Source organism: Akebia trifoliata, chromosome 2, assembly GCF_017979445.1.
Source record: "Akebia trifoliata isolate Shusen 1 chromosome 2, ASM1797944v1, whole genome shotgun sequence".
Taxonomy (NCBI): domain Eukaryota; kingdom Viridiplantae; phylum Streptophyta; class Magnoliopsida; order Ranunculales; family Lardizabalaceae; genus Akebia; species Akebia trifoliata.
This window is the reverse complement of record NC_141376.1, coordinates 535745-677492: the sequence shown is the minus strand read 5'-3', so window position 1 is coordinate 677492 and position 141748 is coordinate 535745. Positions and strand designations below refer to the sequence as shown.

Here is a 141748-nt window from a genome sequence, read left to right as displayed (position 1 = left end):
GTTTATTAAATAAGTAAGAAAATTGTGATTTTACATTTTTTGTGGATTAGAAAACAAGCTAACCCTTTTAGTTGTTAAACAACCAATGGCTCCAAAAGTCCGATCTATTGGAGAAGGGGAGAACTATAAATATAAGAGGATCACAAGGCTTAACTAGGGTAGGACACAAGACCAGTTGGGTTAGTATAAGTCACGAGTTCCATTTTTCCACCTTTACAGGTGAGGGAGAGTGTAGAGTGTATCTTTTCTTCCACTCTCTAGTGTGTCATACCCCAATTATGCTTTTGTGGCCCTTTTATATTCATAATTCTCCCCTCTCTGCCAAACCAGTCTTTTGAAGTAGATGGATGGTTAATGTGGTATCAGAGCATTAGGTTTGTATAGGTTGCGAATCCGATTCTTTTCACCCTTATAGGAGAGGGGAGTGTTGAGTGTATATTTTCCTATAAGATGTGTCATACCCCTGTTGAGCACCATGACCCTCTCATATTCATAGCTCTCCCCCTCTCTAATATGTCACTCTTTAGGGATAGTTGGTTGGTTAACACTTAACTGTAGCATTTCCTCCAAAATCTATAATCTGATTGTTGTCCATAATCCAATACCAGAGTTTGATATTATTCTCTGATTTGGATTATAAATGTTATTCCTCCATAATCAATTATATAAAGCAGCTAAAATCAGAAACAATGAAAGACTTCGTTCTTGTAATTCTGGATTATTCTTTTTTTTTTTTTTTCATTTTTCCGAAACGATATATATATATATATATATTCTTATCATATTCGAGCGAGGAAAACTACACATGGGAGGGAAAATAATTTGCTCACAGAAAAATCAATCCAATACTTCATGAAATTCTGGAAATCAACAAGCCCATGTGCATTGAGATTATCCTCAATTTACAAAATTACCCTCATAAAGCTTCATGATTGGTCATCATGGATTCTGAGAAATCCCCAATTAACTTTCGTGTGAGCAAAAAATCTCTCAACGTGGGACTGAACCTACGACTTTCAAAAACGTTTAAAATCTGAGAAATTTTGCGTTAAACGTCAATTTTCAATGGTTCACCAAAACAAAAAAACACCCATTTTTTTTTTGTCTAAATTATTTAGCGTATTTAATTACTAGATTTTTCATTACTCCACTGCTGTGGATCTCTCACGTTAACGTCCATCATACACTATCGGGCAAAGGTAGGATATTTTGTTTTGGAAAATTACGTAATTGACCTTTTTTAAATACACCTTAATTTTTGGAAACCAACAAATTAACCCAATTGGTAAAGTTTTTTCAACTTCAACAACATGGCCAGTGTGTTGTGTGTTAGTTGAAAAAATTTACTGAGTTAATTTAGTTCCCGCCCAACAGTAAGGGACATTTTGTGGGAAAAAACAAACAAACACAAAATTGGGTTGTAACAAAATTTTCTAATTTTAACATTTTCTCTTCTTCAAGTGAATCTTCAAAAAATGTCCCAAACAATATTATAACATCTCTTGTTTGAATTAGCTATATATATATATATATTTTAATTAAGCCCTCCCTACCATCTTCTTCCCATTAACTTAAACCCTAACACTCCCAGCGCAGGTTAGCAAATACCTAATTCCTTTATTTAGGTGTGAAAATTCAGTCAATCTAATCGTCTAATCTCAAATAAAGGCACAAAAATTGAAAAACTCAAACTCAAAAACACTAATCAAGTTAAATCCCCTATCTAAATTACTAATAAGTTCATAATATACACTTGAAATTAAAAAAAGAAAAATAATTAAAAAGCCCTAATAAGTAACTTTTACAGAAATAGAAAATAGAAGAGATATTAAGGCAGAAACCTATTATCATCATCTTCCCTAAATTTCGACCCAACCTCCAAGTCAGTCTCTCCATAGTTTGCTGGAAACCCACCACACTTGTGACACCTGGCAACAACAAAGATCTGACGACAGGAAGGGCATGAAGAGTGGGATCCAAGCCACTTGTCGATACATCCTACGTGGAAACCATGTCCACACTGAGGCAACACTCGAATTTCTTCACCGTCTACGAATTCCGTCAAACAGATTGCACAGTCAGCAAGCTTCCCGTTAACTTCTCCCTTAAAGGTGAGTTTCGGGAGTGATCGGAGAACACTCTTTTTCAGGCCTTTGTTTGCCGGAATCTTAGGAGGAGAACTATTGGAACGGCCAGTACGGCGCAGCCAAGCGCAGCGAGCCACGGCGAAAAGGCCGACAACGCAAATTAGGGCACAGAGGAGAGCGGCGAGGATTACTACCAGGTCTGAGTCTACATTGATGGGTTCCGGCGGCTCAGCCGTCGACTCGCCGCCGAGAAACCTAGTCGGAGAAGTCATGAGAGAGAGAGAGAGAGAGAGAGAGAGGGTTTTGGGGGTTTTAATTGTGTTTGCAATTACCCACAAAAAGATTGTTTTTATACACTGCGGGATGAATAGAAAAATGATTTTTGTCAGCTCGGGCAAACCGTCATCCCTAGGTCTTGGTGATGCTTTAAGACTATGGACGACAGTGGACTCGAGCATTGAAGATTTTTTACTTTTTTACACTATATTTCCTGTTGTCACGACTCACGACTCACAGCTTAGTGCTCAACTACAGAATTTTGTTGTGGTACACTGGAATAGCAAAATGGGTGCAGCAATCACCGCTCTACTTTTTTGTGTAATTAGAAGGTGGGGGTAAGATGACGTGACACTCTCCCTTATTCTTCTTGACAGAGTTATGCTAAATTTGATCCAACTTAGATCTTACTGGATACTACCCCAAAACCAACCCACCCAATACTCGTGACCCTTTCCTCTCTCTTAAAATTCAATTTCAAATTTCAATGATAACCAATTAAAAAATATATTTAGAGATGTAGCTTTGTCTCTATATCACTAATCACGTCTTCATATATATAAAGCCAAGAGAGAATTTTGAAGCTACCCATCTCTATTCTTGTTTTTTTTTTTTTTTTTTAAATACTTATTATATTTCATTTTCTCATAAATGTCAATTTTGAAAAAGAAAAATTTATTTTTATAAATGTGTTTTAAATAACATTTTTCTCTTCTACCTATTATATTCTCTTTTTATTTTTGTATTAAGTGAATAGTATTTTAGAGAGTAGTAATTCAAAGATGGGACTAGCTGGAGCTCAAAAGTGATTCAGAATTTTCATTTTGAAGAAGATGCTAATTAGAAGATAAAATTTAAAGCCTTGACCAGACTTCAAAACTCTTAATTTAGAGATGAAGCCCCTGAATCAAAATCCATTCAGGAGTAATTCTTCTTTAACATTGATTTGTAGAGAATTTAAAAAATCTTACTTGATCATTGAAGGAATTTTGGTACAAGAATATTCTTGATGAATCACTACTTAACCTTTCCTCAACCAATAGTTGAGATCTCAAGGAAGAGGTGGATTTTTGGTCCCACAATAATGTTGATCATTTAATCTTTTAATTACCTACACGATAATGATCGCATGGTCCAAATGAAAGGGATACAATGATAGAAATGGGATCATCTTTGACATATGAAATCTCTTAATGGGGACATAAGGAGTTACGATTCCCGTTCACCGTACAACATGCACAGGAAAGAGTTTGAAATTAATGGATCATATTATGGAGACCTTATGTCCTCACTTTATATTGCCTTTTTTTTTACTTTTAATGATTCCATGATCTTCTTTCATTGAAATTATACATTATTAAAGGTTTGAAGTGCTTGTATTGTTTTACAACTTGGACGCACAAAGAAGGGCTTCTATTGTAAGCTTTCTCCCTCATGAGTGAGGCTGAGGCCCCTTGCTAGGTTTCCTTAAAGTATATATATATCTAATAGGTACGACTCTTTTGACTTGACCCTCTCTCCTCTCTCCTCTCTCTCTCTCACCCCTTTCAAGATTCAGATATTCTTACAAAGCCTAACTCCAACTTACCTAAAACGCTAGACGTGGCGACACAAAATTGAGTGCGAGAAAGAAAAAAAGAGCTAAAAGTAAGAGATTTTTCCAAAGTTGGGCTAAAGGGGTGATGCCGTGATGGGGATTTTATTTTAGATATATAGAAAAAAGTGGGGTAAAGAATGACTTTATATCTGCTTGAGATAAGGAGTCTCCCATGAACTTATCCTAAGCAATCCTTTTCAAAAATGGTTAATTAAGATAGCTACGGCCACCAGTCCCCATCACCAATCACCATCACAGTTATTATACCAATAATGCTACCCATGTTTTGAAGCTATCAGCATGTCTACACTCTACATGTGTCTAGATCCCACCTATGATTTAATTTCACACTCCAATTTCATCCTTTGATTGGATTTAAGCTATGAGCATGTCAGTATCAATTTTTTTTTTTTTTTTTTACAATATTGATTCATTTTATTAATCTCCAGTTCTTTAATCGATCCACCATAATATTTTAACGATCAAGTTAATTCGAATTTTAGCATAATAATAAGAGATTTCTAAATGTTTTTCCTTAAATTTTGAATTTTGTAGGATATTTTACTACTTGAAAAGTATGATACTCCTCTCTTACAGCTTAATTTAATTAAATTTTCATACTACATTTGAATTTAACTGATAAATTCTTTATTCTTATAAATTGAATATATCTCATCAGTCCAAACTAGTCAATTACTAATGATGGTATAAGAGAAAAAGATTTAAGTGAAATAGAGTTGAATGGCCAAGAAAGAATTCATGTTGCCAATCCTGATCTTTGAAGTAAATGTAGACCATAATGAAGAGTTTAAATAAGTCTAACAAGAAAAATCTCATGACCATCCAATTTACTTTTATAATTGGAGATTTGATGGTTCAAACAATTAATTACTCACGTGTTTCTAAATAAGGTTATATTTTGTTAAAAAAATATATTTATAGGGTTGATGAGTGTGATCCTACTTAATTATTTCTTTTTTATAACCTTGCACTCTTGTGAAATGGGATTAGTCTTTATAACCACACACCAAGATCCAATGGAAAATTTTCAATGTGTAACAAAGTAAGTCAAGAGACTACCCAGTTTTAAACACAAACCCTTGTTGCTAGTTTTACTATTGAACCAACTCTTTATGACCACGATCTTGATTGATATAATTGGCTTGGGCCTTGATATACACATATATTTGTAAAAAAAAATAATTTATTTTTGAATTTATATTAAGGCTATAGAATTGTTTATAGAAGAATTGAGATATTATTGATTCTCTTAGAGAATAATTACGACAATCCTAATAGGATTTTATAGAAACCAAATCATATCTAAAGATAAGCTCTATCCCTAACAAATCTCAACCAAATCAATCTAACCTTATCTTAATCTCAATAGAAATGATACGATGTATCGTTGAGTACACCATATTACAATGCAACATAACTAATTACTCCAATACTGTTTATTATTATTTGTCTTTTAATCACGATCTATATAAGAGAGAGTAACTATGAGGGTGTGACTCAATGGCAATTTTCAATCCAATAAGTGGTGAGAGTCCATAGGTTGTATGTTTGATACCCAATAAGAGTAATATTTCCTCAAGGCCTTACTTACCTGGTATGTGTGATGTGCTGGTGTTGCACATCCAATCCCCCTAGTCAGGTGTAAGTCTGGACAACTCATTATAAAAAAATAAAATCTATATAAAAGGATCATTTGTAAAATTTAGAAAAAGAAAAAATTGATAATGTTATTTATATTAACTAACTTCTTTCAATAATTTATTTTGAATAAGATTTTAAAATTTTTGAAAATTGATAATGTGCTTTTAGTCATAGATGTACTTCTTTGTCCTTACTAGACATGACAATGGGGACCGGACCACCCCCATGTGATTAAGAATGGGAAGTTGTTGTAACATTTTTATTCTTCTTTGTTAGGACATTCTTTTTTTTGGTGAATATAAGAGGGCCATGCATGTATCATGTGAGGTGGGGATCGGTTTCACGTGACTTTTAATTGACCATTTTACACGCACAAAATTCTGATTCGTGATTTTTTGCATGCAAAATTATATGATCGAATAGAAACAAACATATGGGATGGAAATTTTTTTACATCTGAACCTAATAATAGTTAAGAGTGAAAGAAAAGTGGTACCTGGACCATGTATATGGTATATGTGAATGGGATGTGATCCTTCACAAGAAATATCTTCACCTATTAGATAAAATAAGTCATTATCATTGATAGGAGGACAATCAGGCACGTGACTGACAATGCAAATCCTGAGAATTACATAATTTTGGGTTCATAATATAAGGAGGTAGATTGCAAGATAACAATAATAGAAATAAACTAACAAATTAAGATTTAATGAGATTTAATAGATAAATAGAATAAAATTAATTTAGGATAATTATGAATTTAACTTAAGCATCGGAGATTCTTTGGTAGGTATCACATAAATATCTTAACGATAGAGAAGACGATGTATATTGGACGTAAGGCATCAGTGATTTCAAGATGTTGGTGATAACCATTTCAAACATGCTGATTATGGGAAAAAAAAAAAAATTCGACCCCAAACATTTCATACACAATGAGTTTATCCTGAGTGATGGATTTAACTGACTGGTTAATATTATATTTGTGATATGTGTGCATTGGGATGGTGTTAGGAAAAATTGGTGTGGCAATAGAATCTTTCTTGTTTAATCAGAAATTAAGCCTGCACATCCATTGGAACAGAAGACCTGGTATTATATAGGGGAGTGAAGCGGAAGACTGACACGTGGCATTCATCAACACATGGTACAGGATCCGGAAATGATGATGGAGTACAGCTTATGCATTCATTCTCATCATGAGGGGCCACCACAAGTAGTAGCCTTATGAAACCGGCGGACCCACCAAAAGCATCTTCACATGGGCAAGTGTGACACCTCCTCTAGCAAGAGTGGGTTCCTGTGCGTAAGTGATTAAGGAGACATCAGACACAATTCCATTTCTTCAAATTTTTTAAGATTCATTTACCCATTTGGGTGTTTTGGTGAATGTTGGGACATCCCATGTGTATGACATACATCTTGATCTCAGTTCTGTCCAAGAGACTAATGGAAAATGACCTAAATATCCTTTGTCTTCAATCACTAATAAAAAGAAATAGCTTTTGTTTCTCTATTAAAAAAAAAACCGTCGACTTCAACCAACATCCCTTTCAACCTACATAACAAGACGGGATTTTGGGGAAGTTGAAAATGATTGATATTTTAATATAAAAAAAATTAAGATTCCTGATAGTATGACTCGCCAGGTAGCACACTCAAATGACTCCATGGCATGGACAAGTTAGGGAACTGTAGATCTATACGTCTCGGGATACATTTTTTTAAAAAGACAAATTAAAGGGTTTTCTTTTTTCCCCCTAAAATTTAAGACTGCTGTTAATTTCACAGGTTTACGAATTTAAATATGACAGATTTTTCTGAGTGCCCAGGTCAGGAATACCTCAGAAACCACCAAATGTGTGTCTAAATCATTTATTTTTAAGTGACTTACCTCACGACATCTGGTTAAATATTAGTGTTAAGTTTTAGTCTCACACCGGACACTCATATAAGCTCCTGCGCCTCTCCGCTCATTGCATATTGATTTTGAGTTGAGACCCCCAAATTTATCAATTAGAGAAATTCCATTTGCAAACCGACAATATACCTCCCTTGACCTTGATCATCTATGAAAAATCAACCGAAATTAAAATTGTATCATATCTTCAACCTTAGAGCGAAAGCCCTTGATTTTTCCTTCACAAAACCAGTCTCATCTTCAAACTTCTAAATTCTTCTACCCTCATCTTCAACCTTGAGATTCTAATGCTTTCAAACTTCAAGAATTAGAAATGATTTTCTTTTAAGTAGAGAAATCAAGGGTTTCTGCCAGGGATTGAAGAGGAGTATTTTAATTGTAGAAGTCGAAGTTCCTGAAACAACTAATTTGTAAAGGGTGGTGGGGCCGGAGGAGTGTGTGGAAAAGCAAAGGTACTTTTGTTACAAGTTGTAGATGAGGGCATTAAGTTCGTTGACTTCAATAGTCCATTAGAAAAGACAAAAGTCGAGAAGTAATATTCACAGAACTTAGGGGTAGGCCTAAAGCACCACCCTATTTTTCTCATCCTCTCATGTTCGATTTGGAGGGCTGTATCTCAATTGCTTCTCTTTTTTTTCCCCCTCCCTGACATAAGTATAAGATTAGTGGTTAGCATAAGTATGGGTCAAGGAGATTTGACCCTAGGACCTAGGAACAACACTCCACACGGACCTCTGGAAACAACACTCTACACATCTTACCACTTAATTAAGTTGGCACTTCACAACTCAATTCCTACTTCATATCTCAATGCTTCTCCTTTCCACAAGACCCTTGTGGAGATATTGTCAGACATGTTATTAATGTGAGCTTAGGTCAGAACTCACAACCATCCAATCCCTTTAAATTTTGTTTAAAGATCCGATAAAATTATGATTTCTTACCTAAGAATTCTGGGTCCTGAAATGAGGGGGCTATATGTAATGTTCAAAGAACTCTATTATCAAAGCAAAATGTAAAAAAAGGAAGAAAATTTTGAAGCAAAAGTTTCCTGCTTCAAACACAACTGAGCAAAAGAAACTGACCCAACTCTCGACAACCAAACTTAATAAACCATTAACCAATCCCACTCCATGCTTTCAAAGCCTACCTCTTCCTTCTTCAAATATCACCACAAACCCTTATCCTAACTCCAAGCTCCCCATGAATCATCCCAAGCAGAAGCTGTGATTAACATCATCGGTAGTTCGCTGCCACAAGCCTGGCACATAAATTTAACTTCCAATCTGTAGAGAATCAAGTCAGTTGTTCTTGACAGCTTGCTTTGCACCAACAGCGAAAAACTCAGAAATGACTTCAAGGGGCATGCCCTTGGTTTCAGGAACCTTCAAGTAAACAAACACCCAGGAGATGAGGCACACGATGGCATAGATGCCGAAGACACCGGCAAGGCCAATGGAGGTCAGCATTACAGGCAGAGTGTAGGTGACGATGATGTCGCCAATCCAAAATACGAGAGCACAGATTGCAATGCAGAGGCCACGGACCCGGGTAGGAAATATCTCTGAGCAGAGGATGTTGGGGATTGGTCCAAAGCCCATGACAAAGCAGCAGAAGTAGACCACAACACTAATAGTTGAGATTGCAGCATGAAAGACAGAGTTCATTCTCACAACGTTGCCAATGACTAGAATGACAAGAGCCACTATCAAGACAGGGATAGTGGTGAGGAGCAACCGCCTGCAGTTGGGGGAAAAATAGTAAACTTTGCAAAAATTAAAAATAAAAGCAATTAAATACCTTTTGTACCACATTTTAGGAGAGTTTAGTTTTTGTCAAGATACTTCGCAGTTCAAAATAGGCAACTTATCACGTCAGATACATAAATTTTATTGCATCAACGCCATATCCATTCTGTGTCAGATAGTATCCTTCACATATCTGGCCAACATGCTTCTGATGTGTTCCATCTATAGAATGTTAAATAAGAAATGATTTTTGGTTTTTTGCTAATTTAGGAGAGGAAAGAATGAAATTGGTGAACCTTGCATAGGAGATACTACATCAAATTTTAAAAGACTCTATTTCAGAGTATCTCAACCAACGGTAAAACTGGCAGCACAATTTAGTACTGACTTATTAAATTCGCTGTCACATTTATTAAAAAAAAAAAGTCTCATGTGACTCAAGTTTCTTACAGCCTGTATTGTTCCATTGAGACCAAGACAGCTCATCGAAAAAATTTAAATGGTTGTTATATCTTTAGGTGAAAAGGTTTATGGTGTTTCTCACTCGTCTTGGATAGATCAGGAGCACACACAAGCAGTAGTCAACTTGCAGATAGTCAGATATTAAAAAATACCAACCATATATTACCATGGGTGTTAACTTGTGCCCTAAGGGCACACGTAAAGGTGCATTAAATACACCTCCAAAATTAATTTTACCACCTAAAATGCCCTCAAAAAAAGTTCCTACCAAAAATACCCTCAAATGCTTATTCCCAAGGTGTTTTAAAAAGCACCTTAACATGTGCCCTTAGGGCACACGTTAACAAAACCCTATCACCATTTTGAGCATTCAAAAACAAATTATGATTATGCTTAGGAAAGAAGATAATGAAAATGATAAAACATATTACCTTCTGCCTGAGACATCCATAAGCCTCATGGCAACGCCTATGCAAGGAAGCATCAACAAGGTTGTGAGAGCACTGATAAGGAGAGATGCAGAATCTGAACTGATGCCCATGTTTGAAAGAAGAACTTCAACACCTGCCTGCTCAAGAATCTGAGGGGTGTAGTAGAGAACCCCATTTATGCCAGAAAACTGCATAAACAAGAAAGCTAAAAATGAGAAGCGAATTGGAAAACAAAAAAGGAATTAAAGAACGAAGTGTAGGAAACCTTCCTACAAATAAACAAAGTGACAGCAGCTGAATTCCAATGCCTCTACATTTACGATTGTGAAAGAAGAACAACAGTTGCTTTGGGAGTGCTGGTTCATTAGTTTTGATATAATTATATGATTAAATAAAGCAAAATGAACCAAAGGAGAAGCAAAACATTGGAAAACAAGGGGGACAACCATCAAATAGTGAAACACTACTCCAAAAAGGAAAGAAAAATAAAGAAAACAATTCACTTTTTTTCTAAAGATTTTCGGTTCTCGAAGAAAAAAAGCACTGTGAGCTATGCAAAAATAACCTAAAAACAAAAAAACATGGTCACTTCTTCAATAGGAATTTTTTTTCTCACCTGCTGAAGAATTTGAATCCCTATCCCAACAAACAATGCATGTTTGACTCCAGGTTCAAGAAGATCACTCCATCTTGTCCCTTTTGAAGCTTCTTCGGAAGGGTGAACCATAGCTGGTCCAACTGGATGCTGCTTCATAAGGTCCTTGGAATAAAGTGCAGGCTGGCTCACTAAAGCAGCAGCCTGGATGAACTCACCTTCTGCAGGGATATCAGTCCCAGGAAGCGAAACAAGAGACCCGCGCCGAGATCCAGGGACACCCTCCTGGTGCAAATAAATCCTCTTGAATCCTCCCTCTTTATTTCCATCTTCAGCTTCTCTCTCTGTCCATTTCCACGCCAGCTGCCAACCACCACCGATACCCATACTACTGACTGCCTCCCCAGCAGTTCCTTGCATGAGACTGCTATGGTGTCTCATGCTTAAAATGCTACCGTGAGAAGCAGGTGGGACCATGTCCTTTTCCATGCTTGTAGTCTGACGTGAGAGCAATGGGCTCTGCAAATTGTCATCAGAAACATCCCCGGCTGCATCAGATGCATAATCCTCACCGTCCCTCTGGAGGCTCTCCTCGTCCCATTGATCAGTTTTAACATGATGCTCTGCCACACTGAACATGCTACCAAAGTTGGGAAAGAGCATACTACGCATGCTTCCTTGCTCGGGGAGATTCTCATGGACACTACCAAAGAGGGTGACCAGAGGGTCCATGAGGGAAACACCACTTTGGTTCTCCATGCTTCCATGGCGAGACACAAGCCCCAGACTACTCTGCCCAGTGACAGGTCTTGCAACCCAGGAGAGGCCTTCTTCAGGCCCATATAGCTTGATTTGGTCCTTATCAGCAGTTCCTTCTTCATTGTCATAGAGATCATATGGGCCTATAATATACTCTTCTATTGATGTTTCACCACCAACTCCAAGTCCTTCAACCAGCAAAGCCATCTCACCTGCAGATAAAACAAGCCGAGTGTTACTATGTTAGACAAATGATGAATTAGCATATTTACTTATCACTCAAAAGTGAAAGAAAAATCTAATACTTCCTGGAAAAGATCATTAAAGTGGTGATAACTTGAACTTAAAAAGGACGTCAAAGATTATGGATTGTCATGCTCAAAAGAATTCCTACAGTGGACCACTGGATTAGTAGCCAGGAAGATTGTGCCCAAACATTTTCTTTCATTGTAAAGTGAGAATGGATTCATGATTCTAGCCTGAATTTGATTAAGTTGTTTTCATTCAAGAAAATTGTGTGATTCTGTGTACCAATACAACAGTCAGAATGAATAGCCAACCAAAGGCTTTGATTGTAATTTCTTCTGGGTTATTCATCATATCCATATGATATTTTACCACAGTAATGAAAGTTAGAAATAACATTGGACTTATGAACATCTTCATCACAAGGTTTTGAAATTATATGAAGTTTCTATACCTACTAAATCATCATCATCATCATCATCGTCAATATCAACAAAAAATTATCCCAAGGATTTGGGGTCGGCTTTCGATACATAGTAATGAAAAGTAAAATTTATCTATGATTCAGAAAGCTTTTTCCAGAAGGAGCATGGATGAACAAGGGCCAGCTAGCAGATAAAGATTCCCAAGAGGTTATGTGTTTGGATGGAAATAAGTATCAATGATACATATTCAAGTTAACAGTCAATAATATTTATTGTTTCTCCTCTTTTACCCCCTTAACCCCAAAGATTTTTTTAATAATATTTATTATTTTTCTTCTTTTACCTGCTTAACCCCAAATATTTCATTAATATAATAAATATTTAAATTATTGAAAATGAATTATTTTTATAAAAAAAATAATTAATCTCTTAGACTAAATCCGAAACTACAACTCATTTGGAATTCAGACATAGTATCACAATTTTGTCTAGTTTACACTAGAACCCAATTTTGCCCCAAAATGGATCCAAAACCAATGGGAAAGAAGATTAAGGTGTGAACTATCCCAATCAGTACTTACATAGACTACGTAAAAAAAATTGATTCATCTATTAATAAAAAAGAAAATCAACAAGAGTATTCATTCACTAACAATAAGATAACTGTAAAATAAAATTCAACATTTCTCGTACATGTCTCTACAAAGAAAAGAAATATAATACTATTTACACTAAGTAACCCAAATCCCTCGAAACGATCCTTAACATGCATAACTCATCATGGATGATAAGCTTTGTATGAACACTTGAGAATTTACCAGGCAAACACGATATGCACCATATGAACACTATTGCAAACATAGTTAAATATATACCAAAACATCATATATAATTCCTTGGTCCTAGCTACTCCATAACTCATCATGCATGACAAGATTTATATGAACACTTGAAATTTGCCAAGCAATCACGATGTGCAGTATATGAACACTATTCTAAACCAGTAGTTATATACCAAAAAATCATATATAATTCCTTGGTCCTAGCTACTTCATAACTCATCATGCATGACAGCATTGTATAAACCCTTGAGAATTTACTAAGCAAACACGACATGCAATATATGAACACAATTCTGAACCAGTAGTTAAATATACCAAAAGGTCATCTCTCAAAAATAATAATAATAATAATCATGTATCATAGCATCATCATCATATTAAACAAGTTTCCACCCTCATCAATGGATAAGCTCTCAATTTTTCAAATTCCATGCATGGAGATGCATTTTTTTTTCATTCATGCTAGTTGATGTTAGATAATTAATAAAAACACAACTGATTTCATTTTTTTGGTATTCAAGGTATTAAATTTCAATTATGTTGTTTATTTTGGTCAGCCTAGAAATAGAATATTTCAGAAAATTAATACATTTTTGTGGAAATATTGTGGAAATGATAGAAATATTGATGAATGTTTTTAAAGAAAAAAGTAATATAATAAAAAGGAGACCAAACACACTTATAAGTCATAAAATTTTTGTTTTGATTGATAAATAACTCATAAAATTTCAATAAACAACTTGAAGGTGCCCGATAGCTTGGCTGGTAAAGACTATGAACGGAGATACCATAGGCATGGATCGAATTCCCACCCTCACCGAGTTACTTATCTCATTTAAAACAGGCTCACCAATAAATAAAAAATTCAATAAACAACCATATGAAGTGTGTGAATGAAGATCAACAACGTTCACTACATGTCTACACGAGTATTTGAGAAATCGGGAGAGCAAAAGAACAATTATATATATGGAAAAGACAATAATAACGTCACGTTAATTACATACACCCTAACATACAAAACACTTGCACTACTAAGTATTATAACCATGCATTATTGTACTTTTATATTTTAAATATGTAACAAATAAATTAATATTATATCTAACCAAGACACTGAAAATGTTATGCTTATAATACCCATAAAAAATGCTCATGATACATCAAAATAAGATGATATCGATACTAATTAATTCTATTTCATTTATACTAATAATTGAACATTATGTTTAATTATTGTATTAGTACTTATCATTACGTGTAGTTTCCAAATTCTTTCTACAAGTAATTCACAGGGTTTTGTTATTTTTTATCAAATTTATCAATTTTTTTTAGTATTTTTCAACAAAAAATATTTCAGTTAAAGTTTATCGTTGATTGAAATCTTTCCACCGAAATTTTGCAATTGTATATCTAAAATTTGATTATTTCGGACGAAATTCGATATTCAACAAAAATTTCAAAAGTAAATACTGAGTTCCACCAAAATATACTTCTTGAAAATATGTTGAAATTTAATACTGGGTATTTAAAGTCAAGTGATAAAAAAATGTAGTAGCCATCGCTTTCACAAGAAAATGTATACAAGTTTTTATTCAAATCATAAGATTTGTTAGAAAAGATGGGATTATCTAAAAGAATTCAAACATTAGATTCAAATTGTTTGAATTAAGATATGATTTAAACCATAGGAGTCAAATCACAGACCATAAAAACTTGAGATAATTACCATAACAGTACAAAGTTTTTATGAAATTATCGGACCAACACATTTAAAAATATTTCACAAACCAGTAAAAGTTACCATTTTGAGAATTAAATACTTTTCCAAACTGGCAGATTTTTCTGTAAATTACCTTGAACCACAAGATAGAATGACATTGTCTTTTAAGAGAATTACCAGGAAGCCATTATATAAAGAGAGTGAACGCATGCTCAATCTGGAACTATGGAAGAGGTATTAAAACCACAGCCCAATCAACTCTTTATCTTTTTTTCCTTCCCTAAATTAGATATTTTCTTCCCTTTGGTTGGTAATAAAAGTTGGTTGAAACTCTACTTTAGCTAAATCTTGACTCTTCAAGAAGACCAAAGACAGAAAAGAGAATTCCTACTTTCTCTCTAATCTTTGGGCCGTCAAAAAGACAACTTAGAAAGGGAATTGGAGCATGTGATCTCTAAAGATTAATTGTCTCTTTTCAGTAGAATCTAGAGACTACTGGTCGTGTCACTTGCATCTATTCAGTGCAAAGATACTAATAAAGTAACATCTTGTTAGTTAAGGATTTCTTTTTATGGTTTTGAAATCTTGTAATGGAAGGGAACAACACCCAAAGCAGCAAATTCAAGACAGTCAGTGTGCTTTGGGAAATAAAAGAAGAATCCAAACTAGAAGATTTTTCTACAAGGCTTTTCTGGAAATTTCCTTGATGCCCCTTCGGGCTTTTCTGATTATAATCAGTCACTTGCAACCCCAATATAAAAAAGAAGTAAAATCAATATAAAAAACAGATTGATGATTATAACCTAGAAAGCAAAAAAAGTTCATTTCCCAAATCAAGAGCAACATTACTAAAGAATGTTTTATTGCCGTAACATTTTTAGAAATACATTCAAAATGTGCTAGTCCAGTAATTAACCAATCTCCCATGCATTATTTGGTAAAACAGCCAAGAATTTTAATGACACTGAATCTATGCATGTTGCATTACAGGCTGGTTAAGCTCCCAAGCAAAAAAAATTCAAGCCACCATGCAAGAAACAATTTACACAGCTTAACACCAGCAATTAATTATTTACTAACAAGCAGCACTAAAGAACAAACCTGAGACATCTTCCCTGCCGCGTAGTCTCTGCAAAACTTGTTTAGCCTCGAGCATTTTACCTTTGCTCACAAGCCACCGCGGAGATTCCGGCAAGAAAAACACTGTTAACAGAAAATAAATAAGGGAGGGGATAGAAAGAACCCCAAGCATCAATCTCCAGCTCGGTGAATCCATCAATGACATTCCAAAAACCATACAGTACGACAAAAACATTCCACCAGAACCAGTGAACTGTGGAAGGGTATTCAATAATCCCCTTATTTCTGGCGGTGCTGTCTCAGATATATAAACAGGAATAAGGGTAACAGCCAAACCAATTCCAAATCCATCTAGAAGCCTCGCCAAGAGGAGGACATAAACATTGGGAGACCATAACATTATGAGACTACTAATAAAATAGAGAATTGATGAGATTATCAACATCGGACGTCGACCAAGCCAATCTGATATGGGTCCCGAGCATGTCGTAATAACTGTCGCTCCAATAAGTGACATAGCTACAATTAGCCCTTCAATAGTAGGTTCACTTTCCAAATTGAATTCCTTCTTTATATAAAGAACAGCCCCTGCAGAAAATAATGTATATTTCATTTGATAATGAGATTTTTTATGTCTGGCATCAAATGTTTTGACTGGCATTTAAGAGGAAAAGTTTAAAAAAAAACAAAGATAAAATAGCAATAGCCAAACCATGATGAAAATTAAGACACTAGGGTACATAAATATATGGCATTGATCTCTTAAGTACATGAATGCCCTCAACTAGTATTGATAAAACATACATTCCTGCTTCAGAAAAAAAACCACTAAAATAATTGACAGAATTAGTTACCTGCAATTGTAGCATTATCCCATCCTTGTAAAAAGTTACCAATTGCAGCAGCAATAGCCACAAGCACGGCTCCCCTCATCTTTCCAGAAATTTGTTGCACTCCTAATCCCTAGTTGACAAACCTGCAAAGAAAATATTATAATAAGATCAGAATTCGTATGGTACACTTTGCCCATTCATCCATCGAGATTTTAGTGAGAGGATCAATCTGTTAAGAACAGTGTATATAGCATTGGCAAGATCAAGTATATCATACCCAGGAAATGCCGTAACAAAGGCTTAAAAGCAGAATTGGAATCAAGATTGAAAATATAATGTCAGTGCCTTTGCAATCCTTAATCTAATATACAAAGAAATTGATAGGGCAAGTTGGCTCGTCACCAGGATCTTCACATGCAGGAAAGCTTCACCCGGAAGAGTAATCCAAATCCAAATTCAGAAATGAAAAGTACACAGAAAGCCAATAAAAATGGATGGAATTTTCCTAAAATCTCACTTTGGGTCACACCCTTTTGGCAGCACTAACATTCCAGTCAAGGATTGCAATAAAAGTTCGTCTACAGAGCTTGAGATCACAAAGAATAGGTATCCCAGATTCACAAAAATCGACTGATTTGACTCCTAATTAAAAAATGAACATTAAGTATACAGCTTGAAAGCAACTACAGATCTCTCTAAGGCCACTCCTCCGCGAGCGAAAGCCCTAAAATTGCAAAAGATTCTACTTTTCCACTCGAAACAGGTTGAAAATCCCTAAAAGTATCCTACTCTCTCAAAAAGGGAAAAAAAGACACGTTCAAACCTCGAATTCCCGCCTGACAAGGTGGAAACCTCAATCACCCCACAAGTTTTCTCACTCAAAAACGATCACAGATCTTAAAAAAACTAATTTTTCAAGACAGCCTAATATTCATTGGATTCTAACCGATACAAAACCTTTCGTTAAAACCACCCAAAACTCTGATAGCGACGCAATTAATCAAGAGACTTTTACGATTTCAACCATTCAGTATCGACAAAAAAAAAATATCTCTCATTTTCAATTCAAAACATCCAAGAAAGGCACATTCTCCAATTTTCGATCACGTAAACCCTACAATCTCTCGATTCTTCCCGTTTCTATCAGTCTTACCTTCCGATCCTCCAAATAACATTTTAAAAGGAAAAAAAAAAACTCTTTTTTCCCCTCGAAACTATTACAAAACTGTAAAATCCCAGATAACAACATTCCAATGCTTGTAAAAAATCTATTTGTTTTCGACTCGATATTCCTTACGAATCTGTAAAAATCGAAGAACAATCCTAATATAACTGTAAATCTGGAAGTTTCCACAGCTAGAGATCTTTTTCTTTTCTTTTTTTTTTTTAGTTCTCAATGGCAGAGAGAGAGAGAGAGAGAGAGATCGTCTTACCAGCTCCAAGCGAAGACCATAAGATACGGAGAAGGACTGAAGGAGGATGAACGTGCTTTGCTGATGAGTGCTGATCTGTTGTTTTCTTTTTATAGAGAAAGAGAGAGTTTAACGATCCTTCTTACCTTTTTGCGCTTTGTCTTTAACGATTCTGTTTTATTATTATTATTTAAAAAGACTTTCTTTTTTTTATTATTTTAATTTTAAAAATTCAAAGTGTCTTTCACCTTCTGCTTGTGAATATATTGCCACACCAACTTCTTTTCATTGACCAACCTTCGACATGAAAGATCAACTTTTAACTTAAGGATATGGACACATCAAAATAATTTAACAATAATATAATATCTGTCAACCTTTTTTTTCTCTTATATCACTTTCTCACAATGAGTCATCAAGGGTTTAAAATAATCTTTTCTAGATTTAATTTTAGAGTCATACTTGAGTGACTTCAACATTATTCTTAATTTTACTTATTGACATCTGTAGATGAACAAGATTGGTTGACTTCCGAGTAATCGACCCTCATTCAGAATTGTTTCCCTGAGTGGGGCGGTGTACTGCTGTTGCTGTACGGTCTTCGTCCACCCGTTCACTCGACTACCACGCTTAGTCTGTCTGCAGGGATGGGAATGGCTCTGTCTGCCCTTCTTCGTAAGTAGCTGGACTTGGATCTTCGTAAGCAACTGGAACTATCAAAAGGAAATGTCAATTGGCCCTCTAAAGGCTATAGCCCTGTTTCTTTTGTCCAAACTCTACAAAGTTTAGAGTTTCGAAGAAGACAGGCCTCCAAGAAAGCCACTCCGCCTAAAGAGTCCTATTCCTATCCGGTCTACATTCACTATTCTTTAAAGACAATAAATCGTGGAGTCATGTGGCATTTTTATTTTTATTTTTATTAGGTTCGTGGAGCCATCAATGTTTGTATCTAAATAGGCTCAATTAAAAGAAAGAGACAATATGCATTTAAAGTTTAAACTATTAGATTGATAAATATAGTATTGAAGTGAAACACGCTAAGTAAGAATGTAATAGTTTGCACGTTCATTTAACGTGCTCTTTACGTACGTATGCTAACGGAGAGGGGATTGAAAATGTCCCTTGTGTTCTATTCAAGAAAATCGAAAATCCATCATTAAAATTAATATATGCACCTCCAAATTGGTTTATAAAAACTTTAATATAATTATTGCTATTTAATTAAACAGATTATTTATATTTAGATATTATTTATTTAATAGGTAAATATTATGAGAGTGATATTGAATACCTACTAATAATATCAATTGATACATTTTGAAACATTCCGGTATTTTACACCATACTACTTACCTTCACAAAATAATAATAATAATAATATAAAATAAAAAAACCTAATAAAGAAAAAATAAATTTAAAGTCATTTAAAAAAAAATCAAAAGCCACTAATCAAATTATCAAGAGAAAAAATACCCATCAAGTTGTTGATGATAATTAATCACAAAATGATGTAAATCAACGGCCAGAAAATATTTTATTTATACAACCATTTGCATAGTATCAGTTGTCCTTATAATTGCTACTGATTGGAACTCACTTCATTGAATGAGTACCTGGAACCCGCAGAAGAGATGCTCCGCCACTTGGAGCTCCAATGTCTGCGCGTGCGTGCATGGTTTGTCCACATGTACGTTCAAAGCGTTACGAGTCTCTCATATTAAACTCCGCCTATTAAACCGTTGAAGAGGTGGGCCATCCATTGCAAGTAATCATCACCATATGTCAAAATAACAATTTAGTAGACTTATAGATGATTAGTAAGGTGTATTTGGGATGATAATCCTTGGATGTACTAGATATCAAGAAAGAAATTTTCCATTTGTATGAGATTTTAAAAGGGGTCACAAATATTAAATGTGAAATTTATGGGACTTAAAACGGAAAATTGCATTGATTTTACTCTATTTTCTGTCACATTGGACTTTATAAGTGGTCCCTGTAACTGAGTTTTTGTCCTAGTCAAAATTTCCGTATGTCAGTCATTTTTTAAGCGATTCTCAAATTGTCGCTATGTTAAGCAAGTTATCGCCTTTTCACAATGTTTGAGTATGACGTTTTTAAAAGCAACTCCGACAATACTCTTTACATTAAAGAGTATTTTTTATCAAAATCTGATAAATATTATTTTAATTTGTTCAAATTCTGTTGGGTGTTCCAACAAATCTCTCATTTGTTGAAAATTAACTCAAATCTTAATAAAAGTTGTGATCTCACATTTTGAATGTTAAAAACATGATCCAATGCCACATACTTTTAGATAACAAAATTCTAAGAATTAAAAAAAAAAATAAACATTACTTTTCACTGTCATTTATAATTTTAAATTTTGAGAGTTTGGTAACCGTCAATTTTAACATCTTGGATCAAGTTCAAAAATGATATATATATATATTTTGAATATGAGTTTTCCCATAAAATCTAGAAGAATGTTGTGATTGATTGTCAATGTGACAATCCATGTGGACCCAGCAACTCTTAATAAGATTTCAAATCTTACTAAGTTAGTGAGAAAAGTATTTTTTTTATATTTTTATATTATATTTTTAATAATACCGAACAAAAAACTCTCGCTACATGTAGCGAGAGTTTGTCTCAATTTTTGTGTTAGCTACTTTAATTCTGACATCTAGAGAGTCTGTTGGACTTGTATTTTTACATTTTACTCTTTATAATAAAGAGCCTCTAACATCTAAAAAGTATGTTGGAGTTCCTTTTAATCCCTATAAATTAACTTTAAATATTGAAGAAAATTATTTCCCTTACAAAGAAAAAATTAAAATTTTATAAACTTTCAAAAAACTTAAAATAATTATTTTTGACATTTTGATTCTAAATTTAAGAGTCCAATGGCTGTTTATATTCAAAACTTTGGATGAGCTTAAGAAAAGTATTTTTTTTCACATACGCGTTCTACCATAAAATCTAATGTATTCACCAAAATATAGAGGGGTTCTAAAATCCAAGGAAGGTAAGGCCATGTCATCAATTTTGAAATAAAACAAAATGGTGGGTCCCACTCCAACTACAATGGAGTGGGGTCCACACTGCCCAATTTTATTATTTTTCATTTTTACTCCTTCAACTTTATTCTCCCTCCTCACCCTTCAATAATATCCTCCAATTTTATTATATTTTCTATTTTACTTCCTTTTTTTTTTTTTTTTTTCAATAAACTCCTTTAGTTTTACTATCTTTCATCTTTTACCCTCTTTAACTCGAAAGAGGATGCTTGTGCCTATGAATCCACATGTGCCTACGGCACGGGCATCCTCTTTGGGGTTAAAGCGAAAAAATAATAAAGTTATAAGAGTATTAAAAAAGAAAAAATAATAAAATTAAAAATATATAATTAAGAAATGAGGAAAAAAGAAAAGATAATAAAATTGGAGGGAAATTATTGTAAAAGGATGAGGAGAGAAAAGACAATAAAGTAGGCAGGGCTTAAAATGAGTCGAGTTCAAGTCGGATGTGTCTACTTATATCCATATTTGGATTTTTAATTTAGGTCCATATCCGGATCTAAATCCGACTTGGATCCTACTAGCTCAAATCATATCTGATTTTTTTTACTTCCATTCAACCTATATCTGAATCCAACTTGGATCCTACTAACTCAAATCATATCTGATTTTCCTTTTTTTTACTTCCATTAAACGCATATCCGCATCCTGAATTAATTGATTTGGGTCGAATAATTTCAAACTATTTTAAAGTAATTCATTAAAAAATATTACTTAAATGTGATTTGAACTCAAGACCTCTCCATTATTGAAAAGAAACTTTGACTACAATACCTAGTACTCATTTGTTAATGAATGATAGACTCAAAAATATAAAAATACAACTTACAACATACAAAATAATATATCATTTAGATATAGACAGATATAGGGATAGATCCATATCCGACTCAAGCTAAGGGATATACTTGAAGAAATCAAATCCTTTAAAAATCGGATTCGGATCACTCAAATTTTGGATAAAATCCAACTCATTTTTAACCCTAAAAGTAGGTAGTATGGACCTCATTCCATTATAGTAATGAAATATTTATCTCCACAAAATTGTAACATAGAGGGATCCATAATTGGCAATAAAGTGGGTAGTGTGGACCTCATTCCACTATAGATGAATGAGATGTTTATCCCCACAAAAATGTAACATAGTGGGACCCACTGTTATGATTTATTATTATTATTATTATTATTAGAATAAAATATAAATAAAATAACTCTAAAGAACTCTTTATTGAGAATATGTACTAAATAGTCCCCTAGTAAAGAATATAGACCATTTAAGTCATACTTAATAAAATATTAGCCTATTAAGGATCATTTGAAGATTTTTTAAAGAAAAATACTTGAAATGCCCCTTTAACAACTTTACAAAGTGTTTGATCTAAAAATATATGGAGTCAAATAAAAACTTGACCAATTTATTTAGTTATTAATATTTTATGTGAAAAATAATAAAAAAATTTATTTATAAAAAACTATTCATAAATTTAATATAATTTCACTTAACTCATTTATGTTGACTTGCTAATTTTGAGTTGAATCAATTCGATGAACATTCAAGTCGAGTTTAAAAATTATGTTTTAATTATTTATATATTTTAATAAATCTAATATAAAGAGACCAATTTATTTAGTTATTTATAATTTATGTGATTTAAATATTACTAGTTTTGGTAAGAGAAACAAGTTTTTTTATTTTTTTTAATTGATCTATAAGAGATGACCATAGTTAAGGTGCATGTCATTGATTATAAAAAAAAAAAAAACAAAAAAACAAAAAAAAATAGGAGTAGTTCAAATATTCTCAAATTAACATTTTTTTTTTAATTTCAAAAATAATTGAAAGGGTAATTATAGTATTTTTACTTCAAAAATCATTTTTAGACTAATATTTGATAAATTGGATACTAAAGAGTCAAGTCGAGTTTTAAAATTATGTTTTAATTATTTATATATTTTAATAAATCTAATATAAAGAGAGCAATTTATTTAGTTATTAATTACTTATGTGATTTAAAGATTATTAGTTTTGGTAAGAGAAACTGGGTTTTTATTTATTTTTTAGTTGATCTATAAGAGATGACCATAGTTAAGGGGCATGTCATTGATTATAAAAAAAAATAGGAGTAGTTCAAATATTCTCAAATTAACATATTTTTAAAACTTCAAAAATAATTGAAAGGATAATTATAGTATTTTTACCTCAAAAATCATTTTTAGACTAATATTTGATAAATTGGGTACTAAAGAGTCCATAATTTTTTAGAGGGGACTTTTTTGTACATATTTAAAAAAAATAGGTTTTTGCCGTCATTATCCCCAAAATATAACGATGAGCCCTACTTTGCTACAATTTTATTATTTTCCCTTCCTCTCCCCACCTTTTTAAAATAGTAACCCTCTAATTTTACTATATTTCCCTTTTTACCTTAAAGAAGATACTCGTGCAAGTGAGTTTACTTGTGCCTATGGCACGGACATCCTTTTTGGGGTTAAAGGGATAAAAGCAAAAAAATAATAAAATTGCAAGAGAATTATTAAAAATCTTTGAGGTTAAGGGGGTAATAGAGGAAAATAAATAAAGTTATAAAGCAATTATTAAAAAAGTGGGAGAAGAGGAAAAGTAATAAAATTGAAGGGATATTATTGAAAAAATGAGAGAGAAATGAAAGGAAAGATAATAAAATAGAATGAGGGTGAAGAAAAAAGGCCATAAAATTCGTAGTGTAGACTCCACTCAATTGTAATTGAGTGAGTTGTTTATCCCCGCACAAAATTGAAACATATATCGTTGTGTTTTATTATTATTATTATTATATATACAATAAAATACAACAGTGGGTCCCACCTTGCTATAAATATTCCTACAAAGAAATGAGGTCCACACAATCTCATTTTATTGTATTTCATCTTCTCCCTCCTTCAACTTCATTGTCTTTCCGTTCTTTCTCACACTTTTTTTTATAATACCCCTATAAATTTAATATCTTTCCTTTCTTAACCCCAAAGATTTTTTAATATGACCCTTCAATTTTTTTTTTCTTTTACCACCTTAACCCTGAAGAAGAATAACACATGCAAACTCTAGACAACATTATAGACAAAGCATTTTGTTTTATATTGGCTAAAAATTTCAGAATGAGTTGATTTTTAGCGATGATGATCTCTATGGTGAGAAAATTATCCTCACAAAAAATCCGCTAATTCTGAAATTTCTAATTTTAGTTTATAAGATGAAGAATCGTAAACCATCAATTTTTACCGTTAGTTTGTAACCACTTTTCACAGGGTTAGAAGTTTTAGAATTGGCTGATTTTTTGTGAGGATGATCTACTAACTATAGAGATCATCCTCACAAAAAATCAGTCCATTCCAAATATATATAGGGTTGGGATCCGTTGACTCCTAAGAACGACTAATGACAAAAAGACATGATCTCAACCCTTTAAACACAAAATCCAATGGTTGAGATTTATGAGTATCTTGAGAACACAGATACTTATCTCGAGAATAAATCTCAACCATTAGATTTTCCATTTAAAGGGTTGGGATCATGAGTTTTTTTCACGAGTTGCTCTTAGGAGTCATGGGATCATGTCATGTATATATAATAAGATAATGGGAAAATTTTTTAGAAACTCTCGTTTTACATTCCAAAAGAGACACCTAAAGGAAATAACATGCACAAAAACATGTGATTTTCCTTAGCAACGGACTTAACTGTAGACACCCCTTTTCTTGATAAAAGATTTTATTATATCGATTTTATTTATATGTTGCTGACATTTTTGCCATAATGACATAACAGTCGTTGAATTGGCAACAATGAATAACCGACTTTCTTGAGGGTTTTTTAATGTTGGTGACTATTGGCATTTTTTATCAACCCTTCTGCGCAATATATTTCTCTGTGTAGATGTTCATTTTGTAGACTTGAAAGAAACAAATCCGATGTTTTTTTGTTTTGTTTTTTTTTTTTTTTGTCTTTGTAGATGTTCATCTTTGTCATTATGAAATAATGATTTTTTTTACACCCCTCTCTAACACATGCCCTCTAACGTAGCTTGTGCTAAAACCATACACATATTTATGGAGATGTACAATTGTGTATCTCGAGGGAAAAAGCTATGATTATAGCCCATGCCATGTATGGGGGCATGTGTCAGAGGGGCCATCAGAAAATCACGACACATATACAAAATTTTGTGATATATTTTGTGTTTCACTATTTTTACATCTCTTTGATACTATTATTCAAATTACCACAATAATCACATCAAATGATCACAGTTCCACCACATTTTGTGTCACACTATTTTAATTAATTCTAAAACTAAAGTTTGATATGAGAAACCTAAATTCCAATTGCTAAAGGCCAAAGTTATTTTAAATGCTAAGTGACTCTAGATTGATCTTATTTATTCACCTTAATTATGTAACTCATCACTATTTGATGGTCGAGTGAGTGTATGCACTCTTGCTTAAGTAATATTCATCAAGCATAAAAATAAAGGTGATTTTGATCATTTTCAATATTCGTTATGGTCAATTCAAAATGGCACCAACCCTTTCTTCAAAAGATAACTCTGATACAACAAAATCTCTTACTCAAATTTTCTTCAAGGGCCAATTTGGGTAAATTTAAATCATCTCCTAAAGTACATATATGTAATAAATTTCCCAAAGGTCTTACCAGATTCACACAAGCACACTTGATCCCCAGAGAAAGGGAATAAATATAAATTACTTATTCATAATGCGTTGGCTTATGAATTCTCACCCTTTGTAAGAGTGAGAAACTCCCACACAAAAATCTAGACAAAGTTTTATGACCTTTTCATCTCGTTCTTCTTAAAAATGAAATTTTAGACTATTTTATCTGATCTTCCATTGATTGCGGAAACAATGAAAGTAAAGATAGAATTTGATGTTATTTGAAAAATAATTAAAAAACAAATTGGATCTAATATTCCTTTAATTATCCTGTGCAGTAGAATTATAAGCTCTCTTCTTAGTTATTTTCCTTGATGATTTGGAACTAGAGTTGTTTTGGCTTTTTCGTTTCGAAGATGCGGGGAGGTACTGAGCCAACTCGGTCAATTGAATTGACTCGATAGTCTAAGTCAACTCGGTGGATCACCTTGTTTTATTGATGAGGGCATGCTCCTGACTTGAATAATGACGAATATACACGAAAGCGTGAAAAAACGGCTACAAATCCGAAGTTTTGAAAATCTTCGAAACACTGTTAAAAATTGATACCAATTACGCCGTTGCCGGGGATCGAACCCGGGTCACCCGCGTGACAGGCGGGAATACTCACCACTATACTACAACGACTTGTCTATACATCCAATAAATTTAAATTAATTTTAACTCTAAATATTCCTATTTGCCACCACATTATGATATCCATATTTTCTTCAATTTCAAACTTCCAATCTTAATCACATAAACAGTTTTAATCACACTTTTGATATAGATCGCACTCAATTAGAAAAAATAAAAAAAATACAAGTATAATAATGGATCATGATTGTATTGAATTATGACCTCAATTGATTGTTACAATCATAACATTCATTACTTCATTATATGAGGTCATTGAATCTCATGTACTTACAACTTTGTGTAAGATATTACTTTAAAGTTTTTTACAAAAATATGTTTACATAAACAAAGAAAAAATTTATTAAAAAAAAATAACAACAATACGAAACTGATATATATATATATATGTTCAATGTGTTCTTATTCTTACAAAAATTACGTTACGTATTAATATATCTCCCCTGTTTAATTTGAACCTATTTTCAAGAATAATACTTAGGCATATATAGTCATTTCCCAATATGTTACTGTGGAGGGATAAAATTATCTCCTATCCGGATCGTCCATTCACACCATCAACTTGTATCTAGAGGTAGACATATGGCATCATTTAAAGAGAGATTTATCTTATTATGGAAGATTTCTAATTTAAAAGGATTCTTCCCCCTTTTTTATGTAATTGTTACTTTGGATAAGGGCAATACGGTCAATTGTAACTTAATTAGGATTATAACTCTTCTTAGGATTTTTCTATTTAAAAGCCTTGAGGTCATTTTAAAAAGGGGGAAGGTACAAGAAGAGGGAGAGGAGGCTATGTAACTATAAGATCTATAGTGAAATGGTTCTCCGAATCTGTGGACGTAGTCACGTTTGTTGAACCACGTAAAAAATCTTTTTGTGTTCTTTCTCTTTTTCGTTATTTTTTATATTATTTCTATGGTTTATTGGTGAATGCTCTTGCTAAAAATTAAATCTCAAGGTCAATCACAAAAATGACCTCCACAATTAGTAAGTAAGCAAGATTGTGAAAGTGGGTTCAATAGGATTTTAAACCTAGGTCGTGTGATCAACACTCTATATAAAACTTTATTCCTCTTATGTATAGCCCATAAACTTTTTTACTCTTAAAAAAACATGCGTTAAGTTTTGTTACATTGAAATAATGAAATAACTATTAGCAAATGTTTTTATTATTGTTATCATCAAATGAATTAGTCTTGGTTAGTTCATATTTAGTCTAATTCTCAAGAGAAGATTATTTGGTGTATCTCGATAATATTCATGTGGAGTAATGAAAATGTATGTATAATCTAATTTTAACCAAAGAATGAGACATGTTAGAAGACTAAAATAATCTCATCCGATATGATACTTTAGGCGGAACTCATATCGTTTGCATGTGTGGCATGTCTACGATAGATCAACATGCAACACTAATTAACAATTGATAAAATACCTATTAATGAACGAATTCTTAACACCATATCGAGATGTATACATACATTACTAGATTTCCCAGATTTTCAATGAGGTTCAAGGGAAAGAGGAAAGAAATTAAAGAAATATATCAATTGTCTACATTCTTAACTACACAACGTCATTGAGCAACACTTCGGTATCCTGAAGGTACGATTGCCTATCAAGAAATAAATGCCTTCATGCAAATCGCCCATGCAACGAACATGCTTATCGCAGTTATGAAACTAGATAATTGTACCATAAAAGAAGGCTTGGCAAATGAAAATTTACTTAATGTGGTGGTCGAGTTGCATCAAGGAAAATGATAAAAATGGCTTTCAAGCTTATAGGGAAGAAGATATCGTAGAGAGACATGGCTGAAGTAATTAGGGTTTTGTGAGACTGGTTGATCGGGAAGCTAGATTAGCACTCCTTCTTAATGTCGCTGATTCATGTACAAGGTTTATCAAATTAACCTTGTCTTGATCTTCTTCAAGCATTTGGTGGTAGAGAATTGAGATTGTTAGGGTTTTTCAGATTGGCTTAATGTTTTTTGCTTCTAGGTTTTCTTCATTTCTTGAAAGTAATTCAAAATGATCTATATGTTTGTTTGAAAGAAAGTGAGATTTGACAGTTAAAAGTATAAAATATTTATAAACAACCTAATTCAGATGCATCATACGTCAATATTGAGTAACTTGATATCGTCTCATTCCATGATATTTGTTAGAGTATTAATTTATGTTGTATTGTTTTAGGGTGTTTCAAGTAGTATCGAACCATTGTCTTAGTTTAGTTAGGATGAGATCATGGAGTTGATTATGCTACAATGTATTATGATGAATAGAGATACACCGAATCGGTTTGATAATGTAATTAAGGTGGTTACGTAACTACATGTATCGAATTTCTATTTATTAAGAGTTTAAACTAGGATTCAAAATATTCGGGAATTTCATCATCTCAAACATGTCTGTAATATATTTTAGTTATTTTGAAAGTCTTTTCATGGTATCAGAGCGATGGCCAGCTCTGGTCTTGAAATTGGGCCGACCATGATCATGCTTTCTTCGCTTAATTCTCATCCCCATCTCCATATTGTTAAATCGGATTCTTCGATCAAAGTCCCACTATTACTTTTGATGTATTCATATATGTTTATATCATTTAATTTTAATTGTGGCTCGATATGGTGTGTTTTAATTTGTTTAAGTTTGTATGACATAATGTGAAAGATATAGTTTCAATGGCACAATTTTTTTTCAAAGGTATAGTTTGAATGTTCATGATGTCAAACATTTACAGGTGCTCACATGAAATGTAATAAATTACATTGTTTTATAAAATAATTTGAAAATTATCAATTTAAAATTGTAGATGTTTTTTACGTAAGAGACCCCTAAAATTTATCTATGTGGATTGACAGGTAGATAATAATGATATAGATAATAAAATTGTAAAAAAAAAGGACTCCAGTAGAATGAAAGGGACAAATGTACATTGATCTTGATTAAATTTTTTTTTATATTTAAAGTTATTATATATTATTGAAATGGAGTTGTAGTTTTCAATTTAATTTGGATGTCATATGCTATTATAGCATCCATGCACGTACGCCCCCGTCATGCACGCAATTATATATATTTTAAACATAATTTTATTATTACCATCTGCAAATGTAGCTCAAAACATATTATATAAAGTCTTTTTGACAGAATCTAGTAGCTCGAAATTGTTTCCACCAAACAATATTAGAATGATTTCCAAACAATAATTTGTTTTAAAGTACTTTTTAACTTCTGTTTCCAGGACTTCTGTTTATCAGATTCCCAAGAGTATTGCTACTTGCAGAGTTACCAAACACGGCCTTACTTTATATAGAAACTCTTTCAACTTAATGAAGCCATATTTTAATGTCATAATTTATTTTTTCCTAAAATGGAAATCAAATCAATGAAGAAAGTTTAAGAAGATTTGGAAATTTTATTTGTTGAACAGATACATTGTATAATTCACTAAATAACATTGCCTATGTGTCAAAGAAATAAATAAGATTGTACCAACTCTAACTTTTTAAGAAAAAAATTAAATTCCATTGGAAAATTTCTTAAATCAAGAGAATTTTTATTGCCACACCAACTTTTACCAATAGCACCCCAAGATAGTGGTAAATTTTCATAATTTCATGAGCTATATAAGCATCCCATCTCCTTAACACCAAACCAATACACTCCCAAGAAACTCTCCCTCTCTCTCTTTGAGAAAAAATGAACTATTTAGGTTTTCCTTCATCTTCATTTCCTGATGTTCCTCCTTCAAGTTTTCCTCATGTTCCATTATCTTCTTCACGCCCCCAACAAGTCGATGAATGGAGTTGGCAAGAGAACAAGCTATTCGAGGTGGCTTTTGCCGAGTTTGGCATCGAGACACCTAACTTATTCGAAAAGATTGCGTCGAGGGTGCCTGGAAAAACCATTGATCAAATTCAGAAGCACTATGAAGCTCTCACTTGTGACATTGAGGCAATCGAATCTGATCGTGTTCCGTTACCAGATTACATGGACTGCGAGGAGCCTTACAAGGGCAAGGGTGTTCGAAAGTCAAAGAAGAAGAAAGGAATTGCGTGGTCGGAGAGGGAACACAGGTCTGGTTTTTGAATTTTTATGTTATTTAGATTTTTTTTTTCCTTATTCTCTTTTAGTGCATAATTTGGCTAAGTTTTTGTTGTTGTTTAGTGTCTTATAGTTTTAAAATGGGCATTTGTGTTTTCAAGTACTTATTTTTTTGGTATCAAATCCCGTTCGAGATGAGTCATATTGGTATCAATGAAGAACGAGATGGATTTCAATGATAATCAAGATGACTTAGGATGTTGTTTTGAGAATATTAGCCAAGACAACTTTGTTTTTGCATTTTTCTGTGTGTCTTGATAATATGACTCACCAGGTGGCATACTAATCCACTCCCTAACATGGACAAGTTCGGAATTGTAGATCTGTACCCTTGGGATTCATGGCTCCCTCGGGATACACTTTTTATGGGGAAGTGCCATCATGTATCCTGAGGTGTACATATCTACGGTTTACAAACTTGTCCACGCCAGGGAGTCGATTGAGTAAACCACCCGGCGAGTCATACTATCACCACTCTTTTTCTATTAAACTAATTAATTTTTTTATAATATAAATTTAGTTATTATTTGCAATGAACATGAGCTTCTTCTAATCCACTTTATTTTATAAAATAATTTTAATTATTTGTATATAAATAAATAAATGTAAATTGAACCGATCTAAACAATAACAATAATTTTAAGCTGAGCTAACTGATTTATTGGTATGATATGGGAAGACTCAGATGAGTCAAGTCGGGATGTCTGGTAGCGATGGCAATTTTATCCCAACCCGGCCCATCCCACCCAGATTATATTTTTATATATATTATATTTGCTATCAAGAAATATCACTTAGCGAAGTGATAAGACACCAAACTTTTACTTATTATATCCAATTTCTTAAATTATTAAAAATTAAAACACACCATTCAAACATTAAACCAGGGAGCGAGCCAGGATGGGTCAAAAATATTAAACCTAATTCGGGGTCGGGGTAATCAATGATAATTGGGGTCAAGTTTAGCTAAACCCGTTCCGTTGCCATCCCTTATGTCTTCAAGTGTTAAAGGGGAATATCATTGAGGATTTTATTTTATTTTCTTTTCCTTAAGTACTATATCCATTATTCACAACTTTTCTTACATTTCATTTTTTATAGATTTACATTTTTTTCTCCTGATGATTCTTTAAATATTTTTAGGGCTGGAAATCTATGATTGTGATTTTTTTTTCTTTCCTGCAAAAGGAAGTGTTAGCATCGACTCTTTACTGTCAGCATTTGCAGTCATCCTACAATCAAATAGCTGATAATGACTTCAAATTCATACAAACAAATCTCAAAGACCAACCAAATGCCTAACCTTCGGATGATAAATAGGGATGATAGTAAAGGAATAATATTATCATTTTCTATTTGATAATTTTTAGTGATTCTGTAGAGTTGATAGTTTTCCATCTTTCATAAAATTACAGAAGCTTTCGACTTGTAGTTTTTTTCTTCTTCTTCTTGTATCCCACTTTATTGAGCTCAAATTCAGTTTGCTTCTCTGAAATAGAGCTTTTATTTCTGCATTATCCCATGATTGTATGTGGATCTTATACAAATTTATGGTTGTAATTGCTTATATGATTTAATTAGTCAATCTTATTTTTCTTAACGTAGGTTGTTCCTTCTGGGTGTCGAAAAGTACGGAAAAGGTGATTGGAGAGACATTTCAAGGTTCTATGTAAAATCAAGGAGCCCAACCCAAGTCGCGAGCCATGCACAAAAATACTACAACCGTTTATACAATCGTCCTGCTAGGGAGGGTCTGCGTAGAGCCAGCGTATTTGACATTCATACCCCCCACCCTCTTCCGAATCTCCCAGTGGCTCGGACCATCAAAGGCAAACCTATTAAGCCCTCTCCCGTCCCCACTTCTTCCCCCACTGTCTCACCCCATCACATGAATTACTTTCCCGTGGTTGAAAGTAGTGTTCACAACACAATAGGATCCTCAATCATGACAGCAACTGTGCCCCCTTCGACGATGCCCTTCTCTTTTAACCCACTTTCTACCTATAATTACAACGAAGCATTCATGAATCTTCCGCCAATTGAACCAGGCAATGATAATTTGTCAAACTCCTTCATGAATAACCCACATGTCCCACCTATCGATCCACCTGCCCCACCTATCGATACTCATTCCCAAGACCCTTTTGACTTCGCAGATGATTTATATTAATGTGGGTGGGAGATCAAGATATTGATGAAGAAGAGGTGTCTTGGTATTTATATGGAGTCTATGTAGTTTGGGTTTCTCTATGTCCTTTTAAGTCTATTTTATCTTGAAATCTACATGGAGTCTATGGAGTCTGTGTAGTTTAGGTTTCTCTGTCCTTTTAAGTTTTCTATGTCCTTTTAAGCTTTCTTTACCCTGAAATCTGTATGGAGTCTATCTAGTTTGGATTTCTATTATGTTATTTAAAGCTTTTTTATGGTGGTTATATTTTATGTTTCTGTTTGAAAAGAGTTCAGTGTCAGTCCATAAAAAGAAAGAATGTGTTTTCACCATAAATATAAAACTTCTTTCTCTTACATATTGTCATATACTGAGAGAGTGATCCATAGAATTAGTATTATTGTTTGTCCCTAATGCCTTAGAAGTGGGGAAAGAAGAGATTAAATGAAACTCAAAATTCCTCATTCAAGTAATTAATGGGTTTAATTATAAAACGAAAATTTTGATTACAAAATTCAATTTTCATACCTTTTTTAGGAAAAATGTAACGGGCCTTACTAGGCATTCAATTTAATAAGGACAAAGCAATCGTGGCCTCACGACCCAAAATATCACGTAACATTATGGCCCATCCACAAGCCCACAATTCAATTCTACCCTTAAAAGATCCCAAAAATAAGTCTGACATCGATTTCAACTGTCAGATTTCAATTTTTCACATGATGGATGTACAACCGATTATTGTTCCAGACTATAGAAGTCAAAAACACTTATCCAATTCCAATTCCAATAATCACCGAATCAGACTGTTTTTTTAGTGTGTAGGTCCATCAAGCCATGGGCCTAAAATTCATGGACTCATTAGGCCTAATACAGTATGAGACATGTTATTTCATTGGAAGTCAGTAAGCAATGGAGGTTTTCATTCCATTTTCAGAGAAAGACCATTATGTCGAAACTCAAAACTTTGATTCTAGATCTGTATTTCAATTGTCAAATTTGGTAATTAATTTAATTATGCTGCTAACATGCCAATGAACTGTTCTCGAATGGATGTCAAATTAACTAAATTCTGAAATTTATATATTACACATGTTTTGTACTTTTATTTACTTAATAAATTTCAGTATATAAATAAGCATCTACAACATAAGTAAACACACATCCTCAATCAAGCATTCTACTTACATATTTCTGTAAAAATGTTGCATATGAAAGTCTCACACTACTATTACTGCTTGGGGAACTTTACGTCTGGATTCCTCATCGACTTGAGCCACATATCTGCCATTATGCGTGACGAAATGCTCCATAATGAGTCAGGCCCTTTCGCCTGTATATGCTTGCCTTTCTTTCCTGCCGCCTTCCCCAATCCATATGCCACCAACCATTGCATTGCAGTTAGTCGCTGTTTCTCAGCATCCCATACATGTCGTTTCCCTCCCGCCTTGACTTTTAAACCTCCAACATGTAAACTCACCACTTTGAACTTCTCCTCATCTGCATCTTTTCCCATCGTTGTTTCCGTACGTGTGGCTTGGACCAGTACAATCACTGGACCTCCTACTGCTTCGTATCGCCTTAATGGGTCCCTCAGCTGAACAGCGACTGATAGTGTAATAGGTGCAGGAACACCCGGCTCACTTTCTGCGGTGAACACGCCACCATTTTTCAGCCAATCATCCAGTGGGACGGCCGCGTCCAACGGGTGGTGAGAATCTTTCCCAACGAGTGGAGAAATGTCAAAGGGAGCCTCCTCTTCTGCCATCTCTGCTTGAATCTTTAGAGCTTCAATTGTCATGGCTTCTATCTTTTGCATCGTGAATGCTAGAATCTCATCCACGATAACTGGATCCTCGCTTACATTCCAAATCCCTGACGATATCCTCTCTTTCCTTCCTCTACTCATAGCGGTCGCCATGTTTTTTACTGTAGCAATAGTACGAGCGGCGGTTGAGCTAGCTCCTTCTTTATTCCTCCCATGTATAATAGCCGAAGCAATTCCTTCGAAGGCTATCTGTTCAGCGGTTTTACCAATCAATTCATCTATGGGCATCGAAGATAAGATTCCGGAGCTCAGTTCTTCGAGTCCCACAGCTGCCATTCTCTGAAAGACCTCAAACCCACTCATTGATTTCTGTGGAGGAAGAATCAATGGTTTCGAGAGCTGCATCGCTAGTTTTGGAGTTTCTTTTCTTGGTACCTCGACATCGAAGGGATTAATAGCAGCTAAGTAGCCTCCATCCTTTGTTTGGACCACACTGCCCAAGCCCTTTCCAAGATCTGGAATAAAAACCTTCGATTCTGCCTCATCATCGTATTCAACTCCTTGTTTCATAGGTGGAATATCTGGTTGATCGATTTTTAATTCACCACTCTCTTCTTCCTCTAGCATCTGAAGAAACTCCTTTGTTACGGTTTCTTCCTCTGCATCCAACCTTTGTGATTCAGTTTCTTCATCTGCTTTAACCAAACTTTCATCACCCATCATGGATTCAAGAGCTTTGATCTGCTGAGCAATCGAATCAAGCTCCGATAATCTTGTCAAGTGAACTTGATCGTGCACAACTTCCTTAACGACTTCGCTTGAAACTGATCGTTCATCTACAGCTTCTTCAAATTCTCCTTCATCAATTTCGATTTTGTTGTCTTGGATCTCAACTCCCTTATCTACAACCTCAAATTCAGGAAGATCAAGATCTTCAATCTTTGATTCTTGTTCTTCGGACTTCTGAACAGACGATGGAGTTGAAGGGACGGGAGCAGGCTCATCGAGATTCAAGTCATCAATACCTTGCAAATCACCTGATGTTCCACCTTTTGAAGGTGTGAAAGGTTCCATTCTGCTTGACAGCCTTGGACTTGTAACACTGAAAGAAAATTTTGATTGCTTTCGAGCGAAAGGAGACGAAGAAGCACCACCACCTCTACCTGATTTTAATCCGTCAGCCTGACTATAAATCCCATGCCCTCCATCTTTCTCCATGATTTGAAATCCTAATTTAAGAACAAGTTCTCCTCCTCTTGCCTTTCCTGATAGATTAAAACTTGTATCCCATTGACGAACCCGTGTCCCTTCGAAGCTCTTCTCCATGGATTCTTGAATGAGAAGACTCAAATCCACGGTACTCCTTCCAAAATCAAGCTCATTAGCATCAACCGCAAACGCATAAATCACAAAGGGACGCGGTTCGAATTTCAGCTGCTTTCCATTCCCACTACTGCAATACACATGACACTTCACGAAAAGAGTCTCTTCAAAGTCTGCGGCTTCTTGTAAAACCCTGGCAGGCATTGTCTGAACTGCTCCATCTTTAGTCTCTTTCTTCCTAACACAAACAGAAAGACGAAGTCCGTTCATCGATGCTGGTAGGCCTTGGACAGTTACAACTTCAATGGAGAACAAGCAGCTCAATTTCTGCATTCCAATATGAGAAATTGCTCGAATTGGTTTCCAATTCCAAATTCCTTTCTTCTCGGTTGAACTTGCCTTAACATCCACCTTGATGTCTTGTCGAGCAGGTACCTTAGCTCGGTCATTCTTCTCATGTTCATCATCGTCGAGCTTAGGCCGGGAGCGCCACGGGGACAAGGACATGCGCCTTGACCGGGGTCTATCAGGTTTGTCCTCATTTGAAGCAGTGATGATCGGAGCAGTAGAAGAGACGGAAGGAAGTGAAGTTCGGGGGAGAACAAGGGAGTTGGTTCTTCTATTAGAGGAAGAAGTATGAGACTGGTACATTGATTGGCTCAGCGCTTCGAGTTCTTCTAATAACTGAGTATTTGAATTCCTCCTCCCTGAGTGTTCTGATGCCATTGAAGAAGTGAGAGAATCAGAAAGATAATGGTACAGTAACTAGAAGTATGGAGCTGAAGTAGAAGTTGTTGGAGAGAGAGAAGAAGATAAGAGGAGTTTGTGGGTTGGGGTTGGAATGTTATGCGGTTGAGAAACAGCCATGGATAATGCTTAGGTTGTTGGGGCTTGGAGAACCAGGAATTTGGATAGATGAAATGTAAGGAGGAGATTAGATGAACGTTGTCATCTTATTCTGGCTGCAAGTTTTCTGTTTGGACCACCAATCAGATGGAGTGCTAAAAAAGTGATAATTTGGATGGTGATGGCCTTGCATTAGAGGGTCAAGTTTTAGAAGCACTAGCATCATATTTGTGGTCCGGTACTGGGACTGATTCATCTTGGGGTTGGACAATGGTCATAGAACCAACTACTAGAAATGCTCACCAAGAAAGCAGTCCAGGCCGTTCAATACAAGGATCACCGAATGTATCGTATCATCCACAAGTTCTAGTTTCCAAAACCCAAGACATGATTACTGATTAAACCGCTTCACTCAACTGGGTTCCTTTCACAAAAACTAACGAACATGTTTCATGTTATTCATATTTATGAAAAATTCACTTTTGGATTCTATAAAACAACATTTACTTCTTTAACTTTCTTTTTTTTTTTTTTAATATGTTTTGGTTGTCTGAATGACAATTCAAACACTAGTCGAATTTTGCAAATTTATTCTCAATAGTTCGTAAAGTCTATGAGGTTCTGGTTCAGTAAATGTAACAACCACGTTGAAAATACCACACGTGATAGTGGTAATATAGTTCTGAATGAACCATCGTTGGTGTCACCAACAAACCAACATGGTGACCCAAGTTCTCAGGTTATCTCATCCCAAAAAACCTAACTTTATAAAGCTGCCATTTTTCGAAAAGATAAAAAACTCACAATTTGAGCAAAGCTTTGTTTTGTTATCTTCTCTGTATTGGTTATTTGATTCGGATATAAAAGAAATTGACAGGGGACTCCTAAAGTTATTGCAGAAAAAGAACATAAAGTACTTACCAACTTTTTATAATAAAAATTAAAGAAATCTCACCCATATATGTACAAGTTCATGATAGGCAACAAATATATGGGACAAGAAAGACTGTTTGTTCCTCTGTTCGATGCTGTCCAGTGCCTAGACACACACCTCTGGAATAGTAAAATATACCTTGTGGAGGGTCAAAGTCAAAGTAGGAATTCAAACATAGGTATCAATTAACGACTTCCTCATCTCATCAACAATCGTACTAGGCTGAGCATCCCTCAGCTTGAAGACACTCTCAATGACTGAGAGTTCTGTAGCTGTGGTGTCTGACCCACAGAATGCTGTCCAATCGTTGACAATCATACCAGCAGCAATGACTTCACTACCTCGGTTCACAGTCCCAGCCACTAGAGGGACTTGAAGGAGCGTTGAAAGTTCATCCAAGTCTTCAATGGATGTATGGGGATGGACCTATTTCAGCACAATATTTAGAAAGTAACAGGTGAAATTGAATACTAGATATGCCTCGAGACATCAGCTGTAGAAAAAGGATAGTTTTTCGTACCAATCCACCCCGGTTTGAGAAGGCACAGTAACTGCCCACAAGAATGTTTCCAGCAATCGTCTGTCTGAAAACTTCTACTCCAAGAATATCAGCAATCATCTCCTCAGTTTCCTAATCATAATCATAAAAAAGATTTCGTGAGGACCCTTCAATATCATTAACAATTTGGAGGATATTTTCACAAGTATGGGAGTACAAAAAGCAGCAACGTTCCTGACCTCTGCAAACATGGCCCACTTGTAAAAACAGTAACAGTCCTACCAAAAGATCTCTTAAACCGAAAATCAAAGCACATATCAGTAAAATTATGACAAAAAATCCAAATAAAAGTTTCTAAATTAGATGTTTCTTTACACTAATCATATTAAAAGAAGCCCTAAACAAAGTCCATTTGGATGGTACAATCATCCAATTGGGTAAGTTTATTTGGCTTGAGGAGATATCCTGGCTAGTGCCCATGCCTTTGCTAAGACCGCCAACAGGCATACATACAAGAGGCAAGAAGGGATTACCCTCATAAAGAAATATTCACAATACCGTAATGCAAAAATGATAATGTACATATTGCATTCTTCCACACCATAAAATTCAGTGAAATATACAAGCCTGCAATAACATACAAAAAATACAAATTCCACTGCTTTAAAAAAAAAAAATTAGATGTTTCAAGATTCTGTAATCATAGTAGACTTAAAGACCAGCAGTTTATGAATCTCATACTTAGCACTTAGGATGATGTTCTAGCTTAAGAAACTTGGGCCTTAAAACAACTCATCTTTTACTTCCTCCTTAATAAATAAAATTCTACTTCAACCGATGCCTTTTCAACTTCCCACTCCACATCTCTTTGTATCCATTTACAGTCTTGTCTATATTGCATGGGTTCTACTAAAAAGTGAAGAAGTTGGACACCACATTCTGGTAAGGACACTTCAAGTTCTCATTTTTTTTCCCCTTTTCTTTTCTCACTGGCAAGATACTGATTAAATTTTTGTATAAATTTAAAATCTCTCTCTCTCTCTCTCTTCTATTTGTAGACATGAGATTTCCGAGTCCGAAGATCTCTACTACTTGGATTTAGAGTTGCCACCATCTTTTTTTAGAAAAAGGGTTTGAATGGGCACCCGAATTTTTTTTTTTTTTTTTTCCTATTAGTGACTCTCGTACGATAAAGGTGTTGGTCCACCTAAGATATAGGTAAGGGAATCCATGTTAAAGGATAGGGAAGGTGTTAGGCACCCACCCTATTCCTTCCACCATAAGTGATAACCTTTAAAAATGGTCATTTTTCATTTTTATAAATTCTATGAGAAAATTTGTAGAGATGGAAAATTTGCCCCCTAAAACTTAAATGAGTTTTGTTTTGGGCCTAAATCATTGGAGTCACCTCATTATTAGAGGGACCCCATTGTGTCTAGGACTACAAGACTAACCTTTTTAATCAAAATGATCTTCCAAAACCTTAAAAAGAAGTACGGAGTAGACATAGGAGAAGGAGATGAAGATGGGAGAAAGGGGGGATCACATGGTCCTACTACACCCTACCTTGAAGCTTGTATTTTTCCTTCTTGTTCTTCTTCTTGAGTTCTTGGTGGAATTGTTTTTAATAATGCATTTTTGTTAGACTTTTGGAAAGTTGAGTAAGGGTTTAAGAGGGTTTTAAAAAGGTTGAGAGAGAGAGAAAGAAAGAGAGTTGAGGGTTTTTGAATTTTTCATAGGTGTTTGAGAGCATGTGTTTTTTGGATTTATGAGAAGGGTTTATATAGAGTTGGGGAATGATTTTTAGGGTTAAAAAGTTCAATCCTAAAAATAAATGAAAATGGCATTTTGTTTGTTTTATTTTCCTTTCGAATTTTTCAATTATATGAGGGTAGGAATAGAATGTCTTAGGATTTTAAAAGGTTGGTTATGAGAATGACATGTAGAAGGGGTATATGAGGGTATAGGATGTGATGGGGTAGAGAATATTTGAATTTTTAAATGAAAAATGGAAAAGCATGGGGAACATGAGGTGATGGGTTGAAAAATATTTAAATTGTTTAATAGAGAAGAGAGAACCATGGGGAACATGAGGTGATAGGTTGATGAATATTTAAATTTTTTAATGGAAAGGCGATGGGTAGAGGAATATTTGAATTTTTAATGAAGAGGTGATGAGAATGTAGAGTAGGGTGGTGGGTGTAGGGTGTAGAATAGGGTGGTGGGTGCATTGTGGTGGTGACATGTGTCTCTCATTGATGATCTTTGATTTTTATGGTAATCATGGATATGATTTTTGATTTTAGTAAAGGGAATGGACTTAGGGTTGGGTAGTAGTTTACGTTAGGTTGTGTTGAACTAGAATTGTTTTAGGTCTATTGAACTTAAGGGTTGGGTTGAATTGGACTTGAGGTTAGGTTAGAAATGAGGGTGAGTTTTAGAAATTACATAAACTTTATTGTGAGCTCATAAGATTATTTGAAAGCCGTACGGCCTTTGATTTGAACAAAAATGTCGAATTTTGAAGATTTAGGCCCTTAGGCCCATTGACGATTTTTTGACAAAAATGTCTTTTTTAGCCCTTTTCGAGTGGAGTCAATTCAAATTGGGGTGTCTACACTTTACGTTCTTATTGAGGAACAAGATGCAGTTTAGGCTCTTCTTGAGGAGCGAGGCACAATTTAGGCTCTTGCTAAAGAGAGATAGGACGTCTAAAACTACTCGTTGCTCATTTGTAAGAACATATACTGCATCTTACTCCCTAACATGAGCCTACACTGTATGATGCTCCTCAATAAGAACCTAAACTGCATATTGCTCTTTAGCAAGAGCCTAATCCACATTTTGCCCTCAGTAAGAGCTTAAACTGCATCTTACTCATCAGTAAAAGCCCGAATTGCATTTTTGCACATTTGTAAGAGCCTAAAACTACTCGTTGTTCATTTTAAAGAGCTTAAATTGCATCTCGCTCCTCAGTAAGAGCCTAAAACTACTCGTTGCTCATTTACATGAGCATAAACTGCATCTCACTCCTCAGTAAGAGCCTATAACTACTCGTTGCTCATTTGTAAGAACATAAACTGCATCTTGCTCTCCAACATGAGCCTAAACAGCATCTTGCTCCTCAAAAAGAGCCTAAACTACATTTTGCCTCTTTACAAAAGCCCAAACTACATCTTACTCCCCAATGAGAGCCTAAAAATGCTCGTTGCTCCTCAGTAAGAGCCTAAACTGCATATTGCTCTTTAACAAGAACCTAAACTACATCTTGCTCCTCAGTAAGAGCCTAAACTGTATCTCGCTCCTCAGTAAGAGCCTAAAACTGCTCGTTTCTCCTTTGCAAGAGCCTAAACTACATATTACTCCTTTGCAAGAACCTAAATTGTATCTTGCTCCTCAATAAGAGCCTAAACTACATATTGTTCTTTATCGCATGAGTATAAACTGCACGATATTTTTAGCTTGTAAAAAAAATCGATGCAAAAGGAATTTTGATCTCTTTTAGATTTCACAAGACGTCAAATCATTTTTATCGAAACACACTTTGACTGCAAATCTCATCTCCACTTTTCACAATCGATTCAATTCCTATTAGACTCCTAGCCCAGGAGACCGTCTTATTTATAGCAGATTCCATCCCTATCATACTCAAAGTTTAGGAGGATTTCCAACCGCTACAATCAGAGAGTTATGGTAAGTTTGAAAGACTCATTAGCGTAGACCTATTAAAGGATCATCACAATCCCATGTTACTCCAAAAAGTTTTATTATTTGAAAGTATCTCATTTTAAAAAAAAACAAAAATCAAAAATAAAAAAATTCAAAAAAATCATTTTCGACTTGCACTTCAAATTCAATTTGTCAGAACAAGGCCAAAAACACCAAAATTTCAAAAATCATCCAACTTTTAACAAAATCCAAAATTTCAAACGAGCTATGTGCCATGAGATCGAGGAATTTAAAGGCCAGCCCTATCAGACTACGTGCTTGGGTAGTCACTTTCTACAACAACAAAAAAAAAATTATCAATTCATGCGATGTTTCAAAATCGTGTTTTAACGAATTTTCAAGGCCTATAGAAACATGGGTTATGTCTATTCTTTATACGCAACTCCTGCAAAGAGTGTCAGCTGTATACACCCCAATTTGAACGGGCCCAACTTAAAAAGGGCTAAAAGACATATATTTGTCAAGAAATCGTCAATAGGGCCTAAAGGCCCAAATCTTCAAAATTCAATATTTTTGTTCAAATTAAAGGTCGTAGGACTTTCATATAGTCTTATGGGCCTATAATAAAACTTGCGTAATTTCTAAAATCCACCCTCATTTTTAACCTAATCTTAAATCCAAGTCCAACCCAATCAAAAAGCCCAATAGACCTAAACCAATTTCAATGTAACCCAACCTAAACTACTATCCAATCCTAAGCCCAAGTCCCCTACTTAAACCAAAATCATACCAATGATTACAACCAATCACCATAAAAATCAAAGATCATCAATGCGGGACGCATGTCATAATCACAATACACCCACCACCTTACTCTACATCCTCATCACCTCTCCATTAAAAATGCAAATATTCCTCCACCCATCACATCTCTATTACAAATTCAAATATTACTCCACCAATCACCTCTCCATTAAAAAATTCAAATATTCATCAACCCATCATCTCATGTTCCCCATTTTCTCTCTTCTCCATTAAATAATTCAAATATTCATCAACCCATTACCTTATATTCCCCATGCTTTTCTCTTCTCCATTAAACAATTCAAATATTCCTCAACCCATCACCTCATGCTTCCTATGCTTCTCTTTTCCATTTAAAAATTCAAATATTCTATACCACGTCACATTTTGTCTCCCAAGCCTCTCAACTCTCAATAAAAAATTTTAAACACCATCCACATCTTATACTTCATGTCTCCTTTCCACATGTCATTTTCACAACCAACCTCTCAAAATCCTAAGACAAATTTCATTCCTACCCTCATACAATTGAAAAATTCAAAAGAAAAATAAAACAAACAAAACGTCATTTCCATTTGTTTTTTGAGTTGAACCCTTTTACCCCTAAAATCATCCCTCAACTCTATATAAACCCCCTCTTCTCACAAATCCAAAACATGTTCTCAACTCCCCTCAAAAGTCTAAAAATTCTCCTCAACTCTCTATATCTTCTCTTCTCCAAAAATCTAACACAAATACATGATCAAGAACAATTCTACCAAAAACTCAACAGAAATAACAAAAACTTCAAGACAAGTGTAAAGTAGGAACTTTTATTTTATTTCTTCCCTCTTCTACCTCTTTCTCCACCTCTTTAATTTTGGTTTAATAACTCCACCTCCATTAAAATATAAGTCATTGTGTCCTAGTTATAATGAGGTCCCTCTTTTAAGGAGGTGAGCCCTACAACTTAGGCCCTAAATCAAGATCCCTTAAAATTTAAGGGACAAAGTTTCATTTGCAATAATTTTTCTTAGATTTTCTAAAAAATGAAAAATGACCAATACATAGGTTACTACTAAATGTGGAAGAAATATGGTGCCTAACACCTTCCCCATTTCCTAAAATGGATCCCCTTACCTAGATCTTAGGTAGACCAACACCTTTATCCGTATGAGAGTCATTACAAATAAAAACAATTTTTCAAAATTATCTTCCAAATGCCCATTTACACCCTATTCTAAAAAAGAATGGTGGTGACTCTAAATCCAAGTACAAATTGGGTTTTTAACGAAAAATCTGTCTACAGCTTGGCGACTCCATTGAAAATTTAAAATCCGAAGATCTCTACTATTTCGATTGGAGTCGCCACTATTCTTTTTTAGAAAAAAATGTATGAATAAGCACACGAAAAAAAAAAAATTCTTTGTTAGTGACTCATGTACGAATAAGAGTATTGGTCCACCTAAGATCTAGGTAAGGGGGTTCATGTTAAAGGATAGGAAAGGTGTTAGGCACCCTATTCCTTCCACCATAGGTAGTAGCCTTTAAAAATGATCATTTTTCACTTTTATAAATTCTAAGAGAGAAAATTGGTAGATATGAAAATTTTGAACCCTCTATCTTAAAGGGGTTTTGTTTTGGGCCTAAATCATGGGGTCACCTCATTATGAGAGGTACCCCATAGTGTCTAAGCCTACAAGACTAACCTTTTTAATCGAAATGGTCTTCCAAAACCCAAAAAAAAGAAGTGAGTAAACATAAAAGAAGGAGATGAAGATGGAAGAGAGGGGATTACATGGTCGTACTACACCCTACCTTGAAGCTTGTATTCTTCCTTCTTGTTCTTCTTCTCGAGACCTTGATAAAATTATTCTTGATGAAATATTTTTGTTAGACTTTTGAAAAGTTGAGTAAGGGTTTAAGAGGGTTTAAAGAGGCTGGAAGAGTTGAAGAGGGTTTTTGAATTTTTCATAAAGGTTTGAGAGCATGTATTTTTCGGATTTGTGAGAAAAGGAGGCTTATATAGAGTTGGAGGATGATTTTTAGGGGTAAAAGAATTCAACCCTAAAAATAAATGGAAATGACATTTTGTTTGTCTTATTTTCCTATTGAATTTTCCGATTATATGAGGGTAAGAATGGTATTTGCCAAGATTCTAAGAGGTTGATTTAATAGAGAAGAGAGAAGCATGGGGAACATGAAGTGATGAGTTGATGAATATTTGAATTTTTTAATGGAGAGGTGATGGGTGGAGGAATATATGAATTTTTATTTGAGAGGTGATGAAGGTGTAGAGTAGGGTGGTGGATGCATTGTGGTGGTGACATGAATCCCTCATTGATGATATTTGATTTTCATGGTGATTGGTTGTGATTATGGGTATGATTTCGGCTTGAGTAGGGGGTCTGGGCTTAGGATTGGGAAGTAGTTTAGGTTTTTGTTGCATTAGAATTGGTTTAGATTTGTTGAGTTGGGTCGGACTTAGTGAGGACTTGCGCTTGAGGTTAGGTTAAAAATGAGGGTGGGTTTTAGAAATTACGTAAGATTTATTGTGGGCCCATAAGACTATTTGGAAGTCCTACGACCCTTGATTTGAACAAAAATATAGAATTTTGACTATTTGGACCCTTAGGCTCGTTGATGATTTTTTGACAAAAATATGTCTTCTTTTAACCCTTTTCGAATGGGGCTCATTGAAATTGGGATGTCTACACTACTAAAACAAATAAATGACTAAATTACTAATTTAGTTTTTCTTTTTTTTTTAAACATAACCCAGGATAGAGTTGATGGGTGAAATAGACTTTATGTTTCCAATCTCAGTAATTAGGATAAGGCGTAGATTATGATAATTTTTTGGACTAGGGATAATTTATTTGCTCGTACAAGGCAGGTCATCTCGACTGCCCAGTTTATGTGTGTATATTCCTTTTCTTTATTATTAATATATAAAAAATTATCTCTAAACGCATGCACGCATGAACAAAAAGCACACAAGCACAAAAAAAAAGGAAGCAACCAAAAAGAAGCGAGTTTACCCTGTCAAGATCAGTATGTGTAAGAGCAACATGATCATTGCAAGCTATGCAGTTCCCCAAAGCGGACAGTCTCTCCTCAATGCGCTGAACAACAACTTGATCAGGTAAACTGTTCCTCAAGTGTTGAAGCTCTGTAATAAAATAAATGAAAATTCAAAAAATAAAAGAATTAAGGATGTTATAGTATAAGAGAAAAACCAACTAAAAGAAATTCATGTGAATTCATAACTTTAAACTAGAAGCAAACACCATTGATGGCAAAACAGAGTAACGAATTATTAGTCAAACCAGAATAACAAAGACGGAGGATAGATAAATTTTCTACTCATTACATGCAACAAAACACAATTGGCAGAAAAAATGAAGCCATTAATGAAACGGAATACGAATCACCCAAAACGATCTATGTCTACACACAAGCTAGCATCATAAACATTCCCATCCTTACTCTAGGTTTTAACAAAAAGACTGGAACAGGGAATCAAACATAACTTTAAACTAGAAGCAAACACCATTGATTGCAAAACAGAGTTGCACATTGTTAGTCAAACCAGAATAGCAAAGACGGAAGAAAAGACAAATTTTCTACTCGTTACATGCATCAAAACACAATTGGCATAAAAAATGAAGCCATTAATGAAAAGGAATATGAATCACCCAAAAAGATCTATGTCTACACACAAGCTACCATCACAAACATTCCCAGCATTTCTCCAGGTTTTAACAAAAAGACTGGAACAGGGAATCAAACACAATATTTCCAGGAATTAACAAAATCATGGGAAATTTATCAACTATTTCAGATCAGACATATTGATAAAATAAATCCCCTTCCAAAGGGTTGTCTAGGACCCAAAAAATAAGATCAACAATTAAAACTAATCCTTAATCATTCACCAAAGATTCTCATAAGAGGCCTCTAGAGCTTGGAGGACATCATAACCATTCAACGGAATCTTGGACAACATTCAAATGAACCACAACCCAACGAGAGATGGACCAAATGGCAGGACAAGTGGCAGAACACGTATCACTGCTATGATTTTGAAACAGAATCTCATTCCCAACTGGTTCTACCCACTTATTATTAGTGAACCTAGGAAGCACAATGGCAATGCCCCTCCTTAATATGCTTAGCTCCCTAGCCATCAGAAATTGTTTCCCAATCCCTTTGATATACTAGCTTAGGTACCAGTAAGACAGACAGACAGAAGTATCACCTATTTATATTGCACAACTAAATAACTCACAGACAGTGAGAAACAACAGGGTGTTCCAGAGAAAGGAAAACAATTCACAGACGGTGTATATTGAGATCTTAGGGCTGCTGTTTTTGTGGGCTAAGCTAAGCAAGGACTTCTCCGGGGTTTCTTTTGCAGATTTTGTGTTTAGATGGGAGAGTTTATGTAAGTCGTACATTTGTTTTGGTAGTTTCTTGTTTTTTTCCTCTTTTTCTTTCTGTTTTTTGGGTAAGTCCTTGGGGGCTATCTCGGCCTCCTTTGATATTTATAAAATCGTTAGACTTATCAAAAAAAAATATGGCACAACTAACAAGGTCAACTCTACCAACACTGGAAATATTTACACAATCAAACAGATAGAAAAAAAAAATGCTACCCAAATAGGTGCATGATAACAGTTACTATACAATGGCACACTCAACAATTTAATTTGTAGTCACTAAAGCAAAATTGGCATGTACCCGACAGAACAAAACTCAAGGTTATATATATATATATATATATATATATATATATATATATAATATATATATATATATATATATATATATATTTTGATAAATAACAAACAACAATATCTCCATCTATAGAAGAACTAATTTCAGTTACCTTGATCAGTTGTATTGTGTGGCACAAGCAGCCCATTTTTGTTTCCTGCCATAAGAAGCAAAAGAAAAGATTATGAAAGCTATAATGGAACGGAAGTCATCTTTACAAACTCTAACCAAAGCAACCTTATAGTTCTTACCAGCACATAGCCTTCCAATTATTCTAGTGCCTGCTATCGATGTTTTAACCACAGGGATAACATCTGCAAGCTCAGATTCAAATGTGCTATGGAAAACCCAATTAAAAAAAAAAAACCCATCAGCATCTTCTTCTTATTAACAAAAACAAGAATGATAGAAAGCAAAGATCACTCAATCACCTATAAAAGTTTTCTGATCCTCCAATTGCGACCAAACAGTATGCATTGGTCAGCTTTGAGAAGACACCAACTTCACAAGAGTTCTCAAACTGAAGACCTGCGTGGATTCATAAGTTATAACAAACAAACAAAAAAACAGATTTTGGTATCAACACCCGTATAATATGCAAACGGTCCCTATAATCGACCCAATGATGGTGCACAGTGGGATTATTTTGTATTTAAAAAACAATCAGAAATAGACTGAAAACTTACGGGTTGCCATTAGAAGATGATGAAATGTGCACACTCAAACAGCTGCAAACTACAGGACCTGTGGCGAACAATTAAGCATACAAGATTAGAGTGCAAAGTAACAAATTATAAAGCATCCCCGAGATGACGAAGAAGATATAGAACTACAAGAACTCAGTTCGATTGATTAAAAAGCCAACATTTTTCCAACAATGGGCATCTAATAAATAAAAATGCCCATCTAATTTTCTCAAAAAACTTAATGGAAACGCTAACTAATCAGAAAACGAAGGGTTTCGGATTGTAACATCAAGGGCGTGTTTCGATCGCCATTTTTGCAGTAATTTATGAGCTTGCTGTTATGCTCAGGAATGGTGATTCGAACAGGCCATTAAACTCTTCTAGTCGAGATCGATTATCAATCTATAAACAGGTAATCTATCCAAACCCTAACAGACTAAGACAATCTAGAAAAAAAATTCTAACTGCGATTCCTTTAGAACCAGTTTCAATTGCATCTCCAGATTCATGCTTTCTTCACCGAACTTGTGAAACCCTATGTCGGAAACTACATTCAGTACCTGTGAGAATTTCGAAAACTCTTGTGAAAATTCGCTTCAACTTCAAACGAAATCGCCGATTAGGGTTTTAAAGGATACTGTTACTTTGACACAATGCGTCTTTCGCTAGGTTAGGGTTTCTTGGGAGACACGTAGATAGACCCGGACTACTGGCGATCCAATAGGGGAGCTTTGCACTGAATCGAGTCCCAGACACCATGGTGTCTTTATTTCATTGGTTGATAGGTAAGGCGGCTTTCAAATAAGCACATGGGTGGAGTTAGTAAGGGGCAATTGCTCCCTCAGAACTTTCGACGCTCCTATATTTTCAATTAATTACAATCCCCAATTGTCCCACTCTCTCGAAACCATAATGATAACCTGACTTCCAAATAGCATACTCAACTGACGTGTAATGTGTATATAACCATAGATTTTTCATTATGTATCTCGAAGAAAAAAATCTATGATTCTCTCCACATGCCACGTCAGTTGAATATGTTCTGTTTAAGTGAGGTTATCACGACTCCAATTAAAATCTTTTTACTAGTTTACAAGTCGCCCTGCCCGCCACCCATGACCCATCACTGATATCTTACTTAAATAACTGATCAGCAATTTTAAGTCCAATCCTTTCTTAAGTCAAAACTTGAGGCTCAAGAAACTAACTGGGGAGTTAAAAGGCTTTTTTTTATTTTTATTTTTTCAATTTCAAATGATTAAAGTATTAAATTGCAATAAACAAATCACTAATGATATTCTGACTCAAAAATTTTCACTCGATCTGTACTCAGCTGACATGGCAAGGGCACATAACCATTCATCATTTTCTTGTGTATCTCGAAGAAAAAGATTTATGAATTTATGCTCTTGCCACGTCATTCGTGTACCAAAAAAAAAATCACGACTCTAAACGTATTATGACAAAAGGTGATATACTTGTATTATTAGGAAAAAGTAATTTTTCCCATCATCAACTTTTAAATTTTTTCTAATGATTAAGGTATAAAATTGTAAAATTTGTATCATGAAAAAACAATGATATCCTCTCATTATTGGAAAAAATATTTGTTTTTCCATCATCACTAAATCCAAATGTTCAAAGTCAATGGATGTAATTATTTTTTCAAGGAATAAAAAAATTGATTGATATAAACATTTCACCTTATGAAAGTTACATGGCAGGATAACCTTAATAATTGTATGATTTCTTAATTTCCAATTTTTTAGTCTTTAAAAGGCTGTATATGAAGGCCTTTATGAGATGAGTATTTTCTAGTAAGCATGATGGCATTGACACTTATAAATTTAGAAGAAGAAAAAAAATGAGAGATCATTAGTGCAAATGTAATAAATTCGACATTGTAGATATTGGTTTTATGCACGAAATTGAGAAGTTCTGAGTCTTGTGTGGTTGTTTGGGTTTGTTGGGGGGCTTTTTTTGTGTCGAGCGATTCACACTTTCATGGTTTTGTAATATGGTCCTACTAGTTTGAAGTACAGAATACAAACTTGTATTTTAATTTGTAAAATTTAATTTTAAATAAAATCTATTAAAAAATTTCTTCTACAACATAAGATTTGGCCCTAGACAAAGTGAAATGGGAAGCATGATTCATTTAGCCAGATTACAGAACTTTCATATAAGACTCCATTGGTGTTGTTATTGCATAACGATTTTATTTGTATCTCCATTAACACCATTGACTTGTTGAATTTCTTTTCTTGTAATTGTGGTATATTGGATTTTCTTCTCTTTCTCTCTTTTATTTTGTTTTATTGTGGCATACAAAGAACCATGGTTGAATAATATTAGAAAGTGAAAATATAGGTAAACAACAATGTTATCACATTTACTAAAAGAAATGAAGACATTATATAAGCCAGGAGCATTCATTATTATGTTATTCAAGAGGTTGAATTTGTGAACGAAAATAAGGATTTTTAAGTCATTTTCCATTAATTTATAAGAAAAGACGAAGGTCAAGAGTCATGTAATATAACCTATTTAAATATATAAAGAGGCCTTTTGTATATATATATATTCTCCTTAGACTTTTCTAGACTTGATCGAGGGTTGAGGCCTCAATGAAGTATCAACATGAATTAGGATTTGGGGATCATAGTCCTTCTATGAGAAAAGAAAAAGAAAAAAAAGCAAAATAATTTGAGTAGTTCTATGCTACTAGTATGGAAAAATGATCAAACTTTATTTAGAAATTAATAACAAAAAAATTATTGAATCTAATAAAATTATAGAAAAAAAATCCATGGTTTTTTGTGCACTACCATGTCAGTACAATGTTGAGCGGAATGTCTAACAAAGTTGGTCTACAATGACCCAAAAACAAAAAAAATTAGTTCCTAAGTATACACGTTTTCTTAGAAGTACATTTATAATTTCTCCCTTAGGAATCCCTAACATCCCACCAACCATGTTGCTTGTATTTTTCAAATTGTATTAAGAATGATTGTGTAGGACATTGCATTAGACACTAAACTAATGTGAAGGTGTGTATAGAATCATAGATATTTTTACCTCATGTCTTGAGAAAAGCATATATGAATAGGACTGCAACTTGGGCAGGTTGGAGGGTAAACCCAAATTACAAAATCCTTAAACCGGAGCTCAACTGAACCTAACGATCTGGCCTAAGCTCACTAACCCAAGTTCAACCTAAGGTTAATCTTCTAAAATCAAGTTGAGCTTGGGCTAATTCGAGTTAGAGAATTTTTTATGGTTTCGTCAGGTTGGACTCATTGAATAACTCTAATTTCATCTTGATTAGTAAATAAAGACAACATACAACCTTTAATTAATCCATCATTGAAGAAATACTTAGATAAAACATATTAAACCAAAAGTCACATTAATAATATCCAACTATTGTCCACAAAGCCATAATAATATGGTGGAATAAAAAAAAAATTATAACTAAAATAAGAATATTTATATGGTGGAATATAAAAAAAAAAATTATAACTAAAATAACAATATTTACATATTAGTATATAACATCAAATTTGGATTGTTCAAACCCTCAACCTTAATCTAAATTGAGATATTTGAACCCAGCTTGACTCATCTTCTACACAACACAGCCTAGGCACTTCAATCAATTGGGTTGAGTTAGGGTTAAGTTCACATTAGTCAGTTAAGATTGCATCCCTATCTATGATTTTGTGCACACTTCCACATCGACTCAATGTGTAATGCAATCACGGCAACATTTTCCTTTTCAAAAGAAGAAAATTGTCAACTTTGACCTAGTCATTACTCCCTGTGGTCACACACCAATCGTCTTGAAAAGTCAATTGTGATCATGTCACGTGGATCCCGTATCTGATTTTCAAAGTTAACGTCCACTGCTGAGCGAAGCCATTTTTCTTTGACTATTATTCTCACTAAATTTCCATCTCCACTTACAAATAAATTTTATGAGAAATCACTAATCCTGGAATGTGTTCGACTTTAATGTGAGGGCTTTAACACTTTTGCTTCCAATTTTGGTCTGAAGTTCTACGATTGCTGTGTTGGAATAGGGGACACGTGTTCACGTGTTGATTTCCTTCTCATCATTTTTCATGTAATTTTGATGCAAACGGCTCTCATCAAACTAGAACTCTCGTGGAACCCACGTGAATAGCTGGAAGATCACGACAAAGATGCAGTTGAATTTGCATTAAAGTGGTCTATTGGTACAAAGACATACACTGCTAGATCTGGGTCCCAAAGGTGTCAACTTTGAACAGTTTGACACACTACGGATTATTGAACAATACAGGTAACCTTCAATTTCAATACTATATTAATATAATAATTGAGGAATAATTCTAGTTTCAAACCACGTTTGAGGCTAAACATCAAACCTATGACCGAGATTGAAAAATATTTGCTTGGTTCTTAAAATTAAGTGAATCCCTATGACCCACGTGACATACTCAATCAACACCTATGATGTGATAGACTTGAAAATAGTAGATTGACTTTTCTTCGGATACAAAACTGCACTTTTTTATGGAGAACCATAGTTCTGTATTTCAAAGAGAGTAAATCTACAATTTTCAAGCCTATCACATCAAGGGTATCAATTAAGTATACCATGAGGATAAGTCAGATTATCACAATTCTTTGCTCAATCCAACTTTGGATGGTACTTCAAAGAAAAATCTTTAAATCAATGTGACTCAAGGCGCTTACATTCACTTCCAAAATTTGAATCCATATTTAACCTATTAGATGACTACGAACTCTTATTTAAATCAAGGCAACTGACTCAGACTTGCCTCTACCTATTGTGAGCACATGGAATTCGATTATTAATTGTTTTAATTGACCTAGGAAGCCATTGTAGAATTCCTTAAATACTTACAACAACCACAACTGTCAACTACTGTTCCCACCTTGTAAAAATCGTCATTTTTAGCCTACATGCATCGTCTTCCTCAAACACTACACCTGACCCACCATATATGTCTTTGTCATGCTTTAAATTATCATTGAACAAAACCTACTCCACTAAAACCTTAAACTATCTCAAATCAAGTTCTTTACGTTCATCATCTATCAACGACTTGACCCTTGAGAAAGTCTTGAGCTCGATATTGTAATAGGTTTTTATTTTATTTTATGGGTAAGTTAGACTTGAACCCACGACCTCAAAGTTGGTTTGCAATGTGTCAAACCAATTGAGCTATGGGTATGAGCCCTTGTTGTGATAGTTTGCCAACAATTACTTATAATCTTTCAAAGAAAATGATAACAACTCCCTTTAATTTAAATATTTTAATTCCTTCAATCTTCCAACCTCAGGAATTGGATTGGAATTTTGTAGTGGATAAGGGATACTTTCCGAAGATAATCCAAAGATTTTCACAAAAGGTTGAAGAGCTTGAAAATTATAGGTTAATGAATATTAAAAAAAACTCACCTAAAAAATGGTAGAGTTGAAGATAATAGTTTTTTTTTGTTTTTTTTTGGGCGGGGGGGGGGGGGGGGGGGGGGATATGGTTAAGGATTTTTGGCAAAGGTTGAAGATATTGTCATTTCATCATTTTTTTTTTCTAGTGTCTGACAAAAGACTCTAGTCAAGAGTGGTGTACTAGTTTGAAAACACAAGGGGTATTTTAAATATTCACTAAAACTTGGAGGGGTATGTCTACATCATCCAAAACAAATGCATTAGTTTTGTTACAAAAAGCCACATTAAACTTATCATATCACATAGAAGGTAATTAATTAAAGAGTTGTGATAATTTGACTCAAAAGAATGTACTCGATCTGTACGGAATTGGCATGGCAAGTGTACATAATCATAGATTGTTTTCTTCGGGTACATAAGGAAAAAAGATCTATGTTTCTGTGCACTTTTCACATCAACTGCGTACAAACCACATATGTTCTAAGGAGTCATTTTATCATTAGTTCTAATTGAAAGTACATATAATATTTTTGAATATTATAAAAATCATTATTTTTATATAACGCAGGGTTTCCACATCTCACTTGGAATGTGGTCTAATCCCTATGATTGCACTCCCTGACCCTACATAATTCACTACAAAAATTTCCTCTGATAGTCATATGAATCCTGATTTTAAATCTTGTCCTCGTCCTCTGAATCATCCTATTCTTTAAGGCAACTAGATGAGATCGTCCATCACATTGACGTGTCCAAGATCGAAGATGACTTATTCAAGACATTTTCATTGGTGGAGTTTATGAAATCTTAGCCAAGTCAACCATATTTTCGATTTGTTATTTTATATAAAATAATAAATTATCTTGATAATATGACTCACCAGGTGGCATACTCCAATGACTCCATGACATGGACAAGTTCAAAAACCATAGATCTATATATATGTCTCGGGATACACTTTTTAATGAAAAGTGCAATTGTGTATCTCGAGGCATTCAGATCTATGGTATTCGAAGTTGTCACTTCATGGAGTCATTTGAGTATGCCACCTGCGGAATTGTATTATCATGACTCAATAATTAATTCTTTGATATATATATATATATATATATTTTTTTTTTGGCTCAAATGAGTAAAGTCGGTATCTTGGGCTAGATGAGATACCTGATTTTCAAACCGTGGGTAAGTACTCTGAATATAGATAAAATCCTGATGATTAAATACTATTATTGATAGGTTTCCGCTAAATTTGGGTCTACATATAGACAATTTCTTCCCCCTAATTTATCCGTAAAAATTCAAATCTCATTTGCCTATTTTCCACCGAAATCTGCTCTCTCTCATTCCTTTCGTTTTTTTTTTTTTCTCAAAACAAAAACATTCGCTTCCCTCTCCCAAAGTCCCTCTTCCGCTAAAGTTTTCTTTCTAATATATATATATATATATAATTTTTTTTTAAGTAATTAAAATTACAATATTAGAAACCGCGTACTTACAAGCTGGTCAGCACTTTCTCTCTCTCTCTTTCTCTCTCTTTGCACTACCAACAATAATATAAAACAAAATAAAAACAAAAGATAATATAAAATGAATTTTCTTCGAAATCTTTTATAGTCATCAAACGTGATCGCGAAACAGCCATGAAAGATCGTATTCAACCTTGGCAGCCTTCAAGTCCAATCTTCCTATTTCAGCTGGTAATCTCTTCTCTCTGCTAGTCAAATTCTCGATCTGTTCATCTGTAAGTTTTTTTTTTGATTTGATTGTGATAAATCCTTGGATTGAACCATTGATTACCTTTTCCCCAAAAGGTTCCAGCTTTAGTTTTTATCAAAACTTAAAATTAATTTGACTGATCGATTGGTGGAATTTCATGGGTTTGTTCAGAAAATAGGGTATCTAGTGTCATATTCTTAGCCAAACTTAAACTTATTTTTGACTGATCGATTGAAACTCGATTTGGATGGCTTTTCATGGTTTTGATCCGAAAAAATAGGGTATCTAGTTCTTGGTTACATACCTTTTTCATGTTGTTTTCCTGTTTGTGTAATTTTAGATATATTTCTTGGTTTTGATCTGAAATTCTGAATTAAGTTTTATTGTTTCTCTGCTTGTTATCAGTTTTGATTTATGAGAGATTTCCTTGAATGAGGAAAAGACTGTAGTGTACGGGGTTTTGTCTTTGTTTCATGGGCAATACATGCCGTGGATCTTTCGGAAGCAAATATTTACAGGGCTACAGCGAGCCCGTAGATCAATCGATCTCTAGGCGTAATACTTCTGAGCGTTCAAATTCCAATCATTCCCCAACCAGCTTGAATTCCCAGCAACTCATTGCCGAGGAATTCGCCAAGGAGAACCCCAAAAAAGATCATAATTTATCTGTTGTGAGCCCAAACGGAAAGGAAAACACCATGAGACGAGGGATTGATAACCAGACTTATTATGTTCTTGGTCACAGGACTGCGAACATTCGTGATCTTTACACATTTGGTCGTAAATTAGGGCAAGGGCAGTTCGGCACAACTTATTTGTGCACGGAGATTGCGACTTCCAATGAGTATGCATGTAAATCTATCTCGAAGAGGAAGTTAATTGCTAAAGAAGATGTTGAGGATGTTAGGAGGGAAATACAGATAATGCACCATCTCTCGGGTCACAATTACATAGTGAAGATCAAAGGTGCCTATGAAGATTCATTATATGTGCATATCGTGATGGAGTTGTGCGCTGGGGGTGAATTGTTCGATCGGATCATTCAGAGGGGGCATTATAGTGAGAGGAAAGCGGCTGAGTTGACGAGGATTGTTGTGGGTGTGGTTGAGACCTGTCATTCGCTTGGAGTTATGCATAGGGATTTGAAGCCAGAGAACTTCTTGCTGGTTAATAAGGACGATGATTTCTCTCTCAAAGCCATTGATTTCGGTCTCTCAGTTTTCTTCAAACCAGGTATATAAAAAAAATTCTTCCTTTTTCTCATCGTGTGGTCTTTAAGTGGCTAACATCTCACAAAGTTTATGTTAAAGTCGTTTAACTGTATTTGTTGCTTGCTACTTCAGGCCAGATTTTCACTGATGTGGTTGGAAGCCCATATTATGTTGCTCCTGAGGTACTTTGCAAGCATTATGGTCCAGAAGCGGATGTATGGACAGCTGGGGTTATACTATATATATTGCTGAGTGGCGTGCCGCCTTTTTGGGCAGGTACATTTGATGTTGGTTTCCAGTGCTTTACAAATAATTTTGATTCAATGGGATTGCTATTCTAAAAAAAATATTTGTTTTGAGTTCAGAAACGCAGCAGGGGATATTCGATGCGGTGTTGAAGGGAGTCCTTGACTTTGAGTCAGATCCATGGCCTTTAATCTCTGACAGTGCCAAGGATCTTATCAAGAAGATGCTCTGTTCTCTACCTTCAGAACGCTTGACTGCTCATGAAGTATTATGTATGTCAGCCCCCTTTAGTAATTAGTCATCCCTCCCAAATTGATAGTTCAATTCAGTATTCTTTATTTATTATTTATGAATAAGTTGAAGAAAGTTGCTAACAATTACGTGGATGAATGAAAGCTCCCTGATAATTTCATGTTTCCCTCATTGTGTTCTATTAAATTTTGATCAATCAATGCCTTATTTTCACTAAATATACGGAAGAAAAAAATTAATTATCATCCTATTCATTAAACATACTGGATCAGTTGTTCAGATGCAGATCTACTGACCCACTGTTTCTGTCACATAAAAACATAACATGGTTGTAAGATGTAATCCGTGGGTGATGATTCCAATACTATCTTATGGTGTCTATTTGCTATAATATTTATGTCCACATGATCTTCATATATACCACGATGTGGTATTTATGAAGGACATACTAAACTGTTTAGAGATGACAATTTTGTTGAGCAACAGTTGTTTCCAGGATGTTCCATGTACAATCTGAACTTTATCTTACTAAATTGTTGGATTGTTGGAGCTCAGTTTGAAGCAATCATAAGCCCCAGCTATGCGTAGTTGCGAGTTATTGTGATTTTTATGCCTTAAAGATACTGAATTTGACCTGAGTAATGTGCATAAATTCTAAATTTGATCTGAGTAATGAGTGTTATTAGGTCTGGTTAAAATGCTTGCTTGAAGTTCTATTACCATCTCTAAGATATACTGTGTTGGCTTTATAAAATTCAGGCCATCCTTGGATATGTGAAAATGGAGTTGCTCCTGATCGTGCACTGGATCCAGCAGTCCTTTCTCGCCTTAAACAGTTCTCTGCAATGAATAAGTTGAAGAAGATGGCTTTACGGGTGAGTAACTTTTTATATGTATGTCATAATGAACCATAGATATATATTGATTTAGATCCAATTAATCATTCTTTGAATACAACGTGTTCTTGTTTGGGAAACTTATCTCTGATTCTGTTCAGTCGGAAACAGTTTCTCTAAAAGCTCTTTTAACAATCAGAAAAAAAAAGAGAATCAATGTTTCCTAGTGATTGATTACTGTCTGTCATTCATGTGAACTAGCGCCATGCAAAAGTGGAATACTTGGATCTCGATGGGAAGTCAACATGAGCCATCCTCCTACCTACTTAACATTGAAGCTTTATCTCAATCTGAAATCTCATTTTTGGAGTCCTATATTGTAGTTTTGATGCCTTTCCTTTTCTTGCCCTATTGAAGTAGCTTCTATGACATTCCTCTTTACATGACTAAAGAAGCAAAATAGTGGGGAAACAAATGATAACTTAATACTTGTCTGTTGATGTTCTTCAGCTTGCATTTTGCTTTCCTCTACTCATTTTGAAACTGTGATTCAAGCTAAGAGTGAAGCTCTATTGCAGTTTTGCCGCAGTTTGGTAGTATATTATGAAGTATTGTATTCCATCAGTAGCCAAGCCCTGGATTTCTGAGTTTTGTGTTATCCGTTATCAGGTAATAGCCGAAAGCCTGTCAGAGGAGGAGATTGCAGGTTTAAGAGAGATGTTTACAGCAATGGATACTGACAACAGTGGTGCAATCACATTTGATGAACTAAAAGCTGGTTTGAGAAGATATGGCTCTACTTTGAAGGAGTCGGAGATCCGTGATCTTATGGATGCAGTAAGTATTTGCTCCTGCAATACATTTTTATGCTTTGATGGTTGATATTTAATGATAGACCTGCACTACAAAGAATATCTTGTTACACTTTTTTGTATCCAAGTGTTGGATACACACCAACACAATTTTTTTTTTTTTAAGTAAATGTTAATCTATTGTAATATTTTACTTCCAGCTATTATGTGTAAATTGATTATATGATTTTTTTTTTAATACTGATCATCTTGTTTAAATAACATTTCTTTATTATATTATAAATTTCATATGAACTTGGTATTTAAAGGTTTAGAAGTATGTTTTTCTACACATGGAATAAACTATATGGACATGTCAACATGTCAGTTTTCTAGTTACTAGGGTTGCAAACTTAGGCTGATAGAAATGTTATTTATGTCTCTTTTCTTCTCCTTCTATGTTATGTCACATAATTTCCAACATTTTAATATGGGACCATCCTGGATTTATGTGCTTATTGTGCCTAGAATATGAATTTCATGTGTTCTGTGTAATTGAGCAAGCTTAATCTTTTCTCAGGCAGATGTCGACAACAGTGGGACCATTGATTATGGTGAATTTATTGCTGCGACAGTTCATCTGAACAAGCTGGAACGTGAGGAACATCTCGTTGCTGCTTTTTCATACTTTGACAAGGACGGAAGTGGTTATATTACTGTTGATGAACTGCAACAAGCTTGTTCGGAGCATAATATGACCGATGTACTCCTTGAAGATATTATCAAAGAAGTTGATCAAGATAATGTAAGAATAAATGTTTTGACCTTCCCCGTTTCAGGAAATTACTATTTACTCTTTTATGTCCTAAAAAGGTCCTTATTTCTTTTGCCTTATGAATGAAAAGTACCCTAATCTTCAGAAGCGATTGTCAATATTTACCAAATTTCTGTTGTTTGGCTCACTAATCATGATTACAGGATACTGCATCAGTTTAAGTTGTAGGATCTCTTTGTAATTTCTTAGGAACAGGCAACTTGTGAATAGTTTGAATCATGTCTGCCCGTGTTGTCTCACATAAAATTTAGTAGGTTTGCCTTTGTGACATAGGTTCTGACTACTATCTGAATTTTATGTGATTATGGTAAATTCATTTACTTTGAGCATTCAAATAATTAGACTATTTTCTTTTTTAACATTTTCCTAGCCGACCTACCTGTACTGTGCATCTGGTGCAAGTGCAGAGGGTTGCGATCCACCATTCTACATGTGCCGCATATGTTATTTCTTCATACACAACTTGACATACAGTGTATCCAATTCTTTCGAAGGTTGAAAATTTTGGTGAGCTAGCCAGACAAATTTTGTATCATTACAAATTTGGACTAAAAGTTATTTTACATGGGAGGCATCAAATGGTGTGTGTCCCAATTTCCTTTCAATTGAACCGTGTATATGGAATAACTTAGGCAGAGGGAGGTTGTGCATGCAACTGTTCATAGTCTTATACAAGCTTTCATTATTTGTTATTTGGTTTTATTTTATGGCTTGGATTAACCTTGAATTTGCTTCTGGGTATTTCTGTTTCAGGATGGACGTATTGACTATGGCGAGTTTGTTGCTATGATGACAAAGGGTAATATGGGAGTTGGAAGACGAACCATGCGAAACAGTCTGAATATGAGCATGAGAGATGCACCAGGAGCTCATTAACTTCTGATCATGCACACGTGTACAGAGGTATTCTTCAGAATCTTCTGTTTTCCTGTAATTATCCGAGTAAGTGTGACAATTGATAATGTTCTCTATTACCCTCCAAGAGAAATGTGTGGTAGCTAGATATTTGAAGTTAAAAGGGGAAAAATACTATTATTCCTTTATTGCTATTATTTTTTAATGAGTTACTATCATACCTTTAGTTTACATAATTATGACTACCATAAATAAAAAAAATGACAGAATTGTCTATCTAGCTTTGCCATAATAAATAAGCGACTTTATTGTGGTAAATACTTCAATCCTATCAAACAAGATAAAATGTATGTTACACACTGACAAGGCTCTAAGAACAGTTTACTTATCATGTACAACTACGTCTAGCACACTTACTGGGTGGTCCCACCTAGTAAATGGAGATGATGAAGAGAAATTACCTTTTTGGAACTTTTCATCTATTCTGTGCCAGGGACGACTTCTGTAATGTTTGTCTTATTTTTCTGATGGCCCAAATGGACCTCGTAGATGACGCATTATCATCTTATCGAGTTGTTTTTGTCCTTGGGGATCTCCTTGGCCAGACTGATTAGAAGGATAAGTTCCTACTGGTTATGTTGACAGTCTATCCTTGTGTTCCACGTAACAGTTAATTTATATTTCCTTCTTGCAGAGGCACATTATCGTGTCATAAAAAGTTTACAATTGCTTGTTTGTTTTCCCATGAAGGAGCTTTATTTTTTGTTGGAAGCTTTCATAGGTTGGGAATTCCACATGTTCAAACGCCTCTGACCAAATTGTACTGTACATGTGTCAAGCATAAGGGTCCTTTAAGTGGATCTGACATAGATCATCTAGGTCAATATTAGAATGAACTCGAGAATTCAGTCTAGTGCATTCTTTTGAACAGTTGGGAATGCATGGTGAATGGTCCCCATTAGCACTCTCTCTCTCTCCCTTGAATGAATGAATGATTGTCGTCTGCTAGAAAAGAAAGTTTTAAGCTCTTGCAACAGACTCCATAACCTTGGTCTAATTTGATTGTGTTCTAACATGTGATCATGGCAGATTTGTATGGCAAGGCCAGAAGAGAAGAATTGGTGGTGAAGCCTTTTAAGGATGAACCTTGGGGAAGAGCGATGAAGCTTCTGGCAATTATTGGAGATTATGTGGTTGAGAATTTTGATTAGTAGCGATGCCTCTTTGTGGCCTAATAATTTTGAAGTATTTCCAGATTAGTATAACTCCTATATATACATGCCAGTGTTTTCTGTTATTTATTAGAAGTTTCAAGTCTTGTTTGCTACTTCTTCCCATCTCGCTATTAATTCTTGTGAAATCGATTCTATGAATGACAGGAAAATCCCAAAAATATATAACAAGCATCTTTATAAATAAGTCGTTCGACGTTATTGATCTCATGGTCCTGGGTCACTGCAATACCGCGTGGCAGACTGCTTGAGATGTTATAAAAGATGCTCAAATTAAACTGCTTGAGATCACCAAATCATAGTGATTTTGTTGTGTAAAGGATGTTAAATAATCTTTCACATACAATGAGCCACACTAGTTCATTGAATGAGTTAATGGAGACAAATTGTACAACACCATCCTCACCGTGGGCAATGGTGTCTGGAATAAATCCTGTACTTCTCTGCGGAATCTTGATTTCCTCAAATAATAATTCTTCTCTCTCATTTGTATCTCTTTCTCATTCCCGTTTTTTTCTTCTTAGAATCTGCTTAACTTTTTAGTAGCGTTTCAACTAGGGTTTGATGGTACAAGAAGAAATACTCTTAGAATTTGCAAAATAGATCAGCAAATGGTGAAGTAATGTAGTGGTTAGAAAATCTCAATAGCCAAAATAAAAAAATAAAAAAATAAAAAAAAATCAAAGCTTCAATCATTAAGTCGGTACCAAATTTGTTTATCATTAAGTCAATACCAAATTTGTTTATCCATAAGTTCCTATCGAGTCCGTTTAGATGGATTCAGAAGGATATTAACGAGATGCAATTTAAACTTTCAATAGTTTCCTATCCAACAAAAAATTAATATTTTTTTAAGTGGGTGTGATGAGTAATTTCATTTTTATTGGAAAATAGGGTGAACAGAAAAAAAAAAAAAAAATTGGGTGTCAATATCACACCTATTTTTTCCGTGATACAATGCCACCATATTATATAAGGAGATATTTATCAAATCGTGCACAACTTATGTCAAAATGCCCGTTCTGATGCACTTTTTATTTTAATTCTCAAAACACATTTTTGGAGTGATTTTACTTTTATAATCAGCGAATTCACTGATAAATTACTAACGAGATCATTTATATGATAAAAATGCTGGTATTTTATCAGCAAATTTGTTGATCATAGAAGTGACGAAATCCTTGATTATAAAAGTGACGAAGTCAGTAGAAAAACATGTTTTGTGGATTAAAATGAAGAATGTACCGGAATCGGAATTTCGCCATATTCAGCCCACGAAAGGGAGCTTCACCCTAATACAAGAGAGATTCTACTGGCACACCAACTTTTATTTACAACTAACCAGTGTGAAATTGACTGATGCATGTTGGTGTGTCAGAATCTCTCTAATATAAGCCAAGTCGAGTTCCCCTGCTTCTGAAACATCAGTCGAGACTCGAGAGAGAGAATGGTAATGGGGTTTTTGAGAGGAGAGCCGTTGGTGTCGAAACTCGCAATAGTGGTAAGGTTCGTTGTTCTTCCAGCTGCCATGTTCGCTGCTTCGATTTACTCTCCCCAACAGGATCCTAATAAGAAGGATGGAAAAACCAAGTAGACAGTGTAGATATTCTCTTTCCAGGTTCGATTTCTTACCAGAACTTAGGTTTATGTTGAGGGTTTTAGTCTGATTCTGGGGAGAATTGATTTGGGAACAAGGGTTTTGTTCAATTTTACATGGATTTGATATCCCATATTCCGATTTTTTTAAATTTTAATTTTCATGGTTACAGGTCGACCAAAATGAATTTTTTTGATTGAATTGGTTATAAACTCGGAAACTCAATTTACCAAACGAGACACTGAATTATGTACTAAATAAAATCATTCTTATAAAACTTATATCATAAAAAAAAAACCATTCTCATAATGTTTGCTTAGTAAAGTTGAAGTTTGCGAAAAATAGTGGCAAATTGTTATACCAAAGGCCATGTTCATGACCTAGTTACACTGTATAAGGCATTGAGTTGGTGTCCTCATTAGCTGTTGTAAGAGAGTATATATCTCATATTTCAAAGCATGCAGATCTTGTAAGTGTTCAATAATATTCATTAATCCCCAAGGCCCTACCAGACAATTTGATGCTCACACATAGTTGTGTTCCTCATCCTCTACTAATTGTTGGTATGATAATCAACGAAGTGATTGGGAATCAATTTTTTTTTTTTTTTGGTCTTGGGAATCAATTGTTGGTAGTGCAGAAACATTGAATTTTGTGAAATTGGGGTTCAAGATGTATTATTTATTCTCATTCTATAAAAGTTGGATATGCACAAAAACTTTTACAAAGTTAAATTGTACTCTGCTTTGAAGGTTAAAGTTGATGATCAGGATGTTAGGGCACAAAAGATCGATGGACCCACTAAAAATAGGTTGCTTCACCACTTGATTCCAGCAGGCCAGTCAGTTTGAATTGTGTCAAAAAGAGGAACTTAGAACCAGTAACCTTGGCAGAACCAAGTTATGCTTTGTATTTAGTTTGTTGAGCCTAATCAGGCACTATTTTTTTTTCCCATGATAACTAATTGGGTTATATTAACTGCTTGAATCTTTCATACTCACTGTCTCGATCTAAATTATATCTATGTAGAGGACATGCTTGCTTACACAAAACTCGGGAAGGCATTAACATTTGAAAGTCCACTTTTGCATTGATTTCCTCTTTATCTGATTCAAATGACTTAACCCAAATGGTAAATTTTATTTTTGTTCCATTTTATAGTTGTCAATATTTTTTTTTGGTTCCATGTCCTTGAATAGAACAAATAAGAGTTTGATTCATATATTCAACACTGGTTTTATAGAATATCTCTATCTGAAAGTGGTCTGTTGGACCATCTTATCAATGTGATGTCTCTTGGGCAGTCCATTTTCTAATAAGTGCACCTGTTAGGAAGTCCTAACTGTCACCTTTTGGATGATTGATAACTTTGTGGGATATTTATTGTTAATGGTTTTGGTTTAATGGTTACAAATTTCTAAATCTAGTAGTGTAGCCAATCCAAAACAGGCATCCCATTATATGATAATGGTAGAGAGATAGGTCTATAATTAGTCTTTTGTAGTGTATAAGAGTTGTACATCCCACCATGAACTTATTTTTCTTTCACTGTTGGATACAGTAGCTTTGAACCGCTTGGAAAGGCATATGTTCTGAATGTGCGGATCTCTATCAGATGGCTCTCATGGAGCCTTGGAATTTCAGGCATGAGTTTTTTCCCACATAATTTGAATAATGTGTAGATTTGAGCTTCTATGTTTGCTTTGTGGAACGATTGTCTTAGTTAATACAGGCAAATTGCTACCTGGTCTAACCATTTTTATATTTTGCAGCCGAACAGGTTCGAATAAAGTAGTGTTCATTTGGATTGAGAAGTGGAAGACCTGTACCTATTTGTTCTTAAAACAAACCCAATATCAAGATTCATCCCAATCACAACTTACTTGGATGATCACGATCTACATCTAAATAGTCTCTTCGGAGACATCCAGGATACATAGAACATCTCCATATATCTTGTTGAATGGTTAGAATCATAGTTTGATTATGTTGACTTTTGACCTTGTACATCTGTTTGATGGAACCCACTGTGTATTGGCGGATGAAGAGAGCTTTGATTCATTCTCAAGAAAGTGTGCCCCACTTACTACTCTTATGTACAACTCTAATTTTATTTTGTGTGAATCGTGAACCCCACATGGATGCATGTGATCCTTCCCTTTCCAGATCCCATAAACGCGCGGGTGTTCATCCATAAACGCGGCAATGCTTTTAATAAGTCTATAACAACCCATGCTTAACGGGACAATGATTGCCAAAGGACTCTTTTTTGAGAATATTACTCCCCTAGTAAAAGGTACATTTAAGATCCTACTTAGTAAAATATTAGCCTATTAAATATCTTTTAAAGAATCTTTAAAAAAAAAAAAAAACCTGAAAATCCCTTTTAACAACTTTACAAAGTTCAAAGGAATCATGGTTTGACCAAGAGGTGACCCCTCTTATGTCTTGAAAATGTGATTATGATTTTTTTTTTTTAAATTTAAAATATCCTTCTTAGACTAATATTTGATAAAGTGAGTACTAAGAATAAATACATTTTTAGAGGAGAATTTTTTGTACATATTTTTAAAAGCAGAGGTCTTTGCAGTCATTGTCCTTGTATTTTTAGAGAATTGCAATTGACACCCAACTTTTACTAATTACACCTCAATTAAAATTAAAGAAAATAAATGAATGATTGAGAATAAGTAAAAGTTGGGTTGCCAATGTAAATTCTCTCATTTATTTATTTTTTACTAGATTTTTATTTCTTAGGTTTAGGATTTTATATGAGCCTAATTATAATGTTAAACAACTACTGAATTTTTTTGTTTTTTTGTGTGTAATGTTGAGATTATAAGTTGAGTAAAAAATTTGTAATGTTTGAAAAGTATGTTTTAATCTTTAATTGGGGGGGAGATAAATAATTTAAGAAATTGGAGTGTAGTAAGTAAAAGTTGGGGTGTTAATAGCAACTATCTTCTTTTGGCTTATTCTTTTTTTCCTCCCATTTTATGTCGACTGTGTTTGTCGGTGATTCATGTAAGACAGTTTTTTAAGTAGAAGTGGGTCAGAAAAAAAAAAAAAAGAAAATGGTACCATACATATGGGCCAAGTGTTAGTTGTGTAGGCCAATGGTTTGATGAATCTCACTCAGGTGCAAAAAATCAAACATTCGACTTGTATTCTATCTAATTTTACAGAGTTAAATCAATTTTCCTTAAAGACGAAAGTAGTCATATTCCAATCATGTTCATTTCTCACGATGAAAAATGTTTGATTTGTAGACCATTTTGAAGAAGAAAGAATTGTTCATACCTTAATAAGTATTAAACAAACATACAAAAAGAAGAACTAATAAACGAAATATTATTGATGTTCAAAGGTCCCAAATAATAAATAAACAAAAAAATATAAATATAAATATTTGCTGGTAGAATTGAATTATCTAGCGTGCTAACAATTTGAGCCATCAGATCCAACCGTCCTCTTCACTTCGTGATCTGTATCACATTTTCTGGGCTGCATCGTAGCTCAAAAGTCCATCATCATCAGCAAACAATGTATTTTCAACAATATTTGATACATTTTAAACCAACACATTTGTAGCTTACTTAGCTTCTAATTACAAGGTACAACAACCCAATGATCTCCATTCAACAAATATTAAAAAAAAGAAAAAGAAAAAACAACACAAAACCCCTAATCTTAAAAGTTCTTAACCTTAACACACCCAACCAATCTTTAATGCTTAACCTTCACAGTTGTGAGTATTTCCATCATCAAAGTTCTTAGAATAGCTGTAGGAGTCGTACCTAAACACAGGTGGTGATGCACCAACATGGTTGGAACCAACAAGCCTTTTGAGCTCTGCTTTCACCTTATACAAAACATGTTTCCAACTCCCTTTGTTGTGACACCCAATCATAGCTGATTCTTCTTCATTCATCTCAAGATCTCTAGCAAATGTGGGCTTTCTTGATAAGATCCAAGCCCATCCCCAGTCCCACCACTTTCTTACAGAACCACCTCCAAATTCTCCCATGGAAGGCATAGATTTGGATCTGCGAAAGACCCATGAAGTAGCAGGAGTAGAGATGGGTTGAATTCTATGAGAGAGAGCCGAGAGTCTTTGACGCAGACCTTGTTCTTTTGAGTTTGTTTGAGAGATTGGGAGGGATTCCTTAGTGGGCATGGAAGGGAAGAAACTTTTCTTCTGAAAATTCTCAAAGATGGAGCTCATTTTGTCTGAATCTGAAACAAGAAGAGATGAGAGAAAGCAAGAGTTGTTGTATTAGAAAGAGAAAAGAAGAAAGAAGAGGTGGGATGTTGTGTTCACAGCTCTAATACAGCCTGTTTTATTCTTTCTGGGATTGATGGGGGACCAAACCATAGAGTATTTGAATTTAATTTTCTTTTTACCCTTGTTATATTTTCCTCTGACAAAGGGCTGTAATATTGTCCTTTTTTTTTGGAGAATTTCTCGACAATTCATCATCTCACGATATTAATTAATTAAGAGAAGTTTCTTCTTTGTAAATTATTATTGACCATTGATGTTCCACATTCGAATTTCGGAATCTCCACTTCAAATTTCCAAAGAAACCCTCTCCTTTGAATTACACGTGGCTTTTCTGAAAGGTATTGAAAATTTTGACAGAAATGTAGGGCTAAAATAAATACAAAATACCACGTGTCGTGTAACAGCGACGGTTCCTCGAAAATTTGAAGCGGGCTGACAACTTCAAAGTTGGACTCCTTTAACCATGCACAATAGTGTTAATTTAATCTTGCATTTCAGGTGGATTAATTTTAACAATTTCCCAAGATAAATCCAAGGAGTTATGATAAAATGACTTCCCCTCATGACATACTCAATCGACTCTTTTGCCGTGACATGTGCTAGAATTATAGATTTGTACTCCCAAAGAAAGAAATGCAAGTTATGTATCTTAAAGAATACAAATCTATGATTCTGATACATGTCACATCATGGGAGTCAATTGAGTATGCCATGTGGGAGAGTCATTTAATCATTACTCATACCCAAATTAAAAAGCCCAACGACGAGGTGTCAACTAGTCTAATTGGAGAAGGCTTTGAGTGATGATTGATATTGAAGACTTGAATTCAAATTCCACCAGCATTAAGTTATTGAATTCATTAAAAATAGGTTTATCGATTGAGAAAAAAAAAGCCCAATTATTGTGTTATGTGCGACAATCTTGATGGATAATATAAAAAATAAAAACAAGAAAAAAGTAAAAAATAAACATACAGATTTAATGTGGTTCGATGATGTGCCTACATCTACAAAAACGAAAAATTGAATTTTCACTATATGTCAAATTAGGGTAACATCATAAGAATTTATAATAAACCCTAGTTGTACAATAAATATTAGAAAATTATAATAATGCCCTTGTACCATACTGTGGGGACGTTGCCCCCGCACCCCCAACCTACAAAATTTATTCTTGGCAAATATATATTTTTAACAGATACTGTCGTTTGCTTCGTTCTGTTCAGAGTGAGAAACGCAAAACTCCCTTTTTCCTCTTTCCACTCCAACTTCACGCCCACATCTGCCTATATTCTTTATATACATGTTCCACTTAATATAAGCCACATACATCAATACCAACAATGTGCAAAACAAAACTTCAAATTTAAGCTCTTATTCATCTCTAGACATTTTATTTGTTTATTTATCTTTCCATCAATTTTACATGTTTGTGCATACAACAAGAAGATATTCCATATTCAAAACAGAAAAGAAAAACAAAAAAATTGTAATATTATGACACACCAATATATTATAACTATTTGTCACTAAAAATGGTTCCTTCTTAACTTTTTAGGGAGAGGAAAAAAAAATACAATTAGCACACCAACCTCTATGATAGTTAATTATTATTAATCTTTTAACCTATTAAACTTCTCGGAACTTGTCTTCAACTCATCATCTTCATTCAGGTGGCAAAATCCCCTAATTTTCACCCCAAAATGTATTGACTTCAACCTCTCTCAAAATCCTATCATATTCTTTAATGGTTGAAGGCGCTAAGATCTTTACTTTGAAGATGAGGGTACAAAATTTTATCGTGAACGTTGAAGATGATGAATTTTGGATGAAAATGAACGTTATTGGGTTTTTTTTGTGTGTGGTAATATTGAAGTGGGGGAACTTCAATCATTTTATGTTAATTTCTTTGGAAGATTGAAATCAAGGAATTATGTCATTAATTAGAAAACATGGGTATCCTAAATTTTCACTAAAATTTGGAGGGATTTTCCAATCTTAAATAATTGGTGTGGTTACATAATCTTTAATGACCTTTTTTTTAATCTCAACCTTACATCAAATAGACTAGGGGTGTCAATGGGTACCCATTTAATCAAATCGGAATCGAAAACCTCGATTCTAATTCCCTTTTTAGTGGAATCGATTGGATCTGGGTCTAAAATAGAATCGAATCAATAGAAACTGAAACTGTTAGGTTCTATCCAATGGATACCCGCGGGGTATTTGAAACCAATTTATTTTGTCATTTTTTTCCATGCTATAGATGATTTAAGGTGTTCTCTTATAACAAAATTAATGTATGTAATGTAAATTTCTTCATTTTTTAATATAAATTATCGATTGGAGCTTAAAATGCGCGGTATCTTCTAAAAATTTACTACTTTTAATTAAGATAAATTTTTTATTTTTGAAAAAAATCATTACTTTGTATCTTTAATATAACAAATTATTATTAAATTAATAAATTTGTAGTCAATATGTTAATTTTTTTTAATAATGATTTGAAATATTTTTTTTCTCATCTGATTCTTGAGAATCAGAATCGATGGGTACCTGTGTTTTTTAACAGTTCTAGATCCATTTATTTTGAAACCAAACCACGGAACTGACAAGAATCAAAATCAAAATAAATATAGTGGTTGCAGTTCTAAATTCCTTAAGAACTGAACAGGAACTGACCCATCAACACCCCTAAAATAGACAATAAAGATAAGAGGAAAAATACATTTTTCTTAGAGAACAGCTCTTATTTTGAAGGGAGTAATATACTTTTTATTTTTATTTTTTATAAATACATTTCTTGGGAAATCATCGTATCTCAATCCTCTATTTGATGAAGAGCCTCAAATGTGGTTGAGGCCAGTGTTGTCCAATCTTTAAAATTAATAAATTTATTTGTGTGCTTTTATAAAAGAGGGACCACATGTAGTCAATTTATCATAAAATTGGAGTATAGTCATGGTAAATTGGTATCTTCAGTATCATAGTCCTAAAGGAAAAACAGAGAGAAAAAAAGGGGGAAAAAATAAAACATAGACAAGGTGAGAGTGACCCCTTGAAAAGCATGTGCAGCACATGAGTTATATATAATAAAGATCACCGTCAAATAGTAATTATAAAGGGGTTACTAATGATTTAAAGTTTAAACCGATTTTCAATATTAATATTGTACCAATATCACCAATATATCGATTCAGGAGAAACAGTTTTGGGGGTTGAAGACGAAACCTTTAGCGAGAAACTCCTTGTGGGGGAGGCGTTGGGGCCCCTCTAGAACAGCTGTTTGTTACAAGGTCTGAATCTGTTTAACTTGAGTCTGCCGACACACAAAGATCTTTAATAAAGTAGAAAACAAGTTAATCAAAAAGAAATTAATTATAGAATCCAAGATGGAGTAAGTACTTATGAGAACTTTAACGAGATTGAATTGGAAGAAAATTAGAGATTATATGCATGGAAGATGTGAGTTTGAGAAGAACATTTTTCTTGTGTAGGGAAATCTTAGTGGAATCCATCAAATGATCTCTAAAGTCCTACCCCTATGTGGTAATTCACTTGTAGGTCATAGTTGAAAGTTGGGCTGTGTCGATTTTGATTATGATTATGATTGGATATTATATATACCTATTTGATTCTTTTCAAGTAAATTTAATAAGTATTTAAATTCAGCTTTTTCTTCTTCTTACATGCTCATTGTGAACAAATTCTCTAATCGTGATTAGAAACAACTCGTAGGGTAGATTTTTATTGCGTAAAACTTCTAGTGTATTTTTTCTTGATTAATGTATGTTGTGAGTTTGATACCCAATATGAGCATTAATTCGCACTCTCACTTACTTGGTGTGTGTGATGTGTGGGAGTTGCATATGCCTTAAGACCAGTCATTGGAAAAGACCATGGCCTATGGATTGGGCAAAACCCAAATAGGGACCAGTCGGTTGTCTATAGGAAAACCTGATTATCTAAAAAAGAGAAAAAAAAGATTGATATTTTCCTTATAGTGCATGATAAATTAAAGAATCCAAGACATGTGTGGTTAGCCAAATTTTGGAGGAAAAGTTTCATACTGTTTTTTTTCCACATGTGCCACAGCCAAGTAAATTTGATTATAGTGCTAATCAGTCTCTAGTTTTTAAGTATAGGACAAGTAAAGTCTGAGTCACAACTTCTCCAAATCGTTATAGTATGATGTTTTGTTGAAGTATGCATCACTTTGGGGGTCAAAATACTCAATTTGAGAATCAAACTCTCAATTATCGGATATGATTAATGGGTCTTTATATCAATTCTTATGAAAATCAAGAAGACCAATGATAATGGGTCCTTGATCCATCACATCTTGGGAGATACATTTCTCCCTTATTCGCCCAGTTCAATAATTCTATGGGTTAGATAGTGGAAATTACTTGTCATGTGTGTACATGCGCAGTTGCATAAACAATACGAATCTCAAAGCGATGAGTAATGCATTATAACCATTAAATTGCAGGAAGAACCCATTAAACTTATCTATCTGATGCGAAATTTACAATATTCCATTTTCAGAACAATTAAGGTTCAAATTAAGGGTGCACTTGGGGAAAGCTAGCTTCTCAGATCAGTATTCATCGTTTGATATCACTGAGGAGAAATAGTTGTTCTCTCCATGTTGTTGGGAGTCAGGATGGTATATATATATATATATATATATCTCTGTAGGACCCTTTAGGGCATGGTATCATGTGATTGGGGTTCATGGGTGGTAAAGAAGTAACATCTCATTTATATGTCATTGACACCGAAATTTTGTTATAAAGAAAAAGAAGAAAAATACCATTGCAATCTTTGAAAATCACGTTATAAGGTTTGTGTGAATTAATAATTGAAAAAAGATAAAGAATCTATATGATAAAATGCAACAATAGATCCCATTTCCTTATCTTTCACACAAAGAGGAGTTTGGGATTTGATCTATGAATCTTGAGAAAAACTTGTAACTTTATTATTTTACCTCGTTCTTTCTTCTTTTCAAGAATGCCCTTCCAATTTTGTTATCTTTTTTTTTTACCTCCCATTCAAAGGATACCCCCTCCAACTTTATTCTATTTTCTCTACTATCCCCTTAATCTCAAAGAGGATGTCACTGCCTATTACAATAGACAAACTCTAGTATATTTTGAAAAGAGGGAAGAATAAGTCGATATAAACAAGACTAAGGATAATCTGACTCAATAATTTTCACTCGATTTGTACTTTGTCGATGTGGCAAGTGCATAGAACCATATATATTTTTTCCTTGTATATCTCGAAGAAAAAGATCTATGGACTTGTCACATCAATCAAGTGAAAGTTTTCGAGTAAGAATATCACGACTCTATAGACAAAGGTATTAGGTGAAAGGTGTGAGCATGCTAAGTTGATTAAAGTTTGTCAGTGCTAATATCATGATCTCCGTCCAAAATAAGTCTTGAAATACTTAATTACTGACCACTAATTTTACTTACCTAGAAAAATAAAATAAAATAAGAATTAGACATTTTGTGTGATTTTTTTATACGATTGAGGACTTGTTCAGTAATGTCGTAATTGATAGTAAAGCCATAAAATAAGAAATCTTCCTACTACTTTTGCGAATTTCGTCTACCTACTTGATAGATAATTTTTAAAATGGCACCATCGAAAATCTTGGTAAAAGTTAGTAAAAGAGATATTTTTTATGTAAAACTTATAAACTAAATGAGTTGTGATAATATGACACCCCCTATGGCACACGCCCTCTATGCCCTCATTATAGAAGCAAAGATCTCTTGCTTCGAAATGCACAAGAAAAAGATTTATATTTCTACATATCCCTATGAAATGATCTACGATTCTTTGATGGGGGTGTATCTTTTAGAGGGGGGGGGGGGGGGGGGAAGCTATATATTTTCTTCTTTGAGTTCGAACACAGATAGTTGCTTATTCTTCTCCATCGAACTCGATTTCTTCCAAGTAAGGATTCTATCTCTCTCTCTCTCCCTCAACCTTGATTTTTATTCGAACAAATTGATCATCTTCAACCTAGACTAAAATCCTCTATCGCCAATGGATTTTTCTTCCTAAAAATTATCATCTTCAAAATCAACTTCCTCCAAAGTCTCTTTTCTCCCTCATGGATTTCTACCATTTTGGGACTAAGTAAAGCATTTTCTTTTTTGGTCTGACTTTCTAATAGTGGGAAGTTCTAACATTCTAAAGTTCTTGAGATTAAAGAGAAGGTGTTGTGCTTGGTTAGACTCAAGATTCATCCCAAATAAGTCCTCCTAACCACCATGAAATTGAAATCGAAATCGAAAATTAAAATACTAACGAGGAGCTGAGTCAATATTTGTATAGTGGTTGAATATCTCTATTGTTATAGCATAGTCGAAGGGGGCATGTTGTATAGAAATTATTTGATAATTTGTCTATGAGAATTGAGAAGAATTTATGGTTCTCAGCACATCGTTACGTTAGCTCATAAAAAGGTTTTGACCTAGTTAAGTGTGTAATTTGTGTTATCTCTAGGGAGGTTAATCCCATCTCAGCCGTTTGTTTGATGGAGAGTTAAAATCACGTTTGAGGCTAGTATTTTCCTTGCGATATCTTATTGTACGAGTATCTCGAAGCAGTCGTTTCGACAACTCAGATTACATTACCACTACATCTTTCACGAGCCCTTCTTTAGATAGACTTGGTTTTGTTATGGGCTCATCGAAATTCCAAAGCCCCACTGGCCACTAAACTACACCTGACTATAAAAAACATTTTCCAGAAAACTATGTATGGTTTTTCTTGAAAAGAAAACTGAAACAAAACTTAAGGTTGCAAGAAGGCAAAGAAGCAGAATGAATGAGAAGAAGTGAGTGAGTGAGTAAGAGATCACCAAAATCTCTTCTGATAATCTGCATTTTCCACTCCTGAGCTCCAATGGAATACAGAAAAATCAAAGATCAGGTGCTAATCTTGATTCCATCACTCTCTTTTTGCTGATTAAATATCATGTTTTATTTGGGGTTTTATCGATCCTTATTTTAGGTTAATTGTCAACCACCCGGATAAATTCAGCATTAGAAGCTCAAATCTGATCTGGGTTTGTTTTTTTCCGTAGTTCAAGCATTGTTAGGGCGACACCCCCTTTATAAACATTTTAAGAATTAATCGCAAATGGGTTCCTTTAGATCACTTATTTTGCAGCAAAACAGAAATTTCTAGTGAAAATTGGACGATTGGTTGTGGTTCTATAACACATCAACGTTGTCTCTGGTTTAATCTCAATCTTCATAATTTACCTACAATAAGAAAAGCGGCTCATGTTTACCATTTTGTTGCTTACTGCTTAATTTGGCATCTGGGTTCCTTTATTTAATTGAATTTTGTTCAAATAAAAATAAAATTTGGGCCCATACAACTTGGCCGAGAGTAACAGATTTGAAAATCTAGTCTGAGCTCTTCATTTCAATTTAAGTTTCCATGTGGGTTCCTTCAGTTCAGCCGGGGAATAAATCTTGCTTACAGCACATTGTTGAAGTTTATTTATTTTGGGCAATTTCAAAAGTTCCAATGAACTAACTTCATGTTAAGTCAAATGACCCAAGCCCTTGTCATTTATCAGGATCTTTATGCGTTAAGAAATTTTATGATGCCATTCAGTTCTGTTGGATTGAACATTTGGTGTGTGATAACTTTATTGAACCGTTTCTGTTATTACGTGACATGGACTGAATTTTCTATTGATGTGTACCGTATAGAGTAAAGATGCTGATGTAGTTGAAGATGATATAGAGAGCTCACATGGGAAGCCTCTTTCAAGTGGTATGTTTTTCGTTAAAGTTCAACCTCGAACTTTAAACACTACCTCTTTGTGTAATCTTCCTTATTTATCTTGATTTGATCAATCTTTCTACTTAATTTGCAGTTCCTATAAATAACATGGCCACTTTGGGTAATAACTTAAGTGATCGGTCCAAATGGAAGGTTAAGTAAGTGCTCTAAGAAACTTTAATAACATATGAAATTGGCATAGCTCAATTTTGATAATAGTAATTATTTAGCTCTATTTCTCATTATCATTTTTGTCATTGGCATAGGTCAATTGTTACAATTGCATTGACTCTGCTTACGAGTTCACAAGCAATACTGATTGTTTGGTCCAAAAGAGCTGGAAAGTATGAGTATAGTGTGACCACTGCAAATTTCTCGGTGAGGAACAATAGTTATCATTGGATAGATTTCAATAATTCCTATTTGTTTCTCTGTTCCAGTTCATTTTTCTCCCTTTTAGTAGAAGATATGTAGCTTCAACATAAAAGTATTCTTTATGTTGTATTAAACACTCCCATATGACAAGGATTATAAAATTTGGATGATCTATTTTTGGAAATAGGTGGAGGCTTTGAAGTGTGCTCTATCACTTGCAGCCCTGGCAAGAGTCTGGAGAAGTGAAGGTGTCACTGAGGATAACAAGTAAGCCATTTTGTCTTCCCACATATTAATTTTTCATGAGTAGTTCAATTTCATTGGAATGTGGTTTGCTTTCCTTATAATATTGTGGAGAACCATTGATAAGATGCCTTTGGTTGACCTTTTATAGGTTTAATGTTGAAGTTTATGTAAGTGTGTTCTGCAATCTGTAGTGTACTATCTTGATTGGCTTAGAAATAACAAACTACAATGGTGATCTATTGCAGACAATGGCATTGCTTCTAATATGTCTTCCTATGGGTATTAATTGATGGATTCACTATCTCTTCCAGAGTTACTCTCAGTGGATTTCTTTCAATGAGTTCATGAGCTCTGAACGCTCTAGAGTCCAGAGCACTGGACACACTTATTCACTCCTAGAATTGATGCTTCACAACCATTTTGTGTACCGATACAACTATGCAAAATGGAAAGGGTTAGATGATAATTATTCCTTTGTCCCATATGTGTGCTCCTCAACATTTAACAACAGGATCATAAGACTGCAACATAATTTATTGGAAAATTGTTTCTTTATGCCCTTGAATTGTTTTATTTGCCACTGATGTAAGATGATATTTGTCTTGATGCACTATGAAATCACATGCAACGTCTGTTTGTATGTATTAGCAATTTTCTTAAAGGATTGAGGAAGTAGGTTGAACTGAACTGATTCAATATGTTCCATAGTGAGTTCTATGGTACCCATAGCTGTAAAGGATAGTCAATTAACTCATAGCAGTGAATTTGGTAGATCTGATCAATCAATTCTTTTTTTTTTTTTTGCACTATTCTCCATATTTTTCCTAATAAAATCCTTAGAATTTATTAGGTTGGATGGTTATTAGGGTTGAGGCATTGACCTTGGAGATTTCCACAGTGGAAATTGTCATCGATTGGTGGTCCAAAATGTTTCCTAGGGGGTTTCCATTGTCATCATTTGGTAACTGTTAATGATTGAAAATAGATATTATGTACTTTCTTTTATAGGTCTTATACTGTGTGTTCTCAGGTTGAGTACAACACTGGATGAAGTGATTGTTTACCCTATTCCTGCCGCACTTTACCTTGTTAAGAACTTACTTCAGGTAAGTTTCTGTAACTGTTTGTTGTGTTTTTTACCTATACATAAGATGAAACATCAGAGGACTTATATTTTATTCACTGTGGCAGTATTACATCTTTGCTTATGTGGATGCTCCGGGATACCAAATACTCAAGAACCTGAATATTATCAGCACTGGTGTGTTATACCGTATCATTCTGAAGAGAAAGTAAGGCTTTACACCATTTGATTTCATATTTTTGTTTGCTTTTTTCCTAAACTGAGTTTTTAGTAAAGACCCTATCCTAATAAATTATTGGACCATAACCGGAGTCATGGCGATGTCATTGCTCTAAGGGTTTCATATTTGAAAGGAAGAAAAAAATCCATCCTCTGAATCCTCTTGAGAATATGGCACAAAAGAAAGTGGCATTTATGTGCTAGCCATTCTGGAGCTGTTTGGCTAAGGATCACGAGTGAAGCTGAAAAGTTTCGAAAAGTACTAATGAACTCTGGTTGTAGTCTCAGGAGAAAGATAATGACATAAAATGCAGTATTTTAGTGTGAAACTTAAATGGAACAAGTAGAAATTAGTGAAATTCTTTAGGTATTGTGCATTGACATTTTTTTTTCCTTCAGGCTAAGTGAGATTCAGTGGGCAGCTTTTATTTTGTTATGTGCAGGATGCACCACAGCGCAACTTGATTCTCGGTAAGTGTAGTCTATTGTCTAAAAGCTGTGCCAGTAGATTTTTGCTTCATCAGTTCCATGAGATGATTTGGGCATACCTATTTTGTTAATGGGGCCCACGTGAAGATGAGTCAACACATTCTGATGATTAGATGTCTTATGGCCATTTCATCAATAGAAATATTTTGGATTATTACAAATTTAGTGTACATTGACAACTAGAAAAAATGGTATTTTTGGATGGTTCTCATATCCATCTTTTGGCATGTTGGCCTCTGTGGTTAATCTGTACCCATCGATGGATGCTCAATAATGATGAGCTTATGTATGACATGATGCATAGCTTATTCTTCGGTCTCGTGAATAATAGATAATTCTGAACTATCATGTGCCATCGTTAATGTCAAATAATAATCATTGAAGAATTGATTGATCAAAAGATTCAAGCTGACTTGATAGGTAAATGGGTTCCCCTTTCATCCAAGCCGACATGCATAATTGTTCTTCAATTGAATAATCTAGTCAGAACTTCATATGCAAAGCATTGAAAGAAATCATATAGAAGAGATTGTTCTATGAAAGAAATCATATAGAATAATCTCTTTACAGATGTAATCTCTTTTTCATGACCCAGTTTCATCTCTGATTAATTGATTTTCTTTTCCTTTAACTTTTTCATGGTCTTTTAATCTATTAGCTATGCCTGGTAAAACCAGTCCTTGAAATTTTAACTTTTCTATATCATGCTCTTTCCTTTGTTTCCCTGTGCAGTTCAGATCATGTTCTTCAAACTCCTTTTCAAGGTTGGATGATGGCCATTGTGAGTTCTGAACCTCTATGGGCTCTTATATCCAAGAAGTTAAAGAGGAAGAAAAGGGTTTTTTTAGTTTATGATACTTGTGATCATAATTATATTTTGGTTTCTTGTGAAGGTAATGGCTCTCCTAAGTGGCTTTGCAGGAGTCTACACTGAGGTATCATTTTGAACATGGGCTATGCTTTTTTGCTCTTGTATCACCATGTTGTGTAAAGCTGCAATTTATTTCCATTTTCTTTTTAGAACAAGATCGGATTTTCTGAAAAGATTTGAATTGTGTTCAAACCCAAAAAGATGGGTTCTGTTGTGATCGTAGGAAAACCAATCAAGGACATAAAAAATTCAATATGGTGTTCTAAAATCTTGATCCAGTAAAAAGTATCAAAAGAATCAGTATGTTGCAAGTTTTATTACACTAGATTTTCCTGATTCTTTTAATTAGTTAGGTTATGCATTTCACAGGCTATAATGAAAAAGCGTCCTTCAAGGAATATCAACGTGCAGAACTTCTGGTTATATGTCTTCGGGATGGCATTCAATGCTATTGCAATATTTGTTCAGGATTTTGATGCAGTCATGAACAAGTAAGTTTGGCTGCATCTCTTACTTCAAATTGTGATTCCTGCTATTTTGTATTGCAATGGACAAGTTGTTGATGTCAAACATGGGAAAACCTGAAAATTCACACACTACATTGCACTGCACTGGGCTTAGACTCATGGTTCAGTTGGTTTGACACATTGCAAAGCAACTCTGAGGTCGTGGGTTCAAGCCCAGCTTACCAATAAAAATTGTGCCACGCAGTTATATGGTAGTCTTGAGAAAAATTATTGTAAGATTGTTCTAGGATAGTGCTGAGGTGGATAAGGACTTGACTTATGTGTAGGGGAGATTTAACGTCCACCTAAACCTCTTGTGTAGCTGTTTTGGCATTGTGGCCTAGCTGAGAGGGTCGTAGAGAACCTTGTAGGACTGGAGGATTTTTTATTGTTATTATTTTTTGTGTGCGTGTGTGTGTGTGTGTGTGTGTGTGTGTGTGTGTGTTGGGGGGGGGGGGGGGGGGGGGGGGAGGTTATGATTAAAGAAATGATCTAGTGCAACTGGAGAGGTTTCTGTCCAGACGCCATTGGTGGTGTTCTAGGCACCGGCAAAGACTCTTCGTGGGGGCTCAAAGCCATTGTGTGGCGCTGGCAAGGGTGCAACATGTACACCCTTGGTTACAATTCAGGTGCCAGCAAGGATGACATGAATGCCTATCTACAAAAGTGTTTATTTATATAATTATTAACTGAAGAAGTAAGATAGATGTATGTGGTTGTCATACATCACATGCTGACCCTCGGGAAGTCAATAAATCAAGATGCCCCTACAATTTAGTCAATAATATATATTATGAGATATTTCGTTTAAAATATGAGTGGCACTCTGCCAATAGTGATCTGTATCCTACTCGTAGGAAGCCGACAGGGGACTTGCTCAAGAGGCATCATGCGGTGTGCCGTCTTGAGGCCTGCTTAGTGCAGAGCCCCGTTGTCCTAAACAGTATCTTTAGATAAGCTGAAGTATATGTAAAATTAATTAAGCAACATACAGGTAATAGCTGAAACAAAACAATTAATGAATTAAAAATTGTTTGAAAAGAGTGTTGGTATGTGTCTGACATGTGAGTACGGCATGATGCCCAATCTGGAAAATATTCAGGAAATAAACTGTCAGGAGTGGCAATTTTCTGACCTGGTAGCCATTCTTATTAATTGTACTCGACCAGCCGGTTCAACCCAATTCAACTGAAATTAGCCAGTCTGACACATCAAACACTCTTTTTTGTTTTTTGTTTTTGAGAGATGAACTGGTTAGACTGTCTAGTTGTTGTTCAAACTGATCCCTTTATCCTGTTTGTCTTTCCATGAATCATATGATTCTTGACTTTTACTTTCGTTTTTACAAATGAGCCAAAAAGTCAGTTTTTTTTTGTTCCCTTTGTACCACATAATTTGATTTAGGGGAGGGTATTCGATCAAATCCAAAACAATTAAAAATGGATAAAAGTGAACTAATAAAAATATCCATTTTTTTTATGTTTGCAATTAACAGCTGCTTGTCACCCACTTCTTCTTTTCCATCCTACTTTCTCCTCATTTGTTTGTGTGTGTGCATGCGTGAACCTACCTGATCTCATCATTTACCTGAGCCTAAGATTTTGGGATAAGAATTTGATATTTGGATTTAAGTTAATGGATGGCTCATAAATTTTAATTTGCTTCAAATCGTCATCATCATTATTATCACCCCAATTTACAAGTTCAGTTTGCTTCAAATAATTAAATTAAAATTATTTACATTGCTTATAAATGCTTATTATCATTTTTTTTTATGAGTTTACTCATTTCAATGTTCAGGGGTTTCTTTCATGGGTACTCCTTAATTACAACTTGTATGATTCTCAATCATGCACTCAGGTATTTCACATTAAGAGCCCTCATCTTTTTGGACATTGTGTACATCAAAAACCTATGCTTTGGTATACTACTTTCATATTTGAAATGGTGTTATATGTGCAGTGGTATTGCTGTATCAATGGTAATGAAGTATGCAGATAACATCGTGAAGGTAAGACATGCATTACTGGTTGGCATTTAGATGATCATACGTAATTAACAGTAATAAAAATTTGTGCATGGAATTTAAGAAAGAAGTCTGATGTTGTTTCCTTAAACTAATGAAGGCAGCAGATTTACTTGATGATTCACATCATACTTCAGTCAATTTAAATGGTTGACGTTTATCTTTGACTTAATTGAGTCAACTGAATCAGTTTTACATGGTTGCCTGTTAATGTGCAGGTGTATTCTACTTCAGTGGCAATGCTTCTCACTGCAGTTGTATCTGTGTTTCTCTTTGGGTTTCATCTGTCCCTCGCTTTCTTCCTTGGTTCAACGTGAGTACTTCTTGTTCTTCCCCATAGTTACTTCTTTCTATATAACGTGGAATACTTGCACCAGGTCAGACAGAGCACATCCCACCTGCCTGTTCTGTATGGCATGCACTCACAACTCATCACATCTAATATGCTTAATGACAAGGAATACTCATCTAACATGGCATCCCCTATTCTATTATGAGGGACAAAGAACCCATCCTTGTATGTAGCACACTTTCTGGGAGTGTTGGGACCCAACACTTGAGTCCTATGAGATTGTTGTGAGTGAAAATGTACTAATCCTATGACTTTAATCATCCAACCATAGAAAAAGAGGTATACAGGTTGGCAGGAGCGGAGCCAGGATTTTCTTGTAGTGGGGGCAAACTATGGTTAGTTGTATAGTTGAAGGACTTGAAGATGAATGGTTTTAAGAAGAAATTCAGAGGTTTTTGGTTAGAAGTTGAAGAAAAGGATATTTAGGTCATTAGTATATGATAAGGCCCGGTCAAGAGGCAATGTCATAAACAAAAAATTGAAGGAGGGGGGGGGGGGGGGCAAAAATTGGAGGGAGGTGAGGTTGTGGGGGCAAATTGGGAGAGAGGTGAGGGAGTGGGGACAAATGGGCCATGTAATTAGTTGAAAATATAGGGGTGTCTCAAAGTTCTGTGGGGGCAATTGCCCCCACCAGCTCCTTACTAGCTCCACCCCTGCAGGTTGGATATGCTTCACCAGTTTGTTTTCGTTTTCCTTTTTATTTCTAGAGCTTCTATTTCCATTCCCAACTTTTCATTATAACACACCAATCAATGAAATTCAATTTCAAATACCAAATAATGATATATGAACTTGAAATGTTTCTGCCTCTTAATCTTCTTGTGGGAATTTTTTGGAAATGAAATTCTATGGATGATCTCATTTTCTTCTTCAAGAATAATAAGAGTTCAAAATATTGAGTTAGAAAATTTTCACTTTTTGATCAGCCATCCAAAATTGATCAGCCTCAGTCCAAGAGAACATTGCTTTGTCTTTCTTTGTAGAACCCTTTTCTCCCCTAAGTCTATTTTTTTTTTTTTTCTCTCAAAGCTTCTTTTCAACTTCTAGGATTTCTTCTACCATAAAGAAAATTCTTTCTTTATGCTTTCCCCCTTCTTTCTCTCTTGTAAAGTCGTCTTCAAATAAAATCCTAAACTCTTCTTTTCCGTCTTGCTATTCCTCGTGTCTTTCTCCCTTGACCCTCTTGGTTTGGACAATAGATAGGTGGATTGTAAAAAAAAAAACAGCGAACCCCATCCCTTAAATAGTAATTTATGTGATTGTTTTGTGATAATGAAAAGCTGGTGTGGCAATATAAGTTATCTCCACAAAAAAAAAAAAAAAAGAAGTCACACACACACAATGCTGTGTTTTATTACGTAATCATCCAAGCATGTGTGCCACATATATCACAGGCCGGGAGGCACTCTTTCTTCCTGTCCTGATGCAAGTATCACTAAATGGTTCCATTTAATTCTCCTTGACAACAAATAGAAGTTAACTATGCTGTGTGTTATGACTACAGGGTTGTATCTGTCTCTGTATATCTGCACTCCATTGGCAAGCTCCAAAAGAAATAATTTTGGTTTTTTTTTACCAATTCTTTCAGAAGCCTAGTTTTACAGTGTAAACAATCATGCGGATTTTTTTTGCTGTTGTATACATATTTTTATAATTTGATCTTCTTGAAATAACCCATTTAATGCATCGTTCTGTAAATTTTTTGCATGATTAGTTGCTTTTTTTTGGCTGTGTGACAATTTAGAAAAGTTCCAGCAAACAACACCTTGATAGTGTAAATGCTTTATCCAGTTGAGTGGGTCGGACGATGGTCTCACTAAGTTAATTTGCGTGCCTAATTGATAGATTTATTGCAAATCGGATTACATTTTCATTTGGTGTGCATTAGAACACAAGAACAGAAAGTTGAATGTTGAACAAGATCTCCCCCAACCGGGGTTGGTGAGCTTTGGTGCGTCTTGGTGATGGTATGTTTGGGTGATTTAATCATTCCCCTCTCATACTCAAGAAACAAAGACAATACCATCTGGATATGGCTCTCTTGTACGAACTCGTCATTTTAAAAAATATATTATTTTTATTGAAAACTACAAACTTAATGATGTATTCTATTTCCACGGGGCTATTTTCCTCACCTGGGAAACCAACAATACAAATGAATAGATTCAATCATTTCGATGGGTCTACATTGCTCAACTGTGACAAACTATAAAACATGCTCACTAAAGTGTATCTCGTCATAAATCTTTTTTCATTTTTGAAGACAGATCAAGCATATATATCTTGTATCAATCTCTTCATTTTGAAGAAAATTGGGTGGTTGACTCAACAAATAGCATTAATGAAATAATGCCAGACCCCAACCGTGTAAACACAAAATCCAACAGTTGGAAATTTCTTTGTGATACATATCACTGACATATGTTTCATAGGGATATGTATAAAATCCCAACCGTTGGCTGTTGGCTGTTGTGCTTATACCAGTGGGATTGTGTGTTATTTCTTGGGAAAATGGTAAGTCTCAACCCACGGGTAGGGGTTCTCGATCAACATGATGATTGGGATATTAGGTATCCCCAAGAAAAAATGTATCCCTTTCAAAAGTTATTAATTACTGGAAAATCACAATTGAGCTCTTTGAAAAATCTGCAAAACATAAATTTCAAAGTAATATATCATTGGAATCTAGACATACATTAAGGATGAATCTATATCCAATTCGGATCAAGGGACATCAAATCATATTTAACCCATCTTTTATTCGGATCTACTCCAAAGTTCCAAACTGCTAATTTTGGATTTTGAATCAGTCGGATAAAATCTAACCCATTTTATGTCCAAACCATGGTTGAGGCTATATTTCTTGAGTCAACAGAACCCAGCAACAAAATTAACGATACATTCCAATATTTTCCTCTTGAAAGCATTGTTTGTAGGATTCAATAGGGGATTGTTTGGGGATTTTATTGGACAGCTTCAAACCTCGTTTGAAGTTGGTGTTTGTTGCAACTATAATGATATTATTGAAATAAGAATAAGTAGAGGATGCTTGGATTTGAAGTCCTCTTAAAAGAAGCAAGCTTAAAGACTCGGTAATCTACGGGGAACAAATCAATTCAACTACTTTCCTTAAAGCAATACATACGAAGCAAAACCTTTGTATATAACTACCAATCCACTCTCTCCCTCTTCAACCATCAAACTCTTCTCTTTGTTGTGAGTCTAAGGATGGCTCTCTCCTCATTATCTAAACTCTCTCTTCTCTCCCTCTCCATGTCTATCCTCATCTGCACCGTACTCGCTCGAGATTTTTCGATCGTGGGTTATTCATCGGATGACCTGACATCCATAGATAAACTCATTGATCTATTCGAATCATGGATGTCGAAACATGGTAAATCATATAAAACCATTGAAGAGAAGTTGCACAGGTTTGATGTCTTTAAGGACAATTTGAAGCACATTGACGAGACAAACAAGAAGGTGAGTAGCTATTGGCTTGGTTTGAATGAGTTCGCAGATGTGAGCCACGAAGAGTTCAAGGAGAAGTATTTAGGGTTGAAAGCTGAGATGCCCAAGAAGAGATCAGAATCCTCTAAAGAAGACTTTTGTTATAAAGATGTTGATTTTCCCAAGTCTGTGGATTGGAGAAAGAAAGGTGCTGTTACTAATGTGAAGAACCAAGGTGCATGTGGTAAGTATAGCAACCAATCCCCAACTAGTAATTTTTTATTTGAAAAAAAAAAAAAAAAAAAAAACTTCTATTACCACACCAACTTTTACTTAGAACAATAACATGTATGTTAATTCTTTGTTGATTTCATATGAATTAGCGTGTCTTAGTAAAAGATGGTTTTGCAATAAATTCTATCTTTTTTTTTTTTGAAAAAAAAAAATTAAATTAAAAAAATGTATTCTCATACAAATGAAAAAGGGTGCAGTAATTAGAAGGATCCATGCATGCATGCATGCAGGCTGAGTGAAATGGTAATTTTAATTGCAGGGAGTTGCTGGGCATTTTCGACTGTAGCAGCTGTAGAGGGAATTAACCAGATAGTTACAGGAAATCTGACTTCACTGTCAGAGCAAGAGTTGATCGACTGCGACAAACCTTTTAACAATGGGTGCAATGGAGGTCTGATGGATTATGCTTTTGCCTTCATTGTCTCTAATGGTGGACTCCGCAAAGAGGAAGACTACCCATATCTCATGGAGGAAGGCAAATGTGAGAAGAAGAAGGTAATAATAAGCTTATAAGCCCACACCACTCATTGTTGCAAAGAGATCCAATTGGATGTGTTTACTGGGTGTGGTAATATTAGTTCTCTACTTTTATTATCCAGACAATTATTTCTAGTCTGGATTCTGGATGTTAAGTTGTTTTTATTGAAGTTTGCCCAATTGGCCATAGTTGGTGGGCTTAGACTCATAGATCAGTTGGTTTCACGCATTACAACGCAGCTTTGAGGTAAAAAAATGGGCCACGGTTGATCCCAATTTGCTCAAAAGATGTCGGCCTTGAAAAAATGCCCATTGAATTATTTATCCTTATTATTATTATTGATCTTGTTGTTTATCTGTTATTTTTTATTTCCAGGAGCATTCGAATGTGGTGACCATTAGTGGTCACAAAGACGTTCCTGAGAACGACGAAGAAAGCCTCTTGAAGGCACTCTCTCACCAACCTCTAAGTGTTGCTATTGAGGCCTCGGGTAGAGATTTCCAATTCTATAGTGGGGTAAGCTTTTTTTTGAAGCACGTATGTATGTATGTATGTATGTGCCAAATGCATTCATGCATGTATGTATGGTACCTTAGCCTTGACAAGATCTTTGTTCCACAGGGGGTTTTCAATGGGCATTGTGGAACAGAACTAGATCATGGAGTAGCTGCAGTTGGATATGGAACATCCAATGGGATGGATTACATCATTGTGAAGAACTCGTGGGGGGAAAAATGGGGAGAAAAAGGATACATAAGGATGAAGAGAAACATTGGAAAATCAGAGGGGATATGTGGGATTTATAAAATGGCTTCTTATCCTACAAAGAAGAAGTGATGTATCGATATGTATTGCTATACAATATTGCTTCATGTGTCCAGTTTTCCTCCTGACTTAATGAAGCTTAAGTGATGTAATCTCATTTCCTCCTCTTTTGAATAAAACTAATGAAATACAGAGCTCAACTGTTGTGAATTTTTCCTAAATAAATGGAACAAGACGGTCGTTTGATTTTATTAAAATCATTGTTTTTTAAATGAATTCATTTATAAATTGCTCATGCCAAACTTTAAATTCCAGCAAGAATCACTAGTGCATTTCTCATCCCAATCAAAATGTGCCACGTAGACACCATATGTTGTTATAGGAGCATGACACAGCTCTGGATCGCAACTCTTATTTATATTAACTCACAACAGTTTCCTGTACACAAAAAAACTTGTGGGGAATTAAAGACTTGTATAGGAAAAAAAAGATGCAAATTTAGGTTTCTTTTAACTCTTTCATTCTTCTAAGTATCAGCAGCTGTACTGATCGAGATGCGTGAGTTCTTTCATTTGAATTGATGAATCATCTTGGGAAAAATACTTCATTAGTTTCCCCCTCATTCTCATTCTCCTCTAATGATCTTCCCTTAGTTTCACGAGTGAAGAAATACGTCAAAACCATCCCTAATACACAAATTCCAGCAAGAATCACTAGTGCATTTCTCATCCCAATCCCTGTGTGATAACCATGCTCAACCTGACTTTTACGTGTAGTCTGAGAAGCCCATAGAAACCCCACCGATCCTATTATCGCCCCAATCTTTCCTGCTGCCCCTGAGATCCCATGACAAGTCGATCGAAATCTTGCAGGAAAGAGCTCGGCTGGGACGATAAATGTGGTTGTGTTTGGTCCAAAGTTGGAGAAGAAGAAGATAAGACCATAGAGAACTAAAAACCCTGCATTGATGTGTTTCTCCCAATAAATATTGTAAGGGATACCGATGGCAAGCAGGCAAAGGGCCATGCCGAAGAAGCCCATGATTTGGATTTTGACTCTACCAATGCGTTCGATAAAAAATACAGTAAACCAATATCCGGGGATTGCGGAACAAATCGCAAGGATCCCTTGAAATCTCGCAACATCAATTGCCTCCTGGTAGGCATTGATCTCCTCGGGCTTTTTGAGAAGCTCACTACCATAAATGTGAGACTGGAATAGGTTGTTACTATAGAAGATAACATCGACGAGGAACCATGTAGATGCACAAGCAAAGAGATCTCGTCCATGGTTTCGAACAAATTCCTTCGAAAAAATTCCATAAGATGGTGGTGTTGGTACAACATCGAACTCTTCGGTAATCTGATTCACTGACATGTCCAGCACTTGCTCCATGTCCATGACTGCTTGTCGTAGATTTTGCTCCACCAAAGCTGTATATCTGCAAACATTAGAGCAATATATGAAAGTTTGTATAGAATGTTTGTAATTGTTTGTGAATCTCAAACTCACAAAGGCAATAAAAATGAAAGAACACACATATAATATACATTAGAGGGGGGAAAAAAGATAACATGAGAACAATTTACTAAAACAGCTGACAAAGAAATTACAGCCTTTCTATGTTCAATTCGCTCTTCTGTGGGGCTATAACCCTATAACAAGTTACATGAAGGGTCAAGAGTGAAAGTTGGGAACTCACATAAGAAGTTATATCTGTGTGTGTGTTTGGAACACCCTACTTCATAAAACTTGTTACTCTCCAACTCTTCATAAATCTCATATTTTAAGGAGTTACGACTCTTTGCCTATAAGGTGCGAGTTATAACTTGTTATCAAGTGAGATTTGATAAATCACATTTGAGCTGATACATGAAAATAAATGATGATGATGATCATCTGAATATGTCTGGCTATACTAATTGAAACTCAAACCCAGCCTCTACCAAATATCTTTTATTCTCCAAATTATAAATAGAGAAATCAAATCCCGAGAGGTTGGCTCAATGGCAATTTCGGACCGATAAGAGGTTAATGCCCACAGGTCATGAGTACGATACACAGTATGAGCACTAATTTCCCAGGGGCCAGCCGAGAGGGCGCACCCTCACTTACCTGGTGTGTGTGATGTGTGGGGCATTGCACGTGCTTGGGACTAGTCCTTGGATAAGACCATGGTCTATTGACTGGGCAAAGCCCAGATACAGGTCCAGTACACTGTCTACAGGAAACCCAGTTATAAAAATAAATAAATAGAGAAATGATATTAGTGATCCATCGATTTGGACTACTTGATCTTGGTGAAGAAAAGTATAGTCTACAAAAGGTTTAATATTAATTAATCCAATCACAATACAAATTGAGAGATTCCATTACCACATAGACTTTTGCTAACGCCACCCCATCATATGTAAATCACCAAAGAATTAGCGGAGGAGTTAGCAAAAGTTGGCGTGGCAATAGAAGCTCTCTATAAATAGACAAATTAGTACTCAAGTTGAAGTTCTTCACAACTCCAAGGCGAATTCTTGTGTGCAAGCAAAACTATAATCAACTCTTGGCATCAACTTTCATACGTTGAACAAAAGTCCAATTCAACGTATGGTTTCAATTCCCTAACCATGAGAATCTCATGAGGCATGAAGGATAATCATATTTTGAGTTAGAATTAAGCTCATTTGATCACCAAAAGTAAGACTTTAACATTGAGTCCTAATAATCTGACCACCCCACGTGACACACTCAATGACTCTCCTAACGTGACAAGTTTGGGAGCCGTAGATCTGTACGCCTCAGAATACACTTTTTTAAATGGGAAAGTGCACTTGTGTATCCTGAGGCATACAAATCTACAACTCCCAAACTTGTCACGTTGGGAGAGTGATTGAGTGTAACACGTGGGGTGGTCAAACAATCACGATTCTTTACACGTTTTCACTTTTTCAATGGTCTAAAAGTCTTACCAAATTTGAGGGTTGGTACCATGCTGTCTTTTGTGGACACATAACGCAATGTCAAAAGTCAGGGCACAAGAATTTTTCCCAAAGATGATCTTTCTTTCCCACTACCCAACAAATGTTTGGATTTTGATCAACAACAGTTAGGATTTGTGGAAAAACACATATTTCTTGAGATCAGTTTCCAATCTTCTAGGGATTAACACACACATATTACTAGAGAATACATTTTCTTAGGGATCCCAAGCATCCCAACGATACCTTGATGGAGAGCCATGGACTTTTATAAATAACCTAAATGAAAGATCCCCCAACCTAGTTTCGTTTTTTTTTTGTGGGTCCACTAATTAGTAATTACAAAGTCATCCAAGCAAACATGGCCTACTGTAAAGCATTCAACAATTATGTACATAACCCAACATTTGGAAAATTATCTAAAAATCAAATCTAAGATGGGCAAAGTTTGTGATTCAATATTTCATCCTTTTCACACAGAAATATTTCGTTTTGGTCTTTTTTTTTTTTTTTTTGAAAGCCAGAAGATTCTCTTTCATCTTCCCAAATATATAATATAATATCAAAGGTTGCAACGTAGTAGTCAAAGTTAGGTTCGAAGTTAAATGAAACAGATGGAAGACAGGTCAACGATTCGAATTAATCGAAGACTCATACGTACGTACGTACCTAGCAGTTTCCGGCATCATCATCCGCCAATAATACGTCATCGCAGCCGGAATCGCACCGAACATGAGAATCAATCGCCAGGCCAAATCCGCCTCATCGGGCGTATTCAAATTTTTCGCTTTCGAGGCAGCATTGAAAAGCGCACACACAATCATAGTTACAGCCGAACTAGTTAGAATCCCGAAGCCTTGCATCGAGAACACTGCAGCTATAAACGATCCACGTGTCCTCTTATTAGCAAATTCAGACATAATGGTAGCCGAAAGCGGGTAATCTCCTCCAATCCCAACACCAAGCATGAACCGAAAGAAACAAAGAGTCGTTATGACACATGTCTTGCTTCGACAAATAGAAAAGCCACAACCAATAGAGCTTGAGATCATAAGCAAAAGCGCGAAGCCATAGACTCGTCTTCTACCGATTCGGTCACCGAGTCGACCAAAAACGATTTGCCCTGTTGCGGTTCCTAAAAGGGCAATCGCCACGGAAATCGAAATTACAGATGGTGGTATGCCGTATTTATCGTAGTAGATTCGACCAATCAATTTGGTGACGGGAAGAATGCAAAAGAAATCATAGGCGTCCGTGAAGAGACCCATCCCTGCAATTATGATCGCTTTGAAGTGGTAATATTGGGTTTTGGCTGAATCGAGAGTGGAAAGAACCTTGATAGCCATGGCTAAGTTGGGAGATTGCTTTCAAGTTTCAGAAATTTGAGCTACTTGTAGGTTGTAGTTGATGGTCACCTTAGGTTGTTAAAAGGTTGAGCACGGCACTGTAGCGCCTGTAGAGAGGGTGATGGAGGTAATTCATCAAGGAGACTTTTTCCTACGGGGAATCATGATTCCACAAATATTCGAATCAGATTCCTTTGAACTTCGTTATCTGAGTTTATTTCCTCTTTATTTCTTGGGTGATGATAAAGACCCTGTATTTGTTAAAGAACACAAACAAAATAGAGGGGAAATTCCATAAGAGTCGTGGTACAGTTGCCTTCGTACGACACTGCGCGCTGACTTGAATAGATATCCATAGATTTATTTCCTCGAGATACAAGTTAAAAAATTCAACGGTTCTCTATACACTTCCACGTCAGTGCAGTGTTTAACGTTGGAAGTGTCCAACTTAAGCAGTCATCCCCACCTACTTAAAAACGATTATGTGGAAAAAGTTATTTAAGAGAGTTGTTATTGTCACCCCAACTTTTATTTATTGCACCACAATTATATATATTTCCCAAAATATGCGCAACTTATGCAAAAATTTCGATTCTGGTGTTCGTTTTAATTTTCAAAACATGTTTTTCAAGTGAGGCCATCTCGTTGATAAGAAAGTGAATATCTCATTGGTAAAAAAAATACATTTTAGGAATTAAAATGAACAGTGTACTGGAGTTGGAATTTCATCATATTTAGCATGTTAAAAGATAATTTATACTAAAAGAAATTGTGATTTTTTTTTTCCAAACGTGTGCAATTTATGTTAAAATTTTGATTTTAGTATACTATTGATTTTGATTCCCAAAAGATATTTTTCAAGTAAATTCATCATGTTTATTAGCTACGAATTTGTTGATAAATTATCAACGAGATCGTTGATATGGAAAAATGGTATTTTATCAACGAATTTGTTGATAACAAAAGTGATGAATTTATAGATTATAAAAGTGACGGATTCACTTGAAAGACATGTTTTGGGAATTAAAATGAATAGTGTATCAAACTCAGAAATTTCTTCATATTCAACACACAAAATGGTGATTCACTGAAAGAAATATAGTGCATAGATGATAATAAGTGAAAGTTGGGGGTGACAATAGTATCTCTCTTTTATTGAGAGATTTTATGGCCACACCAACTTGTGTTAATAGCACCCCAATTCATATGTAAAGTAGAATTAACACACATTTTGGATGTTGTTAGTAAAAGTTGGTGTGGCGCAATATAAGTTCTTTTTTTTTTTTTAATTAGATTTCTATTTTTAGGTTTAGGATTTTATATGAGCCTAATCCTAATGCTAAATACCTACTGAAATTGTTTGAATGAGTGTTATATTATTGTATAGTGTTGATTAATAACTGAGTCAAAATCTTTGTAATTTTTGAATAGTGTATTTTAATCTTTAATTGGGCATGATAAATAAGTTAAGATATTGGAGTCTAATAAGTAAATATTGGGGTGTCAATAATAATTATTTTTTAAAAAGAAAGTGGGTAAACATGTTTTTTTTTTTCTTAAAAAAAATTATTTATAAAATCTGCACGAAATTACCTTTTCACCCTTGGGTGAATCTATCTGGCTATAATAGATCAGACCGTGAGATTTTGCATATGTAAAGACGTCATGTCCATTCATCTCATTTATGGACAATGTTGAGAAAATTTTGGCGCATCATTTCGATCTCAGACAAGATTTAAAAACATGGTGGAAAATAGAGAGTCAAGGATGTAGACTTAGACTATGGGGAATCACGATTCCAAAATATGCGAATCAGATTCCTTGACCTATATTATGTGTTATTTCCTCTCTATTTTGTGGGTGATTATAAAGACCCTGTATTTGTTAAGGGCAAAAACGAGAGGAATAAATAGCTAAAACAGTCGTGTGTCGTCCCAAAGCCAAAATTATTGAATAAGTCCATTTTTATTTAATATTTATCAAATCTGCTTGAATATACGTTTTTGCACTTGGTTTGAACGTAGGATATTATATTATTGTTTCCATGAATATTAAAAAAATTATTGCTGGTTCAGATATTTTCACCAATACTAACGATTAACTGATGCTCTATCACTGCCACGTCAGGGAATGTACTAAGAACGTTAGGTTTTAAAGTCTCAATTTATCACGACTCTTTAAAAAAAAAAATTGACTTACATATGTCCCTTCATGTCTTACTGAAATATTTGAGCCTAAAATATTAGACATTCCTAAGATACATCCATCCTTGTTTATTGCCTAAGGAACCAAGCCAACCAATTACATAAACTAGTTGGGTCCTTGGATAACTCACGAGTCAAGTATTTGACCACATAAACTCTAACCAATTGAAGGATCTCATGACTTCCACCCCACCAATTATATTAAGAGAAAATTTTTTTATTTTTTATTTTTGATCTCTCTTAATTAGAGGGATCATAAGTGTAGACACAGAAAAAAAAAATTAAAAAAAAAATATGACGTAGGCATAATTGACCAGAAAGATATGCGCCTATGTGTGCTTGGAGAAAGTTTTCCAAAGTTACTTATTTTAAAATCTTTAATTTCCAACTATTCCTTTCATGGTTATATACAATCTGACACCCCTCTGCCTCAAGATTAGGCCTGTCAACGGATATGTATCCGATCGGATACTACTATATTCGAATTCAAATCCGAAAAAAAACAACACTATCCGAATTCGAATTCAAATCCGATCGGATATCCCTAACAAACATTCGAATTCGAATCCGAAAATTATATCGAATATCCGATAATATCCGATTCGAAAAAAAATCCTGCAAAATACCATCGTCTTCGATCTGTCGGAGTTCGCACAGTCGAAACCCCCGAAAAATCACTCCGACTAGTTCGGAGAGAGAGAGAGTGAGTGAATATGTACCTGTAATCTCGTCTGCCGGAGAAGATGTGTCGGAGTTCGCACAGTCGAAACTCCAAACCGTTAGATTTCCTCCTAAAAAATCACGACTGGTTCGAATCAGATCGGAGAGAGAGAGAGAGAGAGAGAGAGGTACCTGATGCTCGCCGGTCGGAGAAGAGAGTGTTGCGAAGTTCGATCGAAATTCATCGTTCCAAATCCGTCACTGATTTGTCTCGTATTCTCTGGTTAGAGAAGATAAGGTTTAAAAGATAGCACTTCGTTGTATAACACGAATACGCATCACCATATATACATATGTAAAAATTTTGTTGTAAAACATAAATACATGATATGTATATTATATCGGAGCGGATATTATCGAATCGGATATTGCGATATCCGAATTCGTATCCGAAACACATTCGAATTTTCAAATGACATCCGAATCTGAATCCGAAATCCGGAAATTTCGGATAATATCCGATTTTTCGAATTCGAATTCGAATTCGGATTTCGGCTATCCATTGACACCCCTACTCAAGAAATACATGAAAAAGATTTATGCTTCTATGTATCCTGAGGCAAATGATCTACGGTTCTATCATGGAGGGCGTCAGAAAATCATTAGTCTTTTTTTTTTTTTTAAATTTACTTAATTTCAGTTGCACTATTAGGACATAATTTGCAAATAAAATACATCAATGGGTTTCTAATTGCATATAAGTAGTAAATTCATCAATATTAGTACAAAAAGTATATACTTGGTAAAATTCCTTAATGTAAACCATTTTATTTTGTATTGCTATTGAATTAATTCTCTAAGGACTACTCATGAGATGTCAAGAGTCTAGTATTCTTAAGTTGGGCTTCAAGAGGTTAATCAGAAGTACATGGGCCCTTTTTGTAGAGTGGGGATTCAGCCCAAAGGGCTTTAGGTGTTCCCCGTGTATTGGTTTAATTTATTTTCTTGCTTGTGTTTCACTTCCCCACAACAGACTATCATATAACTTTTTGGACCACATTGGTAATTATTTTCCATGTCTCAATTGTTTCACCTAAAGAAAAATAAAAGAACATTTACCAAACAACATTTACCGAAAAAAAAAAAACTGCCTCAACAGGGCTTACTCGATCGTGGCTATATTATATTACATAATTAACATATACAAATACAAATCCACCCAAGATACAATACTAGGGTAAGGATCTTGAAGTATTATGTAAATACAAAATTACCACAAATATTAAAATCACAAAGGGAAAGGACGGCTCGGATGTATTTTACAGCCATTATCGCTTGATCCCGTGTAACTCAGCTACGGGTATATTATACACATGGTGGAGGAATCTGGGTCCCACTGTATTTAGCTTTTACATTTCGACAACTTGATTTGCCCACAGTTCTACCAGCAGACAGATCCAAGTGAACATCTTCAAGGTTGATATTTTGACATGGGTACTCTTTGCTACACTCTAGTGTCACTGCCACTACAGATGAGGATGTACCTCTAATGTTCTTGAAGTAAACATCACTAAGTTTCACACGTGAAGGAGACTGCAAATGTTGTAAAACAAACCTTTTTTTTAGTTCCAAGTGGAAGGGTGCGCTCGCGCACACACATATATAGGTCCCGTTCAGCACCAAACATTTTGGCCAACATTTTAGCCAATCATTTTTGTCCTACATGCGTTAGAAGTTTTGGAATGGGCTAATTTTTTGTGAGGATGATCTCTACGGGGAGATCATCCTCACCAAAAATCAGCCCATTCCAAAACTTCTAGCCCTATGTTTACAAGTTGAAAAATCGTGGCCCATCCATTTTTTGTAAACTATTTTTGATGGGGTTAGAATTTTTGGAATGGGCTGATTTTTGGTGATGATGATTTCCTCACCGTAGAGATCATCTTCACCAAAAATCAGCCCATTTCAAAACTTCTAACCCATGTTTTGAAAAATGTTTTGCCAAAATGTTTGGTGCTGAACCGCCCCCTATATATATATATATATAACAATGAAACCAAATATCTGATTAATTTGATTAAAATCTCATTTCATATAAAAATAACAAATATCTGAATTATTAAGATTTTAAAATCATGTAAATGGACAAATAACAATGAAACCAATCCAATTCAGTCCAACTTGACTTTGAATTTTGCAAAAAAATGGGCAGAGTCTGACTTAATAAGATGGTTTTGATCATTCCATCTGGTTGAGTTTTAATGTATATAGCTTTAAGTGATCCTCTTTTTCTTAAGAACTCACTCTCCCTCTGAAAAACTTACCACGGCAGCACATGAGGAAAAGGGACAATATGTCTGGTCAATTATGATTGGATTGGCGACATTGTTCATGACTATGTCTTCAAATGTCATGTTTGAGGCAACGCTGGGACCTGGTGAATTAGCCCATGTTTTGATCCGAATGCCGTTCGCTGTCCCTGAAATAGTGCAATCTTGAACAACAAGTCCATTTACATCTCCCTCATTCGGATATCTACCCAAGCTTCCCACACTACAATAGCCAACAATAACAACAATCCAATCAACTCTATTGCTGATTTTTCTTTCGCCAAAAGATAAGATTATAAAATAATAATCTTCACCTTATTTTATTAAGCAAAGTAGGACTAGTATCACAAACTTTGTTTTAAAGCACACACAAATAATGATACTAATAGTAATATGTACCACCTACAACAACTACTACTAATAATAATAATTTGAAAATATAAGAAATAAGAATACAAGAGGTTTTATTTTATTTTATAATAATTAAACATAAACAACAGATTATGGTCAGAAAAGTGAGGTTTAGTAATTGGCATGAAGTAGGGAATAATGATAAAATTAGGATAGCAACATTACCCGAAAAAAAAAAATTGGGTGGGAAATGGTACCTGATCCCATGGCCTGGACCGCAAGTTATGCCGCTGATACTGATTTGAGAATTGCCTTGGCCGATAGAGATGCAATCATCTCCTGTTCCAATAACAGACTGAGAGATGGACACACCTGTGCTTCGCTCAAGGTGAATCCCATCGGTGTTGGGACTGCTTCCAGGAGCGGAGATCTTGATCCCACTCCCACGGAAATTCTGGCAATCTAATAGAGCTATGTGAAAGAACTTGCTGTTCAATGAAGTTATGCCTCTCACAATGGTATTCGTCATCGACACAAACTTTACATTCTGTAATACATCATTACAAGGGATTTAAATTTCATTAACATGCATGTCAGGTAATTAAGCAAATCATAAAATAGACCATATTCAATTTCTTATTTTGGATTGGAAATATAAGCTCTGAATTGGGGGTGTTGATGGATCTGGTTTGGACCGGGCGGGTATAGCTGACACGATTTGTCTATGATCAAGCCTTTTTAATTGGTCAATAATTAAGGCCAAAAGTATAAGAAAAATTGTATGTATGGGGCTTACAGTGGGAAGAAGATGACAATTTTTGTTGGTTGGGCATTTATTGAAAGGCCAAGATAAAGCTCCTTGGCCATCAAAGGTTCCACCCCCAGTCAAAGTCAAGCCATCTATCCATCCAAACTCAACCCAATCAGCTGTGCGTCCAAACTTGCTCAGGTCTGTTGTTGCCTTCAAGTAACCCTGTAGTAGTAGATCATAAAATTTTAAGTTCAATTCAATTTGATTAAAATCAAATGAATATCTTCAATTGATCATGATTAATGGATTAAATTAATTATCTTGCCTGCATCTGAACGTTAATGGATTTTACACCTTTGCAAGGCCCCGTGAATTTAATAGGTCCAATCAAATATGTTCCTTTTGGTATGATAAGGGTGGTTGCTGCACCTGTGGATCGACATGCTTCCTTCCAAGCCAATGTGAAGGCCTGGAATTATAACCAACAAAAAATTAAAAATAACACCAAAAATAGATTATAATCTGCACCGAATTAGAGTTCCAATTACCCTTTCGTCTTCTCTTGTAGACCGATGCAACCAAATGACCTAAATGTCCTTATCTTCAACCTTAACACCCAAAAAAAAAAAAAAAACCTTGATTTTTCTCCTTAAAAATATGTCGTCTTGAAGTTGTATTACAAGCTCTTTATGGTAAATTTCTTTTAATCTATTTAACCTTTATCTTTAATTCATGATCATTTCCAAACATTCTGAAAACCATTTGTAGGAAACCCTTAGTTTTTTTTAACCTAAAATTCCGTTGTTCTTCAGGTTGAGGATGAGGGTAAAAAACTTCACACAAGAGGTTGAAGATTGGGGCATTCAGGTCATTTTCCATCAGTCTGTGAGAGAATAATTAGTTCAAAGGGCCATGTACGAGGTATCTCAAATATTCTCCCCCTACAAATACAATACACTCCCCACTCTTTTAAAAAAAAAAAAATTTTGAAAAAAAAAAAAAAGAAAAAAAGAAGAAAGACAAACTTCGGAGTCGTCATGTTTTCCGTCTCCATGCGCACCAAAGCTTTTGACGTTAAAAGGTCCTTTATGCGATGATGATGATGATGATGATGATGCATGGCTTCCTCCTACTCGCCCCCTTTCAGCTCTTCCTTCAACGACAACACCACCACCATTATTATTAAACAAAAAGAAGCAAACCAACAGTTTTGCGAAGAAGCACAATTTCATTGTCTCAAACTCTAATTTTTCTTCTTTTTTCTCAAGAACCTCACGAGTCTCGACTACACTAATTTTTCATTTCTTTCTCTTTTTAATTAAGATTTATTATTTATTTATTTATAAAAGTGCGTTTTGTAGGGGATAGGATTTGTAGGAATTCAAATTAGACTCTTGGAGTTCCTTAACTGCCGTAACCCCCTATCCACTAAAATCATGAATTTTAAAACCGTTTACTATTATAATGAGAGAAGGGTGGGATTTTGTTTTAAATCCTCTACTATTTTATTATTGTAAATATCTCCATTGATTTTAAAACAGGTGACATAACCCTTGTCCTCAGTCTTCAATTATAAACTAATGGAAAATGACCTTAAAATCATGCAATTTTTTCCTAATCTAATCAAATTTAACATTTTGGAGCTATCAAGTAGAACACTAAGCCTGCTTACCTGGCCCGGCCCACTTAGAACCACCTTCCCTTTAATTAATTGGAAAAGAGAAGATAAAAACACTGCCATCAGATCATGGATACTATTATTCGGATGGGTAATCAAATTAAAGAAAAATGAAGCAATTAAAAGCATTAATTACTTGACTAGTAAAACAGCCAAGAAGAAGGTGATGACAAGTGGGGCTGTCAACATATGCTTATCGGTTTGGATAACAGTAATATCCGAATCCGAATCCAAAATTTTTATTTGATATCCAAATTCAAATTCGAATCCGACGGATATTCTAAAATTCTATCTAAATTCGAATTTGATTATCCTATCGGATATTGGATTATATCCAATTAGAATTCGAAGAATTTGTATATTAAAAAAAAATACAATATTTCCTTATCCAATTGATTTTTCATTATTTAAAAAAAATGCCCTATTATATATTATACTATGTACATAATAAATAAATCAAATAATATATATATTGGAGGCACTTTTCCTTCCATTGTTTTTAAAATCAATTAAGCTTCTATTTGATTTTGAATCAAATAAAACTAAGGCTACGGATGATGTAAACATTAAGTCTCTCCCTCTCCCTCCCTTGTGGAACAAGTTATGAAAAATTCTCCAAAATTCTTTTAATTTTGTGACCAATCAAATCCTGTGTCAACTTTCCAATAAATTATAACAATAATACACATGCATATATTCAATCGAGTTAAATTAAGTTGAATCGTGGGGTATGATTTATAAAATGGGTGAGTGACCAAAAACAGTATCCAACCACAAGTGAATCAAATACCTATGGTTCATCTAAATCTGACCCGTTACCTTATATATAATTTGTAAATAAAAAATAAAAAATAAAAAATTTGTGAATTAAAAAATTGAGTGACGTTAAGTAGATAGCAGTTTGATAAATGAGTCAAAGTGTCTTACATCTTCCCCAAGTCACAATTAAACCCTTGAACCTGGATCTCTAATTTAAAGACTTCCTTGGAATCAACTAGTAAGAAGAATAAATTATTTCAAGTCAAAAAAATCAAATCAAATGGTCATTCACACCTAATTAATTCAATGAATGGTGATAATTTCATATCATGTGGCAATTGATTCCATTAAGAATCTAATCACTGCAATTGACGACTCTGCTTAAGATATAAGTAGGCTCGAGTCGAAGATAACGTCACTTGATTTTTTTTATTCAAAAGAAATAAAACAAAACATAAAAATAAGAACAAAAGACAAAAGATAAAAAACAAAAGACAAAATCAATATCCATATTTCTTTGTTATATCTATGCAGGGAAACTTGATCCGCCAATCTCATTTTATTTATTTATTTTCCTTTGCTTGCTTAACAAATTTTTTCTTTCTTTTTGTTGGGAAGCTTACTCCTACATCATGAGATTCTAGATGGAATCTTTTGAGAAATCTCTCTTTGTTGTAGCATTGTTTTTATCTTTTCACACGGGCTTAGACCCATACCTCAGCTGGTTTGACACATTGTAAATCAACTTTGAGTACATCAAATCCTGAAAGAGGTGTCCCCTGTTACTAAGATAAAGTACCTTGTCTACATGGCACATTTTTGTTGGTGTTTAAAACTCTTAATGAAGCTGTAGACACCTTTCTGGATCGTGTCTCATTTTGAATTAAATAAGAGTAGGGATCCAAAATGATTTCCCGTGTCCCACTGATCATATGGATGTGTGGTCCATCCTTGAGTGAACTCACATACCAAAAGTCATAGTGCTTGATAACGTATATCCACTAAAGCTAAACTCTTGGAAAAGAGTGTAAATCCAACCGTTAGAAATCATTCTTAAGACAATAATATTATCAATAGTTGTACTTACATATCACCAAATCAAACTGATATTTGATACGTAAGTTTACCAAGGGATGGACCACATATCCATACATTTAGTAGGTCCACAAAAATGCCACTTGGCATAATAAAAAAATGCTACCTAACCTTAGTTAGGAATGAGAAATCGTTATGTATCCCTACTCAAAAAATAAATTCTCCAAAAATTTCAAATGTATCATTCCAATGGAAATTTCAGGTCATACAATGCTCTGGAATCTGAAACCATAGACTTGAACTCATACAATTGCTAAATTTTCAATGTTGTGTAGGTTACATTTGATCAGCCACTTTGATCTACTATGTAATAGAGTATACCCTTTGGGTTCAAATTACAAGTAATTACCATAGATTGAACTTTTTCACCTTCTTCATCTCATATTTCTTGATGGGCATGTTGAACACCATTCATTGCACCTCCTCCTAAAGATCTGAAAAATATAAGATGAGCAGTTCAGAAGAAATTAAGTTGAAAATTTTCCTTCGGCAAATTATAGCATAAACTCTCAATTGTACAGAAACCATATAATACCCCTACTGCATCCTTAGGATCTACAATAATGGGATTGTAGGCCTCATCAACGTCTGGGTTTTGATTCGTGGACCCGAGTCCACCACTCATTTGCATGCCACGTAGCACACATTTCAGACCCTCACTTAACTCTAAATGCCTGGCCAAAACTTTTGTGAACCTAATCAAAAGCTCAGTCAGATGGCGATTTGTAAATTAAACATGATTTTAATGAGATCAGTAACTTGGTGATAACATGAATTGAACAAAATCTATAATATCATCACCCATGGAGTTAACCAATTCTAAGCTGCCTTGCACCTTCAAGATTTATAATAAAGGGGTAGCAGCTTGTTTTTTCTCTATCGTGGGCTTTACATTGGATTCCAAGTTAATGATATGAAAAGCTGTAATCTAACCATAAATTGATCACCAATCAAACTGCTCAAAATATTCATGATTTTTTTTTTTTTTGCTTTGGTAGGCCACATGTACCATCTCAGCTGACATGTGTACAATAGTTAAGTTAAATAGCTCCTTTTTTTTGGAGGGGCATATAAAGATTCAAAATCATAACCTAACTAGCAAATCCAGTCAGTCTTGCCATCTCTTCTAACCCCTAGTGGGTGAAATATACATGATTTACTAGTCACAGAAGAATAGAAGCAAATAATTAAGAGATACCTCTTAGCTATCGTTTCTACGACCCTTGGATCCTTATGTTCCTTGCTCTTCCCCCACAAAACACTGTAAAGTCCTCCAACCAAAATTACTCCACCTATTATACTGAACAAAAATTAAGTAGGTTAGATTAGTCTCCCATGGAAGCCCCTATTTAATTTGAAACTTTTTATAAGAACTAATTAATCAAAAAAAGAAAATCACTGACTTTCCCAAACTGATTGATACACCAGCAAACCACGAAACGAAGGTCGTGATGATCAAAGACAGTGGAGTTGACATCGCTAAGTAAACTGGACCCTTCTTCTCAACACACCATGATTGTAAATAGAATGTGATGCCTGTCACCACAAATCCCTGCCATGAATCACAACTAGCTTAATCTCTCCATAAACAATATAAACATGGTATGCTTGTTACTCTAGAATATGACTAGTCATCACAATATTCATGAATTCTATATGAGGATCCACGAAATAAGTCATCAATTTATACTCACATTGGTGAAAATCCTATCAATCTAGTTCATCCCAAGGTTGGCCATTGATCTGAAGATCCTAACCGACCCATCTAATGGTATGGAAACATAGCTTATAATGAAATCTACTTAGTACTTACACAGTAGAGAACGGAGAGGAGTGGGATGTCGAAATGCAATCTCCATGCACTAACGTTCCTCTCGAAAATAATGGCGATGATAAAGGATTCAATGGTGCTCAGAAAGCACTGAAGAGTCGTGAAAACAAGTTTGGAAGGGTAGCTTTCCAAAACTCGTACCTGTGTCCCACAATCAAAATATATCATCCGTCTCCTTTACTATATCCAATTGAACTATTTATACAGCTTAAACGTCAACCATTTTTTTTTTTTTTTTATATTATTATGTTGGAGAATGGTGTAACGATGTTCCTACCGATATTTTTTTTATTTACAAAAGACACATTCAATTAGATAGATCTGAAGGAGAAGAATAAGTAGGAGATTTCACATATAAAAGCGTACCTGCAGTACAAGCCATAGAGCCCACAAAGTGTTGGAGGTAAGCATGAGAAGACAACCTTTGATCCATGTCTTGCTCGAATTGTCAAGTCCATGACTTTTCTCCCTAGTTCCATCTAGAAATGTATGGAAATTGAAAGGGGATTTCAACGGGGGGCCCTTGTACAAGGCTAGAGTTCCTGCACCCACTAGGCAGAGTAGAATGCCCGAAATCTTAGCAATCCCGGAGAGCTTCCTCAGATTCACAGTCTCCTGCCTGTAATACCAAGGTAGATGAAATTAGAACATGACTTAGACATCATGTCAACATTATTTTCCTTTATTTTTATTTCATTATGACACCCTATTTTTCTTTTTTTCTTTGCATATCACTGAACCAATTTCTCCTCCAAATACTATCTTCAACACCTTGGATGACTGGAATGTTGATCATTAGACCAACTAGGACCGACCGTAAGTGTGAGTCTCACAGCCCTAAAAGTATAGAGAACTTGTAGTGAAGTGAACCAGCGAAGTTACATTAATCTCCTTCAGACCAATAACCATAGCTATTGCTTGGTTGCGTTTGAGTAACACATAGAGAAAATTTGATGATTTTTTATTTATTAATTTTGTAAAGGGTAATAATGGTACATCATCTAAATCGTACACGTGTCCTAGCGGAGTAAGTGGTACCTGGAGCGAGCCAGTAAAACCATTCATGCCTAGCAACAAGGCAGATCAAGTTAGTAACACCTGGTCTGATTGGTGGGGCAAGACAACATAAGGAGAAATTAGTTTTACGTAATAGGACAGACCTAGTCCAAATATCAGCGTAATTCTGAATCACGCATATTAAGTTTGGAGATCTTCCATGAATCTTAGACTCAATATCAGAGATTCCAATTTCGTTTAAGATCCTTACAATCAGGGGATTCACTGTGATCATATCCCAATTAAAAGGGAAAACCCTTATTGTAAAGGAGAATATATAAATAGGGAATCAATAGAAGCAAGGAGATCTTTTTAGTCGAGGGAATAAGAACTAAAACTATTATTTTTATAGAGTATTATTTTTTTCTGCAACTCTAACTTCGACGTCGGAGGATCATTGACAGGTACCACACCGGTGTTTACAGGAGGGATTGAGGAGCTACTTCGGATCAGTAAGGCAAGGTCGATCAAGATAAAACTCGATTCTGCTTTTATAATTATTAGTTCTATTAAATTGATAATTTTTATATAATTTAGGTAGAAAGAGAGAGAGAGAGAGAGAACAAGAAGATGATATTAGTGTCTCTCAAATTTAATCTTATTTGGGGATGTAGTATATTATTTCTTGAATTGGTGTGTGATAAGTAAAAATAAATTAGTGTGCTAATAGAATTTTTCTCTATGTATCCATCTTAAAAAAGGCAATGCTTTGATCCCTTGATATGAATTTGGCTCATTACTTGATGGAGATATCGAAAAATTAGCAAAACTTACAATTTCTCTCCATTGCATTTGAACTTTTTTTTTTCCTTCCCCCTGAGGACTTCATGAACAAGTCTATGTGTGGTCAAAGATTAAAGAGATATTTACAAAAAAAAGTGATCAACTTTCGACGGATTTACAATTCTGACTCATTGTTCATATTAATTATTAAAACATGAACAATAATGAATTTCAAGGTCTTTAAAGTGATTATTTCGTAGGTTTAAAATGACTATTTTTTTTAACAAAAACATGATTATTAAAAAGTGACTGGAATTGTAAATAAATCAATTTCCACTCACGAAATTGTAATTCACCCGAGACTAAAAGTAAACAGAAAAGATATTGAAAAAAAAGAAAAAAAAAAAACAACGACAGAGAAAGTAAGACTCCAAGCCAGAAATTAATTTATCACAATTATCAAAGAATGGATCGAACACTCATAGGTCAGTGGTGCCGAAACACTGTGCATTGTGGTATTTATCTCAAGTGATGACTTCAATACTTTTAAAATCATTTTTTTTTTCCAACAATTCTACATTGAAGCACGCAAATCCATACATGATAATCCCCAAGAAAAAATAAAAGAAGATAAAAGCATAACTTAGATATTAAAATTAATAACTAAAAAAACATAAATCAACCAAAAGCATTACTTGAGTAAAACAGCCACGATAAAGGTAATGATAGGAATAGTGTTTGTAGTTGAAGCCGCTAGTGTCGCAGAGGTGTAAATGAGTCCAATGCCGTACACGTCAAGGCCTAGAGTAATCCTAGAAGTTAAAAAAAAAACCAATATTCAATTAAAAGTAAATAAAATTTGTGCCTTAAATTCATATTTGATTGAGGAACAACAGATTAATAAAAATAATAATCTAAAATACAGATTTGAAACATACCCAAATAATGAAAGTAAGAAAATCTTGAAGAACGTTCCAAAAGATAGTGGGGGAGCTCTCTTCCTAAAACATCACCAGAAAATTATTAGAAAAAAAAATTAAATTAAATTATCAAAAAAAAAAAAAAAGGAAGAAGTTATAGACTTAATTACCTTCCAAAGATAATGGCTGGAAATATTAGGAAGACAGTTGACGCTGCTTGTCTGTAGAACACAAAGACTAAGTTGTTCATGCCCTTATCGAAAGCAGCTTTCGAGAGGAAGAACATTCCCGAATATATAACCTGGATCAGAATCACCACAATAATAGGAGGCATCTTTGCTTCCATTGTTTTGAAATAAAGTTTTTTTTTTTTTTAAGAAGTTTTCGAATTCAAGTTAATTTCAATGGGATATATGGAGAGAAAAAGCTCAACTTCCCTTTTTTATGTATGTAAATGATATTATTATGTTCATAAATTATGTATGTAAATGATATTATTATGTAAATGATATTATTATGTTCATAAATTATGTATGTAAATGATATTATTATGTTCATAAATTTCTTCAAATAAAAATGGCAACCTGTTCCTAAGTAGTAATTTCCACCTCGACTTTTCCCCACTTAATTTTCTCGTATCTTTATGAATATCCCTCAATCTCAATCGTACATTTCAAAATCTTGGTGGACCAAAACACACTGAAAAAAAGAAGTTTAGTAAGGCCTTTTTCCTCACTAATGAGCACAAAATACCATGTTACCCCCAAATAAGGAAAGGGAATTCGTCTCTTTTTTTTCTTTTCTTTTTTTCATGTGTGGCAATCTCATTGGTTTGTGTCCACATCCCAAGATTACTTGCTGCAGCGGAGAGTTGTCACCATCACAAGGGAACTACCCCAAGTGGCAAACTCAATCGACTACCCTGATGTGACAAGTTTGGGAACTATCATCAGGATACACGACTGCACTTCCTCATAAAAAGTGTATCTCGAGGAGCACAGATCTACAGTTTTTGAACTTGTCATGTCAGATGGTCGATTTGAATATGCCACATGGGGTAGTCAGATTATCACGACTCAATTTCCAATGATCAATGAGATAATATAACAGTTTTTAGTATGAATGCCAAGGATTCAGAGACATCATACATGGGTCTTTGAATTTGATAATTAATTATGTTACTATGTGCAGAATAATTCATAAGAGCTAAAAATACTTCCATTCTATTACTTGGCATCTTTGTTGGAGAGAAACGAATTGAGTTACGGATTACTTATCAAGATTAGTAGTAAATGTCGATCGAGTGGTAGGGACTAGGGAGTGGCTGATGATATAACATTTAAGATCAGCAGAGAAATTCAGAAAATCGAAACGTGACTGATATAACAACTATTTTAAGCTTACTTCCAAAATAGAACTCATCATCAACTCACATGACATGCCTAATTAGTGGCACCTCTTTATATAGCAGGATTAGAAATAATATGAAATTGGTGGTCCCAGAACCAATTGTTATTCCAACCATTTGGCCTTGTATCTAGCCCATTTATCTTTAAAAGAAGACCATCCCATTGTTCAGGCCCAAGTCGAGAAGTCCAATAATCTTCTCTTTGTTTGGGTAAGAAGAAAAAGAGTGAAAAGTTTGCACCTCAAGTAATCCAAAGCCCATTATCTCAAGACGAGTCCAATCTACATGTTGAGGCCCAAAGATATCATTGCCGGTGATGATGGAGTTTGCATTGAACCCATTTTATTGTACTTTTGTAGATTATCTTAAACTTTTGGATTAATATTTGATAGATTTCAACTTAGTCTAAAATTATAATAGTGCAATCAACTACACCAGTGTATTTCGGTATTTATTAAAAGTTGATCATAGATCAGGTAGGAAACATTTGTTGCTAATAGATTTTGTCGATTGGGAAACTATATTTAGTTAATCCTTCATCCATTTGTTAAAACTTTACGAGCATTTAAGTCTTTCTTACTGTGATATATATGTTTGCAATTAACCAGGGAACCCAAAACCCTTGATTTGAGCTTTTTTCGACTCTTGCCCATGAAATCCCTGTTCAAATCCATCACACCAAATGCCATCTATACGTTCTTTTCTCCCATGTTATCTTCTTCTCTCTCTTTTTCGACTCAAACTTTGTGTAACCCGTCTACTCCTCCTACCTTGATCGATGACTTCACCAGGTTCTGCTATCAAAGAGATCTCCCTAGAGCTATGGACGCCATGTATTCTTTGCAAAAATATGGAATTCGGGCCGACTCTATCACTTATTCAGAGCTTATCAAGTGCTGTGTTGCCCGTGGCGCCATTGAAGAAGGCAAGCTCGTTCACAGGCATCTTTACTCAGATGGGTACGAGCCCAAAGCGTTTCTAAACAACATTCTCCTCAACATGTACGTTAAATTTAATCTATTGGATGAAGCACGCATTTTGTTCGATCAAATGACTGAGAGAAATGTTGTTGCTTGGACTACAATGATTTCAGCTTATTCTAACATTAAGCTTCGCGAAAATGCTTTGAAGTTCTTAATTCTAATGCTCAGGGAAGGTGTAAGGCCAAACATGTTCACTTTCTCTTCAGTTCTGAGAGCCTGTGATGGGTTAGGGACACTTTTGCAGCTTCATTGTTGTATAATTAAGAGTGGGTTGGATTCGGATGTCTTTGTTCGGAGTGCTCTAATTGATATTTACTCCAAATGGGGTGAATTGGATAATGGGTTTCGTGTTTTTAATGAGATGGTCACTGGAGATTTGGTTGTATGGAACTCAATCATTGGGGGGTTTGCTCAAAATGGAAATGGAGACGAAGCATTGAATCTGTTTAAGGGTATGAAAAGAGCTGGTTTTCCATCTAATCAAGCTACGTTAACGAGTGTTTTGAGAGCTTGTACTGGTTTAGCACTATTAGAATTGGGGAGACAAGTACACGCCCATGTACTGAAGTTCGAGAGAGATCTAATCCTTAATAATGCTCTTCTCGATATGTATTGCAAATGCGGAAGCTTGGACGATGCAAACATTTCTTTCAAGCAAATGTCGGAGAGAGATGTGATCTCATGGAGCACGATGATTGCAGGCTTGGCCCAAAATGGCCATAGCCTCGAAGCTTTGGAACTGTTTGAGTCGATGAAAGCTTTGGGGCCAACACCAAATTATATTACGATAGTGGGAGTTCTCTTTGCTTGTAGTCATGCTGGTCTGGTTGATGATGGGTTGTACTACTTTCATTCAATGAAGAGGCTTTTTGGGATAAATGCTGAAAGAGAACACTATGGTTGTGTGGTAGATCTTCTTGGTCGGGCTGGGAAGCTTGATGAAGCAGTTAAGTTCATCCATGAAATGGAATGTGAACCAGATGCTGTGATCTGGAGGACTCTTCTCGGTGCATGTAGGGTTCATCAAAATGTGGATTTGGCAATTTATGTAGCAAAGCAAATTCAAAAATTGGAACCCCACGATGAAGGGACTTACATAACTTTATCTAATATCTATGCCAATTCTCAAAGATGGGACAATGTTGCTGAAGTGAGGAGAACCATGAGAGGCAAAGGAGTGAAGAAAGAACCTGGGTGTAGCTGGATCGAGGTTAAAAAACAGGTTCATGCATTTGTTTTAGGAGATAAATCACATCCACAAATCGATATAATCAATAAAGAGGTTAACCAGCTGATCAGGAGAATAATAGACATGGGTTATGTCCCAGATACCAATTTTGTATTACATGATCTTGAGGGGGAACAAAAAGAAGACTCGCTTCGCTACCATAGCGAGAAGTTAGCTATTGTCTTTGGTCTGATGAATGTGTCAAAGGAGAAGCCTGTTAGGATCATGAAGAACCTCAGGATCTGTGGCGATTGTCATGCCTTTGCAAAACTTGTTGCCAAGATTGAAGATCGATATATAGTGATCAGGGATCCTGTTCGTTACCACCATTTTAAAGATGGAGATTGCTCTTGTGGTGATTATTGGTAGGAAGATCCAAAGTTACAATTGATATCTTCTTTCTAGCTTCTGGCAAGGATCCATACAACCCTTGGTGGATGTGACAACCCAACATGTTGGGCCATATCATGAGATGGCATATATTGGATGCAATTTTGGCAGCTTTGAGCTAGACTGTACATTATATTGGATGTCAGCTAATGATAGGTATGGAATTTTTTTGATAACTACTGCTTTGTTGGTTATTCATTTATCTAACTTCGAAGCAAAAAAAAAAAAAAGAATCTAAACCAAGTTCAATTAACATAACATTGAGACGCTTTGTAATGTCTTAAAGAGTTATCTAGGGCCTGGGAGATCATATATTCCATCTCTCAGGGTTATTGTGAAGATGCATGTTATTATTATTCCAAATAACAGGTAACTGTTATTATTTTTTTACTACAATTAATGTAAAATTAAATTTATTGAAGGTGTAACAAAGAATTGGCCTCACCAATGGCAATGTCGCAAGTAAGGGTTGAATAACCATTACTTATGGGGGTAAATATTATTGAATCTTCGTAGAGTTCTTCACAACGTTGGGAATTTGATAGCCCATTGTGAGTTATCTTTGGGTTTCAATATTATCTTTTATTTGGGTTTCGATATGAGTTCTCATTGTAGCTGCTAGATCATTTGATATAGACAATCCCTAAGTATTTAATGTTGTAATTTGTGGGTGTTATGGCTCAAGCTGGCCTAATGGTCTTTGTAGGCCTAGAAGAATATGGACTTGGGCTATATTTATAGACTTCATTCACATGTTAGGCCTTTGTTTTCTTTTAGAATCATGATGAATGCACATGGTAAATCATACGTGGCTGATGTGGCAAGGGCACAAAATCATAAATCTTTTCCTTGTGTATCCTGAAAAAAAAAAGATCTATGATTCTGTGCCCTTACCACCTAAATTGTGTACAGAGCACACGACGAAAGGTTCAATAAACAGCCAACACTCATTTGAAGAATACTACAACAGAGTAATAGGCGAATACACACCACTTTTAGCAACAAAAGCTGAATGTGCACCATTGCTACAGCACGTGAACCGCATATCCAAACCAAGCCTCTTACTCGAGGATGTAGGCCCGAGTCCAGTGTGAGTCAATTCCAGTCTAATGTGGTTTCACAATGGGCTTAGAGCCCAGTTTATTTACTAGCTTGAATCGGTTTTATGGTAGACCTGTCCAAAACCTGAACCTTGTCCACTCCTTAGAATTTGGGGGTACATTGGTAATTCTAACAAAACAAATCTCTGTAAACCCTAATCCTACCTTTAAATCCCTTCACCTACTCACAACTATCCTGTGGCTTTCACCCTTTGTGAAACTGAAGCCGTCGCTACTCTCTCTCTCGGAGTCTGGAACAGTGGAACTCTGGATTAAGAGATCAAGCCCATCTCTCTCAGCCTTTTTTCCTTATTGTGTGTGTGTGTGTGTGTGTGTGCACGCGCGCGTGTGCGTGTGTTTTTCTTTTAATTTTATTTTCCATGGGAATATTTTAGGGTTTTGCTGGCGATGTGGTGTGGAGGATGATATATATTAATGGTTTCTTTACACCTCCCATGTCCAGCTATAGTTAACAATTACCAGCCTTACCACTAACCACGGTGGTACTGTCTTGGTTTCTTGAGTACGATCCCTGTCAAGGCTGGGAAATCAGTTTCTTGTTCAGGTTATATTTGTCATTTGTTATTTTTATTATTAAAACCAGATTTAGTCAGGTGTTCATCTTATATGAGGTGGTGTTACACAGTTACAAATCTGGGATAAAAAATTGGGTTCATCGTTGCAGGTGTGTTAATGCTTTCACGCTCACATCTGCTCCATTTGGACCCTACATCACACTATTTCACCATCGATTCTGGCCACAAGCCTGTTTTTTTTTTTTTTTTTTTTTTTGATGCTTTAAAAAGTGGGGGGTGGTTATAAATAATTGACAATTATGGATCCATTTTTAAATTATAATAGACAAATATGAAATTTGAACCCAAAAATGAATTACAAACTTTGTTTGAGGAACAACTCTTATTGAAAGAGGGGCCCATCACAACACCCAACTTATATTACATTGATCAAATTATTGAAAGGGGTTCCTCAAATCTTGTAAGATGTTGGTGCTGTTTGCTCTTTTAGCCTCCAGCAATGATTAAATTGCAGGAAAAGACACGCTTCTTTGGCTTGAAGTTTTCATAGAACGTCCTTTAAATGCCTAAAATTGATTTATTTTGTAGAGATTGTCTTTGATTCGATGCAGTGCCCATTAGAATTTAGAACACCCCACTTTCTCGAGATTTTCATTCTTCATTTTCCATCTTGCATCTTGTCCAGGAATCTCAGCCTATGAGATGATTTAGGTTATGTTTGTTACAGATTGAGGCGAAAGTGGAATCCCACCAAATAGGCGGAAATCCACTTTCCCATGATAACTTCTCTCTCTACCATACTACAATCTTGAAAAATATTCTACTTACAAACATAGTAAGATTTCAAATCTTACTAATGATTGTTGGGCTCACATGGATTATCACATTGCCAATCCAGCACCACAATCTTTTAGATTTCATGTAAAATCTCATATTCAAAATAATAAAAAAATTAGTTTTGAGCTTCATCCAAGTTGTTGAAAATGTAGGATTGTCGAACTCTCAAATTTAAAATTAAAATTCAACGGTGAAAAAAAAAATATATATATATATATATATTTTCAAAATTCTTAAATTTTGTGTCTCCATGCATGTGGTAAATATGCACTCACAACCTTTAGTAAGATTTGAAATCTTATTAAGTTAGTCAAGTTAGCCTAATTTCAATTTTCTTACACTAACTCATCCAAATTATTATTTTTAACATTAAGATTTCTTTTAGTGTCTCGAACATGTTCTTTATCATGTTTATTTAAGTATTTATTCCAATTGTAATTTCATATATACGTATAAAGAGAGAGAGAGAGAGTGAGTGAGATGTTTTAGAATGGGACTTAATTGCGATCCAATGAAATCCACTATTAGACAAACAATATGTAGACTAAACCCATATTAGGATCAATGTCAGACAAACAATATGGAAGGTAATCTGGTTAAGGATTTCCACAATAGGATCAAGAAAAATCCTATTCAGGATATGAAAAACAATTTTCCTATTCAAGGATATGTAAAACAATTTTTGTTACAACGAAACAGGCCATTAAGGAAAATTTCTACGTAATCAGTATCAACATTTATAGAATGTTAAACAACAATATCTCAAGTAGAGTTTGCAGCTGATTGAATGTTTAATCCCCAAATTTGTGAGTACCTAGTAAACATGTAACATGGACGACTCCCTATAGTGCTACTCATGCAAGAGCATGATCTTTGTCGGCTTGCTCATGTGTTGTAAGTGTGTGATAAGCAGTAGACTACAAATGAATTAACTAATCAAGCATATAGAGGAAACATCTTGGTTTTGGGATCTTGAAACAAACATAACAAGATCAGAAATAGACTGAAGAAGAGAGTAGCTTGGAAGCACTTATCAGCTTAAGTTGTGATTAATGTACAGAGAAGTTTTAGTCCTTAAAATCAAATTTATGCCCCCTTTAGGAATGTTATCCACCATGCAAAATGTCTAATGATTGGTTTCCAAGGTTCAATAGTCACAACCTTAATAATTGTGCATCGGAAGTAGTATGTTTACAGTGAATTCAATTAGACCAATCGAAGAAAGTGAATTTTGTAACGAGTTTGGGTTTTAAAACATGTTTGGGCTTTAAGACATGAAATCATTAAATCAATGGTCTAGAGATCTAACGGTTAAGATTAAAGAATTTTTTTTTTTTTTTAATGTTTTGAGTAGCAAAAAAGAATATCAAATAAGACCCAAGCCTGAGCCGTGATGGGCTGCAATCTCATGGTGTCTTAGACCTTTGTATATATGCAAGGTCAACTCCAATCCTGGATCACAATTATACAAGAGGGATAGTAAGATACTTTAAAAGCACAATGCCACTTGTGGGACATAAGGCATAAAGAGTTATCTTTACAACTCTCAAAAGAAAATAAAGTGATCGAATTTTTTTTTTTACTTTTTAACAAATACAAAAGATAAAATATTCGTTTTAGCTTCAAGTTTCATAAAAAGTAAACCTACATGCAGCTATGAATCAAAAGAAAAGGAATAACAACATTGATATGTATGAAGATATAATGGAAAATACAATTTTATTAATGGGTAGCTCACATTGGACATAAAAAAAACACAATTTTTTTAAGAATAATGATTTTCTAATGCCCCTATCACAGAGTCCTCGATCTCTTTAAATAGTCCCTAAGTTTTGAGTGATCTCTTAATAGTCCATTTAGTAAATTTTTCTTTTCTTAAGAGTCCTCAACCTCATCTCCCATATTTCTCACGATTGAATGTCCTAACCATTTGAACTCATTTTTTTCATTAAAAAAATATATAGATTTTTGACGATTGAGTTTTGGAGAGTCCATTTGGTCAAAAAGGATTTAAGAAGAAATCATTTTCAAGGATTTTTCAAACATTTTGAATATGTATGTAAAAAACTATGGTGTTTTCACTTTTTTCTTAGTTTTTGGATGAAAATCAATCAAGAATGGTTTTTTTTGGATTGAAATCATCTAAACAAATCGTTATCACAAGTTTTTAGTCAATCTTTCCATTTATTTTAATAAAAAAAACTCAAAAATTGAAAATGAGTGAGTTTTACCCGTGTCGAGTTCGACAGAAAAAATTGTGAACTCGAGACTAAATAATAAACTGTCGAATTTGAACAATGCATGCATTGGTGAAACAGATGTCTTTTAGTATCTAGTTTTCGAATAGTAATCTAAGGTTCATTCTAAAACATTTATGCTGCCCTGTTATGATTATTTCCTGCTGCATCATTGTTTTCAGACTGTTTCAAGTGGAAAATTTGTTGATTTGTGTATTATGCCAACCTAATATTTCTTGAGATATCCTTTTGTCCTTATGGCATTGCAAAATGGTGTGTTGTAAGCCATTACTATTTTGCACCCTCTTGGTTCCCTGAGGTTCATTCAGGAAATTCTTCAGAGAATGCCACTCATTATTTCAAAAGAAGTAATTTGGATTCCATCTCTCAGTGAGTCATAATTCGACCTTATTCTATGGTAAATAACCTAATATTCTGCCTGTGTCTGATTATAGCTTAGGTCACTGGTAATCAACCATTCGATTGATCTTATAAACCACTCTGTTGGCCTTTTTCACATGAAATTATTTGAAAAAGGCTTTCTGATGCAAACTATTTTCAAGTACATAGTTTTCTTCAATAATGGAAAAAATTATGGGTCTGTTACAGTCATGGCACCCTATTTTTCAATCTATTATTCCTTAAATTGAACCAATTTCCAACATATGAGCCTTTAATGCAACCCCAAAAGCCTTAACTTTTGGGTTCGAAAGATCTTTCTTGATTGCCCATCCTTTTGATGCCTCCAATTATACTCCCAGATTTGCAAATGAAAAACACTTCCCTTACTTGGCAAGATTTTAACTCTTACTAAGTATCCTTGAACTCAAATGGATAATACCACAGTGCACTCAGGGTGCAGCCAGGATTTTCTTGTAGTAGGGGCAAACTATGGTTAGTTGAATGGTAAAAAATTTATTTGTGCTGGAAAATACGATTGGAGGGAAGAGAGGGTGTGGAGCGTGGTTTTTAAATTCGGTATCGCGCCTCGTCTCGTTCAGCTCCGATACCGAGTCATCTCGGACGAGTTTTCTGATACGTTTGAGACGTCTCGTGAGATAACTCGAAAAATTGTACATGAGCTGTAAAACTCGATAATAAAAAAAAAAATCACTTTGTGAGTTGGTTTCATTCAGCTTTGATACCGAGTTATCTCGGACGATACGTCTCAATCTCAGACGAGTTTAAAAACCATGGTGTGGAGGCAAATGGGGAGAGAGGTGAGGGTGTGGGGATAAATAGGACATGTAATTAGTTGGAAATATAGGGTGTGTCTCAAAGTTCTGTGGAGGCAAATGCCCCCACCAGCTCATTCCTAACTCCGCCCCTGAGTGCACTAGACTTTATTGAAAAACTGAGATAAATAAAAAAGAAATTCAGAAAAAAATAATAATTTGGGGTTGATTCAAGATTTCCAAAATAAATAACAATGGTTTAAAAACTCGGTTTCGCGTCTCGTCCATGTTAAATATCACGTCGTCTCAGATGAGTTTTCTAATACATTTAAGATGTGTCGTTCAAAAATAAGAAAAATGAATGTGGGATTTTAAATCTTGTCCAATACTTTTGACTTATTCATCTATCTCATCCATACCTAATACCGAGACGACTTGGGATATATGTCTCGATCTCAGACGAGTTTTGAAACCATAACAACTATCGAATTTTCGCAAAATCTCAAATTTAAAAATAAAGTTCAACAGTGAAAACTGACAATTTTTTTGAATTTCCTTTTCTTCCAAATTTCATAGAATTTTATCCCCTTCAACCTGTGGCATCAGATCATGTTTTTTTTATGCAAAGGAAGATGATCTCAACGACCCTTGGTAAGAGCTTGAAATCTTACTAATTTAGTCAGGCTAGTTGGACTCTTCCCAGATTCCCCGCGTTCCACGAGAATAACAGTTTATTCTTATAATATAATATATGGGAAACGATAAGGAGGAACCACAAGTCCACAACACATTTGCTAGAATTTATCATTAAAAAAAAAACACATTTGCTGGAGTTCAGTTGCACTTGAAAGTTGAAACCCTCCGTATAACCCAAAAAACCGCTCTCCCAACTCCAAGTCTCATTCACGAAGGTCTTAAATAGTTGCTTCGAAGGTTTGAAATTTCCATCTAAATATAAATATTCTCGCTTTGTATTTGTTCTTCTAGATTTGGCATCAAAACTGGTATAAATCAGTGCGTTTGTCGCATTCGATCCTCTTGGGTTTCTTGTCTGGATGAATTCTTTTACAGTTCTTTATGTTTCAGTCATTATTAATAGATTCCTGAACTGTTCTAATAAGAGATGGTTTAATTGTTGATTTCTCGCTCAATCTGATTATCTGAAATTATTATTTTGATGTAATTCGTTGGTTTATCAGTTACATATTTCATCGTAATTTGCATTTATTTCTTTTGATTCGAAGCTCCTCCCAAACCCTTAAAAATTTGAAGTTTTGTGCAGGGAAGTATTCCGATCACTGTAAGACCAGAGTCTATAGGAGTGAAATTAGCAAGCAAACAAGGTCAAGGCGTGATTTGAGAAGAATATTCTCTCTCTCTCTCTCGCTCAAATCTGCTTCACTTAACACTTTTACTGCCGATAATGGAGGGAGTTTACAGACATCTCTCTTTCAATTATATTTTCCAATTCGTCGTTCTATCTATATTTGTGTTTCCCATACAACCCTCAACAATCAACGAAAACCCATCTGAGATCATCTCCAGATTTCAACAGTACCTTCAAATCAATTCAGCCCATCCGAACCCAAAATACTCTGAAACCGCAGATTTCATTCTCTCTCAGGCCAAAACCCTATCCCTAGAATCAGAAACACTAGAATTCGTCGAGGGGAAGCCTGTAGTTCTCCTCAAATGGCCAGGAAAAAACCCTAATCTTCCTTCAATCCTCTTAAACTCTCACACTGACGTAGTCCCTGCTGAGCACCATAAATGGACTCACCCTCCTTTTAATGCCCACATCGATCAATCTGGTGATATATATGCTAGAGGATCACAGGACATGAAATGTGTTGGGTTGCAGTACCTCGAGGCAATTCAAAGGTTGAAAAATTCAGGATTCAAGCCTATGAGATCTATATACTTATCGTTTGTTCCTGACGAGGAGATTGGTGGCCATGATGGTGCTGAGAAATTTTCCAAGTCGGAGACTTTCAAGAATATGAAAGTTGGGATTGTTTTGGATGAGGGTATTTTTTGGTGCTCAGTTTTTGTATATTTAGGGATTCAGAGATTTTGTATGGCTTATACCTCTTTTTTTTTTCATTTTTTATGGTAGGTTTGGCTTCACCGAATGAAAATTACAGGGTTTTCTATGCGGAGAGATGCCCATGGTGGCTTGTGATTAAGGCCATTGGAGCTCCTGGCCACGGGTCAAAGCTTTATGACAATAGTGCAATGGAGAATCTGTTGAAGAGCATCGAGAGTGTGAGGAGGTTTCGGGCATCACAGTTTGATTTGGTGAAGGCGGGGTTGAAGGCTGAGGGTGAGGTCATTTCAGTGAATATGGCCTTCTTGAAAGCTGGGACACCATCACCGACTGTGAGTTACTAATATAGCAAAGCTTGGGTTATGAAAGTCTTGTTGTTTGGGTTTTGCTTCAGATGGGTTTTTAACATCTTAGTTTTCAGTTGAATGAGTGGAGTATTCTAAGATCTTAAACCAACACACATCATTAGAATCTAGTTCTAGACCGAATTTCTTGAGAATGAGAGTTCAGATATATATTCATTTTTAAGAGAATCCCAGAGTCTCAACCTCATAATCTTCAGACTGTAATAGCTTGTGTGTCAAGACCAAGCATCAGTGCCATGCCAAGAGCACGTGCAGTGAAGAGAATATTTGAGGTCCCCATCTAATACTGCAAAGTGGTGTAGAAGTTCCCTCTGTGGAATCGTTCTTTTTTTGCTCAATAACTTGCAAGCAAGTGAACATAACTAAGTTTAAAAGCCACTATAGCTGGCTAACCATCAGCTCCTATCACTTGCCAAGAATTTGTACTCATATTGAACAATCAATTTTCATTGAAATAAGGATAGTTCATCTTTAAAAAATCTGATACTTGTGTTCAACAAATATCAGATTTTGTTGATTTAAAAAAAAAAAACATATACAAGAAGAGACTAGAGAAGTTTTCCCTGTGAACCATTGAGTTTTACGTGGACCAATTATGATAAACAAGTCGGCTGGCTTATTAGCACTTCTAGGAGTAAGAACAAAAACAGGCCGGCTGGCTTATTAGCACTTCTAGGAGTAAGAACACAAACAAGTCTAGGAAGCATGCCAAAAGGGTGAATTTTGTTTCATAAAGAATCAAGTCTCTATGAATCAACTTGCAATCTAGAAGCCCAACATATCTCCTTAGGGGAATCTTCTTCCAATTCTAGGGTTACAAGAAAAGTTCTGTCAATTGTAAAATTCTTTGACATTTTTGTTGTTGGTTACTTTGTTCTTACTTTGTAGTGGCTTTCTGGTTCCTAGTTCCTACTGACATTTCTCGAGTTTTTTTTTCCATCAGGGGTTTGTGATGAATCTGCAACCATCTGAAGCTGAGGCAGGTTTTGATATTCGTCTCCCACCAACTGCTGATCCAAAATCTATGGAGAAACGGATTGCTGAAGAATGGGCACCTTCCTCACGTAACATGACATTTGAGGTATGAAAGCAATTAGAATACCTTCACATATTTCTACTTTCTACGAATCAATTACAATCAATGAAAAAAATCATTGTTTCATTTTTCATGGAAATAAGTTTATATTCACTATCTCTTCTTCAAATCATGCAAGTAATTTGGCCAGAAACAACAAAATAAAATAAAAGCTAACTTTACAAATTTGACACTTATGTTTTATTTTTGTTTTGTAAATCTATCTCTGGAAATAACGAAATATACACCTTTAGAGAGAAGCTTGACAATCTCTGTACTTAGTGTGACTCAATACCCAATGTCAATCGTGGATGTAAAACACAGATTGATATGAAAAGAGTAGAGAAACTGAAATCAAGAATGTTCTGGTTTAAAAAATCTTGATGTTATATTATGAGGAATCCTTGCTTTCAGGTGGGAGCAGGGAGCAAGTCCTGCTGCCTTTGCCACACAGCTTGGTTGTGGTTTGAAAATCACCTTGGTTGCAATTGGAGCTAATTAGATTATCTCAACCATCCAATCCCTTGCATGGTCATCAAAGCTGAATAATTCAGAAAAATCCATGGTTTGGGATGTAAATTTGGGGTTGGTGGAAATTCTTATTCAGCCATTAATTCTATCTAAATCCAAGCCTTCTGCTAAATTTCAGTGTGTATTCCTCTTGTTCTTTTAGAACCGTCAACTAGCACATTCCTTCTGACTAGAACTGTGATCAGCCTCCGTTGCACATGACCAAATCATGTCAATCTTCTTTCCATTAATTTATAATCTATTAGAGTTATCGTCGAGATTCATGTTGCAATCAAAACCCAGCCTTCACTTTCTTACCCAAAATTAAAGGGAAAGAAAAAAAAAATTCAAGATTCATGTTAGGTGGTGGCTCGTGAACATGTTATTTCTGACACTAATGGAAGAACAGCTTATGTTTTTGAGAACTCGAAATGTTTTTTTATTTTTGGCCAATTATTCTAACCATGGTCGCAGCTTGGGCAGTTTAAGCAGAAAGTTGTCAATGATGAATTTGGGAAGCCAACTGCTGCTGACAATTCTAACCCATGGTGGCCATTGTTAGAGGGGGCTGTGAAGAAAGCTAATGGAAAACTTAGTAAGCCAGAGGTCTTTCCAGCATCGACTGATGCTCGCTATTTCCGAGATCAAGGATTACCAGCAATTGGTTTCTCTCCAATGGCAAACACTCCTGTTCTGCTTCATGACCATAATGAGGTATGTATCTACATTCCCTCCTGTTTGCTTTCCAACACTTTGGCCTACAGCTCATCTAGGAGGTCCACTGATTGAGCTGGTGGCTGAAATATGGGTCTCAACTCAACCATCTCTTGTAACTTCTTGCCCCCATAAAAGAAAAGTGTTTCTGATACAATGTCATTTTTTTTATTTATTGCATCGCAGTTTCTAAACCAAGCGGAGTACTTGAAAGGAATTGAGATATACGAGTCCATCATCAAAGAATATGCATCTTATGTTGAGCCAATGAGGGATGAAGCTTCCAGGGAGGAGTTGTAAGAGAGTAGAACCGGTCTTTACTTGTTCCGTCCCCATTTGCCTCATTGTAAATATATATTGAAGGGTACCACCTATCCCCCTGCAGACAAGGCATTCACGATCCTAGGGGCTCCCAATAACTTATATAAGGAAACATTAAAGTGCGTCTAAATGTTTTGTTGGTTGAACTTGTTTCAGTCCAATTTTACTTATTCCATTCTGCATAATCCTTTTAGATGAATTTGTCTTTGGTGTTTGATGACAGAATTAACAACCAAAAAAGCAGTATTCATCAATGACATTCCATCTGTCTCAATCCCCCATTCAATACGATGTGCAGTCTATCTCATTCAGACTAAGTGACCTCAGTGGGGAAACAGGGGACATCTTGACATGGTGGCGTGCATGCCCATAGATGTGTTTTCTCCAAGATACGAGTAAAATGCATCTACAGTTATGCACACGCCTCCATGTCAAGGTGTCCCCCACTGAGGTATACAGAATGGTCAGCTCAAGTGGCCAAGCAACCTGTGTTCAAAATCCAGCTCAACGTACTAATTACTGACTACTAATCTCGTTTGCCTAGAAAAAAATATGGATTTTTTTAGGGAAAATTACTTAATGGTCCCTGGTGCTAACTTTTTTTCAATTTAATCTGCAACTTTTGCAGGTTATAAAAAATTCAAAATAGTCCATTTAGTAAATCCCTCTTTTTAGAACAGTCCATAAACCTTAATCAAGCCATTTCGCTCTGATGAAATGTCGAAATCTCCCTAATCATTCAAACTCACTATTTTCGTCCAATTCCGATGAAAAGTATTAAAGAAAATGTCTTCTTCTTGCACAGTGAGTCAATTAAGACAATATGTATAGAAATATAAGTCCCAAGTTTCTTTATTGATGACGATCAGATGATTATTTTTAATGCATTGATAGATATATTTTTATTATTTAATATTATATTTAATACTAATGTACATGAAAAGTATTAAAGAAAATGTCTTCTTCTTGCACAGTGAGTCAATTAAGACAATATAAATAGAAATATAAGTCCCAAGTTTCTTTATTGATGACGATCAGATGATTATTTTGAATGCATTGATAGATATATTTTTATTATTTAATATTATATTTAATGCTAATGTACTTAAACAATACTCAATTTTAGAATAATTTAGATTTAGATAATACATGTTTTATAAAATATTTGGATACCCCTGTTTTCAAACCAACAACACATCCCTTGACCTCAGTCTTATCTTAGAGACTTAACAAAAAATGATCTATCATCAACATCTGCCATAGGTTCCTTCGATTATCTCCCCAAACCTGACCATTTTTCAACCTCCAAGGTAAAACTTTCTACTATCGTCTTCAATCTTAAGATTTCATCTCTTTCAACCTCAAGAGTAAATGCATTTCCAACAATGCTCTTTACAATAAATAGCATATTTTATCAAAATCAAACAAATGTTATTTTTGCTAGTTCAAAATTTGTTGGATGTTCCAACAGATTCAATAAATATTTCATTTATTGAAAATTGATTCAAATTTGAATAAGAGTCGTGACCTCACATTTTGGAATCCAAAAGCATGAGCCAGTGCCATCTAAGAACTTTGAAAAAAACACAAACAAAAAAAAATATTATTTTTCACTGTTGATTTATAATTTTAAGTTTTGAGAATTTAGTAGCCGTCCATTTCATTACCTTGGATCAAACTCAAAAATTAAAAAAAAAAAAATTGTGAATATGAATTTTTCCATAAAATCTATAAGAATTTGTTAGATTTTTACGTATTCAAAATTTTAAACATAACTTTAATAAACTATGATTTTCTAATAAGATTTAATTTATTCCATACCTTAAGTATACTATCCATTCAATTATCAAAATGAATAGATGATACTTACCTTGTGCCATAAAGTCATTGATTTAATACCGTTGGAGATGTGCTTTGCAATCCACGTGTTCCTCAAAACTTTTGAAATCCTAGTCAAATTGGCCTTGTCTTCTAGATTCACCTTCTCCTTTCTCTCTATGTGGATTAACTAGGATTCTAGTAATTAATGGATATCAATCTTTTATAACTTTATACATTGTGCGTTTTCCACACTTAATTCTTTCTATTCATGAATTCCAATATGAGGTCGCCGATCCCTTTTATAAATGAAGGTTAAGGGTTTAGAGTTATTCTTTTAATAAGATTCTTATCCATTGAGATTTCTTACTAACCTTAAAAAATATCTATAATTCAAACGATATTGAAATTCCTTAAATATCAATATCTTTTATGTATAGAATTCTAGTGCAATTAAACAATAAAAAATCATGAGGTCAATGGATCACACATTACAAAATTCTAACAGGATTTTGTAGTCGATTGTTAATGTGATAATCATTGGGTGTGTATTGTTGATATACATATAAAATCCATCCTCAAGATAAGTATAGTGGGGGGATATGTATGGTTGAGATACACATAAAATCATTGTTTTTTTGTTTTTTATTTAATTTTTTTTTTGGGGGGGGGGGGGGGCAGGCAATGTATATTATCAATTTTTAATATGGAGACCAATCCAAATGCAATCTAATAAGCCATCCGGGAGTCCGGCCCATTAATGTATCCAATTTACAAGAATTAGAGCAGATAGAAAGCCCATTAGTAGTCTCTGTCAAAAGTCTTCATATTTAAACCCTAAAAACCCTAATCAGCTCTCTCGCCTTCCAAGCGCGTAGCAGCGGCTTCGAAGGTCTGAGATCGTAGCGTCTTAGGTCTGAAATCTCCATCTAAATATTATCTTTTTAATATAAATTTTGTATTAAAAACAGTTATAGATCGTTGCTTGTGAGGTCTTCGATTTTATTCGGGTCCGGATGAATTCTTTCAAGTTTTATGATTCACTCTTATTATCATCAATGATTGTTAACTTATTTTGATTCGAAATCCCTTCAAGAACCTTTAAAATAAACTTAATTCTATTGGCAGGCAAGGATTTTGATTCTCTGCAACTGGACTGATCATCATAAGAACATAATTCTTAGCTGACTCAGCGATCGAATATAAGGATATGGGAGTGGAATTAGCAAGCAACAAGGCAGAATTTGGAGAAATGGAGTATGTCGATGTCAGCGATTTGGAGTTAGTTTCTCATGTGCGGGATGCCCTTCGATCGGTGTCCGAGGTAAGCGTGGGCTCAATTCTTTATGAAACTAGTGTTACTTTGATGATGGAACTTCAATTGAAATAACTTTATGATTAACATGTCTACTTGGTTTGCAGTTTGGTTTTATTTGTGTCATTCTGTTTCACAATGTTTTAAAGACATTAACCTAATTCGACCCAAAATAACGTAATTTCATAATATTTGTCTACATGTTGCAATATGGATGATAAACAATATATCAACATAGCTTTCCTTCAAAAGCCAGCATTTTAGGATGCAAATTTAATATTTTGAGGAAAATTTGAAGATAGGCAATTTGAATTACGGCAAATGGAGTTGATTCTCATATTAGAGGTGTAATGGGGCATTATCTTGTTTGGATTTTGCTATTGTTACTTGTTGTTTTGCTTAGAGAAGCATAATTGATTTTCTGTTGGCTTGGCATTCTAATGTGGTGGCACTTATTTCGTATAAATTTTCAATGCCATAGGGTGACAGTGACCATTACGACCAGCTAATTGGAGTTTTGAACAGTAGTGGACATCTTGCTCCTGATGACGTGGCCTTGCTCGTGGTAGGTTATTTACTTAAAATTAGAATTGTAAAACAATATTATATTTGTGACTTGTTTCATCTTCATCCATATTGCTGTCTGATTCATTTTGTACGCATTTTTATTTATGTGTGCATAACAGACAAGCTTAAAGGCACTGTCCAGAGTAGTCTCCTATATTGATATAATTCACCATGAAACTCTTCTCTCGTCTGTAAGTTCATACATATTATCTTTTAGGCTTTGGAGTTGATAGTATAAATTCTAATTTTTATACGATCAAGTATGTTGCAGATTTTTAGAAAGAGTATGTGGAACTATGGGCCAGATGTGATGAGTGCATTGGTGGAACTAATAATATCTTTGGTATGTTGTTTGTTAACACTACCTTTAAGTCTCATGCTAGAACAAGTAAATTGATCTGTTATGATTCTTTTCTGCTGCATTTTATTCAGGCCGCTTCAAGTGGAAAGTTTGTTGATTCATGTTTGGATATGCTTGTTAGCAATTTTATGCCACCTCAATCTTTACTACATTGGATGGGACAACCTCGTGGCCTTGCAAGAAAGGAACAGGTTCTTGATCATGTGCATTCGGCCTTGAGAGAAATTGCTGACTTGGTTCCCCTTGCTCCCTTGAGGTTATTGCCGATAATTCTGCAGAGAATGCCACACATTTATGCTAAGGAGACTGTGGGTGTTTTTTTTTTTACTTCAACATTTATTATTTGATGTTTGTCTCTTTGCTTTATGTGGTAATTCTATATTGGTATGTAACGGAGATGTTACTGCCTATAAGAAAACTTTTAGAAAGCAATGGCATACATGCAAAGTCTCAGGTTCCATCAGTCAGTCGGTATAGGACCAGGTTTATATTTACTTTGCACGTGAATTAGTCTGAGCCCTAGTTATTTCTAGCCTTTTTCTTTTGGGTAGAGATTGTCCTTGCTAATTCCTGTTTTGGTTATGCATCCTAAGTTAAAATATATACAACTACGCTAAATCAAATTTCTTTTGACTGTCTGGGAACTAGTTGGGCCAATCCATTGGAGAAGGATGTCCCTTTCTTTTCTTTGACTTGATCAATTTACATATTGACATATGCCCAGCATTTATTTCTTACATAGCAAGATGTCTTTGTACCTATCTTTGCTTCTTGACTTAATTATCAAAGTGAGTAAAGGCTTTTTCTCTCTGGCAAGATGAAAATTCCAGGAATTCATCTAAGCTGCTGGAATCTTCTAAAAGTTAACTGCATTAAAATAGTCTATAACGCTATCGTGACAGTAAAAGTCTTTGTTAAAAAAAAAATTTAATTGATCATAAATATCTCTTTTTCTTTTTCAGTTGATCGTGATGTATGTGGAGAGCTTGCTAAGGCTGGAGGGTGGTGCATTTGGAGAACTTGTTGGGAGTACAATTCTAATGGCTTTGGTGGATAGGCTTGTAGATTTAGATGTGCGTACTTGAAGCTACTTTGTAGAAAAATATTGAGTGAAAAAATTTCTACTTCATTGTCTTGATTTTATTTATTTGAATCTTTTTAGGTGGAGATAGGATGGGATGACATTTTGCAGGATGATCCTACTAAAGGTATATTTGACATGGAACTAGAAGATTTTGAAGAAACTGAAGATTTTGCTGTGATAGATGGTAGTGAGGTATATTTCTTGCACGTATCTAAATATTTTACTTGAGCATTGGTTTTTAAAATGATCACTTGATCCTAGATAGGTCATGATGAAGCTGTCATCCTATGCTGTGCATATGGCATTGATGTTAGTGTCTAAAACTGGGTGATCTATAAGATTGTTAGGATAATTTATAGGATTTTGTTTGGGACCTGGGTTTTTTATTCTTAGACTGGAAGGACAGCTTCCTCCACTTCTCCTATCCTGACTCTAGTATATATGGAAATTGTGATTTGCCAATAGACATGAATTATTCTTGGAATCTCTATCTAGAAACTTAGAGGCTAATGGTTGTGTCCAGCTTCCAAAAGCAACTTACGGTCGACAGAGTTTGGGAGGCAATGTTGTTGCTGAGAAATTGGATAGCTTGATGGTACTCACTTGCGAGCATCTTAAATCATGTGCTGAGGATGGACGTCTGATTAAGGTATTCCCATTACTGTATTTGCATCATCATATTTCTTCAGTATACTCTCTTTTGACATTCTTCCCTAAGCTTTGGGAACAATGTGGATGCTGGCTTTCTTTTTCTTTCAGTAACACTAACATACACATACTGGGTTCAAAACCTCCATTCATCTACTAACCACTAAACCACTTGCTTATCAAAAAAATGAAAAATAAAAAACATAAACATATCTGATCCATCTTTTTTTTAAATGATTAGGTATTCGAAACACTTCTCCAGTCTTTTCAGATCACTGTTTTGAATGCCCATAAATCAAAGTTTGCCCAGGTAAGTCTTGTTTCAACACCAGTTAGTTTTTATTAGTAGCTCCCTGTTTTTCTTTTTCCCTTTTGTATTGCATATTCTCTTCAAGATATGAATTGAACAAGTGGTTCTTGAAATCAGCAAGGTGTTTTTTGCCTAAGCTGAGCATTGAAATATGGTTGCTTGGGTTATTTTCACCTTCATTTTTGTGACTTTATTGCCATTTGATTGTAGTTTGTGATGTTCTATGCCTGTGCTCTGGATCCTGAAAACTGTGGTATGAGGTTTGCGGTTGTGCTTACAGATATTTTTGTGTGTGGAACTTACCCTCCACTTACCAGGTACTTTTTTTCATCTTTTAGTAGTTGTGCAGCATGGGTAGTGTTTTTTTTTTTTTTTTTTTGAAAAGTGTAATGTATTGATAAAGGGAAACAAGTACAAGAGAACACAAATACAAGGAGGCCGAGGAGGCCTCTCAAAGAGCAAGAAAGAAAATAAAACAAACTAATTACAGAGGTCGTTCCATCTAAGGACAAAATCATCGAAAGAGAATCCTGTAAACTCTTTATGCTGTTTAGACCAAAGGTACAAATAGCCCAAAATCTCCAAAAAGCTTGCATGCGAGCTTCTAGACTTACTATTGAACACCCTGTTGTTTCTCTCGTTCCAAACCCCCCAAGCAATAGCCGAGGGAAGCATAGCCCACAAAAGTCTTTCTCTAGAATTAAAGTCATTACTAGCCCATTCAACTAACAAGGAGGAAAACTTACAAGGAAGGACCCAATAGATGCGAAATCGACCAAGAAAATAAGACCAAATAATAGAAGAGAAAGAGCAGTGAATAAGAATATGATCCACAGACTCCTCATCCCTCAGACAAAGTGGACAGCAATTTGGGGTGATCCAACCCCGAGCAATCAGATTATCCAACGTGAGTATCCTACCAAGGGAAGCCAGCCAAACAAAGAAAGAGACTTTAGATGGGAGAGACTTACACCAAACAATGGACCCCAAAAGGGATCGCCCTGCACGAGGGTTGAGACTCTCATAGAAGGATCTGACAGAAAATCTCAAATCTTTCGCCCTCTTCCATTCCCACCTATCCTGTTCTCCCTCATTGAGATAAACCATATGCAAGAGATCAAGGAAAGATATAAAGTCGTTTAACTCCCAATCATTAAAATTTCTCCTGAACCCCAAATTCCACGTGGGACTAGACTCATTGCGTATCAGACACTGCTGGATAGAGCAGTTCTTCTTAATAGAACAGGAGTACAAAGACGGGAATTGAGTAGCCAGAGAGGCTGTACCACACCACAAGTCCTCCCAAAATCTAACTCTGTCCCCCGTCCCCGCTTTAAACCTAATACCACTCTCAAAGTCCTCGCTAAGCTTAAGAACCCCTTTCCAAATGCTACACCCGTAAGAACCTTTCGCCTCGCCGCTATACCAACCTAGCTTCCTCTCCCCGTATTTAGCCTTAATGATCTTTCTCCACAGTCTCCCCCTCTCCTCCCCAAATCTCCACTACCATTTTCCTAAAAGCGCTCTGTTAGCTAATCTAAGCCCCCTAATTCCTAGCCCCCCATTCTTCTTGGGCATGCAAAGAACTTTCCACTTAACCAAGTGATACTTCCTCCCACCTCTCTTATCGTTCCATAAAAAGTTCCTCATGAGCCTTTCCAATCTAGTCTCTACTGACCTCGGAATGCAAAGAACTTTCCACTTAACCAAGTGATACTTCCTCATGGGTAGTGTTACAATCTTTTTGTCGGCTGTGTAGCCTTATCCCCCAAATGATATGGACGCTCTCTCTCTCTCGCGCGCACACACACACACACACACACACACACACACATGCACATGTGCACTCATCTTGTATTGATAAGCAGCTGTCATTTGTATTATTCTTGGATGTTTAGCGGATGGCATATCAAAACATAAGCACACACGATTCCTAATTTCTTTTGACCTGACTAATTTCTTGATATTCTTCTTGGGCATGCAAAGAACTTTCCACTTAACCAAGTGATACTTCCTCATGGGTAGTGTTACAATCTTTTTGTCGGCTGTGTAGCCTTATCCCCCAAATGATATGGACGCTCTCTCTCTCTCGCGCACACACACACACACACACATGCACATGTGCACTCATCTTGTATTGATAAGCAGCTGTCATTTGTATTATTCTTGGATGTTTAGCGGATGGCATATCAAAACATAAGCACACACGATTCCTAATTTCTTTTGACCTGACTAATTTCTTGATACGTGCAAGAAATTTTCCCGGAGCTTATATTGATGGAAATAAGAAAATTAATTTGTGGAGTGCATTTCTAGGAATTTCAGAAAATCTTGGAGATATAGTCACTGCAATCTCTAATGCTCTGACTAGAAACATGTTTGACTTTCAGTATCTTTTTGCACGTGTTGTAAGACATCTAGATTGTGGATTGCAATTGCTGTTTGCTCATGCCTTTTTTTTGCTAGGAAAGCAGGTTAGTGGTCGGCAGTTAGTGGGTGAAGGTGGGTTTTGAACCCAGGTCGTGGTATCAACACTCACAAACCTTACCAACTTAGCTAAGTTGGCACCTTCAGCTGTTTGCTCATGCTTATCTTTGACATATATAGGTGTGCACGTGATGATCCTTTGTAATCCATAAATAGTAATCTGTTAATGTTCTAAACAACTGAGTGACACTTTACCAAAGAGAAATGGGTGCTCAAGTATTATGTTTGTATTGAATTTGCACATTCTATGTTTTGGGTGCTTTCTCTATGTTTCTGAATGGTGGCTTTTTACAGGATGAGTGCTGTTGCTTATCTTGCTAGTTATTTGTCTCGTGGGAAGTTTCTACCTTCCTCTATGGTTGCTAGCATATTGAAAAGGTCACTGATTATTCTTGTCTCCCACTCATTAGATACTGAAGATCAATCAATATTCTTTTTCTGATTTCTTTATTAAAAGAAGGATCAATTATGTGATTTGGTTATTTTTTGTGTTCATGCTGTTTCAGACTGGTAGATTGGTGTTTCGAATATTGCCAATTTCAAACTGGCGAAGAGAAAGTAATAAATCCTGAAGTTCATAGAGTCTTTTATTCTGGATGCCAGGTACATGTTAACAGGGATTAAGCTCATGTTCATGTGTTTACGAATATAGATACTTCTCTTCCTGGCATTTGAGTGAACTTTTTTATGAAAATGGAAGGATGGTATCAAGTTGTTTTTTTTTTTTTTTTGACATTTCCCAACTGAGTAATCTCCAATTTCCTAAAATTGTAGTATGCCACTGCATGACCCTTTTCCTTATCAATTTGTGGGGTGAATATTTGGAAGGGAAAATGTTAGCATCCTCCCTGTGTGGATAATATATCAATGTCAACCCAAGGTCCAGACTGTTTGGATGTCCTTCGAGATTTATGTGGTGTGAATCTTGAATTCCTGATGACCACAGCAGGCTGGATTTTTAAGTTTGCTGCCATTTCTGCCGAAGTAGTGGTTAACACTTCTCATTGGGAAGTCGGTTTCTGATTTCCCAATATCTTTTTGATGGTTTAAAATTTGGTGTAGCCACCATATATTTTATGCTTTTAAGAGAAGAAAGAAAAGAACAAGAAGAGAAAGGAAATAGAGAATAGAGTTATCTATAAAAAAAAAATAGAAAATATGGATAGTATATAGTTTTTTTTTTTAAATTTTATTATTATATAAAAAAAAGTCATTAAACGAAAATTCACGAGAGATATATGCCTTTCCCAAAAAGGGTGTATGCCTCACCTTTGGACATATGACTTTTGGGATCTCTTGGTCGGATTTGTAAGCCTTTGCTATTTTATACATTTCTCGTGTCTTAGGATGTTTTTGAGGAGCCTCACTATGAGATGCACACCGAGGTGAAAGCTTTGCATGCCTTAAAAATACTGATCAACTCTATGGGTTGGCTTATGATCTGAGCAAGGAACTGGGTCTTGGTTTGAAAATGAAATCGTCCATGATTTAAAAAAAAAAACTTATTTTTTTCAAATATTCTTGAACGTTAATTTTGCTATGGGAAATTTAATATGTTTATGAGTAATATGGTACTAAGTTTTCTTCTATGATATTAGTTTTCTAATGGGGAGTATGATGCTAACATTCTATTTCTCATTGTTCACTTTATTACTTTGAAACCATTGCAACGTGAAGATTTTTTATTTTTTATTTACTGCAGGCCATTATGTACATACTCTGCTTCCGTATGAGGTTGATGATGGACATTCCTCATCTCAAAGTACAGCTTTTCCATATGCTTTTAGAGCCGATCTTGCGGCATCCGCTAGATCCTTTGAAGGTGAAACACTGGCAGAAATGCTTGTTCAGTCTCATGGTCACTTATGTTTCCTACATTCAATTCTTGCCTTTTATGTAACAGGAACATTGTCATGTATATCAGTTTCCAACACTGATATGAGCTTTCTGACAAGGTTCCTTTGAAAAGGCCGAAATGCCTACATCTATGTCAACATATATTATTGTATAATATTTTAATTATATTTGACTTATAGCTTTTTAAAACAAAAATGAGGAAATAAATATATCTGAAGTAAAAGAAAACATTTTCTATACACTTGGTAGAAGTATATTTCCAATATTAAATCACAGTAACAACTTAATAAATTATGTATGGAGTATGTTAAAAGGATCAAAAGGGAAACTTTGACCTCTTTCCTGCTCTTAGATTAAATTGTATATTTGAAGGTACTGTTAATACTTTTTGCCTCATTGGTATTAGAGACTCCCCTCCTTGAGCAATTTTTTTAGCAGAGTGGGGGAGAGATTACCCACCTAGGTTGTTGTCTTCTTTTTCCAGGTCCTGAGATTTAATTTTCTTTTGGTTGCTTTGCAACAGGTGTGCCTGCCTTCAATAGTGGAGGAATTCCTTCGACAGGCAAAAGCAGCTCATCTATTCACTGTAGCAGAAACTTTCTTCTTTGAAAACTTGCTCGAGTCAGATTTCTCCAAAGCTTATGGTGGGATGGAAAGACTTGACATGTTCTTCCCATTTGACCCATGTTTGTTGAAGAAATGTGATAGGTTTGTTTTCTGACTTTTACATGTAGAATTTACAGGTAATAGTAGGGATATTTACTCCCATGGTGGGAGAATTGGAAGAAGACATCCCCTTTGCCTCTGGCCTACATATGACACATGTTATGAGGATTTGCTGAACGAAGACTGGGCAAAAATAGATCTGATTGGTGATCCTAATGGTGCACTGGTCATTTCTCTTTTTCTGATTATTGTGTAGAGGCATGGGGATGACTTATTCTATCGTCCTATGGATGCTAGGCATATTTGGTGGGTATATGCTTGTTTGATTTCAAATGTTTTAATGACATTTTTTTTTCCTTTCCCTTGGAAAAGATTTATCCGGCCGAACTTTGTATACTGGTCGATGGTCAAAACTACTTACGATAATGGTGAAGATGACAGCAGTGATGACGATGGCGATGAGGATGTTGTAAATCAGAAAGGGGAGCATTTGTTTGATAATGCCATGGGAATGAGCTTTGATGAACAAGAGCTCGATCTTGATGAATTTGAGAACTCTTTGAACAAAATGTCCATTACTCCCAAGAGTTCCTTGAAACACAGATTGGCAGGCGATTTTCATATGCCCATGCAAATGCCTGCTAGAATTAGGCCATCAACAAGCCCTGAATCATTGTAATTGGTAATGACTTTTTCCCTGCCTATTGGGTGAGAAGAGTTCCCCTTATTGCTATTAATTAGATCAACAGCCAGTTTTGCATAGTGTAATGGCACCAGTCTCTTTTTGAAGGTTTGAGGATGGATTGAAGTTCCCCTACGGTGGACACATTGACAATATTGTAATCCCCTTGTGGGCTTCTGAATGTCACAGTTCTTCATAGTAAATTTTGTAATATTAAGTGAATCAGATATTGATTATTGATTATGACAATTTTCTTTGGTTTACACATAAATCTCTACAAGTGTCCTTTGTTTAACATTCTTATTGTCTTTTTCCTCTTTTAAATTGAGATTGAACAAGAAGCTATATCCTAATATAAAAAATGAGATAGTTTGACTCGAATTTTGATAGTTTTACTTTCTAATGCAAGTGTTATATGGACTCCCAAAAAATAAAAGGTAGAATATTGTTTTAGATGACCTCTAAATGTCACTTACAAGCTACTGCTAGAGACTGGATCATGTATGTTGTATTCTTTTAAGATCACCTGTCAAGTCTCGCGCGCTTTGTATTTTCTTTCCCCTTTCACCTTGCCATGTCATTAGCTATTCCCCTAAAATTTAAAATTGATGAAAATTGATTAAATGCCCTCATCTCCAAATCGTGAATAAATAAATAAAAACTACAAATGCCCTCCTCTCCAATACTTTTTCACCCTACTTACCACTTCAAATACGAGCCAGAGTCATTTGTGCCTTCAAAATTGATTCTCGTAAAAAAAAATTCTCTTATTCTCCTTTTGTGCCTTCTTATACCACCTGTTTTCCCAACTAACGTACTGGAACTTGAACTAATCATCCCAATTTTGGAATAACTTCCATGGTTGAAACTGTAATCCATATTGCCCAAAACCATTGTATATAATAGGTCATGGTTATGGGTGTATTGTTTCCTAAACTTGACTAGAAATGGAATTGAATAAGACCTGGAAAACCAAGCAGTGCTACTATGAATTTCATATTTCTTTTGAGAAATTTTTTGTTATATACATTTTGTTTCTTTAAAAAATAAATAAAAATAATAATAGAAATATTATTGTTGTAGACTGATGTTACACGATAGGATGGCAAATAGAATTTACTTAATAATTTGGATTGGTGGATTGGTTGAATTGAAGGAATTGGCACATTGGCACTGAAATAAACCCATTGACACATCATCACTATTAGCTAGGTAGGTAGGTAGGTAGGTGGATCTACACTGATTGCAAGAATTCTGAAGAATCTTAGATTACCTCTCCTAATTCATATTAACCAAACGGGCACAAGCATCATTGGTCAAGCTAAACATCATTGTAATGTCCGCTACTCAGATATTCATTTGGTGCTTGAATGGAGGATTAGCTTCAGCAGGTTCAAGCTATTCGCACTATGACATTATTCTCATAGTGCGCATAAAAAATACTGTGACAACATTAATGAAACTCGCAGGGACTTTCTGGTCATTTAGTAATTTGTAGGGGTAATTTATGTTGATTCGGAAATTAGGAATACGTATGACTCCCTCCCATGCAACTGAAAAACCAATATTAATAAATAAAAGCCCTAGGGATGGAGGAAGAGTACGTAATTTCATTTAATAATATAAGTAGGGGGTGAGTTCATGGAATCCCAGACAGCGAACCCTCCAATGCATCTGAAAAATCAAGTAAAACATTAATTTATTTTGTGTGAAACAAACCTCTAAAAAATAGAAATATACCAATATTGCGGGGACAAAGTTTGTTACAACAAAACCATTTCACTGTCTTTAATATTATTTTTTTTTTTTATTATTTCAGCATTACTTTATAGAATGGTCAATTAAAATAATTTAATTTGAAAGGTATCTTTTGCATTGTTCTTGCAGTCGTGCGGGGTAACCTAAGTAAATCATCCCACAAGGTTTTTTACATTTTGTAACTAACTACATCTACACATATTTGTAGAAAGTAGGGGTGCAACTTGGTTCGGGTTAGAACAAAATTAGAATCGAACCGATCAAGATCGATTCTATTATATAATAATCAAAACCGAACCGAATTATTTTAGAATCGAACCAACCCAAACCGATCTTAATTCGGCTTGGTTCGGTTCGGTTCCATGGGTTGGTCGTAAATCGCAACCGAGAGAGAGAGAGATAGAGATAGAGGAAACCTGTCGTCGATCGTAGCCTTAGGACGCTGCCTCAAGTCGCAGCTGCAGAGAGAGGTTGCAGAGACGAGCCGGTGGCAAGATCTGGTAGTAGGTAGTAGAGACGAGCCGGTGGCAGGATCTGGCAGCAGGTCACAGAGTCGAGTCGCTGGCAGCAAATCACAGAGAGAGAGAGAGAGATGGTGGCACTAGCAGCCGATGGCACTGATAGCGGATCGCAGAGACGAGACGCGAGAGACGAGAGAGCGAGAGAGAGATGAGCGAGCGCGAGAGAGATGAGAGATGAGCGAGCGAGAGCGAGAGAGTAGAGAGAGAGTGAGTGAGAGAGACGGTGGCAGTGGCAAACGGTGGCAGATGGTGGCACTGGCAGCGGGTCATAGAGCGAGACGAAGATGAGAGAGACGACCGAGAGAGAGAGAGAGAAAAATTAAGTTTTATAAAATAATTAAAAATTAAATATAAATTTAATATTTTATTTTAAATATTATTAATTCGGTTTTCGGTTTGGTTCGATTTTTTATATTACCTGAACCGAGAACCGAACCGAATTCATCAGTTCTTTATTTTTTAAACCCGAAACCAATTTAAATCGAACCAAATCAATCCAAATCTCACGGTTTGATTCGGTTCTCGATTTGAACCGAATTAAGTTGCACCCCTAGTAGAAAGCCCTCATTGGCTGGCCCTTCGTCACCCAAAAAATGAACATGACTCACTCTTTCAACTAAATACACATTGGAAACAAGCGTTTGAGAAAAAAAAAACTTTGAAACGAGCAGGCAGCTTCAAAATTTTGAAGAAAGCCTCTCAATTGGATTACATGTGGCATTTCCAAAGAGGTATTCCAAAATTTGGCTGAAATGTAAGGGTGTAAAATAAATTCGGAATGCCACGTGTATTGTAATGAGGAGGGTTCCTTCAAAATTTTGATCTGGCCTACCCGCTTCAAAGAGGGACTCACATTTGAGGGTAGGTCTGAGAGACTAAACACCTTTTTGAAGGCATTTTTGGTAAGAAAATAAATTTTAAAGGTGTATTTAATACATCATGCACATGTTAACAAAACCCATTAATGATAGGTGATTTATAATTATTTGATCCAACTACATTGATATAAGGTAATTATAAAATAAAAAATCTAATTAAATATTGTTTTATAAAAAAAGTAACACTTTTTGTAAATTTATTGAAAGGAATATATTTCGGCACTTAAACCGTCGAATTTCTTTTTTATTATTTTTTTAATCCAAAATTTCGGCACTTAAACTGTCGAATATTTTTTTTATTTTTTTAATCCAAATTTTTGGCACTTTAAATGCTAAAGTTTTTAATTTTTAATTTTTAATTTTTTTTAATAAAGTTAATTTTTTAAGAAAAATCATGTCCATATCTTTAATTTCCTTGTTTTTAACAATATTACTATTTAAAAATATTTGTTAATATTAAATTATTAAAAATTTAATTTTTAACACCCTTTTTACGTTTTCTATTTATTAAAAAATAATTAAAAATTAAATTATTAACAATTAAATAGTAACAAATATTTTTAAATAGTTAATTAAAAATTAAATTTTAATAATTATTATACTAACAAATATTTTTAAATAGTAATGTTACTAAAAATAAGGAAATTGAAGATATGGATATGATTTTTCTTTAAAAAATTAATTATAAATTAAACTGTAACAACTATTACGTTTTCTTTTGAAATAATAAATAATTATTTAAATTGTAATAATTAACACCTTTTTTTTACGTTTTTTATTTATAAAAAAGTAATTAAAAATTAAATTTTAACAATTTAATATTAAAAAAATATTTTTAAATAGTAATGTTGCTAAAAATAAGGAAAGTGAAGATATAGATGTGATTTTCCTTTGAAAATTTTATTAAATATTAAATATTAATAATTATTATATTAACAAAAATGATTAAATATTAATGTTGCTAAAAATAAGGAAAATGAAGATATGGACATGATTTTACTTTAAAAAAATTAATTAAAAATTAAATTTTAATAATTATTAGAAAATTGAAGATATTGATGTGATTTTCCTTTAAAAATTAATTATAAATTAAATTGTAATAATTATTACGTTTTCTTTTGAAATAATAAATAATTATTTAAAAATTAACTTTATTAAATAAATAAATAAACTTTGGCACTTAAAGTGTTGAAAATTTGGATTAAAAAAATAAAATAAAATAATTCGGTGGTTTAAGGGTCGAATTAGATTCCTTTTGATAAATTTATAAAAAAAATTATTTTTTATTTATAAATAATATTTAAATAATGTTTTTTTTTATAATTACCTCTATTGATATTTTCATCACTTGTTAATGCACTCGCAAACCAGTTGAAAAAACCCATGATGAAAACATACTCAATCATGACATGTACAAACAGGTTGATTTTTGGCCCATAGATATACTTTTGGATCAACAAATATATAATTAGTGGACCCACAATAGTAAGCCATGTGGCGCATAAAAGAGTAAGTGTAAACTAAGTACTCAACACTATGTACAATAATAACACTCTTTCATTGATCAAATAATGGTTAGAAGATAATTGAGGCAACTCAAATCTATGAAATTTGTTATAGTCCCACTCCAAACACAAATTGCCTTATCTCTCTCTTTATAAGCTCTTGGGTCTCTCCACTCATTATTAATTGATTTTTAGTTGGACCTCCAAATTTATCATGGTATCAAAACAAATTTTTATGTCCCACTCCAAACATATGTGGGGGCGTGTTATAGTCTCACATCTGATGCAAAATGCCTTATCTCTCTCCTTATAAGTTCGTAGGCTTCTCAACTTATTGTCAATTGATTTTGAGTTGGACCCCAAATTTATTAGTACTATTGAAAGAGGTAAGTCAAATAATAAATAAAATAAACTCCCACGTATGTAAGACTATCAATGAATTGGATTGGGAAGGGATCGGGCTTGATCTAAGACCAATTCAATAAGGATCGGGTCTAACACTTGTCGGATCAAGTTTTTATATATTTATAAATATAAAAAATGCAATAATTTGCATAATGTTTCATATTTTATCAAATTCGGCCCTTGGGTCAACTATTTTCAAATGCAATCGTGTAAGTATCTTCTTCAATTATTTGCTTAGCAAAAACAGAAAGAATCTTCCTCAATTATTTTCCATTGCAATCGTGCAAGTATCTTTTTAAACCTTGTTTATTTTAATTTAAACAAATATTAAATAATTGCCTCTGTGATCTAGTTTTGCTATGCCGGACAAATTTGGTTATGCTGCGAGTTGACGTTTTGCTGTATGTCATGAAATAGAAGAAAAAAATGGGACTGATCTACACGTGGAAACAAAGGAAAGTGAAACTGGAGAAGACTTGTCTAGCTCAGTAACATTTAAACCTTAGTTCATAAAAAAGAATGACCGTTTTTTCCAGCCCAACTTGTCTAATTAAATTTATAAACAAAGAAGACTGTACCGAGGGTGATGCTGATGCAGCTCTCTGCATCATACATATAGATCTTTTGATTGTTTCTATAATTTATTTCTGAAACAGGGGCATTTAGGTAACTTTAACAGAGCATTTAGTTAAAATTTCATATTCTACATAAAGTCAGGAACAGCATGAGCGTTGGAGCAAGTAAGACTATCCTTCCATTACCATATTAAGATTTTTTTTAAAGCTACTAACCCTTTTAAATAGAGAATCTTGCTGACATATATACACGGATGGAACTGATTTTGATATAAGAAGAAAATACCAAACCAGTCATGTATGAGGCTGAAATTACTGGTCCAGCCATGTTTTTAAAATAAAACTAATATAGAAAAAGTAAAAGACCAGTCACATGTATACCAGTTTCGATATTTATTTATACCAAAATAGATACTCAATCGCCACATTTGGGGATTTTATCTTTGTAGCATTCTTGTGAACCTCATGACATGTTCGGCAGCCCATATTAGAGAGATCATGTTGGGAGTCAAAATTTATCTTATATGGGTTAAGAGTTTCGGATTGGGCTGATTTTTTGTGAGGATGATCTCCATGGTAAAGAAATCATCCTCACAAAAATCAGTTAAATCTGAAACTTCTAAACCCATCACATACGAATACTTTCATTTTCTTCTTTTCTTATTTTTGGATGGGAAAGAGGGTGGGGTTGTCAAGTGTTTCTTGCAAGATGTTAAAGTAAAGACATTTTGATCATTTTGTCTATCATGGAAGATCAAAGATACGAACTAATTTCATCAAATTGAAAACTTGAAATGATGCCTCGAAATTATCTAAAATTTTATGAAAGAATACTATAATAAGATTAGGTATGCTTTATGGACTTGATTGTTCATGATCAGAAAACAACAAATACATAGATAGGGTGTAGAATAGATGACAAATGAGATTATTTTTTTGAAATGAACATATTTAAGAAAATGTATAAATAATCTTTGCAGTGATAAGCTAAGTTAAAATCAATTAAAATTGTTTAGTCATGTGTCATGATTTTGAATGACAATCTTAATTAAAAAGAAGAGTTGTGATAATTTGACTACCCATGTGGCATACTCAATCAACTACCTGATGTGACAAATTCAGGAATCGTAGATTTGTGCTCCTCAAGAAACATGATTCCCCTAAGATACACTTTTTTCTGGGGAAGTGCAGCCATGTATCCCAAGGAGCACTGATCTACGATTTCGAATTTGTCACGTCAAGATAGTCGATTGAGTTTGTCACGTTGGGTAGTCAAATTATCACTATTCTAAAAAGAAATACACAAACTAAAGATTATAAAATAGACAAAGGAAGAGGAAAATAAAAATTGATGTGGGTACAAAATTGGATATGGAGATATACTTGAATTAATAGAAGAAATGGGTAAAACAAAATAACATGGAAAATTCCCCAATTTTTTATTGTAGGACTTTTGATGATACGAGACAAGGACTTAAGTAGTTAAGTAGTCTTACATCGCACATCCTGACCTGAAAGTGGATAGGAACCATATATGCTTTACCCCGAGAAAACATCAATAGTTCCTATCCACTTTCAAGTCAAGATGTGCCATAAGAGATCCAATTTTGAGGTCACTCCATCACAACTCTACTTTAAATGTTTCCCTTTGCGAATAAATTTTGAATAATTCTGAAGTGACTTCTGGTTGGAAGCCCATGTCTCACTTCTCGAGAATCATAGATGATTTTCATCAGAAAACAAGTGAAAAAACATCTATGATTCCTATCCACTTTCACGTCAAGAAGTGCGCTGTGAGGTTCGTGATTGACGTCACTCCAGCACAACTCATAGATTTTCTCTCTCATAATAAATAAATACTTATCTGTGACACACAATCATGTACAGCTATTCTCTCTTAAAAACAGGAGCGAATTTTAATTTTGCCACTCAACAATATTAATACGGTTTAAAGGTGGGAGGGGTAATTTTTTTTTTTACAATATTAATGGCAAATCGTTCTCCTGAGCACGACAAGAAGAAATACGAAAAAGAGGGTATATCTCACACTGAATCTCTCTGAATCAATTTGACAAAATATGCTATATTGTCTAGGGATTCGTAGGAAAACTATACTCATCGCTAGAAAATCGCATTTCTCTTCTCATCTATGCGGTTCGTTGTACAGTTTGTGTACAAAGTTGTTGTACCTTAGTGAAGTTCTCCTATTAAACTCTTCTATGTACCATCGACACTTTGACCTCTTCTTTATTTTCCCCCAATTCAGCCATCTCCCAATGGTATTTTAGTAATTTTCGATAACGTCAGTGTCATTTTAGCTTAAATACCTCTGATAAAGAAAGAAATCCTTCTAATTCACTGGACCCTCCCTATTCTCAAGCTCTCTCAGCTTTCTTTTCTTGTTCACTTCCCAGCGCTACCGATTACACACCCAAAAGAAGAACTTAAAAAAGAAAACTTTAAATCGAAAACCTCTCTCTCTCTCTCTCTCTCTCTCTCTCTCTCTCATGGAGGACTATGTACGGAAACTGGCTCTGTGGCACACAAAGACCTTCAAACCCATCATGACTCACGATGAGTTAGAGCCAATCATGGCCACACTCGGTTTTGTTGGTCTCCCCGTTTCGTCATCTCCGGCTAACTCGGGAGGCGCAGCCGCCATTAAGGAGTATGTTTTTACAGCTGGAGGTTGCCTTAATCCATCGACGACAGAGCCGCTTCCACGGCCACGATTACCCTACCCAAGGATCGACGCTCTACATCAATACACATATAGTGCCTTCTTTGATGCCGTCGCCTATTGCATCGGGAAACGTGATATCGCCGATCACTTCCACGTGAGGTACACATTTTTCTTATTTTCTCTTTTTTCTTACTTTTTTCTTGATTTGATTTTGGTTTGTTTAGGTTGGATTTCGGTGGTACCCTCATTCAGAAATGCCCCTCGTTTTTATTTAAATTCTTTTTGGGTGCCACTAGCAATTATGTCCTCTTCTTTTTTTCTTTGACATTTGGTCTGCTGTTTTTTTCCTTATGAAGTTGAAGTCATTAGTTTAATTTCCTAAAATTCTATGATCAACAGACGCTTGGATGTTTGACCCACTTTTCGTTGACCTTCTATAAAATCAGCCTCGTTGGTAATTTTTTCGCCATTGGATTCGATTTTTTTTTTTCTTCTAATCTTAGGTATTTGAGATTATATAATAATATATGTAATATGAGAGTGAGACTCAGAATTTTGATTTAATATATACTGTTTAAAGTACGTGTGGCTAGAGACAATTGGTGATGGGGGCTAACGTGTTTTACACTAAGAATGACCCTTTTACATTGAAGAAGAAGACGAAGCGTTTCTTCCACCTGTTTTCCATTGTGGCTGAAAATGCCCATCGATACTATGCAAATTTACCTAAATGTCATTTAATCTCCTTTAATTTAAAGCTTTTATATTATTTTCTCAATTTTTGTTCTGATCTATATCTTGTCTTAGGCGTTTATAACTTTATCTGGGAAGAAGTTTCCAACTCTGCCTTTAAAACTAAAAAATAAAATAGTTGCTGGCATTTTGCCTTCTGTTTCGCCGTTTTGACTCTAAAGCTTCCGTTTCGGAACGATTAGCGGGAACACGCCTGGTTTTGCGGGATAGCATAGAAACAACATTCAAGTTGTCAATGATAAATGGATTGGATTCTTATTGGATCTGGGCTTACAATTTGGGTCCAAGTCCAAAACCCAACCCTAGGTTGGGCTTTCCACCTATAATCCTAGCTAAACCCAAGTCCAACTTGATACTCAGCACAAACAAAGAAGAACAAAAACTAAACCAAGTCCAAAATATGCCAGCACAAGGTGGGATTGAGCCTTTTGAACTTGAGTTGGGCCGTCCAAGTTGTTCTCAATTCCTGGATGGTGTCGATAGAGTTATTGGGCCTGTGTATATGTATTCTCAGTTTCTCATGTATTTTCGGATTGGGCTGTAATCGATCTAATATCTTATTGAATTGGTCCCTATAAAACCGGGATGTTAACAGATTCAAAATTTCAGATACCTCGCTTGAAGCCTAGATCTGGTTGGATCACGTTGGGTTCGACCCAATCCATAGATAGCCCCTGTCAGTCTTCTGCTTGAACCTTTCTTATTACATAGGCATCTTGAACATGAAGAAATCTAGTGTTCTCCTAAGCCACGAATCTACTCAATCGAATGGTTAAAATTATATCTTTACCCTTTCTATCTGATCACTTAGGGCCTAGATCTGTAGTATAGTTAGTATAATTTCTCATATATTATATTATTATTGGGCCGTATTCTACATATA

The 141748-nt window shown here is 34.8% G+C and overlaps 16 protein-coding genes, 1 long non-coding RNA gene and 1 other non-coding gene across 23 annotated transcripts in view; 9 read left to right on the top strand and 9 right to left on the bottom strand.

Moving 5' to 3' along the window:
- Window positions 1-1705: 1705 nt before the first annotated feature.
- On the bottom strand, window positions 1706-2422 carry LOC147408539 (RING-H2 finger protein ATL80-like). Its single transcript, XM_086419283.1, has one exon. The coding sequence runs from the start codon at window positions 2357-2359 to the stop codon at window positions 1829-1831; it is 531 nt and encodes a 176-aa protein (XP_086275409.1). The 5' UTR covers window positions 2360-2422; the 3' UTR covers window positions 1706-1828.
- Window positions 2423-8527: 6105 nt separating this feature from the next.
- LOC147408538 (monosaccharide-sensing protein 2-like) lies at window positions 8528-18256 on the bottom strand. 2 transcript variants are annotated; one of them, XM_086419272.1, is made up of 6 exons: window positions 18124-18256; window positions 16712-16833; window positions 15879-16445; window positions 10804-11753; window positions 10188-10375; window positions 8528-9286 (listed from the first exon to the last, which is right to left on the bottom strand). In XM_086419272.1, the coding sequence occupies exons 2-6, from the start codon at window positions 16788-16790 to the stop codon at window positions 8848-8850; spliced, it is 2223 nt and encodes a 740-aa protein (XP_086275398.1). In that variant the 5' UTR covers window positions 16791-16833; window positions 18124-18256; the 3' UTR covers window positions 8528-8847. The 2 variants fall into 2 exon arrangements, with proteins under 2 accessions (XP_086275398.1, XP_086275392.1); XM_086419266.1 differs by lacking the exon at window positions 18124-18256 and adding an exon at window positions 16968-18050.
- An 8191-nt stretch (window positions 18257-26447) lies between these two features.
- On the bottom strand, window positions 26448-26519 carry TRNAD-GUC (transfer RNA aspartic acid (anticodon GUC)). Its single transcript has one exon. It is a non-coding gene; the product is annotated as a tRNA-Asp (tRNA).
- A 3600-nt stretch (window positions 26520-30119) lies between these two features.
- On the top strand, window positions 30120-33038 carry LOC147408536 (uncharacterized). Its single transcript, XM_086458809.1, has 2 exons — window positions 30120-30612; window positions 32246-33038. The coding sequence occupies exons 1-2, from the start codon at window positions 30236-30238 to the stop codon at window positions 32808-32810; spliced, it is 942 nt and encodes a 313-aa protein (XP_086314935.1). The 5' UTR covers window positions 30120-30235; the 3' UTR covers window positions 32811-33038.
- An 809-nt stretch (window positions 33039-33847) lies between these two features.
- On the bottom strand, window positions 33848-36938 carry PMI1 (plastid movement impaired1). Its single transcript, XM_086419224.1, has one exon. It carries the CDS (start codon window positions 36622-36624, stop codon window positions 34039-34041), a length of 2586 nt encoding a protein of 861 aa, XP_086275350.1. The 5' UTR covers window positions 36625-36938; the 3' UTR covers window positions 33848-34038.
- Window positions 36939-37648: 710 nt separating this feature from the next.
- Window positions 37649-48874, bottom strand: LOC147408534 (eukaryotic translation initiation factor 6-2). Its single transcript, XM_086419246.1, has 8 exons — window positions 48655-48874; window positions 48095-48152; window positions 47840-47936; window positions 47660-47745; window positions 47521-47565; window positions 45671-45801; window positions 38199-38309; window positions 37649-38104 (listed from the first exon to the last, which is right to left on the bottom strand). Exons 2-8 carry the CDS (start codon window positions 48102-48104, stop codon window positions 37847-37849), a joined length of 738 nt encoding a protein of 245 aa, XP_086275372.1. The 5' UTR covers window positions 48105-48152; window positions 48655-48874; the 3' UTR covers window positions 37649-37846.
- Window positions 48875-55083: 6209 nt separating this feature from the next.
- Window positions 55084-61624, top strand: LOC147408533 (calcium-dependent protein kinase 26-like). The gene is made up of 9 exons (XM_086419235.1): window positions 55084-55252; window positions 55677-56504; window positions 56615-56758; window positions 56848-57000; window positions 57740-57855; window positions 58486-58653; window positions 59188-59412; window positions 60196-60345; window positions 61387-61624. The coding sequence occupies exons 2-8, from the start codon at window positions 55745-55747 to the stop codon at window positions 60316-60318; spliced, it is 1689 nt and encodes a 562-aa protein (XP_086275361.1). The 5' UTR covers window positions 55084-55252; window positions 55677-55744; the 3' UTR covers window positions 60319-60345; window positions 61387-61624.
- A 1529-nt stretch (window positions 61625-63153) lies between these two features.
- LOC147408532 (uncharacterized) lies at window positions 63154-65250 on the top strand. The gene is made up of 3 exons (XR_015170842.1): window positions 63154-64258; window positions 64688-64770; window positions 64899-65250. It is a non-coding gene; the product is annotated as an uncharacterized LOC147408532 (long non-coding RNA).
- Window positions 65251-66452: 1202 nt separating this feature from the next.
- On the bottom strand, window positions 66453-67500 carry LOC147408531 (uncharacterized). The gene has a single exon (XM_086419212.1). The coding sequence runs from the start codon at window positions 67349-67351 to the stop codon at window positions 66860-66862; it is 492 nt and encodes a 163-aa protein (XP_086275338.1). The 5' UTR covers window positions 67352-67500; the 3' UTR covers window positions 66453-66859.
- A 6068-nt stretch (window positions 67501-73568) lies between these two features.
- On the top strand, window positions 73569-83089 carry LOC147408530 (CMP-sialic acid transporter 2-like). The gene is made up of 15 exons (XM_086419194.1): window positions 73569-74368; window positions 75163-75226; window positions 75330-75393; window positions 75502-75613; window positions 75798-75877; window positions 76887-76962; window positions 77048-77148; window positions 77559-77630; window positions 78381-78429; window positions 78542-78583; window positions 78889-79010; window positions 80826-80885; window positions 80988-81036; window positions 81270-81364; window positions 82908-83089. Exons 1-15 carry the CDS (start codon window positions 74342-74344, stop codon window positions 82960-82962), a joined length of 1068 nt encoding a protein of 355 aa, XP_086275320.1. The 5' UTR covers window positions 73569-74341; the 3' UTR covers window positions 82963-83089.
- Window positions 83090-84590: 1501 nt separating this feature from the next.
- LOC147408529 (cysteine protease XCP2-like) lies at window positions 84591-86609 on the top strand. The gene is made up of 4 exons (XM_086419203.1): window positions 84591-85097; window positions 85407-85642; window positions 86001-86141; window positions 86247-86609. Exons 1-4 carry the CDS (start codon window positions 84632-84634, stop codon window positions 86460-86462), a joined length of 1059 nt encoding a protein of 352 aa, XP_086275329.1. The 5' UTR covers window positions 84591-84631; the 3' UTR covers window positions 86463-86609.
- A 179-nt stretch (window positions 86610-86788) lies between these two features.
- Window positions 86789-93788, bottom strand: LOC147408528 (putative inorganic phosphate transporter 1-8). Its single transcript, XM_086419182.1, has 2 exons — window positions 90032-93788; window positions 86789-87831 (listed from the first exon to the last, which is right to left on the bottom strand). The coding sequence occupies exons 1-2, from the start codon at window positions 90706-90708 to the stop codon at window positions 86976-86978; spliced, it is 1533 nt and encodes a 510-aa protein (XP_086275308.1). The 5' UTR covers window positions 90709-93788; the 3' UTR covers window positions 86789-86975.
- A 921-nt stretch (window positions 93789-94709) lies between these two features.
- LOC147408527 (exopolygalacturonase-like) lies at window positions 94710-98331 on the bottom strand. Its single transcript, XM_086458795.1, has 6 exons — window positions 98030-98331; window positions 97330-97473; window positions 97050-97226; window positions 96511-96800; window positions 95897-96125; window positions 94710-95165 (listed from the first exon to the last, which is right to left on the bottom strand). The coding sequence occupies exons 1-6, from the start codon at window positions 98234-98236 to the stop codon at window positions 94938-94940; spliced, it is 1275 nt and encodes a 424-aa protein (XP_086314921.1). The 5' UTR covers window positions 98237-98331; the 3' UTR covers window positions 94710-94937.
- A 2428-nt stretch (window positions 98332-100759) lies between these two features.
- LOC147408526 (WAT1-related protein At5g64700-like) lies at window positions 100760-105501 on the bottom strand. Of its 2 annotated transcripts, XM_086458775.1 has the most exons (8): window positions 105237-105501; window positions 105085-105147; window positions 104842-104958; window positions 102734-102986; window positions 102350-102508; window positions 101940-102088; window positions 101735-101836; window positions 100760-100970 (listed from the first exon to the last, which is right to left on the bottom strand). In XM_086458775.1, exons 1-8 carry the CDS (start codon window positions 105410-105412, stop codon window positions 100916-100918), a joined length of 1074 nt encoding a protein of 357 aa, XP_086314901.1. In that variant the 5' UTR covers window positions 105413-105501; the 3' UTR covers window positions 100760-100915. The 2 variants fall into 2 exon arrangements, with proteins under 2 accessions (XP_086314901.1, XP_086314910.1); XM_086458784.1 differs by lacking the exon at window positions 102350-102508.
- A 1323-nt stretch (window positions 105502-106824) lies between these two features.
- On the top strand, window positions 106825-109431 carry REME1 (Pentatricopeptide repeat (PPR) superfamily protein). Its single transcript, XM_086419168.1, has one exon. It carries the CDS (start codon window positions 107126-107128, stop codon window positions 109052-109054), a length of 1929 nt encoding a protein of 642 aa, XP_086275294.1. The 5' UTR covers window positions 106825-107125; the 3' UTR covers window positions 109055-109431.
- Window positions 109432-115734: 6303 nt separating this feature from the next.
- AQI (Peptidase M20/M25/M40 family protein) lies at window positions 115735-120193 on the top strand. 3 transcript variants are annotated; one of them, XM_086419162.1, is made up of 6 exons: window positions 115735-115893; window positions 116243-116987; window positions 117077-117339; window positions 118316-118453; window positions 119441-119671; window positions 119858-120193. In XM_086419162.1, the coding sequence occupies exons 2-6, from the start codon at window positions 116384-116386 to the stop codon at window positions 119969-119971; spliced, it is 1350 nt and encodes a 449-aa protein (XP_086275288.1). In that variant the 5' UTR covers window positions 115735-115893; window positions 116243-116383; the 3' UTR covers window positions 119972-120193. The 3 variants fall into 3 exon arrangements, with proteins under 3 accessions (XP_086275288.1, XP_086275272.1, XP_086275280.1); XM_086419146.1 differs by having other exon boundaries at window positions 119432-119671; XM_086419154.1 differs by having other exon boundaries at window positions 115739-115893; window positions 116233-116987; window positions 119432-119671.
- A 2382-nt stretch (window positions 120194-122575) lies between these two features.
- On the top strand, window positions 122576-132058 carry LOC147408523 (uncharacterized). 2 transcript variants are annotated; one of them, XM_086419129.1, is made up of 16 exons: window positions 122576-122724; window positions 122939-123134; window positions 123607-123690; window positions 123812-123883; window positions 123964-124035; window positions 124125-124361; window positions 125016-125126; window positions 125216-125329; window positions 125661-125786; window positions 126027-126095; window positions 126306-126412; window positions 128877-128960; window positions 129089-129185; window positions 130285-130404; window positions 130963-131147; window positions 131478-132058. In XM_086419129.1, the coding sequence occupies exons 2-16, from the start codon at window positions 123021-123023 to the stop codon at window positions 131782-131784; spliced, it is 1899 nt and encodes a 632-aa protein (XP_086275255.1). In that variant the 5' UTR covers window positions 122576-122724; window positions 122939-123020; the 3' UTR covers window positions 131785-132058. The 2 variants fall into 2 exon arrangements, with proteins under 2 accessions (XP_086275255.1, XP_086275261.1); XM_086419135.1 differs by lacking the exon at window positions 122576-122724 and adding an exon at window positions 122800-122820.
- A 7385-nt stretch (window positions 132059-139443) lies between these two features.
- Window positions 139444-141748, top strand: part of LOC147408522 (tubulin-tyrosine ligase) — an 8326-nt gene continuing 6021 nt past the window's right edge. Inside the window, exon 1 of the mRNA XM_086419119.1 lies at window positions 139444-140271. Coding sequence (XP_086275245.1) covers window positions 139937-140271 — 335 coding nt within the window. The 5' untranslated portion in view covers window positions 139444-139936. The remainder of the gene's footprint in view (window positions 140272-141748) is intronic.

Coding starts and splice junctions, on each gene's coding strand:
- LOC147408539 (XM_086419283.1), bottom strand. CDS start 2,359: ATGACTTCTCCGACTAGGTTTCTCGGCGGCGAGTCGACGGCTGAGCCG.
- LOC147408538 (XM_086419272.1), bottom strand. CDS start 16,790: ATGAGGGGAGCCGTGCTTGTGGCTATTGCTGCTGCAATTGGTAACTTT. Junction 11,754..15,878: donor CGGCAGGGAAGATGTCTCAG/GTTTGTTCTTTA, acceptor TTTTATCTGCAG/GTGAGATGGCTTTGCTGGTT. Junction 10,376..10,803: donor GGATTCAAATTCTTCAGCAG/GTGAGAAAAAAA, acceptor TTGTTTATGCAG/TTTTCTGGCATAAATGGGGT.
- LOC147408536 (XM_086458809.1), top strand. CDS start 30,236: ATGAACTATTTAGGTTTTCCTTCATCTTCATTTCCTGATGTTCCTCCT. Junction 30,613..32,245: donor TGGTCGGAGAGGGAACACAG/GTCTGGTTTTTG, acceptor TTCTTAACGTAG/GTTGTTCCTTCTGGGTGTCG.
- PMI1 (XM_086419224.1), bottom strand. CDS start 36,624: ATGGCATCAGAACACTCAGGGAGGAGGAATTCAAATACTCAGTTATTA.
- LOC147408534 (XM_086419246.1), bottom strand. Junction 47,746..47,839: donor GGATCAGAAAACTTTTATAG/GTGATTGAGTGA, acceptor GGTTTTCCATAG/CACATTTGAATCTGAGCTTG. Junction 45,802..47,520: donor ACACAATACAACTGATCAAG/GTAACTGAAATT, acceptor ATTTTATTACAG/AGCTTCAACACTTGAGGAAC.
- LOC147408533 (XM_086419235.1), top strand. CDS start 55,745: ATGGGCAATACATGCCGTGGATCTTTCGGAAGCAAATATTTACAGGGC. Junction 57,001..57,739: donor GACTGCTCATGAAGTATTAT/GTATGTCAGCCC, acceptor TATAAAATTCAG/GCCATCCTTGGATATGTGAA. Junction 59,413..60,195: donor AAGAAGTTGATCAAGATAAT/GTAAGAATAAAT, acceptor TTTCTGTTTCAG/GATGGACGTATTGACTATGG.
- LOC147408531 (XM_086419212.1), bottom strand. CDS start 67,351: ATGAGCTCCATCTTTGAGAATTTTCAGAAGAAAAGTTTCTTCCCTTCC.
- LOC147408530 (XM_086419194.1), top strand. CDS start 74,342: ATGGAATACAGAAAAATCAAAGATCAG. Junction 77,149..77,558: donor CGTATCATTCTGAAGAGAAA/GTAAGGCTTTAC, acceptor TTTTTCCTTCAG/GCTAAGTGAGATTCAGTGGG. Junction 78,430..78,541: donor AAGGTTGGATGATGGCCATT/GTGAGTTCTGAA, acceptor TTTCTTGTGAAG/GTAATGGCTCTCCTAAGTGG.
- LOC147408529 (XM_086419203.1), top strand. CDS start 84,632: ATGGCTCTCTCCTCATTATCTAAACTCTCTCTTCTCTCCCTCTCCATG. Junction 85,098..85,406: donor GAAGAACCAAGGTGCATGTG/GTAAGTATAGCA, acceptor TTTTAATTGCAG/GGAGTTGCTGGGCATTTTCG. Junction 85,643..86,000: donor GCAAATGTGAGAAGAAGAAG/GTAATAATAAGC, acceptor TTTTATTTCCAG/GAGCATTCGAATGTGGTGAC.
- LOC147408528 (XM_086419182.1), bottom strand. CDS start 90,708: ATGGCTATCAAGGTTCTTTCCACTCTCGATTCAGCCAAAACCCAATAT. Junction 87,832..90,031: donor ATGATGCCGGAAACTGCTAG/GTACGTACGTAC, acceptor TAATGTTTGCAG/ATATACAGCTTTGGTGGAGC.
- LOC147408527 (XM_086458795.1), bottom strand. CDS start 98,236: ATGAAATTGTGCTTCTTCGCAAAACTGTTGGTTTGCTTCTTTTTGTTT. Junction 97,227..97,329: donor CCATTAACGTTCAGATGCAG/GCAAGATAATTA, acceptor CTACTACTACAG/GGTTACTTGAAGGCAACAAC. Junction 95,166..95,896: donor TTTCCTCATGTGCTGCCGTG/GTAAGTTTTTCA, acceptor CAACATTTGCAG/TCTCCTTCACGTGTGAAACT.
- LOC147408526 (XM_086458775.1), bottom strand. CDS start 105,412: ATGGAAGCAAAGATGCCTCCTATTATTGTGGTGATTCTGATCCAGGTT. Junction 105,148..105,236: donor CCAGCCATTATCTTTGGAAG/GTAATTAAGTCT, acceptor GTGATGTTTTAG/GAAGAGAGCTCCCCCACTAT. Junction 102,089..102,349: donor TCCTCTCCGTTCTCTACTGT/GTAAGTACTAAG, acceptor GATTCATGGCAG/GGATTTGTGGTGACAGGCAT.
- REME1 (XM_086419168.1), top strand. CDS start 107,126: ATGAAATCCCTGTTCAAATCCATCACACCAAATGCCATCTATACGTTC.
- AQI (XM_086419146.1), top strand. CDS start 116,384: ATGGAGGGAGTTTACAGACATCTCTCTTTCAATTATATTTTCCAATTC. Junction 117,340..118,315: donor CTGGGACACCATCACCGACT/GTGAGTTACTAA, acceptor TTTTTCCATCAG/GGGTTTGTGATGAATCTGCA. Junction 118,454..119,431: donor CACGTAACATGACATTTGAG/GTATGAAAGCAA, acceptor CCATGGTCGCAG/CTTGGGCAGTTTAAGCAGAA.
- LOC147408523 (XM_086419129.1), top strand. CDS start 123,021: ATGGGAGTGGAATTAGCAAGCAACAAGGCAGAATTTGGAGAAATGGAG. Junction 124,036..124,124: donor TGGAACTAATAATATCTTTG/GTATGTTGTTTG, acceptor CATTTTATTCAG/GCCGCTTCAAGTGGAAAGTT. Junction 126,413..128,876: donor ACTTACCCTCCACTTACCAG/GTACTTTTTTTC, acceptor GGCTTTTTACAG/GATGAGTGCTGTTGCTTATC.